Genomic DNA, 144,179 nt, shown 5'->3' with positions numbered 1-144,179 from the left:
AAAATCACCAAAACAGCAAAGAACCTCTAGCAAATATATCCCCTTCCTGTGGAGTTTTGTGGGTGTTTTTCTTTTCCACTTAAATTGACTTTATGAATAAATGGAAGTGGCAGTTTTGTGTGTGTGTGTGTGTGTGTTAATCACACTAAACATGGAAGCCAATGATGCCATATGGAGGGGATGTGCATTTCGATTTCACAAAGAGTCTGACCATCATGTACAAGGTTGCACAATATGTGTGTGTGTGTGTGTGTGTGTGTGTGTGCGCGTGAAAGGACCTTGGATGTGTGAGGTTGATGGTGTGAAGGTCACAGTACAGTGTGTCAGACAAACCGAGAGGCAAGACATCTTCAGTCTGTTTCCTTGCCTAGGTTTCTCTGGTATTTAATGCATATGTTCATCCTAATTGTGTTCAGTACAATGTTCAGTACAATTCCTGTTGACTTTCATTATAGACATGCAGGAGTAAATCGTTAAGCATGACAAATTGTAAAGAATTCTTGGAAACCTTCAGGACAGTGAATAATATTACCTTAAATTGCTACTTGACATACGTTAACAGACTAGATTTCTATTTGTGTTTTTTAAAAACTCCACAAAGGCCAGAAAGAGGAGACAGAGAAGCATGAGCAAAGACAATAGCACCGAATAAAAGAGAAAACTGCTTGGCTGTGCTCCTTTCAGGGGTAAATTATTTATTCTGTGATCCACAACAACTGCCTTGTTAGGGAATGTAACTCATCACCCACCAAGGGCCAGAAAATGGGAAAAAATATTTGTTAAGATCAAAGATCGGCACGTTATAATTCATGACACCAGGGGCGGTGACGTGGTTTGGCTTAATGATCAAAGGCAGCCGAGCAGCAGTGTATCAGACAGGCAGCAAGCCAAACAATGAAGCGCAATGCCTCATTATATTACATTCTGCTGACAGACCAGGTTAGCATGAGGCTATGGCAACCCACCCTCGAATGCCCCCCATTACCAACATGGATCCAATATAGCCTCTAGCATGCTTAGCATAAAGCTACATTGACATGCAACTTCATCACATGCAGCAATGTCATTATTTTGAGAATATGCAGTAAGTTAACGCAGCACAGGAATATGATGGCATTATACTGCATATGACAATAATGAGCTAAATTAATGCATGATCATTTAATGTAATTGCTCCTCTGGGAATTATTGTCTGTTTGAACATTACATGTGACTTTATTTGTTCATTTATTTATTCATTCATTCATTCATTTATCCAGTCACATCCTGATACAATGGTCATTGGGTCTAATGTTGTTTTGGATCCATTGACCCTCAATTTATGGACAAAATGACTGAGAGAAAATATTAATTTGTGAAGAATGAAAGTAAAAAAAGTTTGGACAACTTACACATACAAAAAATGAAACATACAACATAAAACAAATTATTTTTTTGAAGCTGTAAATAAAACAAGACTACTGGAGGAGGTTTTACAAGAAAATACTAGTTCAGTCTTTCTACTTTAAAGTTTTGTGTTTAATTTGTTAAGGGCCTTATAGGTGAGTAATACTATTTTGTAACAGAAACGGAACTTTACTTAAGGTAGCTAGTGCAGAGACTGTAGAATTGGGGTAATATGATACTATTTTCTTGACCTGGTAAGGACTCTAGCTGTTGCATTTTGGATACCTGTAGCTTGTTTATTGAAGATGCAGGACCATCACCTAGCAGTGCAATACAATAGTTCAGTCAAGAAGTCACGAAAACATGAACTAGCTTTTCTGCATCAGAAACAGGTAACATGTTTAATAGGTTTAACATGTTTACTAAGAATGGTGTAACATGTTTTTGTAACATGGAAAATATGGTTTTCAAGTTGCTGTCCCAGATTTTTGACTGTAGAGGAAGTAACATTACATATGTCTAGTTGCAAACTGTAATCTATGAGATTCTGTGTACAATTTTTTGGTCCAATAAGTAATATCTCTGTCTTATGCAAATTTAATAGGAGGAAATTATTGGTTATTCAAACTTTTACATTTTTAACACACACTGTTACCTTATATAATTTAGAAGTTTCACCTGATCTCATTGAGATAAATAGTTGAGTATCATCAGCATAAGTCATCAGTGGAAATTAATCCTGTATTTTCTAATAATATTTCCAAGGACATGTATATTGAAAAAAGCAGAGGACCTAGGACGGATCCTTGTGGCACTCCATATTTTACTGATGATAAATGAGATGACACCCCATTTAAATAAACAAAATGGTAGCGATAGGACAGGTAGGATCTGAATCATCTTAAAGCCTACCCTTGAATACCTGTATACTTTTGTAATCGATCTGTGAGTATGTCTTGATCGATGGTGTCAAACACATTACTAAGATCAAGTAAAACTATCAATGAGATGCAGCCTTGGTCTGACGCAAGAAACAAGTGATTTGTAATTTTAACAAGTGCAGTTTCTGTGCTATGTTGGGGCGTGAAACCTGACTGAAAATCATCACAGAGTTTTTTTTTTTCTTTTTTTTTTTTTGCAGGAAGGAGCACAATTGAGCAGGCACAACTTTTTAAAGGGGGGGTGAAATGCTCGTTTTCACTCAATATCCTGTTAATCTTGAGTACATATAGAGTAGTACTGCATCCTTCATAAATCCAAAAAGTCTTTAGTTTTATTATATTCATAAGAGAAAGATAGTCTGTACCGATTTTTCCTGGAAAAACACGACCGGCTGGAGGCGTGACGTGTGGGCGGAGCTAAAGAATCACGCGCGCGAATAGGCTTTTGCGTTGAGAGCATGTGGAAGCTGTGACATTACCGTGAGGGAAAATCCATCATCCAAAACAAACCATGGCTAACAGTCAGATTCAGCCGTTTATTTATGATCCAGAATCAGATCCCAAGGCTGAAACTGAAGGAGAGCAGCAGCAGCAACGACTCCGAGCGGGACTCGAACCCGGGTCTCTGGCATGGGAGGGGACGCACTAACAAGGAGGCAGAGATATTTGAAGCAGTTTTACTCACCGCCTGCGGTTCCAACACACGATCGTGACACTTTTTCCTTGGGATTGCATCATCCTTAAGAAATAAACGATACGCAAATCCGTCGTCAAACTGGGCCTTGTGAACAAGCATCTTTGAAATGCAGGGAACAAACAAAAACACTTGCACAACTCCGTTGATGCTCTGTAAAAATAAACTCCATCCACTGGTCCCTTAATGCTGTTTTTTTTTGGTAATCTGTGCAGGGTTGTCTTGCCCTGGCAACCAAAAACACACTTCTTTTGTGACTTTTCGTGACGCTCTCGCTCTGATCAGTGAATTGCTCTGATCAGTGAAATATCTGTGCTGCTCAGCCTCGCTATACGGGAGCGCGCGCTTCTGGCAGAAGTGCGTCAGGACCCATATAAGGAAATTCCGCTCCATCTAACGTCACACAGAGCCATACTCGAAAAAAAAAACTTTCCGAAACTTGTGACAAACCGGAAGGAGTATTTTGGGAACAAAAATACTCCTTCAAACGTACAACTTAATTTTTGAAACTTTGTCCATGTTTAGCATGGGAATCCAACTCTTTAACAGTGTAAAAAACTCAGTATGCATGAAAAAAGCATTTTACCACCCCTTTAAATTTTTTTAGACATAAATGTAAGATTTAAAATGGGTAATTTGACAGTTAACCAGGATGATAGTAATGCAATGTGTAATAGTAATGCATTTGTGTTTACTCAATTTCAAGTTAAAAAACATTATTTTGAACATACTGTACACTATTGTTGCTACTCTTTTATCAGCCTTTCATGGACGCATATATTTTTAGAAAGCTCATCTTTCTGAAGAGCGGGCTGTGCTCTGATTGCCCATCTATCTAATGAGTTTTGATTGGCCGAATACCTCTAGCGTGTGATGGAAATGTTATGCCCCTTATCATGTTCAGGAAACTTTCCTCTGTAAAATTTGCTACACACACTTGAATATTTGGGTTGTACTGTTCTGGAACAGTGTTATAAATAAAACTTAACCTCAGATTTCTAGTTGTGTCCTCTTTTGGAAGGCCAAACAGAGTAGTTTGGGTTTCACAATGTAACACAGAGCGTCTCCATGACATGGCGCCGGCAGCAACAATACTACGGCAAGAATAAAAGTTACGCCTTCTTTCTTTGTGTATAGTGTAATGCAAATCTTCCCACAAAAAAAAGTGTTATGCGATGTTATGCAAGTCTTCCCAAAAATGTGTATATAAATAGAACTAAATATAAATATGAATTTATGTCAATAATATTAAACATGTATAGAGTTTGAGGATGTTGTGTATGTGTGATGTCTACACTACCTTAAGATATATCATTACATTTATAACATACCACTGTTTGGGACGAGTATTCAGCACTAGGGAATGTAACAGACCCTTTTGTACTTAACAGTTTAACTGATCCTAAATATAAACTGGCTCACTTAAATGTAAAATATTATTAACACAGATTATGACTTAAATATGTGGCAAAGACGTTTGAGGCAAAATTTCAAAGGTAAGGCTAAACATTTTCCAATAAAATGAGCAAAAACCAGAAGTGTTACAATTATTTCTGCTACCCTCTAAGACCTTTGAGAATTAAAAAATTAGTCAAGGCCTGTAAATGATGAGAAAAACATCTTTCACTTCACATTCTACAAGAATTTACACTTAACAAGCAAAAGATATATCTCTATTACTATTCTAGACATGACTCTTTCGGAAAAAGCCTACAACTCCATCCACTGCCATGTAAATTATTTTCCCTCGTCACGAATGGAAGATGACAGCCCCCATCACGGGTGCATTTTTTCCCCTCTATCTCCCTGAATTTGATCTTTTCTACTGCTTTATGGAGGCAGCAAAAGTTGTGAATAAGGAAATGTTTTATTCAGACCCAGAGCCGTTCCTTTGTTCGAAATCTTGAATCTAATTTAGAGAGGCGTATTGCAACATCTAACTGACAGCACGATTGAGAATGAACTTTGACTTTGCTCATTTATTGCCTGCCACTGACTCGGTCTCAACTGTGTTTCCTTATGTTTAAATGCTGCATCAACATAAAGATGCTTCATTAGCATAACACTTTTTATCGAGGGAACGAAGGTGCTTAGGATGGGTTAAGGTCAGTACCATTGATATTCAAGCAATGCAATCAATACTGGTAAATTTGCGGCCCATGTCGACAAGACGTTTTATGATCAATATTCCTGCTCTCCAAAGAGCCGCTGATAATATGTATTAGGAAGTTTGCATTGATAAATGTCTTTTTAACAAGAGGGTTTTGCAGGAAATCATTCAAACAATAAGCTGTGTAGACAGCAGTGTTGGGGGAGCTACTCTGAATCTAGCTTATCATAATCTGAAGCAGTCAAAAGCTACAAACGAAAGAGTATCTACTCAGGGGTACAGTATAAACACATTTTTTTTAAGGTTGATGAAAACATACTGTAGTTACATTGTAGTACAAGTTATTCACTACAATGAAGTGTATGTTTTACATATGAGAGAAATTACCGTTTAGAATTAACCAATTATTTTGAATGAATCAAAAGAAAACTATTAAGAACAAATCCATTTACTTGAAAGAGCATGAATGAGAACCTTTCTAAATGAGCCATTTCACAAAAATTAATTTGACTCTCCAAAGCTTCATATGAGAGTGTATTGCAGATGTGATGTATTTTTGTAGGCCAAATTGGTGCTTAACAGTGCTTTATTCTACAACATAAAGTACATTAGTATTCCACACTGTGATTTTATTGTTAAAACTTACTTGGCTTTAAAAATGCCAGTTGCTTTCCAAGTGGCTAAATGGGTTTACAGAGGTTTCAGGGACATTAAACAGGGTCATGCTGAACTGGAACACTCATCACTAGTCTGCTTTCACAGACTTTTTGTGTTTTTAATCACACCAACACAATTCTAGCAAACTTTCGGAGAGTCATTATTTTTTTTAAATAAACTGAAAGAGCTGTCAGAAGCTTAAAGGTGCTGATGTTAAATTTCATGGTAAAGTCTGTATTTATTGATTACTTCTGGCGATTGTATTTAAGGTAAAAAAAATAATATATATATATATATATATATATATATATATAATCACTGCAGTACTCTCTAAGAAAAACAGGTTCAGTAGAATGAATTGTATCTTCCAACACATATGAGAGATACAATTGTACGAAAACAAACAAACAAACAATTAATAATAAGTTTGATTAATCCGTGGGCTTAGGCAGTGCCATATAGCGCTTGGTCACACTACACAGCTACTCATTGGAAAAAGTTGCTCGTTACTGTAAAATGTTTTGGAAAAAAACGTTTAGTTTGTAAGTCCCAAACCTGGCAGACAGAAGCAGACAGTTGCATATCCCAGACGAATGAGGTGGCACGTTGGGAACTGCCAGAGTAATCAGAGTATTAGATATTTACCTAAATCAAACCTCTAACCATCTGGAAAGCAACGATATATTACAGAGAAATGCTACAGCTGTGGTCAAAATGAAAGAAGTAATATATAATGTGATTTATTTCGTGGAGTTTATTGCGGTTTTGGAGGCAGTGCTGGTGCTATAAGTAGTCTCATTAATATGAGACTATGAGCATGAGCACTCTAGGCGACTCCGAGATACGACTGATTCAAAGGTCTACTGATATCAGTCTAAATATTTCTGCAGTGCAAGAATCTGATTCACTTTGAAAATGAAATTACAGTAGGATTTGTCTCTAAGTGCAATAATAAATGAATTGGGATAGGAATCACATCTCGGCTTATACATTATGCATGAGGGTATTCAGAAAGTTGAATAATGGCCCCTGCATTAAAGTCCGAGTCAGAAATGCATCTCGACACTATGTGCGAGCGTACACCTATGTTGGGAGGAGAGAATGAAAGAAAGACTTGCAGCTTGAGGATGTGAGCTCTATGCAATCGGTCACTTCCATTATCCTCCCTTAAATCTTCTCTGCAGGGGTCCTTTGTTACAGTACACACATTCTCTTACACATCTCTCTCTCTCTCTCTCTCTCTCGCTCTCTCTTCCATATCAAACACACACACACACACACACACACACACACACACATTATCTGACAAATACAGTAGCAGTATGGAGGGTCATATTGCTGCGTTTGGGAGTAAGTGGCTAAAAGTAGCAACACACTAACTCTTTCAGGAGCATGACAATAGCGCAGCTGTATAACGAGCTACTTTTTCCAAAAATCAGTGTTGTGTTGTATTTTCCCACATATTTTATTGTGCCCACCGTTTTACCACAAGCTGAGGTAATAATCAAACCATTCTTCTCATAAATAGCTTTGGGGAGTCTGATTCATATTAGTGAATTGATTTGTTTGCATGGTTTATATAAATTAACTTCACCAATTAACTTTTCAAATAAATTATTTACTGATTACCCCATTTGTTTAGGTAAAAGCGGTTGTTTGTAACCATGTATTTGATCCCATTCAAAAGTGTTGGGTCAGTAAGATTTTTTATTTATATATTAATTTATAACATTTTCCTGTGATGGCTGAATTTTAGCAGCCATTTCTCTGGTATGTATTGTGACCCCATCTTTAAATTTATATGTACATGTAACAAAGGGACTCGGGAACAGAAGGTTGGTTGACAGTAAATGTATTGCAACAGTAAATGATGGTGGCAGGGGAAGAGATGCAGGTGGGTATATCCATTGGAGAGTTAGTTAATGGCAATGGGCAGCTTACAGACAATGGGGTGACCAGGAAGGCTGAAGGGTTGCACACACTTCGGCAATGACGTTGGAGAGGAAGATTTTGAAGACGTGATCTCTGGAGAAATGTAAGTTAGAGTAAGTTAGAGGAACCAATGGAATTAACTATGACAAAAGAAGACTTGCGGTATAGCCATGAGCTCAGACAACAGGCTGACTGAGGTGTGTGCTTTTATGTGGTGGTGAGTTGATGATTGAATTGTGATCAAGTGCTGGTGATTAATACTCAGGTGAGGGAGTGCGCTCTGAGGGGCTGAGTGATGAGCCTGACCGACTTGTGACAATATATTGTCATATGAAGTAGAAACATATATGAAACCTTTTAGAAATTGGAGCAGTTTCATATATTAACATATATATGTAGTCCATACAAATATGTATGTTTATGTGTATGTTACAAACAACAATATAAACATACACATAGTATATATATGTTGTTTCAATAAAGTCGTGTGTCTGTATATATATATATATATATATATATATATATATATATATTGACATATGGATGATACTGATAATACTATGTAAAAAAAAAAAAAAAAAAAAAATATATATATATATATATATATATATAGGGATTATATATTTGTTATATATGTATTATTATATACGTATATCTTCACCTACCCAGGGAATGTACACATGTGAAAATTATATGTCACCTTATTGACATAAATGGAAATATCACTCTTGATAGAGGGCAATATATTACAGTTCTGTATAGGACATGATAATTCAGAAATGATTCTAATATTTTAATTTGGTGCTCCAAGAAAAACAGTTCAAAACAGTTGTAGGCCTACAGTTTTCTGAAAACCATGATACAATTTTTTGATTCATAGAAAGTTCATATTTCGTAAAGCCCAGTCTTTCTCTTATATAAAGTAATATATAAATAATGTAAATAATGGTAACATATTCTATTTTAAATTATTTATTTTTTTCCATTTGTCAATAGAGTGCTCTTTACATTTAGAATGTCCCTGCCACTACAAATAAGCACGGTAGTGAACCATGTTCACAGATGTGACAATTTTCTTTTAAAATACATTAAACCAATAAACGGAAAGATGGATGAGTCCTTTAATGTATCCAACTTTGTGTTCCAACAGGAAATACATCAGAAAATTGTGCTCATCAAATGATTTCAAGGCGTCTTGATTTGTGTGTGTGTGTGTGTGTGTGTGTGTGTGTGTGTGTGTGTGTCTGTTGGAACAATGCTCTAATTGCAGAATATTTCATCGGCCGGTAATGCACTTCTATAGATGTCGTCCCACTACAGCTTCAATACAGTTGCTTTCACAACACTGTTATGATGTCGGGTCATGGCACCTGGTATCTCAACGTAAAGATGAAATTCAAACCACATACACGTGGTATATTATCACATACATTCCCAATAACTCACACGCCTCCAAGTGAGAAATTCAAGATGTGTAATGCAAGCCAGGAGATAAAGCGGTCCTTCGCATCATGCATTATTAACTAAATATTCCATATTATTTGTGGTTATCTTGTGTTTGTTATATATCATTTCCATGAGGTATCTACTCTACTGAGCATGCTGATTTATGATGGAATAAAGCACCATGTATTGCATCTGGGCTACATATAGAGACTTATAGAGACATATAGAGAGCCAAAAATACATTGAACAATATTTTTCCATATAATGTTTATAATTAACAAAGAGTCAAGCTGATATCTTGTTAATTTTTACTGTTGCTCTTCCAGCTGCTTTGAATACCAAATTCCCTCTTATGAAAGTATCACATGTCATTAAATCACGTTTTGTACATAATTGGATGAATAACAATTAGAACAATAATCTTTCATTTGTGTAATTATGAACCACCTGTTTCCAATCTAAAACCAAAGCACCAAAACAACAGGTCTGGAAAAACATCTCTCTGTGCTATAAAAAAATAATCATGCTCACATTTATATGTCAGTTCTGGCATTTACAATTATTAACTAATTTTGACATATTTAATATGTTGATAGAGCCCTCTCATTGAGATGCAAATGATTTGCCTAAGATTTGCAAACAGAACAAAAGAGAAGCTCAGTCAGCACCAGCGATAATTCTAACTGCTGTCTGGAGTAGCCTTGGATCGATACCAACATTTTTGGCTCTGGTGCCAATTCAGGGTACTAAATCGATGCTTTAGGAAGCATATAAACAGCCTCTGGTGACTGATGAAATGAAACTGTCAAATGAAGCTGTCACAAGATTCAGCTATTTGATGTCAGCAATTTGTGATTAGTCTCATAATGTATGTATGTATTTATTTATTTCAATGCACTAACACATTGACAGTTCCTTTTTAAGAAAAGAAAAGAAAAGAAAAGAAAAGAAAAGAAAAGAAAAGAAAAGAAAAGAAAAGAAAAGAAAATCACACAATTGGATTAACTGCTGTGGAATGAATATATATGGAGAGAGGAAGATTTTTAAAACATTTTATGTTGATGAATGGATGGATAGATCGATATATAAACAACAGTTCCCTTTACTTGTACACACCACCCTTTAAAATGTAGTATGATTTTTTTGTATGAAGAAATAAAATTCAGCAACTTTGCATTAAATTGTTCAAAAATTGTTTGCATTCTTATAAAAGCTTTCTATTTTTAAAAATGTTCTTTTGAACTCTCTGTTCAGCAAAGAATCCTGAAGAATTATCATGATTTTCACAAAAATGTGAAGCAGCAAAACTGTTCTCAACATTGATCATAATAAATGTTTCTTAAACATCAAATCATATCAAAATGATTTTTTGACAGTGTGTGAAATTGAAGTCTGGAGTAATGATGCTGAAAATCACACAAATAAATGACATTTGATAATAATAATAATAATAATAATAATAATAATAATAATAATAATAATAATAATTATAATTATAATTATAATAATAATAAACACTTAAAAAATCTAAATTATATTGTTTTTACTGTATTTTTGATCAAATAACAGACAAAAAAAAAATATATAAACTTTGAAATGGTAGTGAATGTTTGCTTTATTTATCTAATTAATTATTGCATAAAATATGATATTTCATAATAAATGATGTACTAAATAGAGCAAATGACTTTACTTTTGTTTAACCTCTGGTCTGTGTTTGATGAGATAATCTTCTGAAGGAAACAATTGCAATCTAAAAGGTTATATTTTATTATACTGAAAACACTGACCAGGATATTCAGAAAATTTTACAAATCATATCAGTCATATTGATAATCATATCAATCATATCAATTATATCAAATCATTTTTTTTTTTTTTTTTTTTTCTTTTCAGTATATCATTCAGGCCTTGTCTGCAGGTGTGGTAGCACTATTTGATCTTGACCATTGTGAGGAAGATGATGTTTAAGTGTTGGAGGTGACCGATTTGCTCTGCTAAATGCATCTCTCAAAGATTAAAATGTGTGTTTGTGTATATGTGTGTGTGTGTGTGTGTGTGTGTGTGTGTGTGTGTGGGTGGGTGGTGTTTAGGAAGTCCTGTCAGGGCACATCAGGGAATATGAACTGCTTTCTCTTTGCATGGAAATCAATCACCAGCGCCGGAGAGCCACCTGCACTTCCTGCATCTGGATTCTCCGTGATGCAGAACATTATCCCTTAAAGCCAGAGAGTACCGGAAATACTCCCGCACTTTACTGTGGCTAGATAGCATAACCGAAGGAAAGAGGCCAGCAAAAACAACAGGAGAAAAATTGAAAAATAGATGGAGTGAGAGTGAGGGGGAGAGAGGTGTGATTGTAAAAGCTATTTATTAGAGATATGAGTTGTTTGTGGGCAGTGATGGTGATGATTCAATGCTGTCTCTCACCAGCTCCCTCTCTCTCTCTCTCTCTCTCTCACACACACACACACACACACACACACACACACTCTCATGATATACTGGTAGATTAATGATTCATTGTGCTAGCTGCTCATTAGCTTGATCGTCATCTCTCTGTTTGCCTCCACACACTCTTAAACCATCACAAACATTAGACAATTAGACAAAATAATGCTTGTGGTCTATTACAGCAACTTGTCTCGTTCTATGAAGAATCAGACGCAGATACCAAAGTTAGAATTTACTGGTGGAGACAACAAAGTGGAGATGCCTGGAGGACATCTGACCATCTCACTTGCAGTACACACTTACAGTTGATCTTAAAGAGATCATTGTTACCAGTTAACTCATTTGCAGGTCTTCTCCACCCTTTCTCTTCCTGAAACCATTTCAGTACTCCCTTATTTTTCCACCACTGTCACCCAGTTAATGGTCTCTTGCTCTCTTTGTAAGGGTGGTTGACTGCCAACTGTCAAAACATATCACAAAGTGACTATTCAATGTCATCAATCAGTATCATTATTTTTACCCATAGAACATGTTGAAGGCCATGTGGCCCAAGAGCAATATAGTATCAGTGTAGATGCCAACCACAAACAGCGAAAATCTCATTCTTTCCCGTGCGACTTCACTCATAGACATGTAGGCAATGAGACCTTCAAAACACATTTGACTGTCTTAGTATTTAAACTTCTTGTACAATTGTTTTCTTTAGGATAAATCAAATATGTCATCATTGTTCATGAATTCATGTAGTTAGGCTAGGCTTTTTTTCCTCTCCCTTCATTTATGATCATTCTCAGCCACTGAAACAGATATGATTTTACACTAGAACTGTCAATTTGACGTGTTAATTTAGTGTGATTAATTCTTAAAAAATAACAGTAAAAATTAGCCTTTTAAAATCTTATCACAAATGAGATGTATTGCTGGTGAAAACAGAAAGAATTAGTTTCATCTGCAGCAGTGAAAATACGTCATATCATTTACTAGATGAACAATTATGAATGCATGCATCATACTCAGTCAGAATGACAGTAATTTGACAGTTTTCCATGCATAATTTGTTCATATAGACATCAAAATCACATAGAAGTATGTAATCGTCTTGTGTATGAAGATAAGCTTCACTAACAGTAGTAGCTGCCACAATGAACTGCTGCTCATATATATTAAGATAATAATTTCCCACCCAATAACAACTAATCATTTTTCACTGGTCAAAGGTCACCCATGTGTGTGATTTTTCCCCAAAGCAGTTAAGCACAAACCCTTCTCCACAACAGATTTTATTGGTTAAATCAATCACGCAGTCAGCTTTCAAGAAAAGAAAAATAATTCATGGATCAGATCGTGACAAACAGTAATGCAATCTTTTGCAATCTGCTACCATGCTATACCAAGGTCAAGGTTAGGTTTTAGAGTAGGGTTTAATATGTGTTTCAGAATTGTTTAATCAGTAATGTAAATTATGTGACAAATACATTTTTTAGAATGGACTTGGTGGCGGGGTTTGCACTTAACTGGTTTAGAGGGAAAAAAATGTCACCAGAAAATGCCAGGACTAGTTGTAAATGAAATTACTTTTGAGATGCATTGACACAGCAAATCACTGTTGAATGCCTCTAGATGAGCTATTCAAAGGAGATGCTTCCTTATGTTCAAAAACATCTGGGCAGTGCAACAGAACGAAACAGAAATAGTAATCTTTCAAATTGAAATTTTTGGAATGCCATGATATTTAACTAAATTATTTTCTCAACAAATACTTATATATGAGCACAATTGAATTAAATAATAACCACATCACATAGTAAATTCAGTTAAACAGCCCTAATATAAACCTATCTTATCCATTCATCTCTGTTGTCCTGTCTCAGGTACCAAATCCAATCCCGTGTGTTTACGACGTTAAAGGATAAAACGCAACATGCAGGTGAAGCTTTAACCAACAACAACAAATACAGAGCTGGAATCCAAATATTTAACAGAGCAAGCAAATAAAGCTGTGCTGATGGATGGGTGCAGCAGGTACTGGTGTGTGTGTGTTTATAAGTTAGGAGGAAGGAAAATGGCTACAAATGCATTCTTCAATTTAATCCAGCCAGCAGTTGACTGACAGGCCTCCTGTTTGAAGAACGTCCTTGAGAGGGATGTGCACGTAATATATAATATGTGATCGCACATGCCCATGTGCACGCTCAGAGACATCCGCTGATCAATACGATCTCTTCTTTGCAAGAAACAGACGGAAATTGCATGCTAGGAGTTTCCTATCTCACAGCACCACGGATTAATATTACAGCCATCTGACAGGAGAGGAAATAAAAAAAGTTGGCTTGTTAGTGGAGAACCTGTCTCATTCCTCCATGCCAGTCAAAGGGCCCACAGGATGTGCCATGAAAACCTGCCATTCCTCTACGCGCTGTGTGAGTGTGTGTGTATGTGTGTGTGTGCGCGATTGTTCACTGGGCCATTAAGAGTTGAGATGTTATCTTCTGAGGTAAAATATCCTTTCGGCCCTCTGGCTAATAAATCGTGTGAGGATACATGTGTGTTTATGTGAGGCTTTAATCAGGCTCTTTGTAGGACATGTCAGCCCTTGTGCCTTTTGATATGAGGTGTAATTAGTGCAGAAGTCTGAGGGCTGTAAATGAAGTGTGTGATCTGAATGGAGAGCCGCTATCTGAAGAGGAAGGAGCAGATGGAGTGGGCGTTTGATTTCGCACTATAAAGCTATCAAAAATGTACAGCCGACATTATTTTTTAAATTCTACTTTTAACCTTGTTAAGATGCGGTCACATTTATCATTAAGGTGCTGTCACACAACTTAGCAGGCAAAACAGATATATCAGGACAGCTGACACCGAAGTCACTGTCAAACTAAGAAGCTTTCAGTCCCACTTTATATTAGGTGGCCTTAACTACTATGTACTTACATTAAAAATAAGTACAATGTACTTATTGTGTTCATATTGTATTGTAAAACACTTTTGCTGCTATTGAGGTGGGATAGGGGTAAGTTTAGGGGTGGGTTAAGGTGTAAATTATGGGTCAACAGTGTAATTATAAATGTAATTACAGAAATTAAATACAGATGTAACTACATGTAGTTTTTTTTTAAATATAAGTACAATGTAAAAACATGTATGTACACAATAAGTACATTGTACTAAATTATTAATTAAAATGTAAGTACATAGTAGTTAAGGCCACTTAATATAAACTGCAAATTTGTGTAACAAACTTCAAAATGAGCAAAAACCGTGTGATGAAGATTTTCAACCTGGTGCGAAACTCCCAAAATTATTGTATTTTGCTGTTTACGTGCACATTTCAACATTAAATAGTCATTCAAATTTGCTACATGGACCAACAGTAAGTTGCTTGGTTTGAAAGTTACTTCTTTGTGGGAGCTGTACATAATACATTATATTATTACTATATACAAATAGCCATTTTTTGCTTTTTTTTTTTTTTTTTTGACCACACTTTTAGTTTGCAAAAACTTTTAATGTTTACTGCATTGACCAACAAAAAGTTGCTTTGTTTTAAAGTGGCTTCTATCTGAGCTGTGCTTCATTACAACTACACTTCTGACAATAGACATTTTTTTCCTCTGAATTTTCACGAATTGTATGCTAATGTGGACACACCTATGTGTGAAATCCTTTAATGTTTGGTCACATTTACCACTGTTTGGTAAATTTTGGTTAGCAAATCAGGTAATTTAAAGAGAAATTCATTTGATCTGAAATTTTTTTAAATGCCGCATAATTTCCCAAGCAAACTTTGAGTCCAATTGCTCATGCAAATTCACACTCGTTTCAGAAGGAATTTTCAGAAGAAGCGTGAGGCCAAAAGATTTCACAATGGGTTCAGTTGGTCATGCAAATTCTACATGTTGGCCAGCAGATAATCGCTTGGTTTGAATGTGACTTCTGTGTTAGCCATGCTTCATATATCTACACTACTGACAGTTAGACAACTGACCTTTTTTAGCCTGTGAAATTTAGCCAAAATTTAGCTAATTGACAGCACCTTTAATAGTTTGGTGGGTCGAAATCCAAAGTTTTCCCATGCAAATTGTACAACTTTTTTTTTTTTTTTACACGAAATGCACCAAACTGACTTGTGTGAGAGCTGCACTAATAAATCACTACACTTCTGACAATGAACCTTCTTTGGCAGTGAAATTCATCAAGCGTGTTTTCTCCTTTCCTGACACGTGCAGGTGTGTGATTCAGTATTTGTTTACGATGTCAAGTCGGTGTCTTCACATCTCACTTCATGATAGCAGATGTGTAATCTTAATTAAAGTCAGGGGAGTTTTCCTAGACCGGGTGTACAGGTCTTTGTACATGAAAGAATGAGAAAACAAAAGGAAAAAGATCCAGACACATGGCGAGACTGTTTGTGTGGGTTTGGGAGCCCGTGTGGGTGTGAAATGGGGTGACAGGTGTATTAGTTAAAGCCCTGCTTGGGGCTGATCTCCAGGTGAACAGAGACTGAAGCATGGTGCTTATGTTAAGTCACAGCCCTGGGTCTTTCCTCTGTAAATAGGCTCATATTTCACACTCCCATAGTCTGTTTGTCAATGGATACTACTACTGTAACTGCCTTATATGACAGACATTAATCTTAATCGCTCATAATGCCAGTGGGAAACACTGTGGCCAATCAGAGCTCTAATGTGTCACACCAACCAATGGGGGTTTCTGAAACCAAACAGTACTTCTCTGGTAATTATGGACATCACTGAAATAATCTCTTGCCATTTGCATTTCCATGTGAAGATTTTTCTTTTCTACTTAAAACAAGTTATCAAGAGAGTGTATACATTTTTGAAAATAATTAATGGACACTTACATGGCACCACTTTTTATGCAATTTAGCCATTCATTTACACAAATGATACCTGTTATGTTTGTGTGTAAACTTTGTGAAAATGAGCATGCATATTACGTGTTCAGTTTATAGTTATGTGTGCATGTGCGTAATGTTCCTTTACATAGTGACATCGCCAACTACTGGCCTGGCATATATTATACAGTGTTTTTAGTCTTTTTGGCGGATTCGTGTGACAAGGGACCGTTTTGACAACATTGACATAAACGTTTTTAAAGGCATTTTTATATTTATTTTACTATATTTATATTCATAATAAGTTATCACAATAAAATGAGAGATAAGCTAAGTAATTATTTATTCCATTTATAATCCTAGTTGTAAAAAAACAAAAACAAACAAAAAAACACATGGTTTTGTTTTTCTGGTTGTGTCAATCATGTGTCAATCACTGTTGATTATAGCATCTGCTTAATGAGCAAATGTCAGTGAAATCAATTATCCATTAAAAAGTCTAACAAAAGCTAGGTATTTGGCAAAAATGTAAGCAATATAAAAAATTTTCCATGACTGTTTAATGTAATTTAATACTATTTCATGCTGCTGCTGCTGTAAGTACAATAAACTACATAATGCCGCATTCTCAGTCTGGTTTCAATCACATATACAATCAGAATCGAGCACTCTGGAAGTTACAAACTGTAAGCACATACAGTATGTGATGTTAATGCAGATTCTAATAAATCAGTGAATACGTCTTACATCAAGTATATGCTTATTGCAAGATATTGAGCCAAAAATGCATAAAAGCAAATGCCAGTCAAATGGAAAAATGTGCATAGCACAAAACATTTCACAAGATTTACTAAGAGTAAAACTATAAAATGGCATAGTATATTATCACAAGTAGCCAGAATAATTCTAGAATAAAATAAAATGAATACCCATTCGTAATGAACATGTATCCCCCTGAATACGTGTATAAAACACAGAAGCAAAATTGTGCAGTGAAGTGCACATGGAGGTCTGAAACAGTCATTCAGTCCTCGTGGAACCATGGATAGTGTTTAGACTTCGTACTTTGGATGGAGAAAGAGCCCCAGGACCACTAGTCAATAGCAGAACTCTAACAGCACTCTGTGGTCAGTTAGTCTCACTTGGCTAATTCTGTCATGCATCAACATTGATTTCAGACAGAGGCCTGGGGAACTACAGCAGAAATCTGAGCTGACAAAATCTAAACGTGATAAATAGAATAATGAAAACTGGAATAATGAAATTTACATCTTTCTAAAAGAATAGGCACTTTACACAAATAGGGTACAAAATGGAGTCTGGTCTTAGGTGGTCGAACAAAATATGAATAATTCAGAGACAAATTCATTCCCATATTTTAAGTAAATTGCAGCCACACTATCCTAATTTGTTCCCTCATTTTAGGTAAATTGCACTAGTTCCTTTCCTTGTTTTAGTTTAGTTAAAACATGGTCATGCATGATTTAAGTAAAACAAGGGAATATATTTATAAAATGTGGGAAGAAGTCTTAACACAATGATATGTAAAGTTTTAGAGTTATTATCAGACCAAAATCACTATTTAAGTGGGTGATACAGACACTTAAGGTGTTTAAAATTAACATTTCATGTTTACTTTATCTAATAACAAATCTAATAGTTCTCACAACAAGAAACATATGATTTATGTCACAAAAAGTAGGAGTGTACCATGGTCTTGGAAACTGCTAGTGAAATATGCCTGTGTTTGTGTGCCATTGCTCTCAGGGCATGTAAATTTCTAGTATCTCTCATCAGACACTTATTTTCCTTTCATCCCTCACTTTTCTTTCTGTGTACTATTCTCCTTTCCTCTCTTCACTTCAGCCCCTCTCACTTTTCCATTTGTGGTGTGATTTTATGCTGTCAGTGTGTGCGAGTGTGATATTCCAGTGATTTTATTATGTAAATGAATCTCCATTTCACAAGTGCTGCACATCTCCCACTGACACCATGTATTAATCAATGTGTGGAGTGTGTGTGTGTGTGTGTGTGTGTGTGTGTGTGTGTGTGTGTGCATGCAGGACGCTGGTGTGTGTGTGTGCTTTGTGCACATGTGAATGATTCTGTAGCAGTGTGGGTATTTCTTTATGTCTTTGAACCTCCTACGGCTTTTAAGACAACAACATCCGTAAGTGTTCTCAAAGGACAAGGAGTATCTCATCCTCTTCCGTAACTCCCTCATTCATTCATTATGGCAATAGCAAAATCATGTGAAGTCAACATGAATCCCGTTTAGTTTCTCAATGCCTATTGCTGTCTTTATTGTGTTCAACTGATTGCTTCATGTTACTTCAAAGAAAAATGTTTTTCCATAATCTCAAATCAAAATGCTTGCTTTTTCTCTGAAATGACTTTACTGACTTGACTTGGCCATGTGGGCTTTCGGATAATGTTAGCAAAACAGCTAATTTAGTTATTGGTTCGTCTTTTTACGCCACATTACAGAATTGCACCAATCATGCTAACTTAATTTTTTTTTTATTATTATTGTATGCTTGCAGCACATATTAACCAAATGATTTTCATGATGTTTGGTTCTGTAATCGGTTCTCTTGCATGTATTCTGTTGTCAGTATGGATGGAACAAAATCAGATTCTCAATGACAATGAGCTCTAAGTTGGTTATTTTCATAACCAGATTTTCATGTAATGAGCTGGAACTTTTTAGTGAATTACAAACACTTAGGGATCATTTATAACTGTTTCTCAATGAATCTGAAAAATGTATTGAACCACAAGTAATTCATTTCCAACTCTATGAACCTTAAACTGACACTTTGTTATTTACATTTATTATCCCAGCATCTGGCTGTGGAAATCCATTACTGTTTTCCAAATAGTTCTTCCTCAAATTTAAGAGTGATTAATTAATAATAATTAAGAATTAATCAAGAAACTAATACAGCTTTGGAACAACCCGAGGGTGAGTAAATGATGACAAAATCTTTAGAACACTGAACCATTGTAGAAATCTAGTTTTGAGATTTTGATATATATTACAAGCTCTTTTTAATTTTATTTTTTATGATACGCATGCATGAATGAATCCCTCACAATAAGATCAATTAAATGCATTTAGAAAACAGATAAACAAGTGAATTTTCATTTCATGCCAAATTTAAGCGCAATCAGAAGCAGAATTGTTCCCTTATATTTCCCATCCCTCATCCCATCCATGATTTATATGCACATAGTATCACTTATTAATATGCAATCTGACCTTAGTGGAGATCACACAAAATAAACAAGCCATTTACCATTTACATCTGCTGGAAGGACAGAATAGGTCACATATAGGTCAGGTAAAGGTCATAGATATAAGGGATTTCTGAGTCCTTGAAATTTTTGCACACACGCATTTATTTATTTATTTTTCTTTTTTTTTTTTTTTACAGCCCACCATGTTACAGTACATTCTCCTCATTCTCCTCCTTCATTTGATTATATTTTGTTCTTTTAACTGTCTCGTGGCTGAATATGTAAATTGATATAGAACATGCATTTGGGATGATGGTATTTTGCTCTTGAGTATCTTTCTTATGTTTACGTGCCACTGACTACAGCAAATTCTGACTTCAGGAAGAATGAACTTTTTGAAAACAACAACACTCTACCTCTCATGTTCACCTAATCAAAGTTGTAGTGCTGTATCTCATTTAAAGTTGAAAACATAATAGCATATAATGAGTGTTTGTATGTGTATAAGAGGCTGTAAATGAGTTTGATGCTTGTCTTGAGTGCGATGCCCCCCAGGGCTGCATTGATTCTCATTAAGAGTGAAAGAGAAATGGAGACATTTTCACAGCGGGTCTGGAGCAATCAACCTCGCACATTTACCTGGACTAATGCCTCTGTATTAGACCCCCAAAATGCCACTTTATGGATATGCTGGGACTCCACACATCTCTCCACCAGTTTCTTTTTTTGGCACTGAAAATAAATTCAATTGGCAAATCACTGGAACATTTTCTAATTGAATTTCATATTGAAGTGGGAAACCAATGTAGGCCTATATTCCCATGTTACAGTGCTTCTATTTCTCATAGTGTTTGTGAAGAAAAGGCTATTCTAGAAAAAGAACACAGGACCTGTTCTGGAAGATGTTAATGTGAAAGTAATGTTTATTAAATGTAGGATTTAGAAGAAATGAAGAGGCATACATGACTTGCTATGTAATGTCGATATAGATAACTTTTTTCAAATTGTTTTGCTTCAGTATAAAAATAATTGAATATAAGTTGTCTTTTTTTCTCTCTCTCTCTCTTGAATTCTAGAATGAATGTGAAAATTGTATTTAACTATTTTACAATTACATTTACTAATTAAAATAAATGTTCCATAGTTGAATATATTTTAAAATGTATTCTTGCGATTGCAAAGTTGAATTTTCAGCAGCCATTACCTCAATGTCACGTGATCCTTCAGAAACACACACACACATACACACCTACACACACACAAACACGTATATATATACATATGTAAATAGATAAAATATAAAAAAAACACTTGGCTCCTATTTTGATTATATGAATAAGGCACTTACTTATTTTATAGCACTTATTTTATATGTACAGCTCTGTAAAGTATTTCAACGAAAACTTGAATGCTTCAATGTTGAATGCATCTCCAAAACTAAGAAAACATTGATCATAAATGAAATATTATCACGACGGTCATGGAGGACTTTTGTCGCTCCCACATTATGCAAAATGTGCAAACATATGCATATGTTTATTGTTAAGCTAGTGTGAGGAGTGTGGCAGTAAATTTAATTTGAGGTTTAAAAGTACAAAGAGCTGTTTTATAATTCATGACCCCTTCTTTGAGAGAAGAACTCCATCAAACTCTTTATTTCAGTTTTCACTTCCTCAGCGTGAAAACATGAAATATTAAACAGAGGTTGTTTGTGTGTGTGTGTGTGTGTGTGTGTAAAACATTAATATCTCTGCACCCCTTTTGACAGCAGATTAATGTAGAGGGCCTTCATACTCCTCAAATCCGAAAATAAAACCAAACACAAAAATATAAACAAGCAAAAACAAAACACCTTCGGGTACTCCTCTCACCAGAACAGAGTAAAGAAGATTGACAGAGAATTTCGCACACCAGTATTCTTGTTTATTTTCTATTACTTATTACTAACATATATTTTATATGACACAAAAGAATGATTAATTCACAAACCATTAACTGTTTATTAAGGCATTATGTCTCTCAAGAATTTCAATGAATGTGACAGAAAGAGCCATAGAGCAGATGTCAAGGATTTTAGTGAGTAACAACTTCAATCTATTTTTCACCAATACTATGTGGCTTTTGAAGACTGGTCACGTGATACAAATCATTTTTATAATGCTTTAGAGTCCTCAGGCCTTTGAGGCCAGATCAATTGTAACTAGTTATGAAATAAAAATGGAACTGAATTGTAAAAAGTGAATTGAAAATCTGAAATATACTTAATGAGTGTTATTTTATCACAATTTATAGTTGAAGATTGTTTTTACTCATCAAAATATTTTAGTAATTCCACTAAAATATTTAGTAATATTTTAGTAATCCTAATTAAATTTAGGATTGAACTTTTTGAAAAATATTTAATATCAATAAATATAAAAACAATGATATAAAACGTTATATCGTTTTAGATAGTAATAATGTTCAATGGCCTTAAAAAAAAAAAAAAAGATTAAATAAAATTAAAAAAATTTTTTTAACAAAAACTATGTATTTCAATGGATTTAACAAACAAAAACAAAAAAAAACAAACATGTATTCATTAAGTAAACTTAAAAAAAATATATTTGGATTCCCTTATTAACAGTTATGACCAATGAAAATAATTCACATAGTGCATTACACATTTAATTTGATTGCATGCACTGAAATGCAGTTATGACAAAAGGATTTTTGTTGCATTAGAATGTATTTTATTTTATTTTATTTTTATTAACTAAATTAGTAGCAAAATTCAGTGTTAGTGAAAGCTGTTAATGTCAATTACTTTTGGCCCATTAAAATGTTTATGATACCAAAAGCTGGCAGGTGGTGTTATGACAGTATGTGAATTACAATTTCCACCCTTTCTTCTACTTCAACCGCTTTGGGAATGTTGAAATTCCTGACAAATATCCGCTGACACCGAGTTTTGAGAGAAAGAGCGTGAGGAATTTATTGGGCAACATTGGAGTTAGAAACTAATAATGAATACTGTTTGTTGAGGAACCCAGAGGAAATCATCCTGTTCTATGAACACCGAGTCGGTTGGTAATATGAGCACCTGAGCCTTACACAAAGGAACCTGACCAATCTATACACGCAACAATGCAACCTTGGGTTCTCAGAAAGCTCTGGTCTGGCTTTGTTCAAATCACCAAATCAGAATTTCGTTGTTTTTCTTTCCTCCGAATTGTATTCATCTGCTCTTCCTCCACCGGATCTCATGTGATGTACACTGGATAGTTTGCGTCATAGGAGCAAAAGGTCATCCAGCTGCTGCCATGTGGATGTGAGAGCGGAAGGAATCGTCATAATGAATATGTATCTGAGCGTGCATGTGTGCGAACACGACTGAATGCAAATACACCTGTGTTTGCTTTAGGATGGGTGTGCAAGAGTGCTTTCAGGCCTCTTCTAAGCTTCAGGGTCAGTGTGTGGGCAGTGTATCAGCGTACTAACAGAGTCACATGTCTGTAAAGCTCTTTCCCTGCTCTCTATTTTTTCTTCTCTTTGAAGTCGCCTGAGGTTGCTTGCACTCATCTCTTATGCTGGTCTTTCACTTATTTATCTATTGTGTGGACTGAAGTGAGGTTCGGCTGATGTCTTGTGATCTCAAAGCCACGCTACACTTTGTACTGCTCCGAACTGGTCAAAATGTCCTAAATCACTGGCGCTCGAGAGTGTGTGAGAAAAGCATCACTCCCTTCTCCCGTCTGCGTCTTTCTTTCGATTTCTCTTTCATTCTTGCTGTAGTTGAGATGAATCACAGGTATCTCCTTTAGGATTCAAGCTGCATGCATAATATTATTGTACTACTGACTTCATAACTGGCTTGAAAATATATGCTGTAACTAGCCTGAGGGGGTTTGCTGTTAGCTGGTTTATGTTGGTGGCTCAGCCACACAGATGTTAAGCTGGTTTAACTGGTCAGCCTGATCTAGTTCATGCCTGACCAGCTGATAAATCCCCCAAACTGTTAAAAACACAAAAAAAGGCTGAATTATAACAATATTACCACTACTACTAATAATTGTTGTTGTTGTTATATTAATAAGCCTAAATTGGTTTGCTGGTCTAATCCTTGTCCGAATAGTCTCCTGGCTGGATTTAGAGTGGCTTTTAGACTGAGACCAGCTTAAAATATCTAAAACCAGCAAACAAAAACAAAATGAAATAAAACATTTCTTTCCCTTTTTTTTTGTGTAATAGCATTTGAAACACATTTAAAAATTAAAAACATTTATTTGTTAATATATACATTATATATTTATAGCTCTCTCGCTATATTTATTTATTTATATATATATATATATATATATATATATATATATATATATATATATATATATATATATACTGTATATATATATATATATATACTGTATATATATATATATATATATATATATATATATATATATATATATATATATATATATATATATATATATATGAAAAAGTAAAGTCTATAAAACTGAGAACCAACTAAGTCAGAATATTTAAGAGAAAACTGTTTCAGAGCAAACATCTGGTGAGAAAACTGTTTTGTTTCAGACTATTTTTAGAGTTATCACTTTAGCTTCCAGCAGCAACTCCAGGAATTCTAGGTCTATCAAGTAATTAGTACTGTAAGTTTCATTTTCAGTCGGGAACAAACATCTAAGCACACAAGTCTGTATAAAATGTATCCACATACACTCTGTATGCTAGCTTGTTAACAGCACTGAGAGTGAGTGAGTGAGAGAATGTGTGACTGCAAAGAAAGCATTACTTTTTGAAACCAATTATTATAAATGTTTTATCAAACTTTCTTGTGCCTGATAATGAATTTAAATCACTTTAGAATATCCTATGTGATCTTTGGTACTATTTCCACAAGTAAGCTGGTTATTTTCAAAAACTTTGACAACTTAAAACTTTAATCAACAAAATTATCTTCTTTCAGTTTGGTACTTTTATCAGTCAGTTCATTCAAGAGCAAACAATGCAAAATATATGTTTCAAATCACCTTTGTTGCTAAAATAATTACAATAATAAGGGCAATAATTGTCATGTTAGAAAATACACTGACATTACCTCACTTGCATATCTCATGCCATGGACATAAGGGTTTGTGCTTGAACAGAGTTTACTGTCAATGCAGTAAATGTCCTCACTGTACTGTATGACTGAATCTATACTGTAGCTGAATTTTTCAGATGAGAGTTATAGTAATAAACAGTTAATTTTGTTAGGTTTTGCTCACTTCTGGGTGCAAATTTCCCCCAAAATATTAGTTAAGTAGTCACACACACACACACTGGTATTCTTATCATGTTAGTTGCAATCCTTAGGCTTAATGAGGTTTTATACTGTACCAACTTTATGTTCTACCCCCCTACACTAGACTTTCACCTAAACCTACGCTTATGAAAATTATGGTTATAACTAAGATGAATCAATTACAGGGTAAAAATTATTAATTACATGTGGTTATCCCTCAATTGCAAACAAGTTCTTTAGAAACTGTATCTACTGAATCTATATCTATCTATCTATCTATCTATCTATATATATATATATATATATATATATATATATATATATATATATATATATATATATATATATATATATATATATATATATATATATATATATATATACAGTGGGGATCGAAAGTTTGGGCACCCCTTGCAGAATCTGTGAAAATATGAGTAATTTTCAAAAAATAAGAGAGATCATACTAAATGCATGTTCTTTTTTATTTAGTACTGTCCTGAGTAAGATATTGTGCATAAAATATTTTAACATTTATTCCACAAGACAAAAACTGCTGAAATTATTAAAATAACCCTACTCAAAAGTTTGGGAACCCTTGGTTCTTAGTACTGTGTTCTGTTACCTGATGATCCACGGCTGTCTTTCTGTTTTGTGATGGTTGTGCACGAGTCCCTTGTTTGTTCTGAACAGTTAAACTGAGCAGCGTTCTTCAGAAAAATCTTTAAGGTCCTGCAGATTCTTCAGTTTTCCAACATCTTTGCATATTTGAACCCTTTCCAGCAGTGACTTTATGATTTTGAGATACACCTTATCACACTGAGGACATTTGAGGGACTCAAACACAACTATTTAAAAAGATTCAAACATTCACTGATGCTCCAGAAGGAAACAAGATGCATTAAGAGCTGGGGGGTGAAAACTTTTGAACATGATGAAGATGGCCAAATTTGTCTTATTTTGTTGAAATATAATTGTTTTCCATTTAGTTCTGCCCTTCGTAAGCAGCAGAAGATACTTGTATGTTTCCCGGTACACAAATTAAGTACAATTTACCTTGATCTTCAAATTCCAAAAGTTTTCACCCCCCAGCTCTTAATGCATCTAGTTTCCTTCTGGAGCATCAGTGAATGTTTGAATCTTTTTAAATAGTTGTGTTTGAGTGCCTCAATTGTCCTTAGTGTGAAAAGATGCATCTCAAAATCATAAAGTCACTGCTGGAAAGGGTTCAAATATGCAAAGATGTTGGAAAACTGAAGAATCTGCAGGACCTTAAAGATTTTTCTGAAGAACGCTGCTCAGTTTAACTGTTCAGAACAAACAAGGGACTCATGCACAACCATCACAAAACAGAAAGACAGTCGAGGATCATCAGGTAACAGAACACAGAGTATTAAGAACCAAGGGTTCCCAAACTTTTGAATGGGGTTATTTTAATAATTTCAGCATTTTTTTTGTCTTGTGGACTAAATGTTAATATCTTTTATGTACAATATCTTACTCAGGACAGTACTAAATAAAATAGAACATGCATTTAGTATGATCTCTCTTACTTTTTGAAAATCACTCATATTTTCACAGATTCTGCAAAGGGTGCCCAAACTTTCGAACCCCACTATATATATATATATATATATATATATATATATATATATATATATATATATATATATATATACAGTCAGGTCCATAAATATTGGGACATCGACACAATTCTAATCTTTTTGGCTCTATACACCACCACAATGGATTTGAAATGAAACGAACAAGATGTGCTTTAACTGCAGACTTTCAGCTTTAATTTGAGGGTATTTACATCTAAATCAGGTGAACGGTGTAGGAATTACAACAGTTTGTATATGTACATCCCACTTTTTAAGGGACCAAAAGAAATGGGACAGATTAACAATCATAAATCAAACTTTCATTTTTTAATGCTTGGTTGCAAATCCTTTGCAGTCAATTACAGCCTGAAGTCTGGAGATCAATTAGACATCAGCGTACGCTGGGTTTCATCCCTGGTGATGCTCTGCCAGGCCTCTACTGCAACTGTCTTCAGTTCCTGCTTGTTCTTGAGGCATTTTCCCTTCAGTTTTGTCTTCAGCAAGTGAAATGCATGCTCAATCGGATTTAGGTCAGGTGATTGACTTGGCCATTGCATAACATTCCACTTCTTTCCCTTAAAAATCTCTTTGGTTCCTTTCCAAACACCAAACTACCCGGAAGACCATGGAAAACAACTGTGGTGGATGATCGAAGAACTCTTTCCCTGGTGAAGAAACACTTCACAACAGTTGGCCAGATCAAGAACACTCTCCAAGAGGTAGGTGTATGTGTGTGTCAAAGTCAACAATCAAGAGAAGACTTCACCATGTGAATACAGAGGGTTCACCACAAGATGTAAACCATTGGTGAGTCTCTAAAACAGGAAGGCCAGATTAGAGTTTGCCAAACAACATCTAAATAAGCCTTCACAATTCTGGAACAAAATCCTATGGACAGATGAGACAAAGATAAACTTGTACCAGAGTGATGAAAAGAGAAGAGTATGGAGAAGGAAAGGAACTGCTCATGATCACCTCATCAGTGAAGCATGGTGGTGGTAGTGTCATGGCGTGGGCATGTATGGCTGTCAATGGAACTGGTTATCTTGTATTTATTGATGATGTGGCTGCTGACAAAAGCATTAGGATGAATTCTGAAGTGTTTCGGGCAATATTATCTGCTCATATTCAGCCAAATGCTTCAGAAATCATTGGTCAGCGCTTCACAGTGCAGATGGACAATGACCCGAAGCATACTGCGAAAGCAACCAAAGAGATTTTTAAGGGAAAGAAGTGGGATGTTATGCAATGGCCAAGTCAATCACCTGACCTAAATCCGATTGAGCATGCATTTCACTTGCTGAAGACAAAACTGAAGGGAAAATGCCCCAAGAACAAGCAGGAACTGAAGACAGTTGCAGTAGAGGCCTGGCAGAGCATCACCAGGGATGAAACCCAGCGTACGCTGATGTCTAATTGATCTCCAGACTTCAGGCTGTAATTGACTGCAAAGGATTTGCAACCAAGTATTAAAAAATGAAAGTTTGATTTATGATTGTTAATCTGTCCCATTACTTTTGGTCCCTTAAAAAGTGGGATGTACATATACAAACTGTTGTAATTCCTACACCGTTCACCTGATTTTGATGTAAATACCCTCAAATTAAAGCTGAAAGTCTGCAGTTAAAGCACATCTTGTTCGTTTCATTTCAAATCCATTGTGGTGGTGTATAGAGCCAAAAAGATTATAATTGTGTCGATGTCCCAATATTTATGGACCTGACTGTATATATATATATATATATATATATATATATATATATATATATATATATATATATATATATATATATATATATATAGCTATATAGATATATAGATATATATAGATGCAGCAAATGATTCACTGATAAACTATTAAGATGAATTAGATTACAGTAAATAACAGACAAATGTATTAAATCGAATGAGAAGGTATGCAAATGAAAAGTTTGATAGTAATAATAGCTTTATGAAAAGCAATTACTGCGAATGAAACATTTATATAGATGAAACACTTATTTGTGTTGTGAAAATGATACTTTGTGATTGTGACAGTTGAAGACAATTGAAAACATGTTGAGATATTTTGATTATCTGTTGTGATGCTAGTACTACGAGTTAGTGACAATAGAGAACTACACTAAAAAATTTCTAATTTGTATTTTATTTTCATTTTTTTCCTGACCCTTGAACTGTTGGATCCACAGATGATTCAACCCAAATGATGAAACATAAAACATGCAGAAGAATCCAGCACTACTGGTTTGTGATGGTTGATTTATTAATCACTCGAGTGGCTAACTGCTACAGTCCAATTTAATTTAATGGATCTTTAAAGACTGAAAACTTTTTAATAATTCTTTAGCAAAGCAAATGAGCGGGGATAAAACAAAATGGTGCAATTTGTAATGTGCATTTAGCAAAGACATGTAATTTATGTTTATTATTATTCCTAACTTTTTGTTATTGAACAGATTTAATAAAATTACAGCTGGATAATTAATTCCTTTTTTTCCTGCTTGAAACTGTATAGTGCACTAATATTGTAAAATGTGAATGTATCCAGCCCACATTTTTTTATTTTTTATTTTTGAAAGGGTACTAGTTCACAAAACTATACAGCTGCCTACATTTGCTCATTGCCAAACCACTTTAAAACCTCTTACCTAGTGTGGACAAACCTCTTTAAAACAAACTGTGGACACTGTAGATGCACTTAAATTTGAACCATTAAGGGTCACTAAAAGTCCAAAGAAACCTAGTATTTTATGTTGCCATTAATTAGCAGATGAGGTTAAAATATTCCTGTCACTCACTGCAGGAAACATTTGTACATCCTCTCTCTCTTTATTTTTTTTTTAACCATTTTGAAAGCACCACATTGTCATTCTCTAAACCCAGACATTATTACATTTTTAATTATAGTTCTTGGATAGAGCACTGAATAACCTGCATCTTCCAAACTAATGTTCAAAATGGTATAATTGGGGTGGCTATTGTTCTCTGAAGTGGAGGGTGAGTACACGTGAAGACTCAATGACTGATGTAGACTAACTCATCTGTATGGAGCTGCTCTCATACCAGTGCTGACTTCTCTAATGCATGGCTCTTTTAAATACAGCCTGTACAGATGCAGGCAGACAGTAAATGAAGCAATTAGCAATCCAGACGCAACCCCCACATAACCTAGAACATAAAAGCATATTGTCGTTTCTGGCCCTCATTCAAATGATTGTCTAGTTCTTTTCTGTTTTGACTGTGTTTCAGAAAGAAGCATATATGTTCCACAGAGAAAGATCTTTTTAATTAACTACTAATTTCAAATGACGAGAAGAAATACTCAGGAGATGGGAACACTGTTTATTTATCTGAGATAATGTTGTTGCTCTTCACTTCTCTCTGTCTCTATCTTCACAAATTATATAGAAGTGTTCTGTAACAGAGTGTCAGTGCTCATAAAGACAATTTCAAAAAGCTGAGCTCTTAAAACAATGTTTTGGTTTAATAAGTTAAGCTCTATTGACAGCATTTATACAGTTACTGGAGAAAATGACTGAGATGATTGAAATGTCCCTTAGCTAATTATTAAAAGTAAACAATGCTGTTACAGTACAGCGGCATTTACAGTAGAAATAAATAGTGGGCCAATATCATGAAAAGTCATGATAATTTAGATAAATGTAAAGCTACATTTATATATTTATAATATACATAAAAAAAAGCTACACTATATATATATATATATATATATATATATATATATATATATATATATATATATATATATATATATTTATTTAGATAAATAATCATCTACTTTGGCCAATATTCTATTTGATTCACATGCACTACCACAAGTGACTATTACATACATACATGTTCCTGGATCAACATCCTTGTTGACCCTGGAACAACATTCCAATCAACCAGTCAGAATTTAGATATAACTTTTCAAGAAATATTTGTTTTAGGCTTAAAATCAGGGTTAGGTGCTTCTACACCCTTGTTAAGCAGCCATCATTTGCCACTTATTTTAGGAATAAATTATGGGTAGGGTTAGGTTTAGGGTTAGGGATTGAGTTAAGTTGAAATTTTTGGACAATAATGTTGATCCAGGATCATCAAAAGATGTTGATCCAGGAACATGTCTTACTTGGCAAAATCCCGGCGACCCCATACCTATACACTAACCAATTTATTTAATTGTTATTTCAGTGAAAAACCATTAAATGTGAAGTGTCCCACATGGAGTTCTAGAAACTTTTTTTTTTTCCCAACTGTAAATTCTCCTCTGCAAATGTGTATATATTTAATAGTCTTTTACTGTAAAATTACATGAATTGTTTGTTTAGATTTTTTATTGTATATGGAGTAGTAAAGGAACTTACATTAACAAAAAAAAAAAAAAAAATGTAACCATAGAATTTGCAAATTGCACTATTTTTAATACAAGTTAATACAAAGCAGGTACAGTCCAGATGTCTCAGGACATGCTATTATAGGCTAAAAGATCACAACAAATCAAACTCCTCATTAAAGGCTTAAAAACAGCACCAATCATGTGCATTACCCATCACTGTATAAAAACACCAATCTTCACTGCAAAGGGTACAGTATGCTGAGTGAGCTGACAAATATTGCCCATTATGTCATAGCAGGTTCTCCTATTAGGGGCTGATGGCCATGTGAGTGGCTCCATAAACCTCCTTCAACCAGCTGGATCTCCTCCTCCATAATGAGGAGCTACAACACAAATGCATTCTCTTCACAAATGCAAGTCCCGTATGACATTTGTAAAGCCTCCATGTGGGAGGGTAGGGGTCCTAGCACATTTGCACTAACAGCTAACTTTTCACTCCTTAATGGCTCTGATAGGGAAAAAAAAGTTATCGTTTTCAGCTATGAAGCCTAGATTGACGAAGACACCAATCAAAAAGCGAGAATCAATCTGCGAAAGCTGTAAACAAGCCTCTGGTTTTGAGACAGGCACAAATGAGCAGTGCAAATGAAGCTTGGACCGAGAGGGAGAGTATCAAAGGGCTGATGCGGCCCGTCTCCCGGCTCGCTTTGACGGGCTTTTGATGCTGGGGGTTGGTCTAAGCCAGTATTTTGCCGGGTTGAGCTGTCACAATGACATTCAGCAGATCAATCTCTGTCACTTTCCCTCCACTGATCAAAGCCCCAGGCTTCCCACTTTTTCTCCTTGTTTCTCACTCTCTCTCTTGCTCTCTCCGTCTTTGGCATCTCCTAAGCATCGTAATATTCTTATCCCCTATGCGAGAACAGAGTTCAGGCGGAGAGCGATATGTGTGCGAGGGTTTGAGAGGGCTATCGCTTCCTGCTGATAACCCGCAGAAGTGGCGGCTGAGGGGCCGGAGCCAAACTGAATTCACGAGAAATTGCCCAACAGGCCTCACGTTTAACTTCTAATAGGAAGATCAAACGTCTACTCCTCTTTCTCTCACCCTTCTCGTCTCCCTTGCCCCTTCTCCTTCAGATAAGTCATAAATGAAGATTGTGCTCTGACTTTTTAATTAACTCCAAAAAATCCTCACTTTAGCCCTTCTTGCTCCAATTTTCACTACATGGACGGCATAGCTGAATAAGTCTCTCTCCCTCAGCCCGTCACTCTTGGACCGGGGGAACATCATCGATTATGTATGTTGGTGTGTGATTGTACGTCCTCATGAAAGTGAAGAGCCCATCACGGCTCTGAGATGTCCATTAATTTAAAGCTACGAGACGGGGCAGTTACAGTGAATTTGTGCTGTAATATAGCCTCAACATCAGCCATTAACTCATTGATTTCCACATGGATGGCAACTGCCTTTTTTAGACTCCCATTAAACAGATTCACTCCTTTTAAATCTGTCAGGAATCAGCACTAATAAGGAGGGAAGGCTTCAAATAAAGACACATTTTCCAAATGTAGCAGAGGCCGGGCTGCATGATTGGATAATACATCAGTAATGTTAAATCCCAAGTGGTGCTAATGGATGTCAATATGACACATTTCACTTTCAAGCTAAGGCTTAAACTTCTGACCTATATGGACTTTATGAAATTATGAATTTTAGGAGTCCGGTGTGCTTTTCCTGCTTGTTCTGTCCAAGAATCACTTGTTTAACCCTTTAGTACCTGTTATCAGACAGGTATGATCCCCCTAGGCTGCTCCTTGTGAGCAGATTGTACAAAATGTACAAACAAACATGTTTAATGTGCTGAATAACCACAGAAGTAGTACTAGAATAACAGTTTATAGGTCATATCTATGCACTAATGTCTACAGTAGCAAACCAAAAAAAAGAGTAAATCACCTTGTGATTTATGATTCCACTGGCACTTTATTCCAGTTCAGCAATAACTCAAGTGGATGAGATTGGGTGTCAGAAATATCCCAGACTGCCTTTTTATTCTAAACAAACATGGCTGCAAGCATCATAATTTGTATTTTATTTTTTCTCAATGATACTATGATCATTATAAAAGCATTAAAATTATATTAATTATAATTATTAAATATATATTTAAGCTCTGGAATATCAAGTATTCACCAGTCTTTATTTAAAAATTGCCCCAATATTGAAACTATAACAGCAACATCAACTACTACTACTACTATTATTATTGTTAGCAAATATGTTATGGCCTATAACCAACAAATGGAAATTGATACTCAATATTATTTTGTTTAAAATAAATAAATAAATAAATAAATAACAGCAACAACTACGACAATGAGGGATTTTAAATTTAAGTGAATTTATCACACCATTATAGTGGTTGGTAAAATGGATAGTCATTGTGAGATTTGCTGAAGATTAATTATGAAATGATATTCCATTGTTTTTTTTGTTTTTTTTTAAGATTATGTTTAAGTAAGTGTTAAATGATGGCACATGTATTCTTGGGTTGGTAAGACTTTAACATGTTTTTGAAGTCTTATGCTCACAGATTATGCAATTATTTGATAAAAAAAAATACAGTAGAACAGTATTATAGTGAATCATTATTACATTTTTAAATAACTTTTCTATTTAATATTTTTGTGGTGGAAAAGCTGTATTTTCAGCATCATTACTCCAGTCTTCAGTGTCACATGATCCTTCAGAAATCATTCTAATATGCTGATCTGATACTCATCTCATTTCCTATTATCATCAACGCTGAAAACAGTTTTGCAGATTTTTCAAACTGTGATACTGTGCGTGATGTTTAGGATGGGTAAATCTGGAATCAGACGTCACTTAAACAAATCAAAATATAAATGCTAGTGCAAGCAAAAATATTCCTTTTCTTGCTGCTAAAAGCGTAAATGCAACATGCCGTCTGATGCTCAGAAGCAGAAGAGCTAAAAGCTGATGTCCTGCTTACAGAGCTGTTTACCTCAGCTTACAATCACGCACTGTAACAGTCAAACTAGCTTCAATCCTTTACAACCTATTAGACTATATACTTAACAGCTGAGAAACCAGAAGGAATTTAAGAGTGCTGAACACAAATTGTTGTCATTTGCTCTGAAAAGCGCTGAATGCTGAGATGATACTGATAATCTTTCGATATGGGCAAATGTTTAACAGCTGTGATGTGTTGATTATGGCTGTGTGTTTTCTCACTTGTCTGCTTGTATCCATATGCGTCCCTGCATCTTCTGAAGATGCTTCGGCCAGGATGCGGTTTAGCAGAAGATCTCCTTCAGTTAATTAGAGAGTGTTTTAATCAGCATGTGTGCCGCATTTGCGGCGTTGCAGTCTTCTCCAGGCAATTACAGGAGGCCATGAGTGCGTGTTGATAGGTCTATAGGTGTGTGTGTGTGTGTGTGTGCGTGTAGAACCTCCTTTATTCAGTAATAGTGTGATGTGTGCATTGAAATGAACTATGAGATGAAGAGAACAGTAACATCTTCAACAAAGGGATGGTGAGGGCCCGGTACACCTCTCTGAATTCATTAAGCATGAAAGTCTGTCAGAGTAACTCCGGAAATTTGTTTATATAGCCTGTTCGCCTCTGATGCAGATGGTAAAATGTGTTGCTAGGAGATGACAGGATTTGCTTAAAAGCATTCTGCATCACTCTAATTTAAAAGGTGACTGTGAAACTTGTGTCGCTGTAAATCTTTGGATGGTTGGAAAAAGCACATGAATAAATGACAATTTTTACATTTCAAATCATTGGCTGGATTTTCTTAAGGCATAGCTCTGATAAGGAACTTTCTAATATAACTTAGACTCAGTCTACAGCATTTGTGGCATTATGTTGATTGACACAAAAATAATCATGTTCTTTCAAAATACAAGGTTACGATGACTGGTATACTAGATTTTGTTAATATTTTAAAATAGTTTTTTTTTTTTCTTCAGTTTTCTCTCTAATTTTGTTCACAGTAATCCTTGTGTGTTTGTGGATTTTACTAAACATATATATATATATATATATATATATATATATATATATATATATATATATATAAAATAAAATAAGTTTAAGTGTTTTGTTTATGAACATGTCTATTAATTTACCAATCTTGGCATCACACTAACGTGGAAAACAATTAAAATCGTATTACTTACAAAATAGATAAATTACTTAAAGATTATAGAATAATTTATTATATCTGGTTATCCCTAAATTGCAAACAAGTTATTTAGAAATTATATCTATTGAATCTTAGATATCTATAAATGCATCAAATGATTTGCTGATTAACCATTAACAGTAAATTTACAGTAAATAACAGACAAATGTATTAACTGAATAAGAAGACATGTAAATGAAAAGTTTGATAATAATAGATTTCTGAAAGGCAGTTACTGTGAATGAAACTTATTTAGATGCAACATTTATTCTGTATAGTGAAAAGGATACTTTGTGATTGTGTGTATTGTACTAAGACAATTGAAAATATGCCGAAATGCTGAAACAGTTGATGGTGACAATAGTTCCAAAGCAAAAAAAATAAATAAATAAATAATGATTAGAAATATAAAATAAAAGACTGTTCACTGTTTACTGATGTAAAAATATCACTACCCATAAAAGCAATATTAACAAATTAAATAAAACTGTCACATGAAACAAAAGCCAGTGCAAAGTAAAAATTTAAAAACAAAACAATTATACAATTCAATACAACTGATACACGGTTAAATTCTAACAAGCATATCTATTGGATGTTGTTGTTTTATGTAATGTAATCTCTCTCATTCAACAAATTTTTAGGCCAGATTTGAGATTTTTCTCTCTCCTTCCTTCTCTTCCCCTCTCACTGCATATGTGTGTTCTCCCACTGAATGTATGTGAACTGGCGTCTGGATGCATTATATTTCTTGTCTGGGTCTACACTGAAATTTGGTTGGTGAATTTTCCAAGAACACTTCATTGTTTCCATTGTGAAAAGGAGAGGGGAAATATTCAGAAGGAAATGGATAGAGAAAGAGAGAGTTGTCTCTTCTGTGAGAAAGAGGAAGAAAGTAAGTGAATGGGCCACAATATTCCCTTTCTTAGAGAAGTCTTCCCTATAAATTACTCTAACTTTACAACAGCAGATTCAGCACATATTTCTCTTCAATTGCTCTGTGAGAGGCGGGTTTTATTGTTTGGAATAGCAGGGTATTAGACCGGCAATGTGTAGCAACTAATATAAAAACAGAGGGCCACTGCCATGCACATAAAACATAAATAAGAGAGACGCCTTCATTTCAGACTGCATGGCTGCAGATGCACACTCATTTCAGACTGCAAACCAGCCACCGTGAAAGGCTGTTTAGTTTAAGATAAATCAATTGTCCAAAAACAATCTAATCATGATTTACATTAGTTGGAACAAAGGGAAACATTATACAGTAAGATGACATTTTGAAATGAAAATAACCCTATATTGTTATTGTGAACAACTGATTCATGTTCATGTTTCATCTCTTTTAGTCCATGTCACAAAACAGAATAAAAAAATAAATAATAATAAAATAACTGTCTCTATTTCCCTTTTCATTGATTTGAAAAGCAAATGGGTCGTGCTCATTCAAACTCCTTTCCTGTGGAGAACAAAAGGAAGTACTGTCAAAATATTAAAGCTGCTATTTTAAATAAAACAAAAATGTTATCAGTGGCTGTGAAGTTGGAATTGTATATGGTTTATTTAAAAATGAATTCTGTATATATTAAACTATATGTAGAACATTTTTTCTTCTCTTATTTTCCAGTACAAGTATCTAAACATTCTTAAATTAAGATACATTTACTTAGCAAGACACATAAGACATGAAGAAAATACAATCTATCAAAACTGAATCACTTTAAGCTTAGAACTACTGTCAGTGGGATAAGAAAAATAAAGGTTTTCTTACTGCATTGGCAGACATTTATTATTGTTTAAAGCATAAACCTAATTTTGTCATTTTGCTTCTTAAGGAAATGTATTTTTATTTCTTAATGTTTAGCTATTTGTACTGGAAAACACGAATAACATATCGCAATTTAAATGTATTTATTTATTTATTTATTTTCGCAGTGCTTAGATTTGATATATTTTATGAAAATTGTTATCCTGTTTGTTGACCTATTTTAAGAAATTAGTCTTACAAACAATACAATACATTGAAATGAAGTGGAATTAAATGAAATAATTATATAAAATGACATGTTAATAAAATATTAAGTAAAAACTGTGAGTATCAGTATAGGCAGTGCTCTCAAGCACTCTTCTTAAAACTATAATTACAAATGGTACATCCATAACTTCATAAAATTCTCAATGCCGTTTGGGAGGGTCTATAGTTTTGATTTTTGTTTTTACTTTGGCTATGTCTTGTCTAGGGAACCAGGTCTGTGACTAGTGCCCACTCCAAAAAATGCCATAACTCGATGCTCGAGATGTGACCCTAAACACCCCCACCAGTCACTACGCATTTTGCAACACTAAGCAACAGATTTTGTTGTGCCAGTCTGTAAATCTGTAGGATCCCTGTACAATAACACACACATTTTTCACACATCCTTCAGGGCCTCAGAGATTGCCGCTTTGTCTAACAAACTTCCACCTCATTATTTATTTTTATAATCCTGTCAGAATGCATAACATCTCCCTCAGAAGGAGCCCAAGAACTATAAACAGTCCCTTGGGCATGAGAACCAAAAGTGTGACAAGGCTCTCTCAACTCCCCGCTCTGCTCGTTGCTGTTGGTTACACCGTTCCCCGCCGCGCTCCGCGTGTGTGTTCCTGTGATGGTAGCAGGAGGAGGAGGAGGGGGAACCCACCATGAACATGTGTTTGTATACAGGAGGGTGTGTGTGTGTGTGTGTGTGTGTGTGTTGTGCAGGACATGTCTTACATGTGTGCACTGAGGGACCCAATTGATAAAAGAGATTTTTATCACAAATGAATATAATTCCTCGTCTTTTTACTGCACCCTGTTTCTCTTGCTTACACACACTTTCCGTAAACACACTAAAAAATTGAGTCATAAACAGTTTTCGATGCTCGCTTAATCACCCTTCTGTGGTTTTCCTATCTCTCTCTCTCACCCTCTCTCTCTCTCTCTCTCTCTCTCTCTCTCTCTCTCTCTCTCTCGCCCTCTCTCTCTCTCTCTCTCTCTCTTTCTCTCACACACACACAAGATCAGAGAATGGCTGGGAATTTATATTCAATGGGGACTTAGCATTTCCTTTCTCAAAGGAAACAATTCATCAACGACATCACCACTGAATTTATCGTCTCTATAGGATATAACCTTTTATCACCAGTTTACTTCAGATCTATACATAATCCTTGATGCCTTATAATGACTTATAACAAACATTGTAATGCATTGTATCTTTTCATAAATGACAGTAAGCTCAGTCTCTTATGGTGATCAACGGTACATTAATTTTATAAAAACACAGTAAATACAGTAATATTATGAAATATTAGTACCCTTTAAAATAACAAAATTTCTTATTTTAGTATATTTTAAAATGTAATTTATTCCAGTGATGGCAAAACTCCTTTACTCCACTCTTCAGTTTCACCCAATCCTTCAGAAATCATGCTAATATGGTGAATGAACAGTTTTTTTGATTATTAGAATTGTTCTTGAAATGGAGCATTAGACTTGAAATATATATATTTTTTTGTAACATTACAGAAGTTTTTACTGTCACTTTTAATCTATGCATAACGCATTCCTTGCTGAAAAAAAAAGTATTAAAGTATTAAAAAAAGAAAAGAAAAGAAAAACTATGGCACCCAACCTTTTTTATTTAAACTTTTATTAAACCAAGTTAAAATGTATACTTTTTACAACTATCATTTAAAATATCACTATCACTTTTAAAATGCAATTAATTATTGACATTAATTGATGACATTGACATTAAATATGGTGTATTATTGCAATCATTCAGCTACCCTGAAGTGAAGTGTTTGAATTTCATCTTTCTTTTGTAATACTGAGATGATCAAACTCTTGTACGTAGAATCTTGCCTAGATGAGAGCTGTCTGTTCATGAAGAGTCTCAAATCCCTTAAGCCTGATCCTAAATCAGTTTCAACAGTGTGGAAGCAGCTCATCTGATCCCAGATCTGCATCATCCTTAGATAACCGCTTCCAACCTGCTCTACTAAATCCCTGACCCCAGATAAGACGGGTCGGACTGAGTCTGGACTGGTTAAAATCAGGTATTCACAGCTTATGCTCCCGTCTGCACTCCTAACAGCAATATCTTGTCCCCGCAAGGAGCAGATGCATTACATTAATCAATGTTAATGAAAGCTAGCTCTAATTGTGAGTGTCTGCGTGCGTGCACGTACTGTATGCATGAGGGAAAGCGAGTGCGAGAAAGCCCTTAGCGAACATGTGATTGCTTGTGAATGCTTGAGTGTGCGTGTGTGTCCGTAAGCAGCTGTTGTCTCATTGCTATGCAGTTGGCATCGACCTCACTAAAATAGGAAGCAATTACATTGTGAACCTGCAGTTAAAGTTTGAGTGGCAGCTGATGTTTAATGCATGTGAGACAGAGCTGCGGGGTTACAACCGTGCACTCGGGATCCTGCGGTTCTCCTGCAGGACAATAACCCAGCAGCCCCGATCGGCCACACGCTCCCAGCCGGATCCAAACAATTCAGCTTAGATGATCCGCTGTGGCACGTTTCCTGCATCGTTACCACTGAAGAGCCGCAACATCTTAAACCCTGTAAAGCCAACTGTATCATATTTGATACACCATATTCTAAGGCCTACAAATTATTAACATCATTAAAACTTTGCTGAAAAACTTGTATACGATCTACAATACGCCTTTGTCGATTTATTAAAAGTTTACAGTGGAAAACAAAAATAGAGAACAATCTATAAATACTTGCTTTTTTTTTTGGGAAATAAGGAATTGCGACCGGAATATATCACTAGTTTCCCCACATTGTGCTGGTGTGATCTTGGTCCACTCTCTTCTTCCACTCTCTTCCATAGTTTGGTAACTGTATTGGGTTTCTTAGCCATAGCTTTGTCGCCAAGGATTTTCCAGAGATTTCCAATTCATTACTTCAATTTTCTTACAAGGAACTGCTTTACCTATTTTGCATCGTCTTGCATGAAAATTGGAGGCTGATTGGGAAATTAATGCAGGAAGGTACTGCATGGTGCAGAAGGAGTTTTGTTACCTAATAACCCTGGTGACAACTGATATTTGTATGCATTTTATGCAAGTAGTCGGCCATACTGTTATAAAACTCACTGGTCACACTTTATTTTAAGGTCCAGTTCTCACTATTAATTAACAATTGACTTTTGAATTTTGCCTCAATAAATTCCTGATTACTGTTTAGAAAGGTAGTTGTTACGCTTAGGTATTGGGTAGGATCAAGGATGTGGAACAGGGTCATGCAGAATATGTGATTTATAAGTACAAAATAATAGCTAATATGCTAGTAATGTTCATGCTAATAAGGAGCTAGTTAATAGTGAGAACTGGTCACTGTACTAAAGTGTTACCAATACTCTTTAATGTACATTACAATCTATAACATTTATTTATTTTTGAACATATAAATATCAACAAATGCACCAAAATGCTAAATGTTTTATTTTTTGTTCATACCTTGAGTGTAAACTTCTTATTCTAACTCTAGTATACATGCCATAAAAACCCAATATATCAGATATGATACTCATATATACAGTATATATATATATATATATGTATGTATATATATATATATATGCACACACACACACACACACACACACACATATATACATATCTGAGAAAAAAAATCCAAAACATTATATTTTTTTTGACTTTTATTTCACATGTGAGACTACAGGGTTAATAACAATATGAAGCTGTCTAAAGACGGCTACGCATTTAGCGACCAGATGCTGCAGCCAAGAGTAATATTAAATAATGAACTGTTATGGAGAATAGAAAACTATGTAGTACATCCGGAAAAGCCATTTGCTTGCTTGCCTCATGCATGAGTGAGCTGCTGTTTCCCGCCAGCCCTTTAAGTGTGCGTTTCTATCTGCTAGTATTCTGTAAAGATATGTGTAGCTCTCTTTAACTGTTATAAACAGAAGGGCAGTGGGAGGACAGGTTAAAAGCTTGTTTTTAGGTAAACAAATCCTTTCAGATAGGAGTTCATCAGAGGACACACGCTTGCTAAAAATGATAATTATATAAAATCTACAGTTCAAGCTCTAAAATCTAAGGAAGTCACACACCTGTGACTGCACACCAGTTGAATTCTACAGTATATTAATGTGCCAAGTTAGGCTAATGAACTATATTAGAGCTGGGCGGTATGATGGGTTAATAGCGCGTGGCGGTGAGATGTGCCACACGGATTTTGCTGTGTCATTTATATATATAAGAAGTATTGAACAAGTAATACAAAATTACAGAGCAGAACATGTTTCAAATGACTGGATGTTGACTGGATCACTAGAATAACTGCAAGCTCTTTTGGTGGGCAGCAGTCATGTTTGGTTCAAACAGGAAGACAGCGTGGCATTCTGAAACCCGGAAAGTGTCGAGGCTCATCTTATGATGACAGACAGGCATTATTATTATTTCAGTCGGAGATATACTCTTCCATATTCTTCGTGTGACAGCCCATCATAACGCTGACGGACTATCTCTGCCCTCAAACAGAGGATGATCTGCTGGAACCATGGAAACCAGATGAGTGAGTGATTTGACGAGTGAAATAAATGGGCCTCTCCCGGAACCAATGAAGCGTGGAACAAAAAAAAAAGAGGAGCGTTTCGGGGCAACGACCATGTGTAAATGCACTTCTAACTTCTTTTAAAGAAGGTTTTGAAAAATGAATCATACCTAAGCTTCATTGTCACTCCAAGAAAGGATTCATTGTCATGTTGTAAGGGATTTCGGAAAGTCTGCATTTTCTGCAGGACTAATCTGTATTTGTGAGGATTTATGGCACTTAAGAATTTTTCTTTTCTAAGTCAGAAAAGCTCATTTTTGAGGCTTTACGTGAGGGGTGTGCTCAGGATATCCACTCTATTGTATAGGTAATGGGTTAATAATTAATGTTTGATATAATAATTGAATGTGATCCATTCCCAGCTGTGCTGTCTTAAACAGAATGGTATAATTACCAGCCAGAGAGCCTTGGGCCAGCTCGTGCTTATTTAGAGTGAAGCTGTTCTGTTTGCATGTACAAGTGAAGATTAGGCCATGCGTGTATCCAGCTTTTTCCCAGCACTGTTGGCGAGAACATGTTTATTTAGTTAAAATTAGTCATAAGTCGAGAATATTCATGTTAAAATGAAAGAAATGTAAAGCGAGAGAGAGCATTCTTTTGGTGAACTAGATTTCTGAGCCCACGTTCCCGTCTTTGGTTTTCTTCCAGATGTGGAGGATTTGTTCAGATCATGGGAATGACATGACCAGAGGGTGATTCTAGACTGTTTCAAGCGCTCCTCTACAGATTTTTAAGTCGAACGATGGAAAAAACAGGGCTTCATCATTTATTCCGTGCCTCTTTGGATAGGACGCATGTTCTGTTATTTGCCAAAAGCAATTACGTGCTCAGAGTAAATTCCTATGAGAAGCACATTTAAGAGGAGTACACAGCGTGTTACTATAAAATGTCTTCTTCTTCTTCTTCTTCTCCTTCTTCATTCTTCTTTTCTTTGTATCTTATTCCACTTTTTTTCGACCTCACTTGATGATCTCTGTGCCAACAGTTTCTCACCACATCATATGCAAAAGCAATTAATATTTCATATTCAATGGCATAAGCTGCAGTACTGTAGGATCAACCTAAAATCGATTTTTGCACATTCTTGATCTCAGTCACTTCGCTCAAACACTTCCATCTGGAAGTCAGATAAAGATCTGGGTCCATTGGGGCTGAATACTGCGGGAGAAGAGTGAATGTGTTTAGAGAGTGTCTGACTGTGTGACTTTCAGCTGTCCACTCAGACACCATTTCAAGAAGGCAGAAATGTAAACAAAGCTAAACACCTCTAAATCACTACCTCTTAATGGACTTTCTGAGCTCAGATGGTCTAGTGTGCATGTGGGTTTGCACAATCAAACAGTCTAAAGGAGGGGATGATTTGGGATACAGACACACTCAGAGGTAAGTGGTAATTGGAAGGACTATCTGATAGTGTTGGGCAAGATATTTAATAGAATGTTTCTAGCAAAGTGACGTTATAGGTTAGAGGAACGTCAGTGGAAGGAGAGGGAAATGTTGTGCAAATCTAAACAAAATGGTTTACAGTAGTTATGTAAAGACATGTTCCCTTTCGATACTTCACTCATACTGCGTATGGGGAAAAGCTCCTTTTTTCCTAGATACTGAAGCCTTTTTTCAATAACGCAGTGCAACTGCACTGCCATTGGTTTAACCTGTAAACTTTTTTAAACCCAAAGACAGTGCTGCGTAGTTGCGCGAGCCTGTGACGGTGCAGCGCACCAAAGCCCGCCAAAATGGGCGGGGCAAATGGCTATATAAGCAGGCAATCGCCAGAGGAAATCAGATCTTACTCCTTCAGCGACGACTTCACTTCGCTGGATCTTTGCTGAACGCCTTCGCCTGGAACGAGCTCTCGCCGTCGAAGAGGCACCGCAGTGGACCAGCTGAGACCGCCGATCGCCTGCAGCGCCGTGTGCTCGCAGACAGCCGCTCTTAGCGCCGATCTCGGGCCGCCCGTTTCCCGCTTCCGGCCGCTTCTCAGCAATCTCCTGCCGCCATCCGGTGATAACAAAATAGCTTTTTCCAGCGGTTTTCACCGCTCTAAAAGAACGTTTTTTAACGCCGTTTTAACTGCCCCTCTGCATGATGACGACGGCAATGGTGAGTGTGTTTTCTGCCTGGGAAAACCCCACGCTGAGGCTGCACTCAATGAGACTTCATTCTGCTTTTGTGAGAGCATGAGTCTCGCCTCTCTGCGCTCGCACATTGCTTTCTTTAATGAAAGCGATCCCGCCCCTCGCGCCCCCCGTCTTTTTCCTCCTGCGAGCCATCCAGGAAAAGACAGCGGGGAAGAGGGGCTCAGCGTCCGGATTTGGGTGAGCTCACACCGGCTCACACCCTGTCCTCTTCTCACGCCCAGAGCAGCGTCCCTCGGCTGAAGCAAGCGACCTTGTCTCTTTTGGCGGATCGGAGGACAGGCCGCTTGACGACTCCATGTCACTCGCGGCTTCTGAAACGGAGGACTGGGCCGGTGATTCTGACCCCGCCCACTTGCCGTCACTGGAGCCCATCGACGCCAGAGCTGGGATGGATGCCGAACTTCTCCGCATCCTCTCCAAAGCTGTTGAGGAACTCCTTCTGGAGTGGACGAGGCCGTGGTTGCTCACCTCTGTCCCCTGCGGCTGTGGGGTGGAAAAACAAGAGAGCCCTTCCTTCCAAGCCCTGCAAGACGACATCTGCCATGGCTGGCAGAGCCTACACTTCTGCGGGCCAAGCCGCTTCAGCACTACACATCATGGCCATATTGCAAGTGTTCCAGGCAAAGGGAACAGACCAGCCTTCCGAGGGCAGACCAGCCTTCGGCTCGTGGTCGCATGAAGAAAGCCATCTCCATATCAACTGCCTCGAGATGCTGGCAGTGGAATGACCCCTTCAATCCTTTCAGGCGATCCTGGAAGGGCGCCACATCCTAGTCCAGTCGGACAGTATGTCAGTGGTGTCCTACATAAATCAACAAGGCGTCCTTTCGTCCAGCCGCCTCTGCGCACTGGCAAAGTGCCTCTTGGAATGGGCATTACCCAGGTTGCGATCGCTCAAGGCGACACACATACCTGGCAAGACGAATCTGGGAGCAGACATGCTTTTGCGGAGCAATGTCCCCCGGACGAGTGGATGCTCCATCCCCAGACGGTTCTCAAAATCTGGGAGATTTTCGGGAAGGCAGAGGTTGACCACTTCGCCTCAGAAAGCAACTCTCATTGACCAACTTATTTTCAAAGGAAACAGATGAGCATGCCCACAACTGGCCCAGCCTCCTCCTTTATGCTTTTCCCCTGATCGCTCTGATCCCTCAGGTCATCAGATGAGTCAGGGAAGATGGGCACAGAGTCCTCCTTGTGGCCCCACTCTGGAGGAGCCAGGTTTGGTCCTCGGAGCTATTCAGGCTTTCCATGAAAGCCCCATGGCCGATCCCTCTGAGGCGGGACCTCCTCTCTCAGGCGAACAGGACAATCTGGCATCCACAACCAGAACTCTGGGCTCTGCATGTATGGTCCCTCGGTGGGAGCCTCTGAGCCTCCCCGGGGACGTGCTACACACCATTGCAAACGCCGTTTTAACTGCCCCTCTGCATGATGACGACGGCAATGGTGAGTGTGTTTTCTGCCTGGGAAAACCCCACGCTGAGGCTGCACTCAATGAGACTTCATTCTGCTTTTGTGAGAGCATGAGTCTCGCCTCTCTGCGCTCGCACATTGCTTTCTTTAATGAAAGCGATCCCGCCCCTCGCGCCCCCCGTCTTTTTCCTCCTGCGAGCCATCCAGGAAAAGACAGCGGGGAAGAGGGGCTCAGCGTCCGGATTTGGGTGAGCTCACACCGGCTCACACCCTGTCCTCTTCTCACGCCCAGAGCAGCGTCCCTCGGCTGAAGCAAGCGACCTTGTCTCTTTTGGCGGATCGGAGGACAGGCCGCTTGACGACTCCATGTCACTCGCGGCTTCTGAAACGGAGGACTGGGCCGGTGATTCTGACCCCGCCCACTTGCCGTCACTGGAGCCCATCGACGCCAGAGCTGGGATGGATGCCGAACTTCTACGCATCCTCTCCAAAGCTGTTGAGGAACTCCTTCTGGAGTGGACGAGGCCGTGGTTGCTCACCTCTGTCCCCTGCGGTTGTGGGGTGGAAAAACAAGAGAGCCCTTCCTTCCAAGCCCTGCAAGACGACATCTGCCATGGCTGGCAGAGCCTACACTTCTGCGGGCCAAGCCGCTTCAGCACTACACATCATGGCCATATTGCAAGTGTTCCAGGCAAAGCTTCTCCGTTCCCTGTATGAGTCTAGCCCTAGTGAACCTGCTTTTCACAACCTCCGCAGCGCCACAGACTTGGCTCTGCGCGCCACGAAAGCCACGGCCCAGGCCATCGGACGATCCATGGCCAACCTAGTTGTGCTGGAGCGCCACCTCTGGCTCAACCTAACAGAGATTAAGGAAAGCGACAAAGTGGCCTTTCTCTTTGCCCCAGTCTCTCCATCCTATCTCTTCGGGCCAGCCGTAGAAGGGTTTACAGAGCGCTTCACTGCAGCACAGAAGTCGTCCCAAGCCATGCGACACTTCCGCCCAAGCGTTCCACCTCTGCCCCGAGTCGCCCCAGGACTGCGCCGACTCAGCACCAGAGCAAACCTGTCCCTTATACCCCCAAGGAGGCGCCCCTTAAGGAGCAGCACCCAGCTTGCCCCACTAGGCACGCTAAACTGCCTAGACGTCAGGGCCCCCAGCAAAGGGTTGTGATGGACCCAACGCCCTCTAAATCCTTCTGATCGTTGGGGAAGAAAGAGGAAGAGGCAAAGTCCCGCAACAGCCGGACCACCCCAGAAGCTCTCTCGCCTGCCTGCTATGCGACCTGGGCCCACCGTTGTTGCGTCCACGCAAAGCGCCATTTTTATGGTGAACACAATAAATATTTCACATTTTCAAAAAGAGAGCAGTTTTCCTCTTCCACACTCGTCAGTGTTCAGGCCCCTAATCAGCGGCCTGCCATCCAACACTATCCAGCCTCTTGTCATGTGGGCCGAGGCCTGGCAGGCCATCCCCGGAGTGTCCAAGTGGGTGTTGAGGATAATAAAACACGGCTACTCACTGCAGTTCGCCCGAAGAATTTTCGCGGGGTGATTCCCACCTTGGTAGAGCCAAACGATGCTCAGGTCCTCCGCACCGAAGTGATGATGCTGTTAAGGAAGGGAGCCATAGAGATAGTTCCTCCCTCAGAAAGTGGATCGGGGTTCTACAGCCGTTATTTCCTTGTCCCCAAGAAAGATGGCGGTCTCAGACCAATCTTAGACCTCAGACACCTGAACCTCTCCCTCATGAAACGGAAGTTCAGGATGTTGATATTGAAGCAGATCCTCACGCAGATTTGCCCTGAGGACTGGTTCTTCTCGCTGGACCTGAAAGATGCTTACTTTCACATCCAGATAGCCCCCCATCACAGACGATTCTTGAGATTCACGTTCAAGGGTGTGGCTTACCAATATACAGTCCTTCCCTTTGGGCTGTCTCTAGTTCCCCGCACTTTCACGAAGTGCATGAACGAGGCGCTTTCCCCTCTGAGACAGATGGGAATCTGCATTCTGGCTTATTCTAGCCCAGTCACGAACCGCTAGACCACAACAGATCCGTGCTCCTGAGCCACTTAGAGTGCCTAGGACTCAGGGTCAATTTTGCCAACAGCTCACTGCTCCCCAGCCAACTTATTACGTTCCTGGGAGCAGTTTTCAACTCAGTCAATATGAGGGTGGTCATATCACCAGAGCGCACTCTGGTACTTCAGCAGCTCACGGCCTCTGTCAGGAACAAAGCCTGTTTCTCTCTGAAGTTTTTTCAGAGGATGCTAGGGCTGATGGATTCCGCCTCCCCAGTTTTACAGCTCGGCCTCCTACGAATGCAGCCCCTGCAATACTGGCTGAAACTCCGGGTCCCACCTTATGCTTGGTGGCACGGCCGCTTTCGCATCAGGGTCAACCAGGCCTGTCTAGTAGCCCTGGAGCCTTGGATGAACCCTGTATGGTTCAGTCGTGGAGTACCCCTACAAGCAGTTTCCAGAAGGATGCTGCTCTCAACAGATGCATCCAACCTGGGTTGGGGTGCTCTGTGCGAGGGCAGACCAGCCTTCGGCTCGTGGTCGCATGAGGAAAGCCATCTCCATATCAACTGCCTCGAGATGCTGGCAGTGGAATGACCCCTTCAATCCTTTCAGGCGATCCTGGAAGGGCGCCACATCCTAGTCCAGTCGGACAGTATGTCAGTGGTGTCCTACATAAATCAACAAGGCGTCCTTTCGTCCAGCCGCCTCTGCGCACTGGCAAAGTGCCTCTTGGAATGGGCATTACCCAGGTTGCGATCGCTCAAGGCGACACACATACCTGGCAAGACGAATCTGGGAGCAGACATGCTTTTGCGGAGCAATGTCCCCCGGACGAGTGGATGCTCCATCCCCAGACGGTTCTCAAAATCTGGGAGATTTTCGGGAAGGCAGAGGTTGACCACTTCGCCTCAGAAAGCAACTCTCATTGACCAACTTATTTTCAAAGGAAACAGATGAGCATGCCCACAACTGGCCCAGCCTCCTCCTTTATGCTTTTCCCCTGATCGCTCTGATCCCTCAGGTCATCAGATGAGTCAGGGAAGATGGGCACAGAGTCCTCCTTGTGGCCCCACTCTGGAGGAGCCAGGTTTGGTCCTCGGAGCTATTCAGGCTTTCCATGAAAGCCCCATGGCCGATCCCTCTGAGGCGGGACCTCCTCTCTCAGGCGAACAGGACAATCTGGCATCCACAACCAGAACTCTGGGCTCTGCATGTATGGTCCCTCGGTGGGAGCCTCTGAGCCTCCCCGGGGACGTGCTACACACCATTGCTCATGCAAGAGCCCCGTCTACAAGATGCCTCTACGCCCAGAAATGGTCAGTCTTCGTTGACTGGTGCTTAGCACAAAACAAAGACCCTGTTGAGTGTGACGTATCTCTGATACTGTCATTTCTCCAAGAGCGTCTATACAAGGGGTCTCACCCCTTCCACGCTCAAGGTTTACGTAGCAGCCATCGCAGTATTTCATGCTCCTTTTGCTGGCCAATCAGTGGGTTGAAACAGCCTCGTTGTACGTTTCCTGAGAGGTGCTAGGCGGTTGAAGCCGCCACGTCCTCTCACCGTTCCCACTTGGGACCTTCACACGGTCCTTGGAGCACTCAAAGGACCTCCCTTTGAACCGCTGCAGTCAGCTGACCTTCGGCCCCTAACGCTCAAACTGCTATGCTACTTGCTCTAGCATCGGTCAAGCGTGTTGGCGATTTGCAGGCCTTCTCGGTGAGCCCGGCATGCCTTGAGTTTGGGCCCAATGACTCGAAGGTCATTTTAAAACCCAGGCATGGCTACGTCCCTAAAGTGCTCTCAACACCATTCAGAGCACAGGTAATTTCCCTCTCAGCTCTGCCTCCATTGTCAGGTGAGCAAGAGCTGGATTTACTCTGCCCAGTGAGGGCTTTGAGGATATACATTGAGCAGTCACAGCCGTTCAGGCAGTCTGACCAGCTTTTTGTCTGCTTTGGTGGCCGCACCAATGGGTATCCAGTCCCAAAGCAACGCCTCTCGCATTGGAAAATTGAAGCTATTGCTCTTTGTTACTCCTCTATGGGCCTTGAGTGCCCCATAGGAGTAAGAGCCCACTCTACTAGAGGGATGGCCTCTTCATAGGCCTGGTCTAGTGGTGTCTCTATCAAGGACATCTGTGATGCGGCCGGCTGGTCCTCGCCGTCCACTTTTGTCAGATTCTATAACTATATAACTATAACAGGTTCTTTCGGTTTGATATGACGGCCTCTAGCAGACTCCGTCATCATACCACCTCCTTAGCAGTGTAGCATCAAGGATTCGATGGCTTCGACCCTCTCACTTATCCTCTGGACCCCAGGGTGTTCAAGATAAGTCTTGTCGTTCCCTACCGTGGCACAGCGCGGTTGAATTCGTTCCCCATACGCAGTATGAGTGAAGTATCCAAAGGAAACGTACTCGGTTATGAACGTAACCTCGGTTCCCTGAGATACGGAACGAGTACTGCGTAATATGCCGTGCCACGAGGCTGCGGGTTCAGTGTCGTCGCTTCAGTCGTATGACCTGATTTCCTCTGGCAATTGCCTGCTTATATATTGCCATTTGCCCTGCCCATTTTGGTGGGCTTTGGCGCGCTGCATCGTCACAGGCTTGCGCAACTACGCAGCGCTGTCATTGGTTGAAATAAGTTTACAGTTTAAACCAATGGCAGTGCAGTTGCATTATTGTAAAAAGGCTTCAGTATCGAGGAAAAAAGGAGCTTTTCCCCAGTACTCGTTCCGTATCTCAGGGAACCGAGGTTACGTTCGTAACCTAGTACGTTTTCTGGCTAACCAAAAACAAACCCTAAACTTTATTGTTAGCTTGGTAACTACTTCAAAAAAGTAGGTAGTTACACTACAAGGTAAATGGCTATTACATTTAAGCCATGTGTATGAAATGTTATAACTTTTTGTATTGTTTATTTGAAAAACATCTACAATAATTGCTAGTTGATGTATGTTTGTGTACGTGTGTATTAAAGAAATAAAAGTGTTTTTACCTGCAGAGTCGTTCACACGCTGCACATGCAGGCGCTGGATTTAGCTTCTTCATCTCATTTAATCAATAATAATGTATTTGCAGGTGTGTCTCAACTGATTTCGGTAAATGTTCACTTCATTCAGCATTTATATTGTTTTTCTTAGGGAGAAATCCCTCCAAATGATTCTGTGCCTGAACTGTTGGAATGGTTCAAACTGAATAGTGAATCAGTAAAGACTGTTGTGATAACCTTCAAGATTGATTATTGCAAAACAGCTCATTCAAAAGTGTCACTGGTTCTGATTGTATGTCTTGGCAAATTCTTTTGAACAGTACATTTTCATACAATTGATTTAAGCCCCATTCTCAGTAACTATACTGTAGTTGTAAAAATCCAAGGAGCAAGATAAAGACTATATACAAAAAATGTAGTAATAAAAAAAAAAAAAAAAAAAAAATATATATATATATATATATATATATATATATATATATATATATATATATATATATATATATATATATATATATATATATATATAATTGTTCAGAGACAGCTCAGTGTTGGCTCAGTTCTTTTTAATATGTAAAGTTCATTAATAATTATGAAATTAGTTCAAGCAATATAGCAATATAGCACTTTTCACTAGTACAAACCCTGATTAGCAAGCCTTTGTAAAAAAGAATGCTTAGCACATTTATTTGTATGGGAGCAGCCTCGACAGCTGTGCTGAATTAATGTTCAGTGTTTGTCATAACTGACATGACTAACTGTAGCATACTGTTTCACACTCTATTCTTAAAAAAAAATTAAAATAATAAAATAAAATAAAATAAAACAATTGTAGGCAGTATGTGCTGGTTACTGGCCAATAAGCAGTAAGTGTTTCATTCCAAACACAGACCCTGTCACATCAAACACAAATACTAGATCAATGAAATACTAGAAATAAACCAAAACACAACATACAGTACATGTGACAGTTTAAATGCTATCCCTCTAATAAAGTATGATTCCAAGAACTGTTGTTAAACTAATAGTGTCACTATTTGTAGCTTTACTGCTGCACAACACTGTTGACTGGTGAGGTTTCAAGGCAAAGTAAACATGAAGTGGATTTGGAATTATGTATTTCCTGATAAGTACTGACAGACGGACTCAGTGTTCACTTTGTGGATGTAACATTGGAGGCATGGGAACACAAGTTTAACGGATCCAGTTGCAGTAAGGAATATTAAGAAGATAAACAACTAACACAGGAACAGGAACTGGAACACACAGAAAGCATACACAGGAAACATACACCAGGAACAAATAATGACACTGAACCAAGCAAGCAAAAGATAGACAGATAGACAGACAGATATATAGATAGACTGTGAAATATATTATTCAATACATTTTTATACAACTAATATTATTTTAGCTATGTATAATATATTTGCTTATTATATATTTGGCAACCACCATGTTTATCTTTGCTGCAAATGAAATGCATATTTAATGTAGCTTGGCTTGTTTTTTCTTTCACATTCCACAGTTTTGTTCATGGTTTTCAATGATGCCAAGCAACCTGCCTATGTTGGCATCTGGCTAATTTGGCTAGCTCCAAACAAGTGACAGACGGATTTCCACCATAATAAAGTTTGATTGGACATACATCCTTTGACATCAACAACTAAAATTATGGGCACCATTTTCTCTCTAAATGTCCAAAGGAGATACATTTCCATATAAGCTCACATACTCACAGTGGACAGCTGACCTGCTGTTACATTGAAGTTTACGTGACTTCATGTGCTTAGGTGCACACAGGCATTAACATGCTTTTTGTGAAATCTCTGTTTTTTCTTTTTTATGTTGGCTACAGTAGTCTCCAGCTGAGTGAATGGAGCACAATGATCTATTTGTCTCTCTCATTCCCTCAAACAGACAGTGACACACACAGGGTCTACCTCATCTCGATAACAAGTGTTCCTCTTGCTCACTTTACAGTGCAAATAGGTGTAATACTCGAAGGGGAGGCTGTGTCAGGGGAAATATGACTCTTCTGTCTCTGTATTATTCATAATCCACAACTCCTTAACCTCGGGCCGACAGTTGCTGCTCACGAGTAAAGATATTCACATACTGAAATTAAGCTCCACAGGGGTCACAGATGAAACAAAGGCATGGCTGAGAACACACTGATGCACTGGTTTGATCTGATGAATGAGTATTGAGTCAGGAGTTATTGCATGAAGTAGGCTTTATAAATTATGCTCACTACTAAGTAAAGGGCAAAGAAAGGTGGCCGTTCTAGTGGGTGAGTTCTGCATAGAGAGCTAAAAAATATATATATGAAGTTTCATTTTTCGGTTGGCTTTGCTGAATCTGTCACTCTGCAAATAGGCTTTTACACACAATGCTGTCAGTTCATATCATTTTTTTTTCTCTCTGTGTCTGAAAGATGGACTGTTGACCTTGTTAGGGGCCGTGTTGCCATGAAAATGAATTTTAAGGAAAACCAGATCTTCGGATTCTTGAGGGCATCCCAAATTTGCACTACACACTCTCTTAGCACTAGAGTTGAATACTGATACAGATTCTCAATATGTTTCTGAAGCTGATTCACAAGCTCTTGCTTCAATTTTGAGACTATATAAATTTATTCACTAACAATATACAGTGATCCAAATATCCAAAAAGTAACAGCTCTTTAGCGTCATTTGTTTTGTGAATCAGTTTAAATTGGTTGCCATATTTTTCTTTTAATTATTATTATTTTTTATTCACAAAAAATTATTGTCTCTTAAGAGTCATTTGTTAGTGAATCATACTACAAAGGTTAAGCCATTCAACATGGCTTTGATTCACCCAGAATTATAGACTCCCTTGAGTTATATGATTTATAATACAGGTTACATTGGTTGCTCTGTATGTTTTTGATACACTAAAAAAAGAACCTTCTCTTAAGAGTAATTTGTTAGTGACTTGTATTACACTTGTTGTACTGTATAGTTCTGATTCACTAAAAAGAACAGGAACTTAAGAATCATTTGTTCGAATGCATCAAACAAGTGAATGTAGAAATACATTTTCATAGTGGGATTTTAAGTAAAATCAGGAATGTTAATTAAGATTAATCAGAAAAGTATTATTTTGTTCTGCAACTCCAAAACATAAAATAATTAAAGATTAAAATAGCCTCTTTTGTGTTCTTGAAGTACATTCTTCTCATGCAAGATGCAATTAAGTACAGCCTGCAGTAGAATCACAGGTGCTTTATTATGAGTGGAATTCAGTCTTGAACAGGTGCGCCATAAAACTGATTTTAATGGACAGCAAAACCTGACCAGGCAAAGTGCTTCCTGGGAATTGGCAAACGTCAGTGTATAAAGCACTGAATGTCAAGCTTTTTCACAGGGAACATGCTCAGGTTTGTTCATGTAGAATACAGATGTCCTCATATCTCTGTCCCATGTGTCCATCCGTCTTGTTTGGCCATCACCGATCACACAGCTCCCTTCCCATTCCTCCTTCCACGCTAATTAGTCTTATGGTGTCTCTGGAACAGGCGCTGTGTAATTTGCTAATTACTCTTTTATTTGTTTATTTTGCCTTTCACTTTCACTATTCCGTTGAATTGATTTGTCCTAATTAAAAGTTTGAAGCTTTTGGGAGTAAATAGATTGTTGTTTACTTCGGTTTACCTTCCTGTCTTGTAAAGCCACGGTAAACAGTTGAGACGTCAATGAGGTGTCTTTTCCGAGCTAAGCTATCACGAAAAAAAAACAGATGGACTGGCATCACAAGAGAGGTTTTTAGTCATATTGTTTAGCTCTTTGAATCGGCTCTTCGCAAGAACACTTTCTGCAGGTTGTACTGTTTGCTTCTTTTGGGGGAAGATTAGGTTGTCAGGCACTTGATGTGTGTTCGGCGGGAACATAACGTAACGCTGCAGAATGGAGTGGAGGAGAGACTGGAGACCTAACCTGACAGGTAATCTGAGGAAACAAACCCAATATTTTCTCCCTCACACTGCATCCGAGTCCCTGGCCCTCCCTGCTGCTCACCGCCGCTCAATATTTCTCATTTAGGGAGGCGCTGACTTGGTCGGAATCAGAGCTGTGCTTCACCCGCACCTCTGGGCAGGTCTGTGGAGCTAAAGGGGCTGCCTGTGGAAGGTCAGATATTAGTCACCCTGGGGACAGATCCACTCCATCACTGGCTAGCACAACAAGCTAACAGCTCAGCCTACTGGCAGTGTGATACAGAACGGGCGAAGAGCTTTGGGGCAAAAACAGATCCAGTAAACAAAGAATTTATCTGCTTTGAAAAAAAATGGCCAAGGCAAAATTGCATTACTTGTTTGTGCCCTAAATATTCATAAAGAGAGGATTTGTAGATGTTTGAAACGGTATATGAATGTGTAAGGCGGCGTAATGCCGAAAACAGATGTGGTCCAGATACTCTGAAGATGAAAGCGCCTCTACCACACCTTCTGAAATTAGTCTGATTAAAGGAATAGCTAATGTGAGTTGACTGACCTTTTCAGAAGCAAAATATCTTGCATTAAATGCTTTGTAAATGGCAGGTGGACAAATTAGATGGGAATAAAAAAAAAAAAAAAAAAAAACTGCAACACTAGCAAGCGCTCCGACAGTAGGCTAGCATGGTTATGAGCTGAAACATATGTTAAAGGGGTCCTATTATGCTTTTTCACTTTTTCAGCTGTAGTTAGTCTGAAACGTTGCTGTTTGAGCATACTAAATATCTGCAAAGTTACAAAGCTCAAAGTCTGATTCAAAAGGAGATATTTTATTTTACAGAAATTTCACTTTTCAACAACTACAACTCGTTTGGACTACAACGCATATTTTCGAATCTTGATATCACAAATATTGACGAATGGGACGAGACCTGGTTGAGCTGCACTAGAGAAGGCAACGAGTGTTATCACTATGTCGATGCAATATTTACACTGAAGTTCACAGTATGACTATGGTAAGGGGCGTGACATTTCCCGACCAGGCGCTAAGTGGAGCCAAAAACAACACACACTGGCTCAGCTAACCAATCACAGCACAGTCTGGCCCAGCTAACCAATCACAGCACAGTCTGGCCCAGCTAACCAATCACAGCACAGTCTGGCCCAGCTAACCAATCACAGCACAGTCTGGCCCAGCTAACCGATTACAGCACAGACTGGCACAGCTAGCAAAAGTCACAGTGATCAGTCTCTTCTTGTGCTTCCTGCTTACACTATTATAAAAACTGTAAAAATATTTTTACACTAATTAGAATAAGGTCCATTATTGTGTGTGCTTTTAATTAACTGAAAGAGACTCATTTCAGTTACTTGACATGTCTAATTTTCTTTTTATTTTATTTTTTAAATATGATTTTGCTATGAAAAGAGTTTGAGTTGGTAAGTGTGTAATGAAAAGTTCCACCTCATGCAATCAAATCAAATAAATTAAGTGCAGTTAAAGAATGAGGACCCAAGAAACTACTGAGGACCATACAGAATTAAACTTTAATAAGAATTAAAAAATGGTTCTCTCTCTCTCTCTCCCTACATATATATATATATATATTTCTTTATCAGTATACTGTTATATTTAAATTCTAGATACTTCTTATTGGAAAGAGCAGCTTGTTAATGGAAAAGCTTCTTTGAAAACCCTTGAGTTACTGTCACCCACTGCAATATGGTTAAGTAACTTGTAGTGAGTTACTCCTAAAAACTGAGCAATAAACTCGCTATATGACTTACTAATGAATAAATGGATTTACGCATTTGCATAAAAAAGGCATTAACAGCATACACACACATCTTTATGTAGATGTGGAAGTAAAATGAGGTGATATTTTGTAATGCATCACAGCCCCTGAATACAAAGGCTCTATATTTAAACATGCCCTTCCTGCACCAACCACTCCATCTGGGCTTGTTTATAAAAAAATAATAATACTTGAAACCCCTTGCATGTTGCATGTTAAGAGAAAGGCATGTGATTAATTGGCATAATGATGGATAAATAACAGGGGCTCGTTCTTCTGTGTTTACAGCAGGTTTAACCCCAGGGCCTCCGTAAGTCTTGGACTAGTCCCAGAGCACACAACAGCACTCTTTTCCTACAAGCGCACTATACACGCGAGGGGTGGGCCAGAGCCCATCGCTCAAACGCAACCATACATCACCCTTCCACTTCCCTACAGACCCAACCTCCAAGCCCAAAAACGCCTTTCGCTAAATACTGCAGATTCTTTGCCCTCACCTCTTTTACTTTCACAATGGGAAAAGCAGCAAGGAAACGGGAAAACATGAAATGTATGTGGTAAATTATTCCAGCACTTGATGGAAATGCATTTGCTTCAAGTGCTAAGGGGTGCGCAGAGAGACGGCAATAAAACACATTTGGAGTATTTTTCATTTTCAGGGGAGTGATTGTCTCCCTGAGGATAGAACCACACACACACAAACTCAGGACAATAGAAATAGGGCTTTTCTGTCAGCTTTGTTTTATTGTAAGGATACAAGAAGTGATATTCCTGAACTGTTTATCTGACGTTGTCACATTGCTTTAACTGTTAACCTAATTGTCATGAAGAGCAAGAGAAAAGCATTCATGATGTGTGATGTGTTCATGCCTCTCTTTTCTGTACAATGAAACTGCATGACTTCAGAAAAACTTGGAATAGAGTCATGTCATCGAGGTATGTTTCTGTGTATTTGCAATAATATTTCTTCATTTTATATATATTTTTTAGGCAGCGGCTATTTGCTATGTGAAAAAGGCACATTTTCTTAGTGATGGATGCTATTTACATAAGTGCAAATAGATGCATTTTTTTTTTTGTGATATGCTATTTAAGTGCAAATAGCTAGATTCTATTTACACTGTTAAAATTGTACTACTTATTGCAAAAGTGGCAATTATCTGCACCTCAGTATTGTAGTACATTGTAAAACAGTATGCAATATTAACTTATTGAGTGTAAATTTTAATTTTATTTCAAATTAATAAATGGATGCCACCTTATTGGGACAATAAAGCCCTCCCTAAACCTATCCTAACCCTACCTGATACTTTATTTTCAACTCTTTGATAATATTCTTCATTTTCATTGAAAATAAATGCTTTTCTGATGTTGTGTGAAATTTGAAAAGGGAGAAAAAAGTTTGCATAAAGGCGGATTCGAACCCAGGTTGATCGCGTCAAAATGAACACATCACATCATGAATGCTCCTTCTAATTAAAGTATAATTTAATTATGGATGACAATCATAAAGAATTCAACTATTCCGATTATCTCTAACTACTAAATTTTATTAGAATCTGTAAAATATATCATTTTGCAATTAAAAAAAAAATATAATAATAATAATAATAAAATAAATATCATAGAACAAATATCATAAAATATCAGGTTCATTTTATGATTTTTTTACTATCAGCAGCACTGGAGCTGAAAACTGTTGATTGTCTTTTTCAGTGTTGACAATCAGAATCACACGTTGGTGGGCGGAGTTAGTGTAAATAGCTTCAGCCAATGAGGCGGGCTATTTGCACTTAGTGTGCAAAAGCTGTGCAGTAAAAATAAACAAATACATAAACTTATCCATTATGTATTATGATCTATCTTTTTATTATTTAACACATACTACTGTTAAGTGGTTTGGGGTCGGAAAGGTTTTAAAACGTTTTGAGAGAAGTCTCTTATGCTTACCAAGGTTGCATTTATTTGATCAAAAACACAATAAAACAGTAATATTGAGCAATATTACTGCAATTATGACAACTGTTTTCTATTTAAATACAATTTAAAAATGCAACATTTCTGTGATGTCAAATGCATTTTCAGTCTTGAGCATCACATGAAATCATTCTAAAATGTGCTTATCCACAAAGAATATTAAGCAGCAACTGTTTTAAACATTAATATCAGTAATATTATTAATAAATATAAATGCACTAAATCACTGTATTATAATCATTTCTGAAGGATCATGTGACACTGAAGACTGGAGTAATGATGATGAAAATTCAGCTTTACATCATTTCCAGCTAGATTATCATCATGGAAAGGAAGGTCAGCTTTGTTCTCTTACTGTTCTACACATAACACCAGTTTGAATGTTCTCTGCTGTATCTGTGGCTACTTACAATGCCATTCTTACAAATCTACCCTGGCAGTTTTGCTGCAATTCACACTCATACTCATACAGAGATTGCGATTCACAGCTCAGTGCGGCAAATCCTTCAGCGATTGAGGTTCTCACCTTAAGTGAAGTAACTCCCACAGCAATTCACAAGTTGCATGACGGGGCGATGTGTGATGTGCCTCCAGGATATCTTAAACAATGAGAAATTAGTCTAGTTATAACAAATTACCTCTACATGATATTCAACAGCATGAAATTTACTGTTCAGGCAGGAAAATCCGTAAACAATCAGCATTAGCAAGCTGTTAGCTAGCTAGATAACAAGGTTAATAGTCAAAAATAAGTCAACAGTCAAAAATATTGTATTAATCTTATGTTTAACTTCAAAGTTCCTTGTGTAAAACTGCATTACCCGTGATTATGAAGATAAATTTTCACCAATCAGATAAATTATACAAGCAAACTGCTCCAAAAGTCGTCTTTAGCGGCTGCCCACTCCAATGAAGCACTGGGAATTTCATAATAAATCAATATTTTTATTATTCCTATATTTATATTTTTCCATTACTTTAATTTGATGGTCATTTGCAATGCTTCATCGGATTGTAGTTTGTTCCCTCATTGAAGCCATTAAGTATACATTCTTGGAAAGTCTTGTCCAGTCTTATCAATCAAAATCAAAGTAAAGTTGTGATTCACCTTGTAGCTTGTGGCTTATAAATCTTTAACAAAACTTTTGAAAATCTCCGTAGAAAAAAAAAAAAAAAACATTTTTGGAAAATGCTTCCAGAATCCAAGGTGTCTGAAAAAGGGGTCGGACTCTAATGTAACATTATTTGACTTTCTAGGGAATCAGCCCAAAATGTTTTCTTATAGTAGTTTCTGCATACTAAATGGGATACAAGAAAGTATATAAAAATATATTTGAGCTTTGAGGAGCACAGTATGAGATTAAAACTGAAGAAACATCAGCAATGATGCTGACACTGTCTATTTATGCAAAACTGCAGTGTCTTGTGGGGTCAAAACATATTTATATGACAAACAGGGATTTTCATACATGTACAAAATGCATTGTCAGGTGTAGGCTATATATTTACATAAAAATGTGTTTTGTATAAAGGATAAATCACTGTTTTCGAGCACATGGTGGAAAAGGAACCAGGGAGAGTTGTAGATGTCAGAGCTTTCCTCCCACAGAACAGTTGAGATAGAGTGTAGTGGAGCTTTGATCCGCTCTTGCGAAGGAGTGTGTTTGTTAAACACGAGCTGAGCACGCACTACTGTTCTCTTGCCCAGTGAACTGAGCACACATGTATACAGACACACATATACAGAGAGATTCTTACTGTTCTAATGTGTCCACATCCATAAACTCACTTCCATCCATCCATCCATCCATCCATCGATTATCAGATGAAAATCTACTTTTTCATTTATATATTAGTTGATACTGGATGTTTAATGCCAGACATTAAATATTTTAGGATTTTCCATCATCATGTAGTATTAACGTAAAGGAATAGTGGCTGATTATGGCAAAGACTGAACCCTTTGAAAACACTAAGTAAGCTGAAGTGCACATACAACATTACAGCTGCGTGTTTCTGAATAAAAGTGAGTTTAATTGCTTGTCAAAAATACAATGACCTTTAACTTTTACAATAAACTGTGCAGTAAACTTTCAGACCACACACAACACTCATTTAAATCCAAGGTTATAACGCTCTGGGCCTGGACACCTTGGTGGTCCCACACCGACTCTTACCTATGAAGCTTAATTTCCACCATATCCTTAACATAGGCTACTGTGAAAGTCACTGCGGGTGAAGCCAACCAAAATAAAACTAAACCAGTCAAAGTTCACAGTGATTATTTTTGCTGCAGCAGAGGTATACACACTCCCTCCTGAAACACCAAACCATAACATTTCACCTTTATTCATTTTCCTTTATATATATATACACACACACACACACACACACACACACACACGTTTGTTTTTGAAAAGTGGGGACATCCCATAGGCGTAATGGTTTTTATAATATACAAACGGTATATTCTATCGCCCTTCACCAACCCTACCCCTAACCCTAATCCTCACAGGAAACTTTGTGCATTTTTACTTTCTCAAAAAAATCTCATTCTGTATGATTTATAAGCGTTTTGAAAAATGGGGACATGGGTAATGTCCTCATAAGTCACCCTCTCCTTTTAATACCTGTGTCATAACCATGTCATTATACAAAGTTGTGACCTGATATGTCACAAAAACATGCCCACACACACACAAACAGTATAGAGGCTTTAAACTGGCTCCTGTCTGTTCTGGTCCACTCTCCCACACTTGTATTCATTGTTGTTTGTGTATTCTTCCTCGGAAGCTGCGCTGTGTTTTCTCATTGCATTACAGCTTTGATGGATTTGCAGGGAAACGCAGCTTTGACGTTTTTACCCCTCTGCTCAACAGAGTCTGACGCCAGTTTGTCTTATGCCCTGCATCTGGCTTTCAAAGATCACTTTGGGGGAATCATGATTTTTATGAAAAATGCACATGGTTGGGGGATTCAAAAAGTGGTAAATGTTTCTACAGTGGAGGGATGCCTCACAGCGGGGCGCGCTTTGATCTCGCTGAAATATATTCACGAGTTTTGCGCTTCTGTGACTCAAACCAATGTAAATGCTGATGACTCAAACCCAGAGCTGGAGTCCAAGCTCATTTGTTTTGGCCAAATCCCTGTGTGAGTTTTTAATGCTGTCTGCTGTTTATGCTCTCTGCACATTGTTTGCTAAATGTACGCAGCTGTTTAGATCCTTCGTGTTATTACAGACTCGAAAGCTTCAATTCAATATGGTCAATGCGATTCGGGATGAAATATAGTCTGTGGGACGGCAGCGCTGCATGTGCTCAGAAACTGTTCAATCAGGTGTTATATCTCAGTCTGTAATGAGTCTACAGAAATATGGTAATGAAACAGACCTCGGCATATTCAAGATATGGATTAGCTGGGAGTATAAATGAATACATTAAGTATTAATTTACTTTAAAGGCCATACCATACATAAACATTCAGATGTTGATCAGATACTGTGTTCAAGCTGCTGCACACACACACGCACACACACACAGAGTGTAAATGCAGTTGCCATTTGCTCGTTTGATGTTATTTTAATATTTATATTAATGGCCCGTATTTCTGCTGTAATGAAGAGGGCTTCAACTGGGGCTTCACCAAATATAGTTTGATTTCAAACTAATTTTTGTGAGAAAATTAAAATGCGTCAAACAAAAATACTGTATTAAATTAACTTTGCAGCTAAAGCAGCCAATGTCCATGAAAGCTCCTTCTCATTTAAAATGTATATATTATTTATGGATGGCAATCATAAAGAATTCAGTCATTCTGATTATCTCTATCTACTCAGATTTATATGAATCTCTAAAATATATTATTTTGCAAAAAAATAAAAATAAATAACAGTGACAGTGATTCATATATGTTATATTGGTGCCTTTTATATCCTAGGACCATATATTTAATTAAGTGATATAATGTTAATATACCAAACTACTTGAACTACCAAATTTTTTGTTGTACCTTTAAATGTAACTACCATAATACAGGTGGTAAAAACAAAAAACAAAAAACATAGGTTCCTTGTATGTTGCAGGCCCATAAAACATGGCCAACACTCATATAAAGATAAAAATGGTTCACAGGGTCACAAAACAACACCATCATGGCAACACACAACAATTAAAATAATGCAATAAACATTATCAAAATAATACAAATATGTACATTGCTGTACATTTGAATAAAATATAATAATGTTTTGTGTCTGGAATAGCTGGTAATGTCATTTTTTAACCTTACAGTACATTATATGATAATTCATAGTTTTTACTTTCAAAACAAATTTATCATTGTTTGGCAGTCAAATTACATATAATTTAATGCTAAACCATACAGAATTTTTCACTGCAGCTTCCAGTCCTTGAAATTTGTGAATAATTACAGTGATTTAAGTCTAAATGCTTGTTCACACCCAAGGACGAAAACTGTAACGGTAACAATAACATTTAAAAAAAATTTGTAAATTAAAAAGAATATCAGAGCCCACACCATTACTACGATGGAATCACTTCAGAACACATAAAAATATTAACAGCCAATCAGAATGGCATACGACAAAAGTGCAATGCATGCTGACAGTAACACAATATTATTGAGCATTGGTGTGGATGCAAAAACATTTAACGTTACAGTTATTGGTGTGAATGGGCTTTAACAAATCGTTAAACTCATCGACTCAAAAGTAATTCATTCGGGCATTGGATTAAAGATATTGTGCTGCACTGATTCCCTAAAGACACCTATTTTCCTTACTAATATTATGTCTAAATATCACAGACTTTCCAGTGCAAATCATATGACTGGTTTACAATCATATGTGGTAAATCTGTATGTGCGTATACGTTGTTGCGATTTTTTTTTAGCAAGAGGATAGGGACATATCCCAAAGAGTGTTTTGTTCAGTCTTAAAGTGTGGAAAAACAGCTCAAGGTGGCTAAATGGAGATTAATCTCTTGACCTACATTCACCAGCTGAATATCAAGCTTAAAAAATTCTCGCTGGAGGCCCACCAGCATCCCTCCCGCTGCAGGAAGATTTGCAGCAGTGCCCGCTGCTTTACTTTAAACGTTTCCCTAGGCGTTCACTTACGATGTGACACCAAACATGGCCTCCGTGTTCCCCCAAGCCCCGCTGCGCCAGTCCCTCATTAAGCTTTGTAAGGATGTTATTATACTGCCATTACACTGTTATTAGGGACACATACTTACTCAAAAGACAAAAAAGAATTTATTAACTTGCATGTAAACTCACAAAACCGCAGGTTCCTTGCCATTATAAGGCCATTACCATATCTTTCTATGTCAGACAAAAGAGCCAATCAAACAGTGGGAGCACATACTCTCTCTTTTTGATTGGTCTTTCTGGATCTTTCATCTTCTCAGCCCCACTAGGAAATAAAACATGTGGGGATGGACCAGGGTAGATGGATTTGTTTATGTAGAAATGTGCTGAATTTGATCGATGAGAAAGCATGAGCAGTGAAGGATTACCGAGCAGCTGTGGTGACAGATATTTTGTCCAACAGCTGGATGAACGCTAGATTAAAAACTCTGTTCTTATCAGAAAACTCCTTAGGGATTACACACACACACTCTTGCTGGTTTTTACAAACACACACACACACACACACACACACACACACACACACACACACACACACACACACACACACACACACAAACACACACAAACACACACATGGTATAAACATTAGAGATGTGCTTTCTATATTTTTGTTGTTTTTTAAAAACCTTATACAGAAAAGTTTAAATGTAATTACTCAGGCCACGTGGTGCAACTATTTCTATTTAGGTTTTAGGACAACTCTGATGAAAGTTTTTATATATAGTTTGTATATAGATTGTATATACAGTATATCTGCAGGTAACAGTATTTATATGAACAATTATGAATTATTAACTAAATATCAATGTCATTTCACACCCTGAACTAATATTGGCATGTCATAAGGGTCTTCAAGGTTCATCTCTATGATATCATTACCTTTTGTTCCCTAAGAAATAAAAATAATCATAATAATAAAAAAATCTAAATACATTTTATTTATAAATTAAACATATTCAATTTAATGTATGAATTGCATTTGTATTTAAGTTATTGTGTATATGAATTTCATTTTTTAAATATTAATAAATCAATAGGTAGTCCGTACGACCAAAATGTCTGTCATTTCACTGTCCCACACGTTTATTTTTGCAGCTATAAATGAAGCCATACTATCTACTGCTTTAATAAAAATCTTATTTTTAATGAATACGAACCCAAACATACCCCTAAAAGAAAACATTTTGCATTTTAACAACACATTCATTATTTTTGTCCTCCAAAGGTCCCAAACATGGATTTTGTCAGATTTATCTCACTTCTGTGACAGCTATGCCTTTTAATTATAAGCACACTCACACAAATAATATTTGTGAGAATGTTAGATCATGAGGAGCCCACGTGTGAATGGTATGGTTTTGAGCTGGTATAACTAATACGGTTTGGGATCAGATGATTAATATGTCTATTAGAGGAGAGATGAGACTGATTGACTGCTTTAATCCCTTTACAATCTGTTAGATGTGGGTTAATACGTAAAATCTGGCCTTGGTTTACTAACATGCATATAAAGAGAGTGTGTGTGAGAGAGAGAGAGAGAGAGAGAGAGAGAGAAAGAGAGAGAGAGACAGTTCCAGACTGTTTGAAGTACATCAGCTTTAAAAAGTGCAAAAGCCCGGAGCTCCTCAAAAATCAGTCCAGTGTGGTCAAAACCCTTCTGAAGGTTTGTGTACAAGAGCTGAACAGAGAAATAAAAAAGTGTCTTTCCAGAACAGCCAAGCTGAAACAGGATCTAGCGGTGGTACAAAGAAGGAGCAGAAGTGAGTGGAGATGTCTCAGGGTTTAGGGATGAGTTGCATCAGAGAGATATAACCCAAGGCATCCACTTGCTCTCAGATCCAAGCCTCCAAAACAACATTGAGTCCCCCAGAGCTGATGTTACTGGCTCTCATCGATATATCAGACAACAAACACAAAAGGACATTCTTATCATCACAGGACCTTGTAGCAGCACCAGGACAATTTTGATGAGAAATATATTTCCTGAAGTGTGTGTATATATATATATATATATATATATATATATATATATATTAGGGCCGGGACTTTAACGCGTTAATTGAGATTAATTAATTACACAAAAAATAACGCGTTAACTAATATTAATTAATTACAGAAAAAAAATTCCCGCATTTTTAATAACTTATTTTTTCACCGCGGAACGTTTCTCACTTGATGAGTTTCGGCGGGACCGATTATACTGAAGCACCAACTAGCGTTCGCATATCACCCAGGGGGCAAGGAACTCGACCGGAAGTTGAAGTCGTGTGGGGGCTGCCATCTTTTAGCAGAACTTCACTTGCGTTAGCGTTCCCATTGACTCCCATTCATTTTGGCGTCACTTTGACAGCGAATAACTTTACATCTGAGGCGTTTAAAGACTCCGTTTGTCCATTATTTATTTCTAAAGATACACGACAATGTATAAAGGGCTCCATTACCTTCTATGTTACATTATGGCCCCGTATAAACAGTTTTTGTAAAAAATAGGCTAACGATTGCATCATAACCACTCGTCTCTCTGTCGCATTACCATACAGACAGGAGGAGAAGCTCGCCGGCAATAATTTAATATGGCGTACTGGCGTTACATTTTAAAATACTATACAAAATAATTAATCAGAATACTTACTCCTGCTCACTCACGCCAAAGAACTCCCCGCTCAAGCTCGCCGTCTCTGCAAGATTAACGATGGCAGTTTGCACGCACAGCTACTAGAAGATTTACATCTGTCAGACAGGTTGCTGACGTCGTCAAGCTTCGTTTGAGTCTGCGCGTCAGAAACGGAAGTGCTAAAAAATGCTAAAAATGGGCTTCACTTGTCTCAATTGAGTTCCAATGGGGTCGCTGTGTCCATTTCTTTTACTGTCTATGATATCACCGCAGGCGCAGCACATCGAGCCTCAAGTATCACCTCAACGCAAAACATATAGCAGCTAGCGTGGACTTTACACTTTATGTTGAACTATGTATTATTTTGTTGGTGCAACTGGCAGTTTATGTTGAACTCTATCGTTTTGGCCAAGGTTATTGAGAGTTGGACTTAGTATGTTATGGCCTCTGAAGCAACAGAGAGATGTTTTCTAATAGTCAGGGTTTCCAATGTTCTGAATATAATTGACAGTATTGTGTTTTACTTAAAAAACTCTTTACAGAAGGTTCCAGCACATATAAGCTTCCTGAATTTCTGAAATGTACTATTTCTAAATTGTTTCTAAATATGCTATTGCTACACTTCATGGCAAAAATTGCACTGGTCTGCTAGACTTGGTTGAACAAAAATAAACAATATTTTGTTGCTTAAGCTTATGTATTCAGTCATTATTCAATGGTATACTATAAATCCATGTGAAAAAAATGACTTCTCACTGTTCTCAGGTCAAATATTTATATGCGATTAAAATGCGATTAATTTCGATTAATTAATTACAAAGCCTCTAATTAATTAGATTATTTTTTTTAATCGAGTCCCGGCCCTAATATATATATATATATTCTCATCTGAAACATGCTGCAACTTCCAAAGCAATGTATATAATGTAATTAACATCAATCCATTCAAAAATAGCATTACTGTTTATCATTTGCATATTGCACTGCAATAATCCTCAAGCAAGCCACATGACTCCAGTATATCAAATAACGTTTTGTAAAGTGAAAAGCCGCATGTTTGTAAGAAAAAAAATACATCAATCCAAATCCGTTTTTAAGTTCAAATGCAAATGAGTTTTATGCATACAGTAATTTTGCTTTCTCCAGTGAAAAATTCAAAATATGCACAGATGAAGTAATATTTACAAGTGAAAATAGTTATTTCTAAATGTAATAATGACATTTATGACATGTGCTCCACTGAAGAAAGTCATATCTGACATTGAAATACATACTTTAGTTATATCATAACCATAACAATTCATTAGTCAAATTAATGAATTCCATTGATAACCTAAATAAAATGTTTTCAGATCTGATGGGGCAAATGACACAAAGTTAAATAAATCCAATTCCTGATGACAGGCAATGTGAGGTGAGGGTTCTTCTCACAAACCCAAAAATTACTTAGTAGGACAAATATCCCAATGAATGTGAGAAAACAGAATAAAGAAACACTGAAATACCTTGAAGAATGAATGCACCCAAAAGCATAATTACATTTTTCAAAAACAATCCCTACTTATGAATAACCCAGACTCAAGAGTAGAATAAAAGCAGCTAATTAATTTAGAAATAAAACTACAGTACTGTATATCACTTTCTTGGGGGGAATCTTAAACTAGGAAATGTAGTTGAGTTCTTTATTATGTACTTGGTATTATTAAAATAGCAGATCATAATGACTGATTATAAAGATTGAACTTGACTTTGACTTTTAAAATGATCTTCAGAGAAGCACCTTCAGTAGAGAGAGAATTAGTGAGCACCATCTGGCAGTACGTACCAGAATCCTACAAGACAGAAAATGATGTCAGCAGTGCAAAGAGACAGCGGCGCTCCTTGACAAAATGTTACATTTGATCATAATATTTCTTTTTTAATCATAATCATATGCAATATTCCTCAAATTGGCAACACAGGCAATGCTAATTAATTGAACAACAAAGAAAGTCAAGATGTCATTAGTCTTTATGCTATCCATTAGCATTTATTTATATGATTTTTTATTGCCCTGTTATTTATCCTGTGTGATATATTTATTTGAATAATTTGATGTCTTTATCATCTGCATCTTTATCATAATCAGAGGTTTAGCTTACAAACTCTCTCCATTAAAAGAGGCTCAATTCTCTCGCCTGCAATTTTGACGTATTATGCATAAATTAAATGAATCAGCTTTTGAGTTCTGCTGAGTGTTTTATACCATAAATAAATAGTGGATGGTGAAAACTAAACAGTGTAAAAGTGTGAATGTAGACATCAAGCCCCAATCCCACACAATCCCATACCTAACATATATATAAACCCTAGAGAATCTAGAAAGATAATACGTTAATAAAAGCTAATGTCTGTCTAATGCTAATGAACAATTCCCCACTAAGACTTCAGACTCTCCCCTCATCATTTCTCTCATTTGCTTAATATGCAGAAAGTCTCTGACAAATCATAATGGCATGGCTCTATAAAATAAATTAATAAATAAATACATAACAGTTGCCCCATGTGTATTTTGGAGTGTGTGTGAATAAATTATGAAAATGTTTGTTTGTTTTTGCAAGACTAGCACTATTTAAGTGAATGAATCATTTGATTTACAGTCTCTCTTTATTCACGGCCCAGCTGAACACTTATCAATATGTTCAGTTTTGCGATATGAAAGTTAACTTCCAGAATGAAAATTCTGTCATCATTTACTTGCCTTCCACTTGTTCCAAACATGTATGAGTTTCCTTCTTCTGTGTAACACCAAAGCAGGAATACTATGGAAGTCAATGGTGCCCATTCGGATACCAACATTTTTCAAAATTCAGCAGAAGAAAGAAACTTCCAGATTTGGAACAAGTGGAGGGTGAGTAAATGATGACAAAATTTTAATACTGCAAATTAACTACTTATTTAAGAAACTTACATTTAAAAACGCATACAAGTTTGACCTAAGATATTTAATTTCACTACTATGAAAAGTGATTTGGTAGATCGTTCTGAACACACTGAACTTTCTGAATAGTTACACTTGCAAAACAACATCTAGCACTGTTTGAGTTGCAATCTGACATCATATCAAACCAAAGAGAATGGGAACCAGTTGTTCTGGATGTTTAATCAAATGTTATTTTTAATTATGGCTTCCAAAAATTATGAAAACAGGATAACTGAAGTAACACAACTCGCTTTGTGTTTTGCAGTGTTACTAGGGATCCACCAATCTGACACTCTATATCAGTATATTTAGCTTGATTGGGTATCAGTTAAACACTCTTGTAAATTATGGTTGTTACTGTAAGGCTCCAAAAAAAAAAAAAGAAAAAAAAAACTTCCACATTCAAACAGCAATTTAAAACCCTGATGGACAAATTAAGTATACAGCTGAATAGATGCAATACAATAGGTGTTACATGCACACAATATCTCTTCTCTTTGTTCTTTAAACTTTTCATGATGGAGCAAGGTTTGCCCTTGAGTCAAAGAAGTGATGTTGCTTTAAAGTGCATCATTCTGCACACCCGATGCACATAAGCATTTTGTCCCACATTACTTTGGAATCCCTTTATACCATAATCTAGTATTAACCATATTTAAGCAGTTGGTAGTTAACTAGTTAATGAGGTAGATATTCTAAACTGAGCAAAAGAATAACTGTAAAAAAACTACTGGTGTCATATTGCATCAGTCACAGAGTGCACTACAAAAACGTATATCCACTATCTAAAACACATTCAACAAGTCCAATGACGGCATGATGTTTCCAGTGAGTATTCATGTTAATGAGTGTTTGTTATTTAGCATGCTAATGAGTGCTGTTGCCAATTAGCATAAGTTGGTAGGACCCAAAAATAAGGATCGTGACTCTTAAATGTAAAATGTACTAAACGAATCATGTCGTATAACATCATCTTGACGGTTCTTAATTAAAAGACATAAAATTATAATTCTGACAATGTTTTATTGGTCTAAACTGAAGGAAAATTGTGAAATTGATCAGCTTATATTTGAAGGTGCTGCTTTGTGACCAGACTATCAAGCACTTACTAGCACATCAGTTATTGTTCATTTGTTATCAAGAGGTGCATGAGTGGTGTTTGAGATCATTTTCCTTGTAAAAGTGTAATTTGTTGAAAATGCAGAGATTTTTCACTTCTAGGGCTGCTCGGTTGTGACATGACATACTAGTTTGTTCAATATTGAGATCACTCTCATTTAAGTAAAGCAGCATCTGACACATTTATTATTTACATCCTCAACCTAGACATTACAAATACTACATGCTCCTTCTTTTGTTATCTTGCACAAAAACAACTAAAATAATACATAACACAACCATCAAGACATTGTGCAAACTATAATTTACCAGCCCAGTTTCAGTTATCGGCTGCTAAAGATAATGATATAGTTCCAACACAAACTCACAAAGTATTCATATCGAATGTAATGCAATTAAGGTTTGACAAAATGGTCAAATGTATCATATCACAATATATATCTAAGGGATATCTAACGTTTTTAAATTAACTAATGTTAACCAACTGAACCTTATTTTAAGAAATGGTAGAGCAAAACTATGAACTATTTTGGTCCTGTGTTGGGTTGCCACTTGAGTTCAAACTCCTAAAGCAAAACCAGTTGAGAACCACTGAACTAGAGATAAATCATCAGGGTGGAATGTGGAGATGAAATGGGGAGAGACAGAAAGGGCAAAAGAAAGGGTGATCTGTTGCGATCTTTCAAGGGAAAAACACTACACTGGCTGAAATGTTTGAGCCCGGCAGCACGGACCCTCAGAAAGCCGAGTCCCCTTTCACCATCTCCACTTTCTATTTATTCGCTCTCTCCTCTCATCTACTTCTGTCTGTCTGGAATAGATTGGTTATGATTCCTCTTTGCTGCAGGCAGGAGAGCCAGTGTCCTCAACCGTACCTTACAAGCACACACACACACGCACACAATCACAATTTCACTCCTCTACATTCTCCATTATCACTTACATACAGTATAAACAGCCTTAGAGAAGACAGAGCTGTAATATCTTTACAGGCTGTTCCCTCTCTCTTTCTCACGCTCAAAACCTGAGTTCAGCCCATAAAAGAGAGGGCCCCGGGCTGCAGATGCTGGATTTAAAATGGACGCATCTATGAAATCCCCAATCAGCCAGAAACACGAACAAAGAACCTGCAATTGGATAGTTTTGTGCTTTACATTGTGTTTGTGTCTTCAGGGAACAAGAAAGGAGGGGCTAGTCATCTGGTTGTTGAAAAGTCGCATAAATAGAAATCTTGTCTGGCTGTATTGTGTGGAAAGGCCTTGAGTGTGTTCAAAGCTTTGTCTTCCTGAATTTCTATCACTTAGACATCCACTAACCATCTAAGAGACATTAGCCACAACCCTGGCTCGCTGTCCTTTCAGCAAATGTTAATGTGCTTTTATGCTAACTCAGAGAACAAGGGGAATTGGGTTAGGTGCTTGGGGAGGACTGCGGGCGGCTGAAGCATTGCTTGGATCTGCACTTAGCAGTTCATAGCTAGTTCTCTGTGGGGCTTTAGCCTAGCACTTAGCAAGTCTCACTCGTTCTGCTACATAGGTTCCACCTGTGTTAACACGGCAGTCAGATAGCATATCGCTTCATCGCAAATTAGCCACAAACACGACTGTTTTAATGTGAAATGGAAATGTATTTAATGTGTTCTGTGCCAAATTCAGGAAGAGTTCTCAAGCACAGCTAATCTCTTGCATAGCATGGAGTTTCCACACTTCAACCTTCAATCATACGTGTAATATTAAATGAAGGAGGCTTAGAACCTAAGAAACAATCCCTCATGTCTTCCTTTACCGTGACCTAGACAAGACTGAAAGGTTTCCACTGATTTCTCTCTCTAATAAAAAAAAAAAAAGATGTGTAAAGAGGTAGTGGTTTGCTTTGTTCACATCTGGAAAAGTCTGGCTTTAATCGCACTCAGCACACTGGACGAGAGAGCAGTGGATTATGGGAGGAATAATCTGCATTTAGATTTTGAGCCTCCAGATTTGAACTTGAATTTGTCTGATGTGACTAAAGCTCAGTGGCACAGCTGCTCAAGGAAAGACAAGGAAACATTTCTTAGCAATCTATGGAAAAAAAAAAATTATCATAACATTTTAGATTACACAAAAGTAATGCAATACATAGATTTATGAATACTATAGAGTAAACCAGCGAATGCAATTTTTGCAAGCTTGCAGGAGGTCAATGCAATAGTTGTTTCCTAATATGGAAGAGTAAAGCAATTCAGACATAATTCATCTGCAAAGTCAAAGGGTCATGAATACAGGAATGACTATATCAGAATATATAATATATGAAAGATTGTTAATTCAGAGTGATTTTCAATGAGTGGCAGCAGTGAAACAAAAAAGGTAAATGCAAATTCTAAGAATGCAACATGAAAACCTAAATAAAAATGGCAATACAATGTGCTGAAAAAATATATATTTAATCACAAAATAATAATAATAATAATAATAATAATAATAATAATAATATATATACACTTCAGGAAACACCAGATATTTCATCAAAATTGTCCTGGTGCTGCTACAAGGTCCTGTGATGATAAGAATGTCCTTTTGTGTTTGTTGTCTGATATATCGATGAGAGCCAGTAACATCAGCTCTGGGGGACTCAATGTTGTTTTGGAGGCTTGGATCTGAGAGCAAGTGGATGCCTTGGGTTATATCTCTCTGATGCAACTCATCCCTAAACCCTGAGACATCTCCACGAGACACTTTTTTATTTCTCTGTTCAACTCTTGTACACAAACATATATATATATATATATATATATATATATATATATATATATATATATATATATATATATATATATATATACATACAGTATAGTGTTGGATTTTGGTGGACCAGCATGTTTGCATTTATATGTGTCTGTTTTCACCAACACAGTCTGGTGTGGTTTTCCAACAAACTTTTGACTTAATCTGAATTTATTGCTAACCATTGCTTAGTTGGCTTGGTACAAAGAGCATCCTTGCTAACTCAATATAAATTAATGTCCATAGAAATGCAATGAGTTTAATACATTTGTACAGAAATGAAAAAACACTTATAATTCATCAGAAAACAAAAGACAAAGCAAACCAAAACATATCCAAACAAAACAAAAGCAAAGCTAAACCAAGCAAACACAAAACAAAAAATGCAAATAAAAAATAAAATAAAAAAACAAATAAATAAAAATCAAAAATCAAAAAAAAAAAAAAAAAAACCTAAGCCGAAAGAAAATCAAAGACAAACAAAACAAAGCACACTCCACCCTATAAATGCATATTTGGTCCAAGTATGTGTACAGATTGTTTGTTGGAGAAGTACAAATCAGCATTAACACCCGACCAATAAAACCACAATCTCATGCATATTAAAGCACAAGAAAGAAAACAGATTGGCTCATTTCCAGCTGACCAAAAGCAGGCTGTGTTAGCATAACCAGGAGGAATACAGGCAGAAACCATTTCACGCTTAGGCAGGGTGTCTAACAAGAAGGAAGATGCATCCAAATGAATACAAATCCCTTGAAGAAAAGAAGAAAAGGCAGAGAGTTATTGAGAGATGCTGAGGAATGCAGTTATTTTCTCTCTCTCTCTCTCTCTCTCTCTCTCTCTCTCTCTCTCTCTCTCTCTCTCTCTCTCTCTCTGTCTCTGTGTGTGTGTGTTAGCTCATACTCACTCTTGTGAATGATTACATTTAAAGACACTAATGATGTTCTCTTTCTGTGCCACCAGACAATGCAATTAGCATCAAATCAATGTTTCCGATCCCAAAGAGTCATTATGCCCTTAACTTTTTTCTCTTTTTCTCTCTTTATTTCTCTTTCTCTTTTCTGTGTGTAAGTATATGAGAGTTTGTGCTTTTATTTTATTTTATTTTTATTTATTTTTTTTTGCTGAAAGTTGCAATATGTGTGAAGCACTGGGTGTACAGCTAAATGCTTGAAAAAAGATAGCATCTGACAGTCTTTCAAATGTACATGCAGTACAGTATTTAGTAATTTTCCAAGAAATGCCTAGAAAAGAGTATAGTTGTGACAAAGTTTTGGGTTTTAAATCCCACACAGGTTTTAATGGACAAGACACATCAGAAGAATATCTTTTTTTTTCAGCAAAATTACTTACTTTAAACAAGAGCATGTAACACAACATGATGTAAAACTAAATCTACCAGGCAGCTTCATGGTATCCGTAGGAAGTCAGTAAAGAATGTGACGTGACCGTGGTCAGGGAAAAGAGAGAAGAAAGAAGTGTAGTGAGAGCAATCACATTTTGAAGCCTTGATCATAGGACTTTGCTGTCACATCCAGCTGGTAACTTGCACACTCATGGTTAAAAAAAAACTGCCATCCAGCTCACGGTTGCCATGGCGACATGACTCCACTGACAGTACATCCAGCCGAGACATACCGTGCAAATATATTGTGAAACAGGTACTCATTTAGTCTGGAACAAATATCAGACTAACATGTGCATGCATGCCTCAGCGTGCACAGACAGGCACAAATACACACAGATGCATGACACTCCAATTATCACACTTCACATTTGCTCATCAAAAAATTGCAGCTGAGCTAAAGAGGGGTAAGGGGGTTTAAAAAAAGAAAATAATTTTGCCTACTATTTAATTGGCCACCCGAGGTGTCATTCAAAATGCCAAATTATGATTGGCTATCAAGTCAGAGTCAAACATTCAATCAAATCTCATAGAACCTCTTTAGATTAAATTATAACATGGTGCACTGTCGATTGCACTGCATTGTCACATTTGTGATCGAGAAGTGCACCCTTGACTTGTGAAAGTCAAGCATGCTTGAAGTAATCAGATGTGGGAGCGCGACTCTATAAATAATGATTACGTCCATTGTGGACACTGTGATAATGTGTTAAGTGGAATGCGACACCCAGTACTAACATCATCTTTTTTCTCCTTGATGTGTCACATCACCTCATATGTGGTTATATTCTGTGTGTTATGCTTTGAGTTGCAAGCAATGTCGGGAATATTTACTGTCTACACAACAATGTTTTACTGGAGAAAGTTTTAATGCAAGTCATAAATTAATTGATACTAAACTTAAATGTAAATTAATTCATATAAAATTAATTAAATGCTGTATGAAATACATTAAACATGAAATGAAATAAATAAAAAAATATAAATTATTTTCTAAGCTACACGTAAATACACAAACAAAACACAATTACACTTTTTATATAAAATGCATAAAACAATAATAAATATTACATGGAATTAATATTATAAAGACATTATTATTATTAATGTCAAATGAGTTATGCTTTTTGAACATTATTTTTAAAAATGTATTATTATTATTATTATTATTATTATTATTATTATTATTATTATTATTCGAGACCGGTCTTGGACCATTTTTTGATTGTCTCGGTCTCGTCTCGGACTCGACCGCATTTGTACTCAGTTTTGTGTCGGTCTCGGACGTTAAGGACTCTTTTTTTTCAAGACCAGGCAAGACCATAACTGTGGAAAAATCACTAAATTGCCAATATATGTTGTCAATTTTTTTGTTAACATCCTGGTTTTTAGTGGATGTAAAACATACTGATTCAAATCCAACCAATAACGTGACTCATTGGTCATTGCTAATTATGTATTTTTGTTACGCTGTCATCCATCCCCGCCCCCTTTCACTCGCACTCCCAAGAAAGTGAGCTGTGGTTGTCTGGGAGCGGGAGAAGATGTCTGCAAAATCTTCAGTAATAAAATTTGGCTACAAAAATCATAAAGAATATATTTGTAAAACAACATCCAGAAGAAAGCATACAGCTTCTTGTAAATTCTGCAGTGCTTCGCTTGCAGAGACGGTGGGGACTACGTCAAACTTTTATCGTCACTTCGAAAGGAAGCACAAACTAAGAAAGGTAAGCTAACGTTATGTGTAAGTGATTTTAGCAAAGCTGGTTAGCTAACGTTGACAAAGGCCAATGGGGCAATTTGACCAGGACACCGGAGTACACCCCTACTCTTTACGAGAAGTGCCATGGGATTTTTAATGACCACAGAGAGTCAGGACCTCGGTTTAACATCTCATCCGAAGAATGGTTAGCAATCTGCCTCGTACCAAAATGTTTTACCCCTCATACAAAGAGGTTTAAAACCTCAATATTAGCTATACATATTAATAGGGATGGAAATTGATAAATTGATGAATTTCTCGGTTCCACTCGAGAACCATCGCTATTGTATGCCTTCGATGTTAACGAATCCTCTTATCGATGCTCCTGCTCCAAAGCCAATTTTTTTCCCGCCATGGTCTTATTTGATCAGTGAGCAATGTAGATGAACTGCTGTGCTTGTGACAGGGCACAACTGAAGAACGAGCAGAGAGAGAGCCCTGGTCGCGTGCGTGCACTTTCTCCCTCTTTGAAACTGCTCCCAATTAAACAGTTGTGTATTTTTATGTAGCTTTCAAAACTCATAAAAGCTGACACGTTCATTCAAAAGCAAACTTAAATCTGTAAAAGAGAGAAACTTGTGTCTTTAGTTCTTACTGTCGATGATTGTTTCTGAGCATCTACATTTTAAATAGACTTTGTGAAGACTTTAGTGATGAACAATGAATAATTGTTTTACATTCTGTACTAAATGATGGAAGTCACCCAGGAGTATTGAATAAAGATGTTTTATTTCAGCTTTGAGTGTTTAATATCTAGGTGTTTTTTTTTTTGGGGGGGGGGGGGGGGGGGTGGATCTTTCAGATCAATTAGAGAAGCTCTTTTGATAATGTTTCACATTTTATTGTGTCATGTAGTGTGGGGCGCTGGTCTTGGACTTGACTCGGTCTCGCCCTCCCTCGGTCTTGGTCTCGACTTGGTCTCAGCCCTTTAAAGTCTTGGTCTTGTCTCGGTCTCGATACACTCTGGTCTTGTCTTGGTCTCGAGTTAGGTGGTCTTGACTAAAACACTAAAATCTAGACACTGCATTGGCTTCATCACATTTCTTGCATAACAAATTAGGACCTTGAGTCCAACACTGAGAAATTATAGAGTGGGATTTGGAGAGAAGACTGGGGGCCAAACTGGGCCAAAAGCCTCTTCATAACCATCTCTTGATTCTGACTGTGTGCTCTGACGTCCAATGGTAAATCTGAAATCATTCCAATTAAAGACCTCATCTGCCAAGCTGTAACATTCTGATACACCAGATATCTCTCAGCGAATGAAATCATACGAGCGGGAGCTTTCCAGCAAGGTTTTTGTCTTGAGTATCAATGTTAGAAGCACTAAAGGGCTCATAATGACATTACAATTTCAAGCAAATCAGCCTTATAGACCCGCGCTGTGTGAACAGATCTGCCACTTTTATCTTAGATTGAACACATATAGTTTTCTCAGCGTGACACAATGAACATTTCGGCTCTTCATGCGAGAGGGTAATGTTACACAGATATCATCGCAGCCTAATGAATCAGCTGAGGTCTGCTCCTGCCTCTACATTTGAGGCGGTTGGTGTGTGTTTGAGTGGTTTGAGGCTTGTTTATGATCGCAGCATGAAAACAGCCATGTTCTGCATTTCCCTGTTGCTACTTAAACTCAACTCGGTGGGTCTGAGAGCTCAATTTAAAAGGAGTCTCAAAGTAAGCACAGTGCAGAAGTCTGTTCCCTGCAACTAGCAGAAAAAAATAAAATATGAAATAGTAATTATTGTTATCCAACAAAGGCTTTTTTTAAAAGCTATGGATGGTGAGGCTCTCTTTGTCCCTCAAGGAGGGTTGCCAAAATTGACCCACCACTGCTAAAATGAAAGGTACTTAATATTTGATAAATATACATATACAGTGGGTACAGAAAGTATTCAAACCCCCTTAAATTTTTCACTCTTTGTTATATTGCAGCCATTTGCTAAAATCATTTAACTTATTTTTTTTTTCCCTCATCAACGTACAAACAGCAACCCAGAAAAACACTTAATTGTTGAAATTTTGGCTGATTTATTAAAAAAGAAAAACTGAAATATCACATGGTCCTAAGTATTCAGACCCTTTGCTGTGACACTCATATATTTAACTCAGGTGCGGTCCATTTCTTCTGATCATCCTTGAGATGGTTCTACACCTTCAATTGAGTCCAGGTGTGCTTGATTATACTGATTGGACTTGATGAGGAAAGCCACACACCTGTCTATATAAGACCTTCCAGCTCACAGTGCATGTCAGAGCAAATGAGAATCATGAGGTCAAAGGAACTTCCTGAAGAGCTCAGAGACAGAATTGTGGCAAGGAACTGATCTGGCCAAAATAATTTCTGCTGCACTTATGGTTCCCAAGAGCACATTGGCCTCCATAATCCTTAAATGGAAGATGTTTGGGACGACCAGAACCCTTCCTAGCGTTGGACGTCCGGCCAAACTGAGCTATCAGGTGAGAAGAGCCTTGGCGAGAGAGGTAAAGAAGAACCCAAAGATCACTGTGGCTGAGCTCAAGAGATGCAGTCAGGAGATGGGAGAAAGTTGTAGAAAGTCAACCATCACTGCAGCTCTCCACCAGTCGTGGCTTTATGGCAGAGTGGCCCGACGGAGGGACTGCAGGGACCGGACGACTGGTTGCAATCGAGGGAAATATGAATGCAGCCAAGTACAGGGATAACCAGGACGAAAACCTTCTCCAGAGTGCTCAGGACCTCAGACTGGGCCGAAGGTTCACTTTCCAATAAGACAATGACCCTAAGCACACAGCTAAAATAACGAAGGAGTGGCTTCACAACAACTCTGTGACTGTTCTTGAATGGCCCAGCCAGAGCCCTGACTTAAACCCAATGTGTGTACATTAATGAGAAAAAAAAAATAACTTAAATAATTTTTGCAAATGGCTGCAATATAACAGATTGAAAAATTTAAGGGGGTCTGAATACTTTCCATACCCAGTGTTTGTGTGTGTGTGTGTGTGTGTGTATATTAAGAAAGTTCTGTGTAATGTATATATGTAATGTAGCTATATATAAAAGCAATTTATGCAGCAAATGTTCTTCTTGTGTTTTATGAATAAGAATGTCCACAGGAAAAAAGTAAATATAAAACAAAGATGTAATTTCAATGTTGCTGCAGCCGAATGATTGACACACAGGTGCACGGTGGGACATACTGTCCCTAAAAGTGTCATTGTCATTGCCATCGGTGAATATGGCATCTATGGTGTACGACTGAAAACTACTGATGTTTCACAATGCCTTTGTCTTTTAAAATACTTTTGGAGTGAGAAAAAATGGAATAGCATTGAATCTATCAATCAACGTGGAGAACCAATGGAAAAGAAATGTCAAAAAATCTGAACCTTTCTGAACTGTGAGATGTTAGAAAGGGGAAGTGCAATCTTTATATATATATATATATATATATATATATATATAAAGGAGAGTTTAAAAAGTATATGCAATAATAATAAAAATGAATAGACAGACAGACAAAAAGACTTTAAGAATCTATATATATAGAGCGAGAGAGAGAGAGAGAGATTCACCTTGTTCAACTGCTTGTTTATGCAAATATCTAATCAGCCAATCACATGGTAGCAATTCAAATGCATTTAAGCTGCTGAAGTACCAAGCATCAAAAGAAAGGTGACCATCTCTTGGTTTCACAGAGAATGGTCAGAGGAGAATGTGCAGACTGGTTTGAGATCATAGTAAGGCAGCAGTTATTCAAATGAACAAGTGGAAAAGTGAAAATGATGTGACGTGCTGAATGCACAGCATCTTGAACCAGACTGGCTATAGAAGCAGAATATCAAAGCAGGTGCCACTCCTGTCAGCGATGGACTGGAAACTGAGGCTATAATCTGCACAGGACCACCAAAATTACACAAAAGAAGACTGGAAAAAGGTTGCCTGGTGCCTCGTTTGAGATGTGATGGAACGGGAGATTCACATTATCAACGTTCAGCTGAAAACTCTGCAGCAACTGTGTCATGCTATCATGTCAATATGTACCAACATTTCAGAGTAATGTTTCCAACACCTGAGGGCAAAAGGGTTCCAACCCAGTAGTAGCAAGCTGTACCTAAAGTTGCCGGTGAGGACACTGTAAGATATATTTTCCACACTTACATTAGCTAATACAGCATTTTTAGATGTCAAACATACACTTAATTAACTCATGATTGAAAAGGAGCACATCTCATCAGATGGATTTAGTAGGTCCAGTTACCCAACAGTACAACCCTCAGTAGGGCATCATAAGCACAGCTGGAAGACACTGATCACCATGGAAACAGGCAAACAATTAGGACTGCTAGTGGGGCTAATCGTGCTAAAAATCTTTCTCCCACATTTCTTAAAGAATGTGTGTTGGGCCTGTGTATGTTGATACTGTTATAAAAGACCCAACGTTTCATGCAAGAACAACATGTTATTTTTTGTAAGAACAAGATTTTTGATGTTATTTTTTTTTTCCAAATGCTGTTTACAAAAGAGTGATATGAAGATCCCAGCCATCCCTAAGAGAAAGATAATTTTTCCAGCACAGTGAAATTCCAGCTTGATATTCCCTGATGTAAAAGACACATTTTGCCCTAATCAGTGCATCATAAGGTCACTTAGGTGTTATTTCTGTCCATCAGTCTCTTCTTTCGTGCTGTTTTTCAAGTGAAATGAACCAGCAAAGCATTATTAATAGTAATGTTTGTGCAATTTGTTCACTGAATCAGGTGCTAAAACAATAGACAGCATGTGCCAATGTCTGTACTTGGGTCACTGGTGAGTTAAAGATAAATATATAAATGGAAGATTATTTAAACGTTCACTATGCAACTTTAGGTTGAAGTGTAAAACTGCAAGTACTTGCTGAGCAACAGTCAACAAGTCTCGTTCAGTAATAACTCTGTGGATTATTTTCTATGTGTACAGTACATACAGGAGAAGTTCTCAATCAATCAAACAAATAAATAAATAAATAAAAATACAACTTCTGCTTAATTCACAACATTTATGTAGCCACATGCATAATTTGGATACATACACATACTCGTTGAAAGCATGTTCTGCCAAAAAAATAAAAAAATAATGAATTAATTAAAATATATGTTGTTGTTGTTGTTTTTCATTCAGAAGTATTCAAATTAATGTACACAAGAAATGCACTTGTTATGTATTTTTGAATTAATAAAAAATCCACAAAAAAGTGCCTTGTCATTGACCCTGCTACCAGTGTGCATACTTTTTTCGTAGTGAATCCCTCCATATTTTAGTATTAATGAGAAAAGAGAAGGCGTTTGAGGTAACGTCTTGAGAGTCAGGCGCTGAGCGTTTGCCAGGGGCGAGCATCAGGGTGCACTAGTGATGTTTTTTGAGAGCCGGGCCCTTACGGCTTGTCCCCAGGCATAGAGCCGGCCCCCTGCACTGACTAACTCATCTTCTGCTCGTCTTCACTATCACAGATGCTGTCTTTAAGTATTAACCATTACTGAAGACAGATCTTCGCAGAGAAAAACGAATCCATCTAACAGCTCCACTGTGTGTGTGAGATTGCGTGTATAGATGTGAGTGTGTATGAGTTGTGTACTGTTGTGATCCCAACAGACGACACCATTTATGTCCTTTCTGTCTCCTTTACCATGTTATTCTCCTCTTTTAATCCGTCTTCCCTCCTTTATTTGTCATCTTGACTGCCGCAATATCTTCTTTGTATCCTCTCGCTTCTTTCTCCCTCTCTCCCACCCTCTCGATCCTCTCTCTTCCTACTCTCCTTGGCAGTCTCGTTCATCTTGTTTTTATCCTGATAGGGAGCTTTGAGATATGCTCCTGTAATCACAATGTAACTGAATCAGTCTACTACATCACACTTACTGAGTATATAACACACACACACACACACGCATATGCACACAAGGATGAGTAGATTCTTCTGGCAAAACACAAATACACACGCTGGAACAGATCTGCATAATAATGACCATGTAAATGAATAAATTACATTGTAAACTACACTGCATGGCCGAGAAGACAGAAACTAACCGATGACATAGAAAAATATCCAATCTTTGCTGCCAGTGCTGCAAGGAACAAAATATGGCATAATGGTGTGTTGTAGAGACTTACCAGATAAAAGTTATCTCTTTCATGTAAACAAGCAGTTGGGGTTCGTTGTCCTGACGAGCCAAAACTTCAGAGAGAGACAAGACAGTATGTGTTTCCCCTGTCCGTTGTGAAATGTCATTGGTCCAAAATTCTTCACCCCATTATACTTCAAAAACCAATTTTGCATAGACTAGCTGAACTACATGGCCAAATGTATGTGGGTTGTGCACTATTCAGAACTGAACTGAGAATGCCTTGATAAATTGATAAACTCCAATTAATTCCTGCACGTTACAGTTTTGTAACTTCACTTTGGTGCATTTCTCAGAGCAGAAATGAAATTCTCAAAATTACTTGTTCAAACTCCACATCATCTAGTTACTTGTGCACATCATAAAAGCAGTTTCTCATTCTTTTGAACAAGTTGCGATTGCTATGGTACATTCATGCAATTAATTATGTATATTTGTCTATGGTTTACTACATGTCATGTTGCTCAAAATGTATACACTCAAAATACACATCAAAACATCCAGTCATTCGTTAATTGTATAAGTCTTTAAATGCAAAATGTTGATCTAGTTGTCATAAACTGTCAAGCAGATTTTCTACACGTTTCTATTAGACTTTGTGTAAATTTGCCATGCATTGGGCAGGTGAATCTTAACTTAACTAATGAAGAGAATGTAGATAAACCAATGATAAACCAGTTCTTTGAAATACCTCAAAGGTGCATCGCATGACCCTTCAATTGGAAAGAATTTATAGACAGAGGACAACACAAGCGTTACAAATTCTTGCAATGGATGAACACCCAGGAAATGATCAGGGTCAACAGCCGAGAGGAAGAGGAGGAGTAAGGATGCAAGGTGGAAGGGTACAGAGGCAAATAAGAGGAAGAGGCAGAAGAGGACAAGGATATAGGCTCATATCAGATTAAATAAGGGCCACTATTGTGGACCATGTTGTCAATCATGGCCTTACAATGCCTAAGGCAGGTTTAAAGATGCAGACACATTTTGGGAGATTGACAGTATCCTCAATAATTCAAACATTTCATAGAGAGAACCGGAATGTTAACCAATGTGCATTAAACTGTTATACTGTATACTTACTGTAATGGTTCATAATACAGAGTCCATTTGTATTTTGCAGCATACAGCAAATATAATTTATACAGACACAGTTTCACCCTTACACCTGCACTTTTAGAGAACTGGTTGATCACTGGTTGATGTAAAATCTTACATTCCCAACCATTAGTAAATTTCTAGGTTCACTTGAACAGTTAATCAATTCAGAAAACATAGAATAAATAAATAAATAGATAAATAAATAATTAGATAAATAAATAAATAAATACAATTCTAACAGAAATGTATAGAAAATATGCTTAACAGATTATGACAACTAGCTCAACCATTTTGCATTGAATGACTTGAGCAATGAACTAATGCTAATATGTTTTGGGTGGTAAGATGAAACAGAGAACGAGTAAAATATATTTTGATCAACATGACTTTAGCAATTGATAACGTAGGAGACAGCAGACAATTATACATAGTCAACTGAACATGTAAGCATTCGCAGTTAGTTCAAAAGAATGAGAAATGCTTTTGTGATGTGCATAAGCGGCTTGATAATGTGGAGATCGAGTAGTTTGGAAAATTTTAATTCTGATCTGAGAAATGTATCAAAGCGAGTGAGAAAAACTACAATTATTTTACATTTTACTAGAAAGGGAAAGTCTGTATATTTCAGGGGGGAAAAAATTGATTGTGTCATGCTACAGGAGTATCTTTTTGAATGAGACGTGATGTGAGGCATTAATGGAGCAGGATCATTTTAATAATTAAAATAAGTTTTACTCTCTTCTTCGTATAAAGGTGTCGTGTGGCTTTAGAAGACTTAGAATGCAACAAGACTTAGAATGCAATGTTTGTAATGCTTTTCTACTGCTCGTTTGGGCAGCTGTGGCCTAATGGTTAGAGACTTGGACTAGTTATTGGTATGCCGCCGGTTCAAGTCTTGGTGCTGGCAGGAATTAGTTGTAGGTGGGAGGGAGTGAATGAACAGTGCTCTCTTCCACCCTCATTACCCACAGCTGAAGTGCCCTTAAGCAAGGCACTGAACCCCCAGTTGCTCTCTGGGCGCTGGATATATAGCTGCCCACTGCTCTGGTGTGTGTTCATTTCTCACTGCTGTGTTTTTGTGCACTTGGATGGGTTAAATGCAGAGCACCAATTCTGAGTATGTTACCATACTTGGCAAATGTCACGACTTTCACTTTATGGTTGGTTTTTGCAATAAATACCGTGACCATACTTTTATTTGCCTGTTATGAGTTTTATATTGTTCAGAATTTAGGTTTGGGGTAGGGGTGGGGTTACATGCTCCAATGAAACTATAAATGTATATAAAATTATTTATATTTAATTCAAATGCATGGAATGCATTAAATTAAGAAAAACAACCGAAAACAATGGAGGACCCTGTGCTTCGAAAAATAACACTTAAGGGGTACCTTGAGCGTCAAAAAGCGACGCCAAGGTGTCCTGACCAAGCTTCAATATATGACGAGTTGGAGTGAGACCGTGTTGTTTAGAAAGGGGCGTACACTTACTTTTGGCCATCTATTGTTTGTCCTTTAAGTTCAAAGGAGCAGCGAGGAAAAGAAAATGAGTGTACTTTGTTCTTCATAATGTTGTTTTATGTGTGGGCTGCAGGTGTGTGTGTGTGTGTGTGTGTGTTTGTGTGTGTACAGGGTCATCCACTCTGGCTAAACACATGGACTGCACACTTCACTCCCCCGGCATTTCCTCCAGCAAGGCTAATGCACTGACCTCAGTTCAAAGGCAGACAAAGAGAGAGACAGGACGGCGGAGATTGAAAGGTTAAAGCGAAGAGGGCTAAAGACTGAAGGTGACATCCCAACCCCTTGTTCTCAAACAGCATCCCTGAGGCGGTTTCTCATTAGGCTTCAGATTATCACATTAATGCCAGGGAATCGTAACGGATGCTCTCTGCCGGCCTCACAGGGCCACAGTAAAGCCATTACATCACTGCTTTAACCAGCCAAAAACCATCTCCATTCTCTCAACTCTTCTGTCTTTCTTTGTCTTTCTCTCTTTTACTTTCTCCCACCCTCTCTGTTTCTCAGAAAGATTTGCTTGAGAGACTTCATGAGAGCTTTTATGTAAGAATTTCTTTCAGCTTGTTCCAGTTCCAGAAGTGTGTGTATGTGAGGGTAGAGACACGGAGCCCTTGAATTTCACATCTCTGTTCAGACCTCACTGAACCTCTGAAGATGCTCTTAGGCCATCTGACCCAAGTGAGAATATGACTTGAGAACAAGAAGGAGGAAAAGATGGTGAGGAGAAAAGATGTATCATAAAAAAATAAGAATAAAAAATGTCCTGTCAGCCAAACCACAAAATAAAGTTTTCACAGCATGAAGTACTGTTGATATCAATGACATCTTTAAAGATGAACATTTCTTTCATGAGTTTGTTGGTGATACATATCTTTATAACTCAAGTCATTGTGATTTCTACCTTTAACTTAGTTGAAACTTTACTAAGTTAGATAAAAAAAGATTAAATTATATTTTTGATTTGAGATGTATTTCCCCACTGAAGTATATAGGAGCTGTACTTGTATTCCTCCATTGAAAACAGCTGCACCGGGGTGTTACCAAGATGGCCACTGAGTGAACTGACTGGCCTCAAAAAGACTTTGCACTGAGGGTTTTGAGATGAACTAATCTCATCCTTTGTTCACTTTTTGTACTGTGGTACAGTACATCACAGAGATTAAGCCACAGTAATGAGAGAGAAAGACGGTTTAACTGAGACAGTGAGTGTGGAGATGTACAAAAACAGATCCAGTAGTGATTGTATCTGTGAGGTCACAGTTTTATCAGCACTGAAAACATATTACGGTGTATTGCCACAACAGAGAGAGAGGGGGAGATTTACACAGATTTAGTGAAGAAATAATCAAAAGTAAATGTTATCGTTCCAAGATTTCCTTATTTAGCTTTAGCATTTTCTCATACAATAGCATGGATTGTGGAAACATGCTTGCACACTAGCAACTGGACACTGGACCACTGACTGTCATAACCTACAGTGGTATCACTGATGGCATTCATGCAGTCATGTGAAACAGTAAATGAATCAGCTCAACTCCAGTTAGCCAAATTTTACTGTTACAGTAATACTAATAGTACTGTCTTGCTCTCTTTTTCCAGATGAACTTTAATGAAAAAAGTAGAACACACAATGGATTGACTTAAACTGTTTACTTTTAACACATCTAACCTAAACCCCGGGCCTAAACATGAAGTTAACTGCAATGCTTTGCAACACATAAAAAAAATAAGGGACTTTTCACACAGAACATATTTTTGCAGTTTAAAGGCAAAATGATATACAATAGTACCCAATTACAGAGGCACTGCGATGACGAATAGAAAATAACTGAAGGAGATACATTTTTGAAAGTGGAACTTCTTAAAAATACTGCACTCATGTGTGAGATGCTGAAAAAAGCAGCACAAATTGGTCTTTTTTTCAGTACTTTAGTTGGTTATTAGCTGACAATGCTAGGCTGCTAACATAAAGTAACATAAAATATATGCTGAAGGTTAGCATGAGGTAACACTATGCAGTACTATTTTCATATCCATATCATATTGGATAAAATATTAAGGACAATTCGCATCATATATTTAGCGTTATTTCATCATAATATAAAAATCAACTGAACAAAGGTGTGAATTATACATTTTCAACTTTTGGTCTGAGTGAATGTCGGCATTTTTGTCAAAATGTTTCGAACAAAACCTGTTTTATTGGGAATACTTGTTTATTAGCAATAATTTTTACGATTTTCCAAGGAATCCAATAAATATAACTATACAGACATGCGCGCACACACACACACACACACACACACACAGCTTCTAAAACAGTCAAAAGATTTGCAAGATTTACACCTCTGATTTCAGACCAGTTATAATTTTTCTTAAGGCAACAACCTTTAAGTGTCAGATTTGTTTTGGGTGATTTTCCGTGACTAAAAATGTATTTAAGCGCATAAGGACCATCTCAGAATGGACTTCTTCTATGATACTTTCACTGTGCTTTTGTCATTTCTTTTCATACTTAAACAGACGTTGATCTTATTAAAAAGAAGTAAATGAAAAAAATATATATATCATGTAAAACAGAAAATAAAACATAAATGATAGAGTAGTGGGCAAATAGGCACATAAATATCATACATTTCATTTGAATATCTTCAGTGTATTCCTGGATAATGTATAGTTATCCTCAAAGATGAGTTGATACTAGAGTGACATCAGAAATACGGATGTCATATTTTCTTCATGAGAGTTACACTTACTTACTTCCACTTACACTTACTTCCACAGTATAATTATAATTTTTTTCATACTATAGACCATAGATCATACTATAGAACATTCTTCAAAATATCTTCCTCTGTGTTGAGTAGAAGAAAGAAACTCATACAGGTTTGGAACAAGTGGAGGGTGAGAAAACAATGACAGAATTTTCATTTTTGAGTGAACTACACCTTTAATTAGCATTCATATGTGACATGTTGCATAAGAATTAGTGTTTGTACTTTAAAAATGAGTCCAAGTGAGTTCAAACATTTCCACATCATACATCATCTTACATAATATTAACGTATTTGACGGATCCTGTAATTAAAAACGTCCTGGCAAATTGAATTCTTGTTGTGTTTTCATTTAGCTTTAATTTGGGTTTCTCCTTGTCACCATTTATCTTTTCATTATCAGCGGCTGCCCTTGGCACCTAATTTTTTAAGCTGTTCTTTCTACAGAGTCACTGTTGTTGTTTTGATGTGATTGTTGTGCTTTGGGCATGTTCCTCGGGGACTGCGCCTGCACCTTAATGCACTAAGTCAAATCCATTAGAGACCCATCACTATCTAATTACTGAGTTTTCAGCTAAGGACAAGATGCGCGCACACACACACAGTGAAATGCAGAAAAAAAGTGTCTTATGGGAGATGAGTAAATGACCTCCCACATCTACCCTTCTCTACTCTCAAGAAATGAGAGTTAGGGAAGAGGATGGGGCGAGAGAGATTTGACAGGCAGAAATCTCTGGACCATTACATCAAGATCGATACCGCAAGTGTAAACATGGTGATGTATAGGTTCTACCTGGCTGCGGGGTAATTAGAGTGTCAAGGACGGCGCATTGAGCCAAAGTCTTTGAGCTGGAAATCCAACATATCGCCATTTCTTACTTTTCGAAAAGCAGCGGAGGCTTACAGGGGATGTACGTATCTCGAAAATCCTCATGACTTGGTACGATCACATAACGCCTGTTGACGCTCGACTCTTCTTCTGGATTTTAAGCTGATCCACCATCAGATACAGCAGCACAAAATGGATCAAGTGCTGCTGTAAGTGATTTAGATCTTCAGATCAGGTGCCCTATACTGTCCTTTTCGTCATCCTCCGTCTTTCTTTGGCTTCATTTGGAGCTGTCGGTTGCAGACATGTTCAGGGAAGGGTGGGAGGGAGGTTTCGGCTTTATGACCGTGACTGTGTTTCACAAAGGTCGCTAAATGAGAAAACATTGTGGGAGGCTAATCAATTATAAACAGCACCTAGCCTGAGTGGCCAAGCGTGACGGCCAAATCAGCCAGGCTGCTGTTAATTTATCTCCCAGAGACTTTTCATTTTACCCAGAAGGCCATGGGGCATCCTGCTGCCTTACTTAGGGCCGAGCAGGGCATAAATCTCATTGACTCATGGGAAATGGTGTGTGCCGTGATGTTGGTGTGAGTGTGTGTGTGTGGGTCGATACGCAGTGCCAGTGTGACTCAGGTGACCTATGACTGGACACTGTGCCATCCTGCAGTTTTATTGTTTAGAGGAGAGTAATTGAAAGATAAAACCATGACCAAATATAACACTTGAATTAATTTCACACAAACATTTGAGCGTGTGTGTGTGTGGCTGAGTCATCAGTCAGTATCAGATGACACCCGTGGCGGTCCTATTTCTCCCTGCTTACCCAGCATTCCCCCCTGCTGTCTGACTACTGAATCACAGACACAATAATAAATCAGCATTTACATTAAACCCTCGACTAAATAAACAAGAACAAATAATTACTGACTAGAATGATCCGGAAGAGAACAAGCAAGCTGTTTGGGAGTGATTTTGCCAGAAGCGAGGAGCCTTTGCGTCTGTGTTCTTTCTTGCTCCACGAACACTTCGATGCTATTCCTTCATGAGCATAACATGGTAATGGCCCATAAAGCCAACATTGCAGTCATTAAAATTACTCACTAACTAATAATAAAAGTGAAGTCCCTTCAAGGGAAGTCAGCTAAACTTGTGGTCATCTTGGGAACATACTCAGGCATTTATTTAAAGCTATATTTAAAAATAACAGATAATTCTAGAATGACTGGATGATGTGCAGTGAACCTACACAAAAATAACCCTTTATTGAGTGCACACCATTTATTTTTATTATGATTATGATTTTTTTTAAATGTGCATGTGCTGCAGAGGTGATACTGCAACATTTTGTTAGTTCTGAAAATAATTGATAGTTTCAGAATGCGGTGATTTTGATGGGCAGTGCATCTAGATAGAAAAAAATAAATAAAAATCAAACCATTGATTTTTATTGTGATTGTTAATAAAGAGAAATTGGCATCATGGCCATAACATGGTTGGTGTTATGAAACTTCTGCACCTTAGGGCTGCACAGTATATTGGAATAAATTCTATATTGCAATATGTGATAATTGAATTGGAGTCTTCATGAATATATTGTAAATATACTGTTACGCACTGCCAGAAAAGCAAAGCAATGATTAGCACTTTTATTTGGAAAGCGGGACCAAAAAAACTTACCAAAGGGGACAACTCAAGATTCATCAAGCTAACCAACAAATTTGATCTCACTGAGTTGCAAAAAGACCAAAAACTGTGTGAAACTTTAATGATGTACTGTACAGCTGAAACTAATGGGCAAGATAATGTTCAGACCATTAAAGAAATTACTCATTGTGGGCACTGCATTTGCAACAGCTTTTTAATTGCTTCAATATATTTGGTTTTGTCTGCCATGGTACAGCTTCTGTTTATCAGATGGCATGCTGTAACGATGGCCTGGACTTCATCTGACAACAGCTCCCTCTCTCTGAGGCCCAGCACACTGATGGGACCCATGCCTGCTTGTTTGACATGGCTCAAGCTCACCTTTTTGACCTCTCTCATGAGGCACAGCAATTGATTGGTTCCTCTCCCTGGCAGTCTATCCTGAACCATGCTGACAGACTACAAATGCACATGCAGATTTTGAACATATAAGGTAAACAATTTAGATGAATGTAGATGAGTTTTGAGGATATTTTGAAAATACACAAAAGAGTCAAATCTGTATACAAAAGAATCAGCATTATATAATTAAATGATTTATTTACTAATCAGTAAAAGTATAGTTCGCCCAAAAATGACAATAATTCACCCAAAACCTCTATGCCTTTCTTACTTCTGGAGAAGTAGCCCCTCAATGTTTTTACCAGCCACTTTCTTGTTTTTGACGGACAATGTGTAACTGCATGTGAAAATTAATACTACAAGATCTACAATATTTAAGCAGTTTATTTAATCTGAAGTCACTCATTCTCTCAACTCCGTAGCCCAACTGGATGATACACTGCACTGAACTTTTTTTATAATCCACAGAAACATTTTTGCAATATTCTAAACAGTTTTCATACGCATTAATAATGTTGTATATAATTGCAAAGGAAAGGATTCACCAGTTTATAGTTTATTTTTATTTTATGTTTTTTTTTTTTTTTTTTTTTTTTTTTTTTTGTGTGTTTGAGGGAACACGTGGGGAAAAGGTGAGTGTGATTTCAGCTAGTACAACATGTTCCTGGATAAACATCCTTGTTTGATGGTACAACATTCCAATCAACCAATCAGAATTGAGATTTAACTTTTCAAGAAATATCTGTTTTAGGCTTAAAATCAGGGTTAGGTGCTTCTACACTCTTGTTAATCAGCTATCATTTCCCACTGATTTTTAGGAATAAATTATGGGTAGGGTTAGGTTTAGGGGCAGGGATTGGGTTAAGTTTATATTTTTGGACAATAATGTTGATCCATTATCAGTAAAAGATTACTTGGCAAAATCACGGCGACCGTGGGGGAGAAGTCCCCTGTTCAACAAAGTATCACTGAAAGAAATCTCGGCCCGCAAAATTTTATGCCGTCGACAAACGAACGCACAGCGTTTTTAATACATCGTTTTTACGCGTCTCGTCATACCAGAGTTGTCAAACATGTGTAGCGATACAATGTTGTTTCTACAAACAAAAATGAATAGTGTAACAACTTTTTAGCCAGAGAACTAACTTCTGAAAAAGTACTTGAGGACTGGAAATAAAATGCATCGCCCGGACAGCAGTTATTAGACACGCGACCGATAATAGTGTTTGTTAGTTTGCTTATTATGCTGTTAAAAACAATAAGATAAACACAAACTGTCCATATAATCTAAAATGTTGCAGAATGCTGGAGGAAAATGAACTTACCAGGGGTTTGACAGAGACCTAACAGTATGTTGAAATTTGTGCGCGAAGAAAAATTCAACTCTCCACGCGATATTGTATATCATGAGCACGTGCTATAAAACGTACTGTAAATAACCAACAGATATATCACTCCACCAGCGGCACTAACTTCAGCTGCAAACACTGTACTGGGAACAATGCCGCCGTTTCGAGCTCGGTTTTAGATCGCTTTTCTCCACATAGCTGATTCGGATGATATTACACATTATTGCGTGTTGTACACACACCAGGGATGGAAATTAACTTTTTTGTCCACTGGCAGGGTGAAACAGTATGCTATTTTTATTTACCCGCCACGGTGGCCGGTAGGGGAAGCAAGTTTACCCGCCACAATACAAAATCACCCGCATTTGGCTGGTGGCGGGTGATAATTTCCATCCCTTTTACAGGTTTTGAATAATAAATAGTAAAGACGGACTCTTCATTTTTGATTGAACTATCAATTTGAGATCATTGTATTAAATCGTAGATGTATTAAAATGAATAAGAACAGATGAAAATTGGGATGTTTTATTATGTATTATTAAAGACTGTTACTTTAGATGAAATTTAATTGAAATTTGATTAAATATTTGTGGTTGAGGGGTGGGGGGAGGGGCTTTTGACAACTACTAAACTGAAATATAAAAAATGGTAGCTGTCTATAGACATCCATGTTAGATATTGTGGGTGAATTCTAAGAAAACAGAAATTCAATAAAACCCTGCGGCATCCTGGTGATTGATATAATAGGGCAAAGAAGGAGATGTATGTCCAAATCACCAAAACATTTTTGAGTCAATGCAAAACAAACTTTAGTACACATTCATTTCATCAACACATTTCACCTTCTGCCATTAGCTGCAACATGAAAGGTAATCAGTATAAAAACCAAATGTTCGATATCAAATTGTAGGGAGGTTGGGTTTTACAAAAACTATTCCTGGATCTTGTAGAATAGGTGAGAAAAATAACAGTTCTTCAGTCTCACAGTTCACAACTGTCTGTTGCTAAGCCTTTGCTAATCATACTGTAGGAATGTTGTTCCAAAAACAATGATGAATATGTTGTGTCCGAGGTCGAAACTATGGACTCGAATTGCTCTTGGACCCTAAATAAAATATTTAATTAAAAATACTTAATTACAAATCAAAGATCTATAAAGAAATAACCACTCAAATAACTGTCAATAATCAGATTATTGGTGCACATACACAAAACTTATATATAAATAAAATCTAATAAATTGACTTCACAGAAAGATAAGTCTGTAAACACCCTTCTGTTTGTTGTTGTTGGTACAAGTTTTTATGTTTTTGAAAAAAAGTATCATGTTCATCATGGCTGCAAGGTTTCTTTGATCATAAATACTGTAAAGAGAATTGTATATTGTGAAATATTATTGCAATAAAAAAAAACATTTTCATAAAAACTATTTTAATATAATTTAACAGTTTAATTATTTCCGTGAAGCTACAATCTTCAGTGTCAAATATGCTGATCTGCTGCTCAAGAAACATTTCTCAGTATTAATAAGTTCTAAAACAGTCATTACACACACATACACACACACACATACATATAGTGTACTTAATATAAATACATATATAAAAAACATACATTAAATATAAAGATGGAATATTTTGTGTTTACCTGTATGTTATGTCTCTTAACCACTGACAGAAAACAATAAGCACGCAAACGCGTTATTAACTTAATAACTTAAAATCTAAAATCCAAGTAAATATAGTAGGTTAAAGAGATTGAACTGACAAACAAAGGGAAAAAAAGATTCACTGCATTACATATAATCAAGAAATAATTGGAATTTGTGCATTTTAATGTATCTGAAAGACAAAGGCCTTCCAAAGACAAAGACTTGTGTGAATAAAGTGTAATCATGTAAACAATGAAAAGAAACAGTATTCTTACTAATCCAGATTACATGTAATCAGTTACTAGCCAGTACTGTGTGTGTGTATGTGTGTGAGAAGATAGATAGATAGATATATAGATAGTTAGATCAATAAAGTATTTTGATTAAAAACACCAGCCCTTATCTTCACTCATGCCCTACAGCATCACGGGCAGTTGAGCAATAACAAACAACTTCCACAGTGACCTCAAATAATCTGAAGTGTGACTCATGCAGTGACAACCATTTCAAATATCCTCTACAATTAAACTCTTAACCAAGGCATTTATTACTTACAGTAGAAAACAAAAGCGACAAGGCTCTCACAAAACCGAGCTGCTCCTAAAAGATTTGCCAACCCGTTCACAAATTTCAGCATGCTCTGTAAACTCCTGGACCTCTAAACACTAATCAGCAATTAGAGAACTAGATCCAGAAGCTCTGACATTCAGCATCTGAATTAAATCATATGGCCTTGCAGCACTGAGAGACAGAGAAAGAGAGAGAGAAGGGGGACAGATCGGGGATAGAGACCCTGCAGATATGCAGAGATGGTTAAACGAGGTTAAGACACCATCATGCCCCATTTACATGACATTATGCAGACCTGCGGATGTCTATCAATGGGCCTATTCACTAAACAAGCCCTGCAATTACACATCGACACATCCCCTCCACACACAGCCTGTCACATTTCATTACAGCTCTCATCTGAAACAGAAGCATTAGCTGACACATTTGTCCTGTAGAGAGAACATCTAGGCATGTGTTCAGTCGGTGGAAGAGAAAATGAGTTTATCTCAGTGCGTAGTTCATATAAGATACAAACAGACACAGACAGACCCAGCAGTCTGAAGAACTTCACTTCATATCTCTACAATTAGAAATCTCTAATTAAGACATTAGACCTTTAGCTTTGCATTCAATAATTACAATCAGAACAAGACATTCTCTTTTAATTTATCTAGTTCTTCAATAGACTTTAGAATATTGCATAGTTGCTGAGTTAGGATATGTTTTATATATATATATAAGGGCAAAAAAAAAAAAAACGACAACAATTGTTTTGACACAGTTTTCATAAAAAATTCTCAAAATTAATTATTTAAATGTTCCACAGAACAAAGAAAGTCTTACGTGAGTAAATGATGAAAGATTTTAAATTTTTGGAATCTTAGTTAAGTTGCTTATTTTTTGAGAAATGCAACGATGATTCCTTAAAACATCTCATAGGAACAAAGCATCCCTTTATCAAATGGATCAAAGAGCATTTATTGTCACTGTGAAACTTTGCAATGGCATCTCACAAATCAGTCGAGATTGATTGTCCCTATTAATCAGTGTCTTGCATAATAACCAACTAAATCAAAGCAAAGTGCTATGATTCTCTCTAGCTAACTTCATGACCAGGTAAATATTAAATAAGGAGAGAAGTCCTGAACATCCATTCTAAGCCCTGACCTGTCTATCTTGCTTACAGATAACACCCAGCAAATGGAAGATAATTATCATTTCAAGGTGATTGGTAATCATGGCTGACAGCTTTCTTCTGGTACACGGCATTGTGATGTCTCATTTACATGCAGTGATACACCAGTGAGAGTGGAATCCTCATGCCAACACATGTGAAACTGATATATCACACTACTTACTTTTCCATGCTTCGAGAAGAAGGCAACAGTGACGAGATAAATCTAGAAGATGTAAGATCGCACACTGAGTGTCAGACACACACAGGATGTTTTGAGTGCGTCCATCACGCACACTACAGTTTAAAGCATGACAGGGTCTGTGTAACTGATGCTTGCAAAACAAACATCCTGATATGATTAAAGCGTTGTTAGTTTATCAAAGTAACAAAACTAATTCACTGATTACGAACATTTTGAAAAACACATAAATACATAAAATGTCATTTAAATCAAAGTCATGTGGTATGACGTCTATGCAGAAATATGGAGAAATATCATAGAGAGGAACCCTATCTATATTTTAACTCTCTTAAAATATCAGATATTTTGACTTTTAATTCAAAAGGCTAGAGTTTAGATCAGGTTGAAAAATGCAACTTTTAAAAAAAAGATTTACAGTACATTATATAAAGGCTTAAGGTTTTTTTTGTTGTTGTTGAAAGTATTTTTGGATTTATGAAGTGATTAAAACAGATCTTCAAAACCTTTAGCTCTTATATAGTAACAAAATGAACTTTTGGAATTTTTACCTATAGCTTTATCCAATGTTTAGTCCTTTTCTTTTTCTTTTTTTCTAATTGGTGGATAATGCCTAAAACATATTTGCCTAATGCCTGTGTAAAACATATTGTCTTACTGTGATGTAGTAAATAAAGTTTTAAATGTTTTTCCTTTTTTATCCTTAGTAAATAATGAGCACATTTCATTGTTTTCATAGTTTTTATTTCTTTCTTCTTTTTTTTCAATTTAACAACTTTCCATCGTGATTAACAATTTATTTTTTTTTTTACTCTGTTTACAGTCCAGAGCAACAGATATTTTGCACATATAAATAAGCAAACAAAAGTCTCTTCAGCATCTCTCCTTTTTATTTTAATGAGACGGAAAAAAAAACAGAAGCGACTACTTTTCAGCACAATCCTTTCAAATTGCTTCTATTGGACGTTGACAGTTAATTTCCATCTCTGGAAGCAAAATAATCCCCTTCATGCTGTCTCCATAATCAAAAGAATATCACACTGTCAAACCTAAATCAAAGCACTCAAACCTAGCCCTGCACTTAGAAAAATGTGAAAACCGTTTCCAACAACATCACACATGAAAATAAGATGCGTATCTGTCCTAGCACGTATCTGTGCGCTACTGTGTAAAGAAATTACCATTTTCTTTCTTTTAAGTGTTACTTCACTGTCAAGCCTTAAACAAAAGAGGAGAGAATCAGTCTAGTAACAGAACATGTACCTGGTTTTATTTGTAAGAACTGCCTTTTGTTGGAACATATCCTTATGCGATTAAAGCAAAATATGAACAATATTTTGGGTAATGTGCTTAGTCATTTAAATGATGTACAAAGTTATTTTATTTTTTTATTTATTGACATAACTGCCAAATGTACCAACTATAAATATTTACATTAAGCTGTATAAAAATAGCTGTTTTTCTCCTGTAACTGCATGAAACACTGCAGAACATTGTATCACTTACAGTATCACATATGAGATGAAACACTGTCTCCCCATTACATTTGTGAAACACATTGTGATTTCATTACTTATGTTTTTGTTTTGGATGTTTAATGTGAATAATATTCTACATATGCATCACCATAGTGCTGAGGATAATAATAATAATAAAAAACCTTTGGAAACATCTGTATAATATCTGATGGTATGTATGTGTTCCACTGAAGTAAATGTTACAGTAGAAGTCTTCACATTCTCTGATCTCATTGTGGAGCATGTGTTGTATATGTATGTCTTTGATTTCAATTGTTCACTACATTTATTCCTTACTAACAGTGCCAGATTCTAGTTCTTGAGATGTAATACATGCAGTATGTTTCAAATGAACTCCACAGAAATATCCTTCCCCGTCCACCAAAGTTAAAAGTATGTGAAAACTGGCTGCAATAAAGTGCACCTACAGTACATCACACACTAATTCAAGCTGAATGGCAAAGACAGTTATACAGGACTACAAAACATTTATCATTAAATGAACTCCCTCTACAATGAAGCAAAAGAATGAAGAGTCCTGTGTATTTCATATGAAGACATGAAAGAAAAGCTTTATAACTACTGCCTTCAAACTCTTGGACTAAGCCTGATATTGGGATGAAAGGTCCTAACACTACATTATAAAAGATGAGGGCATGAATAGAAAACTGAGGCTAGTCTACATTCAACCACAGCAAGCTAATGGATGGTTACAGGAGGTTTTTAAAGGCCTCTTACAATTGGTCAAAGGCTTCATACTTTTGGCTACCAATTATTTTGTCAAGGTCCCTTTTCAGTTTTATTTGAAAGAATTCAACAAGTTTATTCCATTTTATTAGAGATGGTGTTTTGTGTTTCTTGCCTTGTTTTGATTTGACAACTAACAGCTTCATAACTAACAATAATTAGAGTTGTTCCGATTCCGATACTAGTATCCGAAATATCACCGATACCAAAACAAATTCTGGCATCGGCATCGGTGAGTACATAAACCCACTGCTGCACGGTTCTTCTTCACTGCTCAGAATGCATTGCAAAAACAGGAAGTTGGCTGTGTTTCCACAAGCAATCCCTGTTTAGAGCAGTGAAGAAGAAATAAAAACGCATAAGCAGCATTGATCTATATATGACTGGATCGCTCATCGCGTTCTAAACTGCCAACAGACAGTGAAGCCGCTTCTATATTGTAGATCAGTAGTTAGCAGTATGTCCGCTGTTTAGCAGTATTTCAGACTGGACCAACCAGACAGTAAAACGGCGACTAGGGATGCCACAAGTACTGGCACTTCACTACCAAGTTGGTGCTGAAAATTGAGAAATGTGATGATACCAGCGTCTCTGTAGTACCGGTAGTAAGTTCGAGTATATTTGGTACCCGCGGTTGCGTTCAGTCGCTTCCGTGTTAGTCTAAGCGCAGGGCTCCAGACTGTAGCCAAATATAGTGTCTGTGAAAATTTAATTGCAAAATAATATTTAAATATTACTCCTGCAAATTCTACATGTGGGTGACGAGTGCAGATGCGCGGGAGCTCGCTGTTTTGTAGTCTCTGCCGTGTGTCACTATATGAGGACATGCACTAATAAACGTCACTTCATGAGAATTTACCATTTCATTTGAGAAAACAGTCCTGTCATAAACACAGACACTCAAAGATCTTGGCAACCAATCAAAATAAATGTTCGGTTTAGCATGAGTAAATTGACAACATATTAAGCTACTGTTGTAGCCTATAGTAGATTTAGGTATGTCTCCATGTAATAATAATACGTCTCTATTAATAATAATAATTATGCCTAGACGGTTGCTTGGTTTTTACTTGTTTTTTTTTGTTTTTTTGTAAAGAGATTATCTGAAAATTATATCTTTTTTTTTATATTCCTAGACTTATTTTTTGCAGTCTTTTATACAGTTATATTGTAAAACTAATATATATATATATATATATATATATATATATATATATATATATATATATATATATTATATATATATATATATATATATATATATATATGTTTTTTTTTTTTTTTTTTTTTTTTTTTTGTGTTAGAATTTTGGCTGCATTTGATGTTATTTTTTGCTTAAGAAAATAAATAATATTACTGTCAAATTCATGTTAGATAATAAAAATACTGTAATAAATACAGAAGTTCACCATGTATTTGTTCGTTATTAAGAGATAAGTCTGAAGCACACCATAAAATTATTCTAGCAATTTACACAGGGCTAGTAGTAATATACAGCTGTATATACAGATACACACCCAGGTATCGGATCAGTACCCGGTATCGGCCGATACCCTGAGCTCAGGTATCGGAATCGGTATCGGGAAGAGAAAAAGGGTATCGGAACATCTCTAACAATAATACCTATTATGTTTGTGTTGATATGCAGCACATAATATACTACTGCATATATATATATATATATATATATATATATATATATATATATTAGGGCCGGGACTCGATTAAAAAAATTAATCTAATTAATTAGAGGCTTTGTAATTAATTAATCAAAATTAATCGCATATAAATATTTGACCTGAGAACAGTGAGAAGTCATTTTTTTCACATGGATTTATAGTATACCATTGAATAATGACTGAATACATAAGCTTAAGCAACAAAATATTGTTTATTTTTGTTAAACCAAGTCTAGCAGACCAGTGCAATTTTTGCCATGAAGTGTAGCAATAGCATATTTAGAAACAATTTAGAAATAGTACATTTCAGAAATTCAGGAAGCTTATATGTGCTGGAACCTTCTGTAAATAGTTTTTTAAGTAAAACACAATACTGTCAATTACATTCAGAACATTGGAAACCCTGACTATTAGAAAACATCTCTCTGTTGCTTCAGAGGCCATAACATACTAAGTCCAACTCTCAATAACCTTGGCCAAAACGATAGAGTTCAACATAAACTGCCAGTTGCACCAACAAAATAATACACAGTTCAACATAAAGTGTAAAGTCCACGCTAGCTGCTATATGTTTTGCGTTGAGGTGATACTTGAGGCTCGATCATAGACAGTAAAAGAAATGGACACAGCGACCCCATTGGAACTCAATTGAGACAAATGAAGCCCAGTTTTAGCGTTTTTTAGCACTTCCGTTAAACTGCCATCGTTAATCTTGCAGAGACGGCGAGCTTGAGCGGGGAGATCTTTGTTGTGAGTGAGCAGGAGTAAGTATTCTGATTAATTATTTTGTATAGTATTTTAAAATGTAACGCCAGTATGCCATATTAAGTTAATTACCTGCGAGCTTCTCCTCCTGTCTGTACGGTAATGCGACAGAGAGCCGAGTGGTTATGACGCAATCGTTAGCCTATTTTTTACAAAAACTGTTTATACGGGGCCATAATGTAACATAGAAGGTAATGGAGCCGTTTATACATTGTCGTGTATCTTTAGAAATAAATAATGGACAAACGGAGTCTTTAAACGCCTCAGATGTAAAGTTATTCGCTGTCAAAGTGACGCCAAAATGAATGGGAGTCAATGGGAATGCTAACGCAAGTGAAGTTCTGCTAAAAGATGGCAGCCCCCACACGACTTCAACTTCCGGTCGAGTTCCTTGCCCCTTGGGCTCGATGTGCTGCGCCTGAGGTGATATGCGAACGCTAGTTGGTGCTTCAGTATAATCGGTCCCGCCGAAACTCATCCAGTGAGAAACGTTCCGCGGTGAAAAAATAAGTTATTAAAAATGCGGGAATTTTTTTTCTGTAATTAATTAATCTTAGTTAAAGCGTTATTTTTTGTGTAATTTATTAATCTCAATTAACGCGTTAAAGTCCCGGCCCTAATATATATATATATATATATATATATATATATATATATATATATATATATATATATATATATATATATATATATATATATATATATATATATATATATATGTATATATGTATATATATATATATATATATATATATATATACAGATGTTGGTTACATGATGTTAAAAAATGTAAGTATATATTTCTTTAAAATTTCAAATTTATTGACTTATAGTAAATGGAAAGAAAATGTCTTGTGGTGTAACAATTGGGTAAAAAGTAATAAAAAAAAAACACATGAAATCTCCATGAGAACAAAGAGTACATTTCTAAGAAACCCAAACAAGTTAAAAATGGTCTTGAATAAAAAGTGACCTGTCAGTGACCTGAAATTGAAATGTCAACAGAAATACATAATTTACATAATTGTCTCAATATTCAGATTTAAACCCAACCTTGAATTGTTCGCAAGGATAATTTGAGATATATGAAAAACTTTCCACTCCAAATAACATAACGCCGCTAGATATTTTCTTTGAAAATTCATGCATCTGTTGCTAAAGAGACTTTTAATGGCAGGGAGCTCTGTTTTCGTTTCACAGATATTTTTTTTTCTTAAGGCCCTGTAAGTCGTCTTGGTTCAGATCTCTGAAGTGTTTTTTATATATATATTTGCCCCAGTGTGAATTTGCATCTCTTCAGTCAGACTCAATGCATGTGAATAAACACAACATCAGAATCTGTGCAGTGATACACACACGATCACGCCTCCAGGCTCAAGACTGACTGAGAACACACCCACCCACACACACACATACATACAGAGTCAGTAAGAATAAAAAACGAAGTGTTTGAAAGTGCAAGGAAGGAAAATGAAAAAGGTAGAGAATAGAAGAGCATGAAAAATGCAGTGGGAAGCCATCTATTCTAAAGCTGAATAATGCATTCTCATGAAAGTGCACAGACACATTAGCTCATTGTTGGTGATAATGCTTCTCCTGTCTGTCTGTCTGTTGTCACAGATATATATTAAAGACTGTGGCCATGGCCAGCTGCAGTGTATGCCATCAAATGCATAATGTATGAAACCCCCGCTGAATTGTCAGGAAGAGCACAAAACTATCACTTCAGCCATCTCACCAAAGGAAGGTCAAACTCTCTTTTGTGCGATGTCAGCATGGAGCAGTGTTGAGCAGAGAGAACATCTACAGTTTTATTTATGAGACGGAATAACTCTGAGCTGAGTTTTATAGTTAATCAAAAAAAAAAAAAAAAAAAAAAAAAAAAAACAATTACTCGTCCCAATGCCAAGACAATTCCAATCATCTTTAAAACACAAATAAATACTTTTAATGAAAACTGAGAGATTTCTATCTGCTGAAAAGTCATTCAACCAAAACTTTGAACTTCCGTTTACCATATTTGATGTGCTCTATGTATGTGCATTGATCAATGTTTATCTGTTAATATAAGCCTAAATGAAATAGATTAAGGGGGGATTGGTTTAGGGGTGGGGTTAGGTGTAGGCATTTGTACAAATACATAGGAATTGTGCAACTAGTAAAATATATACAAATTCCCATGAGAATGTGAGGTTCTCACATTTTCACTCCTAAAATGTAAACATGTAGATGGGCAATAACACAATTAAACGTTAGATTTAAGAGAATAGCATATTTTCTCTATCAGCTGAGTTACAATAAAAGCAATTAAACCTTTTTGAGAATATGAAGGGTACTTCAAAAGGAAGGAGTGTGTGAAATCATTTTTATAAGAGTGAGGTGATAACAGCTTCTGGTTCTGTTCATATAGACAGCTCCAAGGTTTTCTACATTTCCAGCTTTCTCCTAGTTGAAAACAGTGAAAAACACTGAAAATCAAAATAGTCTTTAAATATTCATTAGACCCTTAAGCTCTCCAAAGACTTAAGAGTTTAGAATTTTAAATAGACCAAAGCCATCCCTTTTAAATTATTACATTAAAGTATCAAATTAGTATCATACGCTGCAACATACACACACTCTCTCATTAATATTTCATGCTGTCTGCCATCAGTTAGATGATTTGTATATTTAGTGAGTTTTAGCTCTAAATAGTGACATGACCATGCATGAAAAGTTTTCTCGAGAGATATCCACAGCTCTTAGATGACTTTGATGAATGTGTGTGTGTGTGTGTGTGGGGGGGGGGGGGGGGGGGTGAGAGAGAGAGAGAGAGAGAGAGAGAGAGAGAGAACGACCTACATCTGATGCTATCTTAGAGTAAAGGTAAAGAGAACACAGACAGGCTGCACTGACACATTGCTTAAATGGATGTTTCACAGCAACGCGCACGTGTACACACACACACACACACACACACACACACACACACAGAGAGAGAGAGGTCCAAAGTAAAGCACTGCCAGAGTACCAGTTAAATTATGTATATGGGAAGTAAATGTCAACCTACACCTTCATGAGTCATGAAACTGTTTTCATGAAACAGAAGAACTTGAAAGTCCATCCAGTTTATTCCCAGACTACATTCTCCATATCTTCTGAATTTTTTGTCTCATAAAAGGAAACGGTGGTATTAAGGAAATACATTGGCACCAAAATGTAAGCCCATTAGAGGCAACTTGATTTAAAATCCCATCATTAATTACTTTCATGTTGTTCCAAGCCCATTTGACTTTTTTCCCTCTGTGGAATGCAAAATGAGAAGTTTAGCAGAATGTTCATGCTGCTCTTCTTTTAAAACATTATTACTGCTCATTTTTGGAGCTTAACTGAACTTTGTCACCGATTACTTTCATTATACTGAAAAAAGCTGCGTAAACATTCTGCCCAACATCGCTTTTTGTGTTTGACATAAGAAAGAAACTCATACAGGTTCGGACCAGCATGAGGGAAAATAAATAATAACAGCATTTTTGTTTTTGGAGTGAACTATCCCTGTAAAACAAGTTCTCGTGTGCTTATTTGTTCTGTGATGTGGTCTAGGCAGAGGGAAAACTTCATTGCTATGTGTTCACACTGTTCAAATCCAGGAAATGATATTTTTCATCTTGTTCTCAGTAGACCAAAAGGTAGGGCAGCATCATGCCAGGATTTTTTTTTCCCCTGGCAGAAAATGTTAAAACAAATAACTTTATCCTGACAAAAGTTCCCACAGAGATGAAAGGGATTGTGGGGACATCTGGAGGGCAGATACAACCAGGTGAATGGAATAAGATACTCAGAAAGCACGAAAATGAGGAGAGTGGGAGAGAGACCAGGATAACTCAGGATCGAATGAGGCCCTTATTAAAACCACCCTCGGCAGTTACAGTGAGTTATTCTGGATCATGTACAAACATCAGACTTAAAAACAGCCCCTCACATGGACTGGCGGCTCTCAAAACCCACCCAGATAACTCGGTCAAAAGTGCACGCAGTAAGAGAGCATAAGAAACAGATTGAGAGCTTTGTCAAACACATTCCTGTCTGCTGATTGGCTCCAGGTGTGTCTTTGGCCTGTTTGTTATACTGTGTCCCAATGTGCCTACTTATACTAAACCCTTAAAGTATGTACTCTTTTGGTGTGGAAAAAGTATACTTTTGTGTTTGTGGCATAAGAGTAGGCAAGCTATCACGTCATACAATTGCGTCTTTATTAAATGGCTCTTTTGCATAGTTACACGCACCCTGTCACTTTAAACTAGCCTGTCCATCATCTTTTCACAGTTAACATCCTCTAAATTTAATTTAGCTTAACTGCTTACCATACTGGAGAGAAATTAAGTAGCATGTTGATCTGTCAGCCGTGGGTCTTTATGCAGAGAACTCTGCTCATATTTTTGGCATAATGATGCATTTCAAAGTTAATGGCCAAACATATGTTTATAAATTGCACATTGTTGTTCCAGATGAAATGTAACACACATAACAATAAATGAATATTTTACGATGTTAAATGTTGATTAGGAAGTCAAACCCCTTTACAACTGTCGTATACATCCGCCATGATTGTAGTTTTTTAAGGCTTTTTATTTGTGTTTGTGGTTCTGAACCGAAACCTTCACCAAAGCAAAACTTATTGTGGCCAATATTCGCTATTAAAGTGTGCACGAATTCACACTTCAAAAATCAACCTGAAACAGATGACCATCCGCTCACTTCTGGCACACTATTTTCAATATACTATGCTTTGGAACATACTTATTTTAATCTCACATAGTGTTTATGATGGATAGTATGAACACTGGGACACAGAAAATGTCTTAAGAACTTGGATATGTTTAAAAAAAATTATCTGGGTTTGATACATTTTTTTAAGTTTTTTTTTTTAAGTTTTAAGTTAACATCAGAATAATGTTTGCCTCAAAATGTAATTTGACTCATCTCTCAAATTCCCACAACTTATTTTATGTTCAGCAGCAGAAGAAACTGGTAAAAGATGAATAAATGATGACAAAATTGTAATTGATTTCAACCTGTTAAGTTCACCTTATGGTAAAAACAGTAATAGAGCTGATGCTTTCATATAAGTTTACAGTAAGATACTGTTAAATGTAGTTTTAGGAAGTAAAAAAAGAATGAAAACTTTACGAAAACCATAAATTGAGATGTTCACAATTCTCTCTTTGACAGCTCCTTTTTGATGTTTTCTTCTTAGATTTTTTCATAACATGTATGTAAATTATGTTTTAAGTTTCTATGACAACTGCTGCATTAGTATTTCCCCCCAACTTGTTGCAAAACTACTTGTGACAAACTTTCATCATGTGAATTAAAAATTATCTTATTTATGTGGGTTGTGCATCGACATGAATCTAATGTTTTGAGATGAATGTCTGGGCTTCAGAATCTTTAAAAAAAAAATTTGATTTAAGTGACTTTAATCATAAATGTCTAACCATGTTCCAGATTTTTGCTGTTTATTTATGAAAAGGAGGGACTAAGTTAGTCTAAACTCATTTTTGTCATAACATTACTGTATGCCACGAATGCTGACAATTAAATTTAACTTGTACTGAACCCGGAATATCCTTTTACTCCACATCAAACACTTTCCAGTTCTGCACAAGGACTGCAAAATGCCCCCGGGGTGTGGGACGCACAGGATTACCTGAAACACCCCCTGAATACTAACAGTTTATTAATAAGATATTCTTAGAGGCTCTACATCTCACTGTTCTCCATTTGGATGAGCAACTTACCAACTCTTCCATCTTTTCATTGCAATAAGTTTTCATTTTGTTCATCCAAGTTGACCTGCAAAAGTCAGCCCCATTAGTTGTAATGCTTTCAAATAAATATTCACAGGAAGAGAGTGAGGGATGTAAGAGACGGTGAAGGAGAGAGTGAGAGATTTAATGTAATCACTCTGATACATGCACTTGTGTCACATTCACACCCTTACAACTCATAATCAAATTTGCCAAGGCTCCATTGCTAAGAGCTCTTAGAGGAAACCATTTCCTAAAGTCTGCTTTTAAAACTCTCTCCAGACCTCCCCAGCTACAGTGAATCTAGCCCAGAGAAAGCAGCAAGCCATAATAATTTGGCTTTAGCTCAGACTTTTTCTTTATCAAAACTAGGAAAGTCTTGTGTAAGAGTTTGAGGGCACAGCTGGCTGTCTGAGAGTGTTTCCATATGGTGGAGAATGCGGGCGCATGAGTTAGCCTTTTTCTTTGTTCACGGTGAGCTGCATGGTAAACCACCAGATATATATAGCCCTCCAAAGCCATGACAATGACATAGCACTGTATGGGCTATCAGAGATCCAACATATGTAGCAAATTATTTACGTTTTTCCCATAACTCTCTCAAGAGACTCTCCTTCTCTGTTTGCCGGTCCTGGATTCATGCCACATTCCTGTACATTGGCGCAGGGTGGGAAAACATATGTGTAAAGCTTTAGCAAGACATATACACAAACACACAAGCGCCAGAGAGAATGTGAGCAGGAGGGAGAGTCAGAATGAGAGAGAGAGAAGCCCTTGAGGGAAAACCAGACGATATACGAAAAAAAAAAGACAAATGTGTACTTTGCTGGGAAAATAAGAAAGGAAAGATGAGACTGCTTGTTCTCGCTCTCATTTTCAAATACCGTAGACCCATTATTTTGATGTGGGCTGCTCTCCTACTTGTTTTTCAATCTTTTACCCATTGAACGCCCAGCAAATGGGCTTCAGCTATTCTTGAAAGCTCCAACAAATCATGCTAATTTCACTCCAGCCTAATGCTCTCTCTCTCTCCCTCTCTCTCTCTCCCTCTCTCTCTCTCTCTCTCTCTCTCTCTCTCTCTCTCTCTCTCTCTCTCTCTCTCTCTCTCTTTCTCTCAATTCAAATGTGCTTTATTGGCATCAAAAAAGAAGCAATGTATTGCCAACGCATTTGCAAGGACTACAAAGACTGCAAATTACATTTGAATTGAAAGAAAAACTAATGAAAAGGAAGGAGAGAAAACAACAAAAAAAGTTAAATGATATGCAGTCAGTATCGAATCCTTACTCTATTTTTTTTTGTGTGTGTGTGTGTGTGTGTGTGTGTGTTTGTGTGGGGTATCATTAGAATTGAAAAGGTATTCAGGTCAAATCAAATGTAAATATATATTGAAATGTAATAAATATTAAATATGTCAAGGTAGGGTAGGTGTTTTCAGAGAGGTCAGGAATACCAAGCAAGTTTTGAAAACATAAAATCCCACTCTCCCTGCAAATCACTCTCCAAAGTCACGCCTCCTCCATTACCACTCGATAAAGTGAGTGTGATACTTCTTTAATGTAATCTTTTTACATTAAATCTGTAATATGTATAATCTTTAATAGAGGAATCATATGCAAGAAGTTAATATCAAATAACCTACATTTAATGCACAGTATAGGAAGTTCGGTACTGTACACTGGCAAGGAATACAGTTAAAGCCATAGATGAAACAATTGTTCCATGTCAAACAGCACACCGACTGACAGCTTGTCAGATACTGTGAATGGAGTGATTCAGACATTAAACCACATGCTGTTAAAAGACATTTTCAGATGAGCAGGACTGCAGCTGTATCTTTATCACTCCTTGGCTCTCTTTTGCTGATTTAATATGTTAATGAAAAGCGCAGAGGGCCACATGCTAATAAACATTTTTAGTCTCGCTTTGAACAAAAAGAGGAGCGATTTGAAATTGAGAAAGGACATTTGTATGCTCATCCCACCACGAAAGAACACAGCGGTCCTGTTCCACCTTCAGAGAGACACAGTATGAGGCTACATGCTCATTTGATCAATCTTTCTCTCTCGTTCACTCTTTCATGCCCCATTGATCTCATATGCTTCACAGGCTCATAACTTTTATGACAGGCATGTGATATCTATAGTGGAATCATTAGACTCTGGGCCGATGTGCAGTAATTGTGAACATCCTAGCCCTGGAGCTTTGAGCTGTCATTGTTTCTGCATATATTTCAATCATTTACTCAAACTGAAAAGATTTGAGGGCCATTTTGCATATACACTGAATATACCCTGTCTATGAGGAGCATGTTTTTTCCATTTCTGAATTAAAGGAATAGTTCACTCAAAAAATAATGTTTGCTGAAAATGTACTCACCCTCAGGCCATACAAGATGTAGATTGTCCTTCGTCAGAAAAAAGAAAAGAAAAAGAGAATTGTAGTATTACATCTCTTGCTCACCAGTAGATCCTTTGTAGTGAATGGGTGCTCTTAATAATTTTTGGTTGCACTTTATTATACAGTACGTGTACTTACATGTACTTATACTGTACTTACAGTGTATTTATCTAAGTAAGTTCTGGTAATACAAGGGAACTACATAGGGTAGGGTTAGGGTTAGGGGTAGGTTCAGGGTTAGTACCTAGTTATTACATAGTTATTGTAATTACTATAATAAGCACATATTATGTACATGGGGAACAGGACTGTAAAATAAAGTGCTACCTAATTTATATATATATGAATCTATGAATGAGATATACACAGATCTTGCACTGTTTACAAATGAAAACAGTCCTAAACAATTCTGAACAAATATGTTGGTGGATTTAAATAAGAGGGGGGTAAGCATTATTATGATTTGTGGACTTGTATTTTTGTCCAGAAGCGACAGTTAACATGCCGTAACAATATATTTATAAAAATAAAATAAAATGTCTTTGCTTCACAAGATGTAAATTGACAGACTGGGGTTGTGTGAATTACTTGTGGATTATTGAGATGTTTTTATCAGCTTTTGGACTCTTATTTAATTTAATTTCATTTTCATTCTACTCCTTTAAAGTGAATTTTGGCACCAAATCTTAAACCCAATGAATTTCAAAACAAAAAGTGTCCTGATAACATGATGAAGAACAAAGCCTCTTAAATAAATGGAATTCTTAATGAGTTGTTTGGTATTATCTTCTTTTATTCCTTAAAATAATAATAAATATATGTATGTATTTATTTATTTATTTATATATTATAAGAAATAATAATAGAAGATGATACAAAGTCAAAATTAATTTCATTATTTAATGTGGCTTTTTTTTTTTTTTTTTTTTTTAATTATTGTTAATTCAAAGAAAAGACAAAACTCCTTTGCTAATATACATTTATCTGTCAAGTGTTTATCTGTTTATCATGTGGAACAACCACACAAACACAAACACACACACACACACACACACACACTCAAAGATATCAGATGCAAACCCTTAAGACTGTGTCATGTGTCATATTCCTGAGGACACTTCAAATATCAATTAATTTGACCTTTTTATGACAAAGAAAGGTTAGTTCAAGGTTATAAAATGATATCTGGTGCACAAAACTGTAATGATATTTATGAATTAATAACTCCTAAAATAAATACCTGTACTATGAAAAAAAATATTTAAAAACCTTTTGGAAAATAATGCTTAAGATATAATCACACATGTATATGAGGTAGAAGAAAAAAAATGAATAACCTACACTGTAAAAAATTTCTTGTTGTTTTTACAAAAACTTTTTGGCAGCTGTGGTTGCCAGAATAATTTTGTAAAAATACAGAAAACTGTAAACACATTTACGTCAAAAACTGTTAATTTTACAATATAAAGCGGTAATTTACAAACAAGAAAATGTGAATATAAACCAGTAAATTCAACAACACACAAAATTAAATCTGTTTTGTACCTTGAAAATACTGACAACCACCATAATAATAAAGATGGTACTGTATAAGAGAAAGCCACATGAAGTATCAAAGCTCATCAGTAGCTTCACCACAAGCAGAAGTATATATTAACATATAGAAGGTGCACATTTATGGAAACACAAAACACCATCATGGTAACACACGTGATACTTAAATAATGCAAAAAACTTTCATTAAGCAACAGAAGATGTAACATAAAGCTCAAATGTACATAACTGATAACAAGAACTATTTAAAAACATGATTATTTAAACAAAATACTTTCAAACGTGGAGTGTCACGCAGGGAATTCTGGGAATATCAGTTTACAGTTTTAGACTGTAAATTATACATTGATTTGTTCTTTTTTTACTTATAAAAGCTGTATAATTAACAGAATTTTACTGTAAATTTACATTAAATGCTTTGTTAGATCTTTTACAGTTTTTCCCTGTATATAGTACGGGAACTTACTGTTAACCTATTATCAGTTTTTTTCCGTAGCGTTTTTACAAAATTTTACAGTTAAAATTACACTTATTTTTTACAGTGTATGTATATATATATATATATATATATATATATATATATATATATATATATATATATATATATATATATATATATATATATATATGTTTTATTATTATTGTTGTTGTTATTTGCATAGATTTTTTCCTTTTCTTTATTGTGGACACTCTTTCCTGTAATTGATTTTTTATCCAGTTAAATTAATTTTGAATGACCGTGTGCAGATGGGCATGTGTGCCTTTGTGTCTGAATATGAGGGCTGTTTTGAGCAAGACCATCCTTTGAGCCAATGCACAGAGCTCTGTACTAATTATCTAAAATGAGCCAGTCACCACCTCAGTTCTGGTTTCCTTGGTTACATTGGCTGCAGTGAAGGTCTGGCTGTGAGAGGGACCTGGAATTACACTTAACTCCCTAATGGTAATGGCATAATGACTGGTTATATAGTAATTAGCGTGAAACTAACATGTGACATGTAATTGCATGATGACTTGGAATGCAGATGAGGAATGATGGGAGTTTTCAATTTGCATGCACCACGTGTGATCATCAAACAATTTGTGTGAATTCAAACAATCATAGAGAGATAGGAACGACTATTATAAAACAACAGGCATCCACATGGTAAATTACTGCCATAAACATGTTTTCTGCTAAAGCAAAGATAGTGTGGAAAAGATAGTGTCTGGCTGAACAAGCAGAATGAGTAATACTGTGAATTATTATAACAATGTAAAAGAATTTTAATAGATTGTAAAATATAAATTATCTTTGTCATGGCAATGTTACTAATGCTTAAAAACTTTATTTTTTCTAATAATTATTTTTGACCGTGATACAGTTATTCATGATTTCGTGATTACTAGAAGTTTCAAAAGAACACCATATATATATATATATATATTTATATATATATATATATATATATTTTTTTTTCTTATATTAGGAATATCTTCATTGCCAATTTAATGAATCCTTGATTAATAAAATTATTCATTTCTAATAAATAAATAAAGTACTTACCCCAGACTTTTGAATGGTAGGGTCATGGTTTCCGCAAAAAAATATTTCTTGAGCACTAAATAATTTCTGAAGGATAATTTCTTGTCCTCTAGTCATCACAGGGACCTGCAAGAATAATGATTGTTATCAAACATGTTTCCTGAACACTCTTTCTTGTCTGCTATTGGTCAGACAAACAAAGTTCTGGTGCCACTAGTTGAGACATGTTGAGCCTACACTGGGTTGATTGTAATGCTCAGACAAACACATCAGTGTTTTAATAGCATCTCAGAACCAGAATGTTTACACTTCAGGGAACCAGGCTACAAAAATGCACATTAAGCTGGGGAATGAAAAAGTATTTTAACATCCAAAAAACTACACGCTGCACCTATAAAAACATTCCTCAAGTCTCCGAAGAAATATCAGAGGTCAGCTTATCTACACCAGTTTTGTAATGAAATGCAGAAGTGAGTCGTTTGTTCTGAGGACTGAACTCTTTTAAAGCTGATATTATGCAGCATGCTGACAGGAGACTCGGGTTGTGCTGTATCAAACCGAAGCATAAAATAGATTTATTTACGTGTCGGTTAAAACAAAGGTATTTCATCAGTTCACCGTTTCAACACAGGGGAGAAATTTGTCAAACAGAGAAGCTTAAATGCACACGATGGGTTTGTTTAGGGCTTTGGGCCTGCTGCCTGTTTGGGTGAAGTGGGGAGAAAAATTGAATTCTTTAATGTCAAAAATAGTAATGCATTTAGATGCAACACATTATTTGGAGCACGTAGGTGCAGCATAATCACATTCTCAAATTAATTAAACCCCACAGAAAGTTTGTATTGCCAAAGGAATCGGCCCGTCTCCAATTTGATTCCTCAATTTAACTGCCATGTCGTTATGCAACGCTTCTCAGAGATTTCATCTAAGTGTAATTGCGAATCTTCACTCTCGCTCTAAACAAATCTCTATCAGTTTCATGATTTCAATCAAGAACCTTTACTGACTCGTCTCTTTCAGATGACTTATGCATTTTACCTGCATAATGCCTCTTTATTTCCGTGTAGTGGAAAGTAGGTTTAGCTGTAAGACTGGAACACATCATTTACTGTATAAGGATTTGAATCAAAAGTCCAATTGCAGAAGACAGTCTCAAAACAAATGCGTAATAATTTGCCTTATTTTTCATTTGTAAAATAAATAACGTGTGCATTTGACAGACATTTATATCCAAATCCAAAGTTTTTATTTTTCGAACCTATAATCATTGTGTTGCGAGCAACACTCTATACTGTTTGAGCTGAAATCAATGCTAATATTTTATATTTGGTCTTAGGACAATATTTTTCATAAATGTCAGATCAGGGCAAGTAGTCACTAAGGTTATTAAAGTAGAATTATTAAAATAATAATAATAATAATAATAATAATAATAATAATAATAATAATAATAATAAAAATAAAATAAAAACATTGCTGATGAATATTTTAAGCAATAGTCAAAAAAAAAAAAAAAAAAAAACCTATATGGGTCCAAATGTTTGATTTTTCTTTTATCCCAAAAATCATTAGAATATTGAGAAAAATCATGTTCCATGAATATATTTTGTAAATACCGTAAATACATAAAAACATAATTTTTTATTACTAATTTGCATTGCAAAGAAATTCATTTGGACAGTTTTAAGGCAGTTTTCAAAATGTTTTGATTTTGAATATTTTGAGACTTGAATATTTTTTTAGTTGTATAGTTGTATCTCGGCCAAATATTGCCCGATCCTAACAAACCATACATCAATGGAAAGCTTATTAATGCATTGACAATTAAGACTTTTAAGGGTTACATATATGTGTGTGTTTTGGAAAATTGTCTGTTCAAATTAATTAATTAACTAATTAATAATAGTATCAAAAAGTCACACAATTCAGACTTGTGACAACATACCTCACTGAAGACTTTAACATATTATGTGTCTATCCAAAAAACAGACTTTTAAAAACAAATTTTGAAAAAAAAATCTACTGAGCTATAAAGTGTCAATATATAAAAGAGATATAAAACATGTCACCAAGCTTACACTCTAAATCTCAGACTGTTAATAATAGCTCTTTTACCTCTCACTGGTCCTCTAATGCAGCATTGCTTTGAAAAGATGAGAAAAGAATGAGGAAAACATACCAACCAGCTAAATTAACCGTACCTTAGCTTAAAGTAAGAGGCCTTCCTTCACAAAATAATAATGAAAAGAAAAAAAAAAAAAAAAAGAAAAAAAAAACACAGGCTATACCATCCATTGTTCATTTAAAATGGAAACATTGCACCCTACAGGTTGGGAGAGGCATTGCAGCTCCTTCACACTGACATCTGTTTCCTGCTCAGCTAAATCAACAGTAGCAGTAACATGATGAAGGAGGCTGGGAGGGCTGCCAACACCATGTACTGTGCTCTTTATTTTTAGAGCTCTCTTCTGCTCTCCATTCTGTGCCCCAGACATAATCACAGTGACAGAATGACACAAATGGAGTCATGATTTCTTCTCAGTTTAATTGTTAGCGAAACACTCGCTTACGATTCCCCTCGGCATGTCAGTCTATTTCTGTTAGATGATCTCGGATGTGGAGATGGTGTAGATTAACGGTTTAAACTACGAGCACAGATCAAGGGAGGACATTTCGCACCACACTCTGTGTTGACATTAGCGTTGCTTCATTATTAGAACCACAATTTTCTCTCTGATAGATGTTGCGAGAGTCATAACAATGCATGGCGGATATGTGCGCTTTGACTATCTGTGAGGGTTATTCATCCTCCTTGTGTATAAATCAAGCCTTCATTTAAGTATCCAACCACATATGCTGTCTCTGTCATGGTGAGTATGGATGGATGGCAGGTTTTTGCATGAGAGTGTTGAGAAGAAAATTAAAACTGTGTCCAGAATTGATGGAAAGCAATAGCAATTAAACAAATGAAGGCTGGAGAGCACAGTATATGTGTATTAGTAGCGAAAAACTCAGATATATATTTTACTCTCTAACCATTAGGCAGAAGTGGCCTACTGGTTAGAGAGTTGGACTTGTAAGCTGAAGGTTGCAGGTCTAAGTCTCAGTACTGGCAGGGATTGTTGGTGGGGGGAGTGAATGACCAGTGCTCTCTTCCACCCTCAATCAAGGTGAGACCCTTGAGCAAGGTTGTGACCCCCAACTGCTCCCCAGGTGCCGCAGCAATATGGCTGCTCACTGCTCTGGGTGTGTGTTCATTGTGTGTGTGTTTAAATTTACTGAGTGTGTGCACATGGATGGGTTAAATGCAGAGCACAAATTTCGAGTATGTGTCACCATACTTGGCCACACGTCACTTCACTTCATATGCATTATTGATTGGCTAATTGCTGTGTTATTGCTCTAGGTTTATTTTTTATTTAAAGTCTAGAGGAGTCAGGAGATCATATTCTTCCTCTGATTAAAACAAACAAGAGCGAGCTAGAGATGTAGAGGAACAAATAAGATCCAGATTCCACCTGGATAACAAATAAAAAAAATAGAGTTTTGTTGAGTTCAAGGAAAAGACAGCACCGGTGGTGTAGATTCATCTGAACTTTGGGGATGTGCCACAAGACCTGTTGGATGATTATTTGTGACAGGATTTGCTCAGGGTATTCCACAATATAAATGCATTAAATAGGTATTTAAAGGGATTGTTCACCTAGAAATTTTCATCAGTTACTTACCCTCATGATGTTCTAAATGTTTTAATGAAGCCTGAGATAATTTAGTCCCTCCATATATATATATATATATATATATATATAAATTTGAAATGTCAAACTAATCTTTTTAATAATAAGGCCTTTATAACATTTAAGTATTTTTAAAACTTCAAATGTTCTAACAAGTATTGGTCGAGCCATCTTTCAAAACAAACCTTGTCAACAGGCTAGCAATGTTGGGCACTTTGAAAGAATATGAGGTTGGGCCCCCTAACGCACCAAACTTACACTATACTAACGAAAGTCCTGGGACCCCATCCCCTATACTGCCCAAAGTACTGGTACCCTATATATATATATATATATATATATACTGTATCTGGTTGGTATTGAAAAGTCAAGTTTTAATTTTACTCAAAATATGATATTCACAGAGGTATTAGGTCATGTTTTTCCCTTTTTTCCAAATCACGACAAACACAAGTCTCCCTTTTTTTCCAGAATGCAATATATCCGCTCAACCAATCACAGCGCACCATTCCACGAACTCTAGAAGGTAACGGCGGCACTCTGAATACACCCTGCATGCATCCTAGTTTTCCTCATATACTTTGTACTTTTTGTGAACAACAAACGAAGGCTGCATGATAAATTGCATGTGATTGTCATGCGCACCCTTGTAAGTAAAGCCAGTTCTGTGATTAATAGTACAGGTAAATCTCCATCACGTGCTTTCAGATGGAAATTGTTCAGATGCAGTTAATACACAGATCCGTACAGATCACTGACAAGCTACGCTATATTGTGTTTATTATATGAGTCACACTCGATTATGAATGGGATATTGCATAGCTTGACAGTGTTAGTGTTTTTATTTATGACATTTGTGTTTATTTATTTGTTTTAATACCGCATATAAAACTAGTCAACTAAATGAAAGTAACAAGATGAATGCACTTTTGGAAGTTGAATGTAAAGAAAAATGTAATTTTGAAAATTCTGTTGTCTAATGTGATGTTCATGTCCTTGTTGGTGAAGAAATTTAATTTTATTGCTGTAATTAATTTATAGCATTAACAAGATGACCTGTTGAATTCATTTTGGAAGCGAATGACTGATGAATGGATTTTAAGTCCAGTGCCTGTATATAAGATTAGTATTGACCAAGTTCAGAGGATGTCATATGTGGACTTACTATGTTATGTATGTTTCAATATGAAAAATAACTTGCATATTGGTTCAATGGATTTATTGCATTTTGAGGAAAAAAAGTATTTTGGATTTATTGCATTGTGGGGAATGTTATTTATAATAAATCTTTGAAAATGAAAGCCTGGATTAGATTTTTTTTTGTGTTATTATAACCTAAAGATACCATGTGACAGTTTGAAACAGAAAATAGCGGTTTCCATCTTGCCACTTTCTTGGTAAAGAACACATTTTTAATATTATCATTTATGGAACAAGCTACCTGCTGATTTGCGTACAATCACTGACTTGGGCCTCTTTAAGACTAAGCTCAAGACTTATTTATTTAGACTGGCTTTTAATTTATAGCAGTTGTTGTGGCATTTTGTGTTTTCTTTGTGGCATTATTGTTTTTATTGTTTTTATTTTTATTTTAGATTTCCTGGAAAGCACTTTGGTTCACTTTGAGTGTTGTAAAGGGCTGTATAAATAAAGGTTGATTGAAGGTTGATTTATATCATATATATATATATATATATATTTTTTTTTTTTTTTTTTTTATTATTATTATTTTTTTACTTAAAACTTTTTGACTAACCATACTATAAAGGACTCAATAACATTCTGGCCAAGAGATTTTTATAGAACGCATTAATTACCCAAGGTAAACACAGGATATCACACACACACATACCGTTACATGGCCATTATGCATACAAGCTGACAGCAGCTCATTTTTAGCCGTGGCAAAGAGACCCCCACTGTGGATGAGCTATAATAGTGTGTTGTGTCGGCTAAATCTCATACCTCATGGTGTTTTATTTTTATTCATTTTTTTTGCATCACTCCTGAGAGGGCTCAGTTTGACCCTGACTCTGCACCTCACACCCATCACGCTGAACCAGACGGCCAGGTTCTGACCTGCCGAGGGACCTGTCTGCCACATCATCCTCTGCCAACGCAACAAAGCAGTTACAGCTCCATTGTTTCATTATCATCCCATTTGCCCTCCTGCTGTGCCTGCCAGGACCACACACCTCTTTTTTCTCTCTATCTGCTGTCATAATATAAAGCTCTTTTCTTCTTCTGCTTGCTTCACATTTTTATGCTTCCTCACACATAATTCTTACTCATACACACTTTGAAATCACCACACACACACACTACTCTGTTTCCAAAGGTTTATATATATATATAACATGTTGACATGTGTGATCCTCATGATGGATGTCGAGGAGGCTGAGACTGTGGATTCGCCACCCCATGCTAACCAGTATGAGGAGCTGTTGTAGGTGGTCAATCATGCAGTGGAAAAAAAATACAGTTTGATTGGCCCATTAAGCAGCAGAATGCATTTTCAAGCTGGACGATAATTTTTTTGCTCTCAAAGCCATCACCTCCACTCTAGGGTTACCGTTTTTCACAGACATTCAAACAAAGGTGTCAAATCATGGGGAAAACCATATTCATCCTGTTTTTCTTCAACCCTAACCTCACTAACTACAGCAATGTGTCAGGGTTGAAGGACCATGGCTATGGGGCGATGCCACAGATAGAACAGACACTATCCAGTTATCTGTCTCCCAGTACGGCAAGGGCAAGGAAGTGAAGGCCGACGGTACTCAAGAGTTGTGTCGGGCCTTAGATTTGTCCCTCCATCCCACCAAAGAGACTGCCAGAGCAATTTGGCGGCCTATGGCAGCCATAGTGGCCACTGAGCGGCATCTGTGGTTGACCCTTTCCAACATCCAAGGGAAGGAAAAGGTCTTTCTGCTGGATACGCCAATGTCGCCTTTTGGCCTGTTCAGTGAAACACTGTCAATACTGTCGTCAACAGGTTTCAGGAGCAGTGGCATTCCAGTGGTTCCTTCTAAGTTGCTCTTACGCTTAAGGGGCTGCTGAGCAGGAACAGCCCAAACCATGTATGAGCTCTTTATACAGGGAGGTCCAAAAATGCCAAAGCCCGCCAAAATGGGTGAGGCGAGTGGCTATATAAGCAGGCAAATCGCCAGAGGAAATCAGATCTTACTCCTTTAGCGACGACTTCACTTCGCTGGATCCCTACTGAACACCTTAGCTTGGAACGAGCTCTCGCCATCGAAGAGGCACTATAGCGGACCAACTGAGATCGCCGATCAGAGGATGAGCCACTTGATGACTCAATGTCACTCGCGGCTTCTGAAATGGAGGATTGGACCGGTGATTCTGACCCTGCCCACATGCTGTCACTTGAGCCTGTCAACGCCAGAGCTCTCGCATTGGACAGTCGATGCCAGCTGGTCTTCGCCGTCCACTTTTGTCAGATTCTATAACCTGGACATCCGATCTTGCATGCTCAGGTCCTTTCGGTTTGATAATGATGGCCTCTATCAGACTCCATTCTTATGCCACCTCCAGGGAGCTAGCTCCCTCTTAGCAGTGTAGTGTGAAGAGTTCAACGGCTCCGGCCCTCTCACTTTTCCCTTGGACTCCAAGGTGTCCAAGATAAGTCTTGTCGTTCCCTACCGTGGCAAGGCACGGTTGAATTTGTTCCCCATACGCAGTATGAGTGAAGTATTGAAAGGGAACATACTCTGTTACAAAAATAAGCTTGGTTCCCTGAGATATGGAACGAGTACTGCATTATATGTCGTGCCATAAGGCTGCGGCTTCAGTGTCGTCGCTTCAGTCGTATGACCTGATTTCCTCTGGCAATTTGCCTGCTTATATAGTCACTCGGCCTGCCCATTTTGGCGGGCTTTGGAGCACTGCATCACCATAGGCTCTCGCAGCTATGCAGCACTTTCAATAGCCGCGTTTCCACTGTCGAGCTTAAACCGGGCATGCTAGTGCGTGCCAGGGCCAGTCGTGTTTCCACTGTCACTTCCGGTGCTTGATCATGCCTCATCGGGGCTTCCTCGGGACCAACCGCCAGGGTTTTTTGGCCCGACAAAAACCTTGGACCAAAGCGGGCCAGCTGGGGCTAGAGGAGGGTTTATGAACAAAGGCGGAGGTTCTCCGCGTCTGGAGATTGTCAGCGCCACGGATCATTTCAGAAAGATAACAGTTTTAACACCAGCATTAAAGGGGGGTGAAATGCTCATTTTCACTCAATATCCTGTTAATCTTGAGTACCTATAGAGTAGTACTGCATCCTTCATATCTCCAAAAAGTCTTTAGTTTTATTATATTTATAAGAGAAAGATAGTCTGTACCGTTTTTTCCCAGAAAAACACGAGCGGCTGGAGGTGTGTCGTGTGGGCGGAGCTAAAGAATCATGAGTGCACGTAAGCTTTTGCGTTGGGAGCGTCTGGGACATTACCGTGAGGAAAAAATCATCATCCAAAACAAACCATGGCTAACAGTCAGATTCAGCCATACATTTATGATCCAGAATCAGATCAGATCAGAGGCTGAAATTGAACATGAGCAGCAGCAACAACGACTACAGCAGGACGTCTCTATGTAGTATGTATTGAAACTGTATATATTTGCTTAGCGGTTTTGGAAAATTACTAAGTTCCAGTTTATGTTTTTTTTTTTTTTTTTTTTTTTTTTTTTTAAGGTTTACATGTGGGAAGTGCAGTTTGATGCCAACTGAGGCGGAAAACGTTTGCTGCCAAGAAATAGAACTGGTTATACTTATATCTTGAAATGCATTATGTGGCCTTTTGTGACATTTCAATCTCGCTCTGATCAGTGAGTGTCTCTGCTCTGCTCTACGGGAGCGCAAGCTCTTCCGGGAGAAGTGCCCTTAGGACCCATATAAGGAAATTCCGCTCCATTTAACGTCACACAGACCCATACTCGAAAAATAAATTCCGAAACTTGTTGTACAAAACGTACAACTTACTTTTTGAAACTTTGTCCATGTTTTGCATGGGAATCCAACTCTTTAACATTGTAAAATACTCAGTATGCATGAAATAGCATTTCACCCCCCCTTTAAAGACTTTTTTAAATAAATTGAGCTCAGAAATCACTCTTAGTCAGCAGCGAGTGTTTGAAATAACTTGATCTGATGTGGATTATAAGGCAGAAATATTTATAAGCGATGTAAAAGACTGTGCATGCTAAACATTAACGTTACCATAGTAAACATGGAAAATACAAACACTTGGAGAAATCAGACATCACCTTCTTATTCTCTATCACAATCATGTATTTATTTAGTAACTTAACTCATCTGTCATAAATCTCGTCTCGAGAGTTTAAAGGTGCTGTAGGGAACTTTTGTAAAAAAATATTTTTTACATATTTATTAAACCTGTCATTATGTCCTGACAAAGAAAAATTTATATAATAAGCGAGTACACCATGAATCCATTTTCCAAACCGTGTTTTTGGCTTGTCCTGAATCACTAGGGTGCACCTATAATAAGTGTTTATATTCGGACTATTTTAGATTGCTTCGGGGATACTGCGGCGGAGTAACCCAGTACCTTTGTGATTCTTCGTAGACATAAACAGAGAGAAGTAGTTCCGGCTACGATGTTCTTCCGCAAGACACAAGCAGTTCTGTTTATTAACCGCTAGAGCTTCAAAAGTTCCCTACCGCAGCTTTAACTCCATGTTGCCTATCATAAAAATATAATAATGTTTTTGTTCGGGAGCTTTTGTAAAAATAAAGATATTATCATTCATTCTTAATGTGATGTATATAGGCTACTGCGGCTACAAATAAACAGAAACGGACTGAATAAGCAGGCTTATCATAAGCATTAAAAATAAATAAATAAAATATAAATACATTTATTTCTGTGATTAATTTTGAGTCCTGATGAATTAATTCATTATGATCAATGTATAATTTATTCTACAGTAAAACATTGATGCTTTTGAATTTGAATATTTAACAAAGCATGCAAACAAACGGCCACTTTTATCGTGTTCATGTGTGATCGCGCTAGTTCCAATGATTTATTTCTTATTAGTTTTCTCATAACTCCTCTTTGCTGGTGAAATGATGGGGTTGCGTGACGTTGTTCCTGAGAGGCGTTTAAAGGGTGTGTTTTAGTGAAGCACAACGGAGCTTCAGGCTCGACTGTGGAAACCCTGCGCTATTCTGGCCTCTGTGCTACTGGCATGGCCCACTTTAAGCCTCGCACTGGGCCGACAATGGAAATGTGGTTATTGGTTTAAAAAGTTTAAAAGATTAAACCAATGGCAGTGCAGTTGCACTGTTTTATTGAAAAAAGGCTTCAGTATTGAGGAGAAAAAGGAGCTTTTCCCCATACGCAGTACTCATTCCGTATCTCAGGGAACCGAGGTTATGTTCATAACTGAGTACATTTTCCCTCACACATCCAGCTCCTCTTGGACTGGGCGCTATACTACAGGCATGACTGAGGCTGGGTCTGTATGCTTTTCCCACGATTGCTCTGCTACCAGGAGTTCTGGAGAGAGTGCGCCAGGACAGGGTCAGTCTATTGCTAGTAGCCCCTTACTGTCCGGGCCGAGCATGGTTCTCAGACCTAGTAACCCTTCTAGATGGCCCTCCATGGGAGATTCCCATCAGGAGGGGCCTTCTATCTCAGGTTGGGGTCACCATTCTTCACCCCTGCCTGGAGTTATGGAAGCTGAGGGTGTGGCCCCTGAAATTCTTCCTGCATATAAGCAGAAGTTAAGCAGATGGATTGTAATGATATTTCTATTGCCTACGAGTCATCAGATTATCCCTCTCCTTTGGGTGTCAGAGCTCATTCTACTCGGAGAATGGCAGCCTCCAAGGCCTTAGTTGTGCTACGCTTCTCATGTCGTAGTTGTGCTCTTACACAATAGGCAGAGATTGGTAATTATGGAGGCGTTGTTGTTGTTCCCAAAGTATTTTTGTTACTTTTGTAACCCTAGTTCCCTTGAGGGAACAAGACGCTGCATCTCATGCCATACTTCTTGCATCGTTGTAAGAGTTTACATCTCAATCCAGAAGATGCCGATCTCTCCACTGCATGTGCTTTTTTACTTCCTGGTCATTATGTCACCCTGCCCATGATTGTTTGCCATTCCATTGGACTGTTTTCACACATGATTCAGAGTGTGAACACGCAGACGTGTTCCCAAAGCATTTTTGATGCAGTGTCTCGTTACCTCTGGGAACTAGGGTTACATACTCAACCTAGAGTTATTCTTGTTTTGAGTCCAGTTACTGCAATCTCTGAAAATGCATGCATTACATCTTTATATGACACAAAGACAACAACCACAAAAAAAGGGCAAACTCACCTCTTTTAAACATATGGAGTTTGAAATTTCTTTTTTTTTTTTTTTTGAAATCTATTTTTAGTTATTTTTTTAAGCAATGATTAATTCGAATGGCAGTAAAGTAATTTATGATGTTACGTTTAAAAAAAAAAAAAAAAACTTTCTTCAAAGAATCCTAAAAAAAAAAAAAAAAAAAATGTATCAAGATTTCCACAAAAAAAATATTAAGCACAATGTTTTCAACATTGCTAATAAATGTTTCTTGAACAGCAAATCAACATATTAGTATAACATATAACAGTATCGGATACTGAAGACTGGCGTAATGATGCTGAAAAATCAGCTTTGCTGTACAACATTTGCAATACATTTATATATATATACAGCAGAGATTGTAATGCTATTTTATATATTTTTCAGCACTGTTGAAAACATTCTTACCAAAGACAAACTTTTGAATGGTAGTGTATTAGTCTTAATGTTTTAGATAAATTATTACATTTTTATTTTATTATTTTATAATCTTTTTTTTTTTTTTTTTTTTTTTTTTTTTTTTACAAATAATTCTAGGTAGGTTCCCAGGGAATGCATGAATTGATAAAATGCCAACCTTGAATGCAATGTAAGTTTCTTTAAAGGCAATTGCCTAAAATGTCTCATGCTAACACATCCTGCTATTCATCCTGCTTTTCTAGCTATGATTATTCATACAAATACTTGACTACAATATATGTATGTATCCACTTCATATATATATATATATATATATTAGGGGTGCTCCGAGAGCCGTTGTTAACTGAGAAGATGCACCAAAAAACGCTGAAAATGAAGTGGTTTGCGCATCTTCTCTATTAACAACGGCTCTGTGTAGTAACAGCTGCTCTATGTGAAATCACGCACCTGATGGAATTAACCGCTGATTAGAGAACCGGCTTTACTGACGAGATGCGCATAACGATCGGCCGATCATGATCGGAGCACCCCTGATATATATATACTGTATATATACACAGTATATACTGAATATATACTGTATATATATATATATATATATATATATATATATATATATATATATATATATATATACTGTAGTCAAGTATTTGTATGAATAAATATAGCTAGAAAAGCAGGATATTTTTTTTTGTGTGTGTGTGTGTATATATATATATATATATATATATATATATATATATATATATATATATATATATATATATATATATATATATATAGTATATATATATATATACACACACAAAAAATGTATTTTTTTAAAGTTACAGAGTCCAAATACTCCATACCAGAAATTACCCAAATAATAGCCACACATGCTCTCTGATCCACTGCTTTCAGTGACTCCCCATCTGCTTGTACAGATTAAGGCTTTCAACGAGACAGGGGAGGTAAAATAACACGAATACAGACTAAAACTCATTCGTGACTAAAAGCAGCAATACAAGTCTGTGTTGAATTTAAACGACCCAGTACAATTACATGATCCTAAGTGCCTCGACAGTCAGGATGAAGAGAGACTGTTAGGAGAGTAACCTAAAGAGCACCAAAGTGCTGTCAATTGGGCTGTGGATATTGCCTCCATGATTACAAGTTTTACAAGGACAGAGGAAAAGCCCATTATGGCACATGAAGGACCTTGTCCACATAGGCCTTGAAGAGGTGAGAGACTTGAGGAACTATTATGTATAAAATCCTCAGAGCTACTCCACAGCTAACCTTGATCTGTAGGCATTTCTGAACAACATTACATAGGCTTCAAGGGAGAGATAAGACAATTTTACACCATTTAGATGTCCTGTGTTTAAACATGCAATTATATCTTGCTGCCAAAACTTGTCCAGACAATGCTTGAATGAATGACCTAAAGTTGAATTTAACATCACATGGCAATGAAGATTTAGAGTTTCAATACTGCAACTCTTTCACATGCACAACACAGCATTGGCTTTCAAGCACGAGTCTGACAATGAAACATTAGAAGAACTAGGCTAGTTAACCCGAACTGTCATTGCAAGGACCACTTGAGTAGGACGTTTCTCAGTGATGGGTTTTTATTTAGTCTGTCATTTATTTAGTTAGAACATTGTAGACATTGTAGAAATCATGATAACAGCACAGAAAACCATGTCTTCTAGATATGGAGACAACACAAACAAACTCTTCCAGGCCTCAGCTACAGCTAAAGTTTCTGAGGGTTTAACGAATAAGTTCTTTATTTTTGGGGGCCATTTAATTTGTTGTCCAGTTTCTGAAACTCTGATGCTTTTACACTGCTTTTTGCTTTTACACCGACAAACAGCTTTTTTCAAACACTACGTAAAAGGTAATAACTGTAAGTGGGGGTGGGGGAGGGGGAGTATAAAAGAGACGCTTTAATTATTATTTTCATGCATTTTTATTTATATATCTTGAATTATTCATAAATATCATTAAATTGTGGGGGAATTGAACAACATGAGATTTTTCAACCTGAACTAATCTCGCCTTGTCATAAAAGATCAAATTATCTGATATTTTAAGAGACTAACTGACCTTGCCAGCCATGAGAAAATCTGCTCCCTATGATATATCCCCCCAACTCTATATGTTAAAACAAATTTTGTCGCTGTTGTATGTCAATCCCATAACATTCTTCAAAAAATATTTTATTGGATATCAAGACAGTATCACCCTGATGTTTTTTTTTTACTAAATACCCTTTAATAAAATTTATTTTAAAATTAATTTATTTACAAATGAAAAACATGCTCATTGTAGAAGAGATGCATTAAAGACATTTCATATGAATTTCATTCTTGAAGTATTTTTGAATAAACTAACAAATAGGACATCTTGCATACAGTAGTTTCTTATTGGTTTTGGGCCTGCCATGCAATGTACACCAGCCTGACAGGCACAAACACCTTCTTCTTCAGCAGGGTCTTTTTTTTATTATCATGCAGTATTCGTAATTGTGTGATTGAGCATTAGGTTGTTTGGGGGACTGAATCCTTGGTGGGAGAGGATTTAAAGGTCAAATCACAGTTGCTTGAGTAAACAGTAAACTACTTGGCTGGGAGTTTGGACCTGCTGTGGAAATGACTAATTTTGTAAGATGCAATAACTCACTTGCCACTGAAAGATTTGTTGTTGGCCTTCTCGGCAGAGAGCTATCAGATTCAACTGATAAAATAAAGTTCAGATTAATGAGCGGCACTCTGACACAGTGCCAAGCTATAAGAAATTGGCAAAACACAATTGAAATAAAAAGAAAATCATTCACACAAACAAAATAAGTAGAGCCATTAAATTGACAAAATCTTACCAAGGTCAGACAATAAATGCACATCAGGATGATTCAGGCACAAAGCCACATGGAAATATTGAAACAGCGCACAGTAAACATGTCTTCAAGCTGTAAACTACCTTGACAATAAAAGGGAAATGTAAAAGACAGAAATAAAAGGATTTTTTTTTTTTTTTTGCCTAATTAAATACAAATGGTGTCCAAAATTCTGAAAAATATGGGATGCAAAACAATTATTATTATTATTATTTTAATTTTTAAAATTGTGAAAAACAAAAAGAAATGTTCAAATTAAAATCTGTATCATTCTGCATAATATGATCATCAGGTTTTTTAGTAAGTTTAGTAAATTATTAATATTTCGCTTTTTTACTTTTTTTGTATAGTTTTAAAACAACATTCTGCAAAAGAAACTGAATAACATATTTGATGAGCTGAATTGTCCTGAGTGAGAAGAAAGGCACTGGTTCCTTCGGAGATGGACAGCAGTGACAGCAAGGTTCAACATCCAGAATGGTGTGATGAAAGTGCTATCTGCTGTTAACAGAAAACCTTGGCAGCAGAATTTCACAGCATACACTGAAGATGCAAACCACAGTTCAGATTACAATTTGGCACAATACAGTGATGGGCCAGTGAAACTCTGGAAAAGAACTGTATGGACAGATGAGCACAAGATTATCAGTGTGATGATAAGGCAAACATGCAGAGAAAACTGGAGTAAGAATGATCCAACGTCCTCCCACAACATCCGTGAAGCAGTGGCATTTATCCACTTGGTGGGGTGATATTGAAAATAAATTTGTGATCATCAGTGCTTTCTGTTGAAATAAACCATTCATTCAAGTAAGATCATATGCACTTTGTATCTTCATCTACTAATTTGGTCAAATCTGATGACCTTCAAGTAATTTTACAACAGCAGACTTACAAAGTCTATTTAAACAAATACTGTAACACACAATGATGGTCTTCATACCTTTAAACAAAATGTAAACATTTTTAGTGCAGACTGAGGAAAAGTACACTATGTGGTTTTGATTTCACAACTTGCTTACCCTCTTTTGTCAGAAATAACACTTGCTGTATTTGCAAATCAGATCTGTCCAATGGAATTTTGCACCATTCCTCTTACGTTTTATATTTTATTTTTAAATATGTTACATATTATACTGTACATACCTGGTTTAGAATGGTCATTTGTCTGTAACACCACGTTAGCATCCTGTGCACATATTGTTTTTTAATTTTTTTGGTGCAGTTAGTCACATAGAAGAAAATGTTTTCAATAAACACTTTATGGGCATCAGCTCCAACACCGAATCACCCTTTTATCACCATCACCACCTTTTGGCACAACAACATAAACTGCAGTCAGTAAAATTCCTCATCAATGCTGACTGTCTGTATAAAACACCGGCAAACAGAATTATACAAACAGTGGAAAGTACCAGCAATATAATATCACATTGCATCATAAATTATATAAAAAAATACAAATACTATTTATTAATAATCATAACCAAAATATTATCTTGCAGAGAAAAAAATAAGACAAAATAAATTTCACTGTCAGTTACTCTAAAACTTGTTTCTTTTAAATAAAAGGTAGAAAATAATAGAATAGAAAAAAACAGAATATAACTATATAGTTTACGAAGAAACTATATTACATAACAGTATTATATTAAATTAAAATTTCTATTTAAAAAAAAATCATATTAATATATATTCGCTATTTCAATGCAACAGTAAAAAATAAAGGAAAACCTGGTTTACTCTTCAATGGCAGTTTTTATCTTTTTCATTTCAGGTTACAACACAAAGAGATGAGAGGTTATTTATTAGAATTTTTTTTTTGAATATTTGAATACCTCTGGAGAGTAAACACAGACCTGGTTTGAAGGTCACAACATAATAGGGCTCTAAGAGGAATATTTTCTCCTATTTTATGCTTTTTTTTTTCTTTAATTAGCACTAAGTGACCTTCTTAAAAAGGTATGTTGTGCTGACCCTTTCAACACAATACATTTGTAAACAACCCACAGAAAAGAACAAGAGACTGGGAACAGCCCTCCTGCTCCTTACCTTCAAAGAAGACAGAGGTCTTGAGTTTGTTATTAAAACTTCTGCTTTACATGTAATGCTAAAATGTTGCCATTAAAACCTGAACTGCTTTAATGATCATATTATGTTTTCCGACAAGGCCAAGTGAGTTTAGAGTAAATATGCTGCAGCTTTGAAAAGCAGTCATGTTTTGAAAGCACGCGTCTATGAATGCAGTGCAGCATGAATTACAGACTTCTCTTGTAAGGGAGTCAAGTCTGTAGCATGGCTTTGGTTTTGGTTTAAAGACCACTTGTGAACTTTAACCTCTATAAACCACACTGAAGTCTATTCCCCCACTCTTCCCTGTTCAAATTCTTTACTCCCTGTCCAACAATAATATTTCCCCTACAATGGCACTTCTGCGATCTGCGGTTAATTATGTGGAATAAGAAACATGTGTTCAGCGTAGGAAAGGACGGATTTCTCTACAAGTGTCTGCGGTTTGATTTGATGGAAATGACTTCAAGGTAATTAACATATGTTTATTTTTTTTATTTTTTTGAGAAAGTGTTTGAGCGACTTACTGGATTCAGTAATTAGCATGGTTTCGTGACTTAACACGTGACAAAGCAAACAGAACATGGGTTCATTTGTCAGCCCTGAATGAGAGAGGAACTAATTACGGATAAATTCACTCAAGTATGTTGTTACAAGTGGAGTAAATGTAGAATCAACTTGTCATGGAAATATGAGCTCTGTTTCCAAACCTGGTAAACTGCTTAGTTGCCTACATATGGAGCAGCCTTCTAAGAGGTCATGCACACAGAACATATTTTTGTGTTTAATAACATGAGACATGGGGTAGTAGTTTGAATAGGAAATTATTTTAATACATTTTTTAAAGAGTTTAAACCTGAGGACGTTTTATTAATCAGTCCATTCTTTAGAGTTTCAATGATTTAGTTAAATCATGCAGGTTTTATTTATTTGTTTCTTGTTTTAATTAAGCCTAAATAATAGGAGCGAAATTATACAGTGCCTCATGTTTAACTAAAGTAAAGGAAATCATTTGTAAAACACGCAACAGTTTATTAATCCGTGTTCAGACAAATATATTTTCCCCAAGAAGTTATCGGTCCAAATAAAGGACAGGTAACAAATAACAAAGTAGTGAGAAAATTACAAAAATGCATTTTTAAATATAAAATATTATAAAGCCGTCAAATGTAACACATCGGTGAGGCAAAACTGACGGCTATTTGCGAAAATGTTCTTTGATGCGCTTGCTTGACTAACTCATCGATTAAACGCTATGGTGATAGGAACTACATTATAAGTCATGTTGGAAAGATCGTATTTACAAGTTGAATGCACATGAACGCCACCAAAATGTTGAACAGGAAACTCAGAACTTTCTTTAAGCCCAGAGTTTTGGGCTTGTCAGTTCAAAAATATGCAGCATTTCTATTAATTGTAAAATTGCAAAAAAAAAAAAAATATATGATTTTTAAATTAAAATAAAACTTTCCTAGGATTCTTGTATAAAATACAATGGCATTATATAATTACTTAGTGTGCAAAATGTATTGTCTTCGATCATATTGTAATTGTTGTTTTAACATTGTTCTAGCTGACATTAATCATCAAGTACTTTATGTCACTCAGACAGACAGACAGTCCAAAAACATTTACTGTGTGAAGCCTATTAGAATGCAGTTAGAATAGCCCTATAATTATATATAAGAAAAAAATATCCCTGTACGGGTTTGCGATAGATAGATCTTTTGAGTAGGTAACAAGATCAGGAATCGTAAGAAGGACATTATTCATAAAGCAGTCACAGAATAATAAAATAAAAAAAAAGTTTTATTAACATAAAACAAAAAACTGTCACACTGTCAAACATACACACACAAACAGTCACGTATACATAGATAGGGGAGTTGAATGAAACCAGAAAATGCAACTATGGAAAAGGAGTCAGTTAACCACCTGACTTGAAACCATCAGCACCGTTTTACAATGGGGTCTACAGCTTACAGTATATTAAACTGTTCATTTAGATAAATGTAAAATACTAGCATTTACTAGACTGCTGAACGAGTTTCTGGATGCAGTTTCAGATAAAAGTGTTGATTGTTTGGAGGCTTGGTGGAGTTGGAATTGCGATGGCAGTTTTCAAAAGTAAAATCCAGTCATTTCAATTTGTAATTCTGCTCTTGATAGTATCACATGGAGGTGAAAAAGGTGGTGCAAATTTGTGGTGTTGACTTGAAAGATGCTTGGTTTGAGAAAGCATCATGCATTGCTATTAACAATGGATTTAAGTAATTTTGCCAAATATATAGATTTTGGAACAGCCTTTACACCCGGAGTCTAAAAATAGTGGTCTACATAGACAGCTAACTAGGTTTTGGGACATATAATCTGGGCAACAAACTTTTGCTAAAGTGATTTTACCATGGTTTTAAAGAAGAACAAACTACTGATGATGATCAGATGAATAGATTAGACTTGTATTAAAGTATCAAGGATATTAAAAGGAGCTTCAGCTTGACGAAGCTATCAGGATAACATGCTCTGTATCTCTCTCTGCTAGAATTATGAATAGCTATAAAGTATTCGTTGCATTTTAAGTCAAGTTTTCCAACTGGTGATTTCAACTCACTTTTTCGCCTCACAGAAAGAAAGAAAGAAAAGCATTCTTATTTATTATTATAAAGAAACAAATGACTATTAGGCTCAATGCTTTGACACCAGACCGTTACAGTAACAGTGTGTGTTACACTGCAGCCTGTGCTGAACTGCTCTGACCCTATTTCCTGATAATTACATTAATGTATATACTGTATAAAGAGTTTGGCTGCAGAGTGGTTGGTTATTATATCAGAGGTCAGTGTTAACAGGCTTATCCTAGCAAACTCAAAGATGCTGGCATATTCTCTCTCTGCATTTAATGGTTTTACACTCTTTCACAGGCTTACTCAGGTTAAGCCAGAGGCTTTGAACCCGGGACAAAGAAAATTATTTTAATATTATCCATTTCGAGTGGACAGGATATTCCGTCTATCCATCATACACTTTACTGAAAGAAAATGTAATCATAATAAACAACAGAAGTGAACTGTCACTCTTATTTTAGAGCTGAGACTTGAGGCTTTTACTCGATTTGAAGTCATGGGGATTTTAATAAACTGAACTAATAACTACACAGGAGAAAGAAAAAAATAATCTGATTAAAATTATTAAAACACTCTTAAAACAAGACTTTTTTTTGAGAATTAAGAAGAAAAATTGTGCAAGATCAGGAAGTGCTTAGCTAACTTCCTGTTCCCCAATCCACAAACACACTTATCTTTGGACTGATGACCTAAAGAGAAGTACTCATAACGCCAGCATTGGTTTTGCAGGACTGAAATCTGTGTGGCAAAATCGATCTTCTTATGGCCGTTGATCGCAGATCTGTTGGTAAGCTGTGAGCTCAGGCTCAGTGACTCTCACTACACTGTTTAGAGAAGATGGGAAAATCTATAGCAATGCTAGCTGGATTCATAATAACTTTTGATAGTTTTTCTTCCTCTCTTACTTTTTTCCACTCTTGTTCTGGGGTTGTTTAGTCCTCTAGAGTTGAGAAGTCACCCTGTGCCTGTTTTTTTTTCTCAGCACTGCACTGATTAAATCAACTCATTATTAGCTATCTTACCTGCAAAACACAAACAGATGGGCAGATTTTTCTTTCTCCCTTGATAAAATAACTCTATTAAACACTGAGCCTTAGAGACAAAATAAATCATGTCTTTTTTCTTATAAGTTTGTGTTGCTGAACCTAAATGTCTGGCTCACTTTCAGTCTCTCTATTCTTGTCATCTCAGCCTACTTTATTGGCATAACAATATTTCCAAAGCATTCAATCAGCACAAAAACGAATGAAAATGGAAACAAGCATCAGTGAAAATGAGAATACAGACATACATAAACAATTAACTAACAAAGATATCACTAAAACATGCATGCCTTTCAAATAGAATGATATGCATGTGTCAGATGTGTGATATATATATATATATATATAATCACACAATGTTTAGAGAGCAGCCTTTAGTAAAAGAGTAAAAATGTACAGTGTGTATAATTTTGAGGCTCTCAACAAACAAGCAAAATATAAATCATAGAGTTAAAGCATGGATCTAGAGTTTGGTTTTTTTTTTTTTTTATATACCATGAAAAATATGAGTTTGAGTTTCTCTTTATAAGAGTTTCACAGTCTAGAAATCCACACAAACAGGGAAAAAAAGTGTTTCTTTTACTAACATAATTCTTTGTTTCTGTGACTATTTATAGAAAATGAAATGTAGATGTACTCACAACGACACAATTATTCCTTATGTTAATGAGCTGTCTTCATGTCAACAACCCGTGTTGTAAATTAATTACTCAGTGGTGAAGTGTTAGTGGCTAATCAATCTAATTAACAGGCTCTGCACGATTTAAGCAGGTACCCATCTTTATCAGGGTGTTATAGCATCAGTGTCTCCTCATTTATTTGCAACTCTAAACACCATGAGCATAATGTCTTTGAGTTTAGCGTGCTGCATTCATAGATCATCTGGTTTTGAGGTTTAAGCATCCTTCAGTAGCTACTTGTGACTGTGTTATATAGTACAGGCCACTGGAGCAAAGCTGTAACTAAGATTTGAGGAAGAGGAGGAGGAAGAGATTTATTGACACTCATCTAGCCCATGCTCACTCAAATCTCATAAGTTAACTTTGAAAAATGTTGCAGGTTCACATTTTTATATGAAATCCATGTAATAAATATATTTATTAAAGAATTAAGGAATGTGATATTTCAGCTGTAGTTAGCAGTGATGCTCGGGTCAATGTATAAACAACCCGCACCCGACCGATGTCTTCAACTAACCCGTCTGCAACTTGGACCGCAAAAAAAAACGTAATTACTTAAATATGCTATAGCCTACAGGATAATAAGCGTTACGACCGCATACATATATAAGGCTTGCCACAGAGAACTGGTAATGATTATGAATGTCTCTAAATTAGCAAGGAGGCATTTAATTGTTAATAAACTGGTGTTTTTTTTTTGTGTCTCTGCTAAGATGAAGTTGATGCGGACTCGCCATGAACGCCAGAGAGAAATGCACATTTCATATGGATTACATGATCAGAGAGTAGCCTATTTATTTTGGTTTGGATATTTTCGTTAAAAAGTAGACATTTCAAGCTTTCTGCATATTGCCTATATTTCTTTTTAAACCCAAAGACTAAAAGATTAAGACGCAACCCAAAATACCACCCAAAGTTTCTACAGCTTTTTTCTTAGCTATTTCAGAATCTGGAAAAATTACTGGGGCTAACTTATCACTGAAGTCAGCAGATTAATATGAATGTGTGTAATATACGGCATGAAAAATTAATCTGAGCTGGTTAAACAATTCAAGATCAGACACAGGAAGAACAAACACAGGGTAAAAACACTCAGAAATGCTAGACGGGGCTATAAAAGACTTCACAAAGTGTTTGTGTGTGAGTGCTGCTTATATGTGTGAGTAAATGAGGTGCAGGTGAGGCAAGGAGATTAGCTGATGAATGAGGTGCAGGTGTGGCAAGGTGATAGTGATGCAGTGGCTCATGGGGGATGTAGTTCGGGTGTGGTGCAACATTATGAGAGGTGCTAGTGTCCAAGTGATGATATGGTGACATCTGGTGGTTGATGGGTGGAAATGGTCCTAGATTCCTGAGTGGAGTGCCCTATATAGGAGTTCATGGGCAGTCCAGCTGATGATAGTAACACCAGTCACATCGTTTTTCCATTTTTGAAGAATAAACCTATAAGTATGATGCAGGCTTCGGATTTTCAAATTTTTCTCTATGGGGTCTGAAACCTACAGACCCGCTCCCTGTGCAAAAGATACTTGACTGCTTTTGTCTCATCTGCATTTGAGGGGAGGGGCATAACCATGAAGACAATTAAACAGTGAAGACAATGGTAACCCAAAACAAAACCTACTGAGGAATCAATATCTTCTTAAACAAAATTATATGCATGTGTATGAAAGCATAAGAATACTTATTTTTTAAACTTTAATGTTGTATTAATTTTGTGTTGTTTTCAAAGCGGCCCTGTACACTTGTATGAATTATATGCACACACTACAAGTTTTTGTCAGTGTTCATCTGAAGAAAGAAAATCATAAACAGCTGGTCATAAAAATCAATTATGAAAGAGTTTTCAGTTTTGAATGGACTTTCTGTCATAAATGAGACCAGGATCCAACAGCAGGTGAATCAAAATTCAATTTGACTATTGAATTCAAAATTCAAAGTTTATTAAACTGTGACAACAAAATAATCAGTAGATTAATCAGTTGGATAGCAAAACCAAAAAGCCAGCAATTGATAGGTGCCGCTGAATTCCAGAGGCAGAGCCGAGGGTGAGCATAGAGGAATCGGCTGCCTTAAAGACACAGGCTTAGGGCGGGCATACACTGTGCGATTTTCATCCAATTTTGAGCCGAATAGTGATTCATGCGACTCTTAATCTTGAGCTTTGGCTTTACATCGCATACGATCTACTCGTGCAGTGCGAGGTGGGTAAAAAGGAAGAAATTACAAAAATAGGAACACCAGACTGGCTAGACTGGGAAAAAATGAACAAAACAAGACTTGGGTCAGAAACACGACAGGCAGCAAGAAAAGCTGATCTTCTGAACAATGCTCATGTACTGACTCAAGACAACAAACACGGGGGCATGATAAAGGGAAGATAATGAGGCCACAAAGATGGTGACATTATCCCTTGAAAGAGCCAGATATGATGCAGAGGCCAGAGACATCATACAACATTAACTTTTGAGAACAAAGTTAGACACCCCTGTCTGTAACAATAATTCATCTTTTAATTGTTAATTTGATGCATTTTGTTACGGAATGAGACACATGCAGAGAGTTAGAAAAACACAAGTGTTGTTTATACAGCAGGTGAGGTTGATGGTGCTGGCAGGTGAGTAATAAAGTCAATATCACAGTCTTAAGGGAAGATGAGGAGTGTAATACTGTAACTTGGGGTTTACAGGGGATCGTGGAAGGGGGGCAGAGGATTGCACAACACTTTAGAAAAAGGGCAGACTGGGGCAAATCCATGGAGCTGAAGACTAGAACGGACACAGAAAAACAGATAAGTATAGCTGTTAGCTGAGTCTTACAATGACTCTCATGGATGTGATCAGAACTCAGGTGAAGGTGCTCGCTGTGATTGGGAGGTGATTGAGGATCTGTAACAGATATTGCCCTCCCTAAGGGAGCTCTGGGAGCCATGGCAGAGCAGGCCGTTCATCTTGCCATGGCGGAGCTGGAGACTCAGGAGGCCATGGCGGATCAGGGATCTTCCGGGGCTATGGCAGATCCTCCGTGGCTCTGGTTGTCATTATCACAGTGATCCATTTTTAAACCAAATTAGCAGTGTAATTAAAATGTCATCAAAGCATATAAATTATGAAATGTCACCATGACATATGAAAATACCCTTTGTACAAACATTGTTACAGGAAAATTGTTACATTTTTAATAATTTCAGGCTACTCCTACATAAAAAAAAAAATCAATTCAAAATGCTCTCCTTCCAACTATAGCTTTTTCTAAAAGTTTCTTGTTCACACTGAAATGACAGAAAATCTTACTGCACATGCATAAATCATAATAAAAGCTCTTTGAGACCGCATTATAAAATTTTCATGCTATTCTTCAGGCATAATCATTTTATTAGCAAAATATCTCATTCCCCGTATGGTCTAAAAGGCAACCACCATTATGTTTTGATGCAGAACAGCAAATGCGGGTAAATTCTTTGCAGGAATGCAATATGGAGAGTGCACAAATTAGCGTTCAGGGAAACATCTTCTTTCCTTAGCAACATTGTTTAAGGAAACACTGTTATTTCAAATTGACATGCTTTATGGTGCATCTTCATAATTTTAGTTTTTGCAAGACCAAAAATTCTGTGTCAGTGTGGAAATAAGGCCAAAATGAAGAGAGAGAGAGAAAAAAAATAATAATAATTTTTAATGGCCATAATGGCCGCTCAAAGTAATGTTGGCCAATCAATGCCATTTCATCACAAGTGGCTTATTATTCTATCTTCATGGGAAGGAGTCACACACAGGGGTGTGAATTATGAATGATTTTGATTAAATGCAGCTGCAGCGTATGTGAGCGTGTGCTTGCATTACTTGATTTGAACGGTTTGCAAAGTGATACTGTCAGATGCAGTGCGCGAAGGGTTCCAGCTGTGAGAAATACAGCACCATTTTCTCTTGTCAGCTCAGACAGCGCTCACAAAGACATGCATTTGAAATTGTCTATTAACATTTATATTTGTATTCCCTTTCTCCAGACAACACATCACATCATTTGTAGCACTGTGTTATGAATCATTACATGTCATAGTCAATTTTTTTTTTTTGTCAGATATAAGCACATTTCAATCTATTTTGTAAAATATCACTCTGTTTCATAAATCTCATGAATATAAACAGATATAATGGTGGCCTTACGAATATAAAAATAGATAAATTAATAATTAATATGTAATAAGTAATAATGTAGCAGCATAATTTAAACATTGCTATATAGTCTCTCACAAATGCTGACATTTGCACACAAGACCTGAAATATTGTAAATATACAATAAATGCAATAATACAAAAATATACAACAAATATTAGATGTAAGTATCTAAAGGTTTTTTGTAAAAATCGATGGTTCCGTGGAGAACCTTAAACATCAATGCATCAATCAACTTTTAATTCCACAAAATGTTCTTTATATTGGAAAAAAGGGTTCTTTAGATTAATAAAATGTTCTTTACAAACACACACATCCAACACTTGAATTAAGAAAACTCAAATTTAAAATAGCATTGCTATGAACCCCGTTTTGGGACATTTATTTTTAAAAGTGCATCGAGGTGGTTGGAATACATGATTTTGATTGGTCTACTACTGCATTGAGCATTAAAATGTTTTTGTTGAACAGCAACTAAATTGTATGTATTCATGGCAACATACCTTTTCCACCTGACACACTTCAGAATAGGAAGCCAAAAAGCAAAAATTCTATCATTATTTATTCACCATCATTTAATTCCCAACCTGTTTGACTTCTGTTGAACATAAAAGATGATATTTTGAGAAATGTCTCAGTGTTTTTTGTCCAAAAAATGGAAATCGGGTTGCTGTTTGGTTCCAAACATCAATATATATATATATATATATATATATATATATATATATATATATATATATATTATATATATTATATATATATATCATTTTTTTGTGCTATACACAAGAAATAAATTGATATGGGTTTGGAAGGATATAAGGACGAATTGTCATCTTTGAGATGTTCACTTGATGTTCCACTTTGAATGTGCAAGTCCTAAAATTTAAACTTAATTTAAAATATGGTAAACAATGAAATCTCCCGTTTGCAACTCATTTTTAGAAGAGTTGTTCATTATTAATTTATACGAATTGTTATATGCAAACAGTTATATTGTTTTGCATTTACTGTAAAGTAGGAACCAGACACATGAGCTGTAGTGTGAAGACCACAGCTGAATGTAGCATTTAACAGCTGTTTCAAACAGAGCAACATCCCAACACACTGCCCTTTCATTCTAATTAGGACTAACGCTTTGATAGCTTCCTAAAGGCTTCCTCTTAGTTATACTTCAAATATGTTATTCATGCAAAGTTTCTTTGTGTGACTTAATTTGTAGAGTTGCCTGGCAACTTTCAATGGCAATTTGATGAATAACAGAATATTAATAATTGCTGAATAATAACCTTAACTTTAAAAAGTTTGAATGCTGACTTGACGAAGCTTTGCCTGAAAGTTTAAAACATATTAAAGTGTAAAGACACTTTACTCATTATTTGTAGGCAGTTGCTAAGGTGTTCTGAATGTTTTCTAGAGGGTTCTGCATGGTAAGTGGTTAGTAGAGAGTGATTCAGATCTGATATTCAATGTTAAACGAACATATTCAGATCTAATTAATAAATGTTGTGTTGACCGGTTGAAAAAATTAAAATAATGAGGGAATGTTTTATAATTGCAAAACAGATTTAATGGAGGTTGTCGGCAGGTCATAAAATTAAAAGTGACAAAATAAAAAGTATTCAAAAGAAAATAAAAAGAAAAGAGGACAAACAGGCAACTCACATTAACTCATTATTGCAAATTAAATGATTTTTCAGCCTATATAGCAATAAGGTTTTTAAAAAGTTGTGACATTTTTATTTATATCAGCCATGCTGTCAATAAAATCATAACAATCTATGTATTTTCTTGTATATTACTTTGACTTAGAGAGGTTATCCTAAAAACATCCCCCAAAAAATTGGGCAACATTTGACTACTTCAAATGAAATGTCTAATTATTTCATACTCAAAAAAAATATATTTAAAAAAATATTATTTTTATTAAAAAAAAGTTAATTAAAGAAGTAGTACTGAACAACGAGTAAACAAAAATTAATCTTGCAGGCTGAAGTGTTTTTGCACCACATAGTACAATGACAATAACACAGTGACTAAGTATGCATATTAAAAATCTGAAATTTGTAAGAACAACAGCCCCAAAATTACCAAAGCAGCACCAGGTTTAATTAAAGATTTATTTATTTATTTATTCATGTATTTTTTAGATTTCACTTATTCTACCTGTGAACTCCACAGGATCAAGTCCCGGCTTTTTTAAATTTACATTTTCAATGTTTTATTTTTTATTTTGAGGCTTCAATTATAATCCACACTAATGTTTTAACAGCACATCATGACATACTGTGAAGCTGTTTAATGTGTTAGGAATCACAAATTAGTTGAATAACAAGACTTCCGAGGCACAAAGTCTACTTTAGTGTTGCATCAGCACATACCTCTCATCACTCTCACGAAAAGGTTTAGTCTCTGTTGCATCCGGCAAGACTGTGTGGCGTCTTGACCTTCAAGCAAAAAAGAAAGTTTAAAGAAAGCAACATAATGCAATATTGTACTAGTTATTGGACCAGTCATAAATAGTCCGCAAAGAAAAATATAACAGAATAATAAGACAAAACATTACGTCCTTGAAGATTTCTGTACGTATTACCAGAACAGACAATCCTGCAAACTCTGATTTCGATTTTGAACCCTTCTGCCAGCGTTTGGGTAAGTGCCACTTGCTTACCCTGTCCGCAGAGCCGCGATCAATCAGTATTCTGCACATACCTGTAGGTACTCAGCACAATCACAACTGCTAAATGTCACAAAATATCACAATTCAATACACAGGGCTTCAGCAAAATATCACTGTTCTTTTTCCTAACGCTGATGGTCTTTAGATTCTCACCCCAAAACCTGCGTTATGTGGACGAGTGGCCATTAATGGCTCTGAATGCGGGGGCCTTCATTTAGTTTAAAGCTCTTGTTTGTGGTTAGTTGGTATTTAAAATAAATGCACTATTATTTCTGTTGGTAGGGGTGGAACATGAGACCAGCAGGTAGACAAGTATGGACAAAAGCAAATCTGTACGGCAGTCTGCTGCAATTAAACATTTAGCTGTTGCTCCCTGCAATTAAAACCAGCCTCTGCTGTTAAGAATAACATGAGATGGATAAGAGAGAAAGAGAGAGAGAAATTTTCAAAGACCTCTGCTTTATTTGTGAGATATCATGATTTATGTACTAAATAATCTTAAATAACAACAACAAAAACCAAACATATTTTGAGACTTTTATATTCACAAATATCATTTTATTCTACAAACACAACTATGTCTGGCATTTATTTGTGAATTGTGTCCTGTGCATTTTTAGATCGCTGTAAGCATTTTTATACTTTGAGACATTTCTAGTTCCAAGACGCACACCAATCCACAATATAGACTGTATAAAATCATGGACGCAGTGTCCGGGAAATCGCAAAAAAAGGAAGACTGTCTTTTATTTTTGTAACCCGTTTGCTTTTATTTTGGCAGAAAACTGCTGAGGGACCTTAAAGCTTTTCTTTTGTCCACAACAGAAATGATTCTCATTTCAAATGTGGGAAGATGGTTGGTGCATGTTTCCTTTTTAAATGCACATTATAAGCGGTCCAAACTCACAGCACTTGAAAAGATGGAGCTGAATGGATCATGAGCTGCTAACGTTTATAGAACACAGTGCTGTGCTCCACCAACGATTGTCCTTGCTGTTGGCTCCTGCTGAGTGTTAAAGAGATGCTAGTGGTGTTCCACACACAGCCGCTAATTTGTGCAGTTTTTGTGTTTTAAATGTTTTTATTTATTTATTTTATTTATTATTTTTTATTTAAACAATTCACACGGGCCATAATTCAGATCAGTAAAATATGAGGAAAAGCGAGTTGATCTGATTTACAAATCAAATTAAATTATTTTACATTTTTCATAACTAAAAACTCTCACTACAAACTGTCATTTTATGGAAAAGAGCAGCAAGAAGATAAAAAGAAGGGAGAAAATGAGAATAGGTAAATCATCTGAACTATCCTATATATTTGAGCATGCTGTATGACATGTATGACTATTGTAATTTCACTAGTGCAGTTACTTCTGTTAGTGAAGGGATGGTTCTTATCAGCAAGTTCAAAGCCAAGGCCAGTGTACCACTTTTCTATTACAGGCTTTGATATTCCTCTCTGTTCTTTTTTTTTTTTCCTATAAGGTGAAATATCGCCTTTGACTCATCAGCCCAGAGGCATAATTGATTATACTGTGCTCTTGACCCAAAATGAACAATGCAGTCAAAAAGATCGACAAACAGACACTGCAGTCAGCAAGTCTGAGGCTTCTTCCATCTGCATTCAGCAAAGCACACCACAGCCAATAATCTTTTTCTCTAATTTTGCGGTTTCATTTTTAAGAAGGACATGGTGTGGGAGGTGAAAACAGTGATGCAAAACGAGCAGACAGTCAGATCTGTGGCAAAAAGCACCTGCTCCAGCTCCATTCATTTTCCCTTTATTAAAAAACAACGTCAAAAGATACCTTAACTCAATCCAAAGTCCAAGTCCCTGGCTATAGCACAGCTCTGTTGCTGAAAATATATTGTACTCTTCGATCTGTCTCACGCAATCAGCCTTGTTCAAGGAGATTTGGGAGAACCATTGATTTCTACCAGAGAAGCATCTCACACTGGCCTTTTATAGAAAATGATCATTTCAGATGTTCTTGCTGAACAGGTTTTTAAGGAATTATCTTATGGGTCTTATCCCCTCTGAGGCTCCTATCTGAGGAATGAAAAAGATTAATTAGTATAAAAATAAATATAATTATAACAAGATGAAGGGCTTCTTCCATGCTGAACATGGATTAAAATAAAATAAAATAAAATAAAATAACTAATGTTTTAGATGTTGTTGACCTCATTGCACCACAACTTTTAGACTGATGCAAGAAGATTTATCTTTAATCAGACTTTAAATTGACTGGCTGATCTGGGAAACTTTCATCTGATTCGCTGGTTTTCCAAAACTTCTGAGAACAAGCGCAAACAGGTGTTTTATCAATCCAAAAGATAATTTTTTCATCAGTGTTATAAGGTTTCGTGTACAGATATCCATTGGTGCAAAGTGGTTTACTGTTGAAACAAACCATTGACTAAATGATCAACTTTGCACTGTTCCTTTTGGTAGCATGAAAACCATCTGCTATCCAGATTGTGATCATTTTATGTACAAAAAGCGATCAAAGATCATTCTTTTCATAATCTCTGGAGTCTATCAGTGATTTAATTTGTGTATTTTCCTCAAAACTCCTGTTATAATGACAGTTTACAGTGCTAGTCTCAAGTTTTTTTTTTTTTTTTTTTTTTTGAGATCGTAGAAATCACATTGCGATGTATACTCAGATGACACTACACTACACTCTAAAAATTTTTACAGAATATTACAGTTTAAACATTTTACAAGATGTAGATGTAATTCACAATGCATTATGGGTCAAATAAGGTTTTACAGATGTTAACAGTATATTTCCATGTCAACTGTAATTCATGTACATGAAGCAGGTGTTGTCACTGTAACTGCTGCTTTTTACACTAACTTTTATGAGATTGCGCGTGCATCATTCAAAACTCAAATCCAGCAAATTGGATCAGTGTGTGAACAATTGAAGATTAGAGGCTTTATTCATAATTCCTGGTAAATTCACTTAATTTTATTAAGCAATGTATTAATTCTTTAAATCATTTGATAAACTTGTAATTTAGATTACATTGTATATTGAAATACCGCATTGTAGGTTATATTATTGCTTATATTTATTCATTTCAGTGGCTTTTGACTATTTGAGGGTTAGATGGTTGTGAATTCATACCTCAACTTTGTAGCTGGATTTGCTGTCTTATTACAACTTCAGTCAGGCGTCCCGGGAGCAGGCAACTTTTCACACTTGAATTTTTTCAAAGGTAACATGTTTTACTTGAGTAATTTCATTTGCGAAAACTTATTTAGTTTAAAGGTTTACTCCAACCCATAATGAAAATGTAGTCATTAATCACTTAACCCCATGTCGTTCAAAACCCATAAAAGCTTTGTTCGTCTTTGGAGCACAATTTAAAACATTTTGGGAGAGAACCAAGAGGTTTGTGACTGTACCATGATTATTACATTATTACATGCACTCCCCCCACCCACAATTCCTGCCAGCCCGGGGCTCGAACTCACAACCTTTCGATTGGGAGTCCGACTCTCTAACCATTAGGGCCACGACTTCCCCGCCTTACTGATGGTCCGGACCAGAAGGGGGCGCCCCGCAAGCGGGACTCCAGTACAGGAGGGTGGGTGAGTACATGACCCTTGCTTTACCTGCTTATGGGTGTTATGTTGCTGGTGGTTATATGTCTACTAACAAAGTCTGTGAGTTTCCTTTACAGAGCCTGGCTGATCATCAGAATTGGCACAACACTGCAGGGAATTTCATGGATGTCCGGCCAGGTCACCCTGAGGGGAGGTAGTTATGGAGTCCTTCTGTATGTACTGCCTCAGGTGATGCTCCCCTCACTTGGGGGTTGGAGCTCGCCTCTCAATTCGGATAATGTCATGGACAGCCGTCGAACTGTCCCAGGGGCGACTCCCGGTGAAATGGTAGAGTTGGTACTTAGTGTTTGCCATGATCCTTGCCTGCACTCCCCTCAGCATGGCGGCGTGGGTATACTGTTCCCCATAGTGTCCCTTCAGAGGACGCAGTTTGAAGTTCCCTTGACAGGTAACATCTCAGGTTACAATGTTACCATGGTTCCCTGAGAGGGAACGAGACACTGCATCCTATAGCTCCCTGCCATGCTTTCGACGCAAGCTTCACGAAGAAGATAAGTGACGGGTCCTACGGGCGCGTATTTATAGTCGCGCCGGTAGCGACGTCAAAGGCTGTCGCCGGCCAACACGTTGGCGTTTTTCAAAGTATGCTTCAGACACGGGTCACGACAAGATGTTCCCCATAGTGTCCCTTCAGAGGATGCAGTGTCTCGTTCCCTCTCAGGGAACCATGGTTACATTCGTAACCTGAGACATTTAGGGGTATTTTTTTTTTAAAGTGTACGATTATAAGTGCACTAAAGGAAAAATGCATTCTATGACCCCTTTAACATTTTCACTGCATTTTATCTAAGCTGTTTTCACAGTATTACATTTCAGACTTTTAATTCAGACTTTTATTGGGAAATATAAATATTTATCCAAGAGGTTTACTCAAGTCATTGTAAGTATGAGTAGCCTTGTTATGCCTGTTCTTTTGAACCAGTAAATCCATTCGAAGAGAATAAATAATAAAAATGTTGCAAAAATGTCATGTCATTGACCCTTCTGTACAACTGTTTGCAGAGACTGCCATATTATCGGTTAAATTATTATTATTTTTCTCCCACACATGTTGTTAATGTGCTATTAGCTATTTCAGACAAACCCACCACTGAGTGACTAGTTAAAACAAAACAAACTATGGTTGGTCATTATATATGGCAGTTAATCAGCCTCTGTTTAAGTGGAAGGGTTTTGGCCTGCAATACTGATTGAATGTAATGTTTAGCTAGCTATGAACCAACTAATGAACTAATGAATGAGTTAAGCTAGGCTACTTCATTCTTTTCATTCTCAGGTTTTTGTTTAAAGTTGAATTTGGATGTGTGTTACATATAGGGCTGTAGTACTCGAGTCCGGTCTTGGACTCGAGTCCGGACTCGAGACATTTTTCTGCCGTCTCGGACTTGTCTCGGACTCTTTGCATTTGCACTCGGACTTGTCTCGGACTTGGCCATTGGACTCGCCAAGTCTTCTAGTTGGTCTCGACCGAGTCCAGCAAAAAAAAAAATTCTCCTTCAAAACAAAAACACATTTGCATGATTTCGCGACTGAAAACGTGGGGAAAACGCTAGGCGCGCCGCTCTCCTTATTTCCAAATGACTCTGTAATCTGCGCACGCGCTCCAATGCTGTTGCTGGGCAACCATGACTCGCTCTT

This window comes from Carassius gibelio, chromosome A20, assembly GCF_023724105.1.
Source record: "Carassius gibelio isolate Cgi1373 ecotype wild population from Czech Republic chromosome A20, carGib1.2-hapl.c, whole genome shotgun sequence".
Lineage (NCBI taxonomy): Eukaryota > Metazoa > Chordata > Actinopteri > Cypriniformes > Cyprinidae > Carassius > Carassius gibelio.
The sequence above is the reverse complement of the archived record's forward strand: the minus strand, read 5'-3'. Positions refer to the sequence as shown.